At 45.7% G+C, this 108,342-nt stretch overlaps 2 protein-coding genes, 1 long non-coding RNA gene and 3 pseudogenes across 3 annotated transcripts; 3 read left to right on the plus strand and 3 right to left on the minus strand.

Moving 5' to 3' along the window:
- Positions 1–592: 592 nt before the first annotated feature.
- Positions 593–36,373, minus strand: CYP27C1 (cytochrome P450 family 27 subfamily C member 1). Its single transcript, XM_003931614.4, has 9 exons — positions 36,092–36,373; positions 22,201–22,391; positions 20,077–20,276; positions 18,135–18,344; positions 16,112–16,275; positions 12,157–12,323; positions 10,610–10,688; positions 9,911–10,114; positions 593–4,456 (listed from the first exon to the last, which is right to left on the minus strand). The coding sequence occupies exons 1-9, from the start codon at positions 36,371–36,373 to the stop codon at positions 4,340–4,342; spliced, it is 1,614 nt and encodes a 537-aa protein (XP_003931663.4). The 3' UTR covers positions 593–4,339.
- Positions 36,374–42,131: 5,758 nt separating this feature from the next.
- On the plus strand, positions 42,132–50,171 carry LOC101050667 (spliceosome-associated protein CWC15 homolog pseudogene; annotated as a pseudogene).
- Positions 50,172–52,849: 2,678 nt separating this feature from the next.
- On the minus strand, positions 52,850–53,728 carry LOC101050350 (calcipressin-2-like; annotated as a pseudogene).
- A 4,218-nt stretch (positions 53,729–57,946) lies between these two features.
- On the plus strand, positions 57,947–59,669 carry LOC101032756 (pyruvate kinase PKM pseudogene; annotated as a pseudogene).
- A 2,540-nt stretch (positions 59,670–62,209) lies between these two features.
- ERCC3 (ERCC excision repair 3, TFIIH core complex helicase subunit) lies at positions 62,210–94,516 on the minus strand. The gene is made up of 15 exons (XM_003931576.3): positions 94,409–94,516; positions 93,868–94,073; positions 92,980–93,216; positions 90,992–91,041; positions 90,425–90,560; positions 90,075–90,239; positions 89,395–89,599; positions 87,127–87,441; positions 80,933–81,117; positions 79,653–79,855; positions 74,049–74,145; positions 72,590–72,707; positions 66,063–66,181; positions 64,157–64,309; positions 62,210–62,656 (listed from the first exon to the last, which is right to left on the minus strand). The coding sequence occupies exons 1-15, from the start codon at positions 94,434–94,436 to the stop codon at positions 62,525–62,527; spliced, it is 2,349 nt and encodes a 782-aa protein (XP_003931625.1). The 5' UTR covers positions 94,437–94,516; the 3' UTR covers positions 62,210–62,524.
- A 39-nt stretch (positions 94,517–94,555) lies between these two features.
- On the plus strand, positions 94,556–105,402 carry LOC141584631 (uncharacterized). Its single transcript, XR_012517791.1, has 2 exons — positions 94,556–102,342; positions 103,233–105,402. It is a non-coding gene; the product is annotated as an uncharacterized LOC141584631 (long non-coding RNA).
- The last annotated feature ends 2,940 nt before the right edge of the window (positions 105,403–108,342 follow it).

Genomic DNA, 108,342 nt, shown 5'->3' on the forward strand with positions numbered 1-108,342 from the left:
ATCACCCTGCTTCCACGGTTAGCAACATCTGCTGAATCTTGGGCCATCTCTTCTTCCTGCAGCCTCCCCACCTTCCCCCACACACATTACCCGCCCCTCTTCCACAGCAAACTGGGTTATTTTAAAGCAAATCCAAGATGCCATAACACATTTCAGCCATAAACATTGCCCACCCCAGCGCTCCCACAGCAAGCTGGGTTATTTTAAAGCAAATCCAAGACGCCATAACATTTCAGCCATAAACATTACCCACCCCAGCCCCCCACAGCAAGCTGGGTTATTTTAAAGCAAATCCAAGATGCCATAACATTTCAGTCATAAACATTTATACTCTTAAGTGATATATCCAAGAGATAAGATCTCTTTTTTTAAACATAACTACCATTATCACACCAAAAAAAATTAACAGTAATTCCTAAATATCATCAAATACACACAGTCAGCATTCAAATTTCCCCAAATTGCACTCTTTTCCATTGATTGGGAGAATTAATATGTTTGGCTTTTATTTTTTAAATTATCTCTTGAATGTCTTTTTACAAGTGGTTTATTTGAATCTGCATTTGGTTTGTATGTCTCCTATTGCTTCATCTTTAACTGTTCTCCCCGACTCTTGGGTTTTTGTCTATTTTTTTTTTTTTTTTTTTTTTTTTGTAGACAGAGTTTTGCTCTTGTTGCCCAGGCTGGAGTGCAGTGGCACAGTCTCGGCTCACTACAACACCCATCTCCCAGGTTCGAGTGATTCTTCTGCCTCAGCCTCCCGAGTAGCCTGAATTACAGGCGCCCGTCACCATGCCCAACTAATTTCTGTATTTTCAGTAGAGGGTGGGGGGGTTTCACCATGTTGTCCAGGCTGGTCTCGAACTCCTGACCTCAGGTGATTCACTGGCCTCAGCCTCCCAAAGTGCTGGGATTACAGGGGTGAGCCACCGCGCCCCGCCCCTCCCCTTGTTCTTTGCCTGTCATTTATTGTTTTGTTGGAAACCCAAGACATTGGTCCTATAGACCTCGCTCTGTTCTGGATTTTGCTGACTGCATCCCCATGGAGTTTGCTTGTTTGCGTGAGATGGTGTCTCGCTCTGTCACCCAGGCTGGGGTGCTGTGGCAGATCACGGCTCACTTAAGCAATCCTCCCACCTCAGCCTCCCAAATAGCTAGGACTGCAGGCATACACCACCATACTCAGCTTTTTTTTTTTTTTTTTTTTTTTAAGTAGCTAGGGTCTCACTATGTTGTCCAAGCTGATCTCAAACTCCTGGCCTCAAGCAATCCTCCCTCGTCAACCTCTCCACAGTGCTGGAATTACAGGTGTGAGCCGCCATGCCCAGCCCCCCATGGAGTTTTGACATTTCCCTGTATATCCCGTATTTCCTATCAACCAGCAGTGAACCTAGAAACATGTCCAGCTGAATCTCTGTTTCTTTGGCACGGATGCTTCCTGGGTGGCACCCTGCACTTCCCGCTACATCACATCACAAGGCCCCCCGTGTCTGGCTGCTTCCCTTCCTATTCATGAGACTGAACAACGGGCACAGGTGCCTTCTATTCACCTTGTGCCAATCCCCGGGCAGAGCCACACTTCTTTAGAGGGTCACACTGCCTATACACCCAGGGAATAAGAGGGCACTTCGCTGGGCGCGGTGGCTCAAGCCTGTAATCCCAGCACTTTGGGAGGCCGAGGCAGGTGGATCACAAGGTCAAGAGATCGAGACCATCTTGGTCAACATGGTGAAACCCCATCTCTACTAAAAAAAATACAAAAAATTAGCTGGGCATGGTGGCATGTGCCTGTAATCCCAGTTATTCAGGAGGCTGAGGCAGGAGAATTGCCTGAACCCAGGAGGCAGAGGTTGCGGTGAGCCGAGATCAAGCCATTGCACTCCAGCCTGAGTAACAAGAGCAAAACTCCATCTCAAAAACAAACAAACAAACAAACAAAAAAAACCAAAAACAAGAGGACACTTCAAGTCGCTGAGTTATTCTCAATATTTTTAAATTTCAGCCTCAAACAGAATGCAACTTCATCTAGTTTATAAAACTTAACACGCATATACGGCTACCTCAAAGTAATTGATCCAACACTTGGCCAGTTAATACAACCCAATTTTACATTTACCTGTACACTGACAGCATTCATACTAGAGTTATTCTGCTATCACACAGAGACTTCAACCTTATTATATACTTTAACAAAAATGGTATGTGAAATGGATATTATGTCTATTTTACTTAAGGGTTATTTTGCAGAGTGACTTACTAAATGGAAAAAAAACCTGTATGGTCTATATTAGTAAGAAAGTAATTTTTGGAGAAGGATTATGTAAAGGAAATTGTGGAATTGGGAATCAGATATTTCAGGAGTGAAGACAAGGCATGAGCAACAGGAAATCATGGTGTTTCCTTTTTTTTTTTTTTTTTTTAAGACAAAGTCTCACTCTGTCGTCCAGGCTGGAGTGCAGTGGCGCAGTCTCGGCTCACTGCAACCTCCACCTCCCAGGTTCAAGCAATGCTTCTGCCTCAGTCTCCTGAGTAGCTGGGATTACAGGTGCATGCCACCACATCCAGCTAATTTTTGTATTTTTAGTGGAGACAAGGTTTCACCATTTTGGCCAGGGTGGTCTCGAACCCCTAACCTTGCGATCCGCCCACCTCGGCCTCCTGAAGTGCTGGGATTACAGGTGTGAGCCACCGAGCCTGGCCAGGTGTCTCCTCTTAGCAACCAGTGAGCAGCAGGAAGGCAACCGAACTCAGCAGGACCCAGCCCTCCCGGAGACAGGGCTTCCCTGAGAGCCTGGCTCAGGCGCACAGCTGGGTCGGGGTTCACGTGTGGATATTTACAACACCATGAAGATAAAAATATTGTCTTATTTGTAGCATCTCTATTTATGTATTTATTTTTCTTTGAAATCAAGGTATTCTAAAGTTACACTGTTTGCCACACTGCCTGTTTAATTACTTCTCACAACTTAGGCCACGAAATTTTATGCAGTCATATTTCCAGTTCTTATACGCTGCTCTGCTCCGTGTTTAGATTTGGTTAGAAAATCTGATTATTCTTAATTTCACCAGGAGCTTTCTTTTTATTATTTTTTCCAAATAAAAACTGATAGTCAACTTCATTAGGCGTTATGACTAGAAAATTAAGCACCAGTTATGGAGAGAAATGTAAGAATGAAGCCCTTTTATTTTATTTTATTTTTGAGAGTCTCACTCTCGCCCAGGCTGGAGTGTAGTGGTGCCATCATAGATAGCTCACTGCAGACTCACCCTCCTGAGATCAAATGATCCTCCTGCCATAGCTTCCCGAGTAGCTGGCACCATAGGTGTGCACCTCCATGCCAGGTTAATTTTTTTTTTTTTTTTTTTTTTTGAGACGAAGTCTTGCTCTGTCGCCTAGACTGGAGTACAGTGTCCCAATCTCGGCTCATTGCAATCTCCACCTCCCGAGTTCAAGTGATTCTCCTGCCTCAGCCTCCCCAGTTTCTGGGATTACAGGAGCCTGCCACCACACCTGGCTAATTTTTGTATTTTTAGTAGAGACGGTGTTTCACTGTCTTGGCCAGGCTGGTCTTGAACTCCTGACCTTGTGATCCACCCACCTTGGCTTCCAAAGTGCTGGAATTACAGGCATGAGCCACCATGCCCGGCCTAATTTTTTTGTTTTTTTGTAGAGACAGGGTTTCACCATGTCACCCAGACTGGTCTTGAACTCCTGGCTCAAGCGATCCTCCCACCTTGACCTCCCTAAGTGTTGGGATTACAGACATGAGCCTCCACGCCAGGCTGGCCCTTTTAAGTTTGAGCCCTTCAACAGGATCTAAATCTGGTGCTCAGGATAAAATATTGCCTCTGGTGTTTTCTCCCCATAATTACAGTATTACAGAGGCATTCTTAATGTTCCCTCTTCAAATTAGAAACAGTAAGTTGAAATTGCCTTCTAACATGGAGCCCGGATGCCATTATTAGAGAACATATATTCAATTGACAGAATTTGTAAGTAAACCACCATTTCCCTGTACAAGTAAATGCATAGGATACTGCCAGTCATTCAAAACTGAGTCTCGCACAATGTATGAAGCATGAATAGTCTGTGCCCCTGGTTTTTAAACAGCTGTTTCCCCCAAAGAAAAGGCAACTTCTGGTATGCACCAGTAAAACAGCAGCCTTTTGACATTGTTTTGCATAAAGATTTACAAGTGTCCCGGGACCTGGGAGGCCAGTCTATCACGAGACAGACTCTAGCGATGCCGCCTTCTGCCACGGTGATCAGTGGCACACGCATAGCCAGTGTGTGTTGGTGAGCTGGTCTGCTACTTCAGCCCAGGTTTAAAACCCAGGCTTACTTTCTGTCAACAAATCGCACGTGGATGGGCCCCCCTGGCGTCAGGAGCCCGTGGGTTTTTGCGTGAACAGCTTTAGTCTGAGAAGATGTTTTGATCTCAAAACGTTGAAGCAACTAAGAAGAGAAAGAGAGAGAAGGGGTCAGAATTGGAACAGCAGAAAACTCCTAGTGCTTCCTGAATGCTTTAACTCCTCCTATGGGCACTGGGCTGCAGAGAGCCGAGGCAATGAACACCCAGGTCCAGCTTTTTGAAGCTACAGAACAGTAGGAAGCCCACTGTTGGGGACAGAACTTTAGATCCCGAACCAGAGGCTGGCACGTCCGCTGAGCAGCTGCGCAGCCGGTGGGACAGAGATGCAGGCAGATGCTCAGGTGGCTTAAGTTTCATTCACCATTTCAAGCTCTAATTCTGTTGCTTCCCTTGTCGGTGTAGACGATGAAGGCGTCAAACGAGCAGGGGGAAATGCGGAACAAAGTGAAATTCTGTGTTTCCTGCTGCTTCCGAATCTGCAGCCACTCAGACCCGGCCAGAGACAGAGGCGGAGAGAGCTGAATCCAAAAGACTTCGTCGTGCTCCCGTCCTGAATTGAAATATTCTTGGTTCGTACCTTTGATTCCATTTCTCATTTCTACAGTTCAAAAGCAGAACCGGCCCTGCCTCCCGGCGTGAAACTGGAATGTACCTACACACTGAGTTTGAAAGATCACCGAAGTAGCCATCACCCTAAAGCAATCATCTCCCCCACCAGCCGGCCAGGGCTTGATGTTCAAAGTCAGCCTTGTGCTTAGGAATACGCAAGCAACCCGCTCTAAAGACTTCTGTCCACAGGCAGACTCCTGGGGGGAGTGCGGGCCTTGCTTTCAGCCCGTTTGGACAGCACAGGGGGCAGACGAGCCGGTGACACCACAGTCTCCTACTTGGGACCCAGGCTGTCCCCGCCCTCCTCTTTCTCTCTCTCCAGCTTTGTCTCCCAGGCAAGGAAGCTGCACCTGGGATGGGCTGGGGCTCCAGATGGAGTCAGGCAGGCGCCAGGGCTCAAGGGTCAAGGCTTGCAATGGGGATGCAGGCAGAACTCACGCCTTTGTCACTGTTAAAGAAATGAAGGGAACCGCATGTGTTCAGGCAGCTCCACCGTGTGCTGGCATCTGGGTGGCTCAGCCTAAACACCTAACCTCTGACCCCTCGCGCTGACCTCTTGGAAACGCCTGCTCAGTCCCATGCAGTAGAAGGAAGATTCACATGTGGGTCTCCTGACTTCAAGGCCATCGTGCCACTCAGTATTTTTCCTTTTCTGAGTGGTGTGTTTGTTGAAAAAATTAAAACTATGAAGGAGGCAAAAGATAACACTGTCCCCTCTCCCACATCCAGTTTCCAACTCCCAGGGAGCTGGGGTGGATCTTCCAAACATGCTTCTGTTCAATCAAATATCTTTTTCCTGATTTCGAGAGAACACATTAATATCACACCGTGAAAGCTGTTTCTTTCCTTCCCAGTAGCCTTCAGGCATTTCCCTGTACTGCTGGGCCAGACGCCATTTAGTTGGCTTAGAAAGGCCACACTGTGGGGAGTTGAACACTGAGAACACATGGACACAGGGAGCGGAACATCACACACTGGGGCCTGTCAGGCGGTTGGGGGTCGGGGGAAAGGGGAGGGAGAGCATTAGAACAAATACCTAATGCATTCGGGGCTGAAAACCTAGAAGATGGGTTAATAGGTGCAGCAAACCACCATGGCAGGTATGTACCTATGTAACAAACCTGCACGTTCAGCACATGTATCCCAGAACTTAAAGTAAAAAAATTAAAAAAGAAAGAAAGAAAGGCCCACTGCTGCTTCTGTGCCAAGAGACTTTCTTCATGAAATGGTGTTGAATTTTATCAATGATCTTTTCGGGTTATCATGTAATTTTTCTCCTCTTTATTGTGGTGAATTCTACTGACAGATTTTCCCTAGGCAGGCTATCCTTGCATTCCTGAATATGCCTGATGGGTGAAGATGCCTTTCTGTTTCATACATTCAGCCTGCCAACTGTTCATTTTGCATAGTATGTTTTATCTTCAACTATTAATCAGTCAGGTTGGCCTGTAGTTTTTATTTTCCATGTCATCTTTTCCAGGTTTGACTATCAAGGTTATTGCAAGTCTCCCAAACTGAGACTTCCTTTTTCTATTCACTGTTTGTATACCATGAGGATTACCCGTTCCCTGAAGGTTTGACAAAACTTCCCAATAACCCTGTCTAGGTTCAGGATACTTTAGGGATAAATCTTTTTACTACTGACTCATTTCTTGGATCTGTTCTCACTGATTCAATATCTTAGATCTGTTCTCTTTCATTTGAGTAATTTGGATCATTTATACTTTTTCTAGTAAATTGTATGCTTTATCTAAGTCTTCAAATTCATGGACGAAAAAGCTGTTTGAGTTGTTTTCTTGATTTAAAAAAAAGTCATGTCCTGTCTCTACAGTTGTGTCTCTCTGCTTGTTCCTGGTACTGTTCATGCCTTCCCTCTTTTTTATTTTAACAATTAAAAATCATGGGCTGGGCCAGGTACAGTATCTCACACCAGTAATCCCAGCACTTTTGGGAGGCCAAGGATGGTGGATCATAAGGTCAGGAGTTGGAGACCACCTGGCCAACATGATGAAACCCCTTATCTACTAACGATACATAAAATTAGCCGACCATGGTGGTGGGTGCCTGTAATCCCAGCTATTCAGGAGACTGAGGCAGAGAATCGCTTGAACCCAGGAGGCAGAGGTTGCAGTGAGCTGAGATTGTGCCATTGCACCCCAGCCTGGGCGACAGGGCAAGACTCCATCTCAAAAAAATAAATAGATAAATAAATAAAGGGGAAAAAAAGAATCCTAGGCCAGCTGCCGTGGCTCACACCTTTAATCCCAGCATTTTGGGAGGCCGAGGAGGGTGGATCACTTGAGGTCAGGAGTTCAAGACTAGCCTGGCCAACATGGTGAAACCCTGACTCTACTAAAAATACAAAAATTAGCTGAGGGTGGTGATGAGCACCTGTAATCTCAGCTACTCCAGAGGCTGAGGCAGGAGAATTGCATGAACCCAGGAGGCAAAAGTTGCAGTGAGCTGAGATCGCGCCACTGCACTGCAGCTGGGTGACACAGTGAGACTCCATCTCAAAAACAAATCATGATGCTCCCTTTCTACATTTGCCCAGGTAGAAATAAGGAATTTTTTTTTTTTTTTTTTTTGAGGCAGAGTTTTGCTCTTGTTGCCCAGGCTAGAGTGCAATGGTGCGATCTCGACTCACCGCAACCTCTGCCTCCTGGGTTTAAGCGATTCTCCTGCCTCAGCCTCCCGAGTAGCTGGGATTACAGTCTTGTGCCACCACAGCTGGCTAAGTTTTTGTATTATTAGTAGAGATGGGGTTTCTCCACCTTGGTCAGGCTGGTCTTGAACTGCCGACCTCAGGTGATCTGCCTGCCTCGGCCTCCCAAAGTGCTGATATTACAGGAGTGAGCCACTGCGCCCGGCGAAATGAGGACTTTTTAAGCAAAAACTTTTTAGCAGGTATATCTGTATGTTAACAGCCACAAACAAGATCACACAATGAGCTTCAAACCCCATTTCACCTCTGGCCTCTGGCTCGGGTGTCTCTCCTGGTTCTCCAGGCAGTCAGAGCCCGGCGGGCAACAAGCCTCCCTCCCAATCACAGATGCCCTTCGGGAGGGCGCCATTGCTGCAAGAGGCACAGCAGCATTTTACGGAGCTGAGACCTTCCGGAAAACACTCCCTATGGCTGACTTAGTGCAGAGGATGAGAACAGCTTTCACTTCTTGGGCACAGACTCTGCACATGGACTGTTTTTACTCCTCACACACCTGTCAGGCAGGGATTTGGCCCCTTCTGTGAATGAGGCGACAGGCTCGGGTGGCTGAGAAACCTGCCAACGTCCCGGAGCCAGCAAGTAGCAGATCGCGGGGGTGAAGCCGGCTTACCCTGAGCTCCCCACACACACCGAGCTGCCGCTCACATGCTCCTGGGGACAGGGGCACCGGCCACGTCCCCAGGCAGGCAGGATGGTCACTTGATCCTGCCAGCCCCACACCAGCAGAGCCTCATCGGCCACCTGTGGCTCCAGAGCCAGACCCGAGCCAGTGGGGGTTCTCCCCACACCTCATTCTGTGCCTCCTCCCTGGGCAGTAGACCCTCGCCTTCTCCAGCTCCAGTGTCCACCCCAGGCCTGACTATCCAGAATCCCTCTCCTGCTCTGCCCAGCCAACCAGGCTTCCCTGGTTCCTCACTCTCCCTTCTGCCCAGCTCCGGGCTCCCCACAAGCCTGTAGGAGGCACCTGCGTGACTTGTGGGGAAAGAGTCAAGACACCTGGTTCCCACCCTGCACCTGTCACTGTGGGACTTGGCAAGTAGCTGCTGCTTTCTGAGCCTCGGTTTCCTCATCAGTAAAATGGGGAGATGAGGTCACCAGGCACCTCCCACATCCTCCCAATGCTCAGGCAACGATGGCGCTCCCAAACATCAGGCCAAGGTTTCCTGTCGCTAAGACTGTCTCCTCCAACTTGCAGGAGGGACTAACAGGCGGAATTTTCTCCGCCATCGGCTTCTCTTTTATAAAATTTCCTTCAGGTGTTACTTAGTTCCTGCTGCAGCCAGAACCCAGACACGGGGCAAACCCAGAGTTATGTATTTTAACGTGAAGGTGTTCTCTAACAACACCTGGGGCTTCCGGATGTTTTCTATCCTAAGAAGCTTGAGATCCACTGCTCGTGTAAATTGTTGGCTCAGTTAAACAAAGGAGACCAGCAAGAGGGTCGCTACATCTTACCTGGGAGACCTGCTGTTGAGGGTGCCTAAGACGCCAGCTCCTAACTGCAAACATGGCCACTAGAGGTCGGGGCAGGGTCCCCAGGCCCCACAGGGCCTCGCTTAGACCTCCAGGGTTTCACACCGCACCGTTGGCATCAGCAGCAGCAGTGGACGCCCCACCCTGACCCAGCAAACTGGTGACTGCACACAGGGCTAGGAGTCTGCCTTGTAAGGCGCCCCCTGCTGGCTTTATGCTGCTTAGCATTTGAGGATCACTCATTTGAGCCGATGGCAGATCTGGGCTCTGAGACCCTGGCACCCCCAGTGACACACACCCCTTCCAAATCTTCAGGCTGTGGCCTGTCCTCTACCCACACAATCCCAAGGAGGAGTGAAGCAAGGCAGGTGGCCATGGGGTTGAAGCTGGCTATCATGGTTGGGGGGTGGGTGGGCATGGGAGATGCGGAGGCATTTTCAAGGGATTTCGTGCAGAGCTCTTGTTCCGGACAGGGTCTCATTCTGTCACCCAGGCTGAAGTGCTGGAGTGAGATCACAGCTCACCGCAGCCTGAAACTCCTGAGTTCAAGTGAGCCTCCCGCCTCAGCCTCCTGAGTAGCTGGGACCACAGGCGTGAGCCACCATGCCTGACAGTTCTTGCTCTTAAGTTTCCAAAATCGTGTTTTCTTTTTAACCTGGAAGTCTTTATTCAGGTGAGCCCAGTAGAAGGGGCCAAGCCCGAAGGCCAGTATTTGTCCTCCACACCCTACCTGGATCACGGCGAGGTGAATCTCCAGTTCCGCAATTCTCCGCCCGATGCAGCTGCGAACCCCGTGACCGAAGGGGATGGACCCAAAATTGTCAACCCTGTCCAAGTCTCCTTTCCGCAGCCAGCGCTCAGGACGGAATTCCTTGGCCCGAGGGAAGTTCTCATCCTGGTACGATGTGGCATAGTGGCAAAGGGCCAGCTGGGTCTGAGGAAATCGAGGATGACAGAAAAGGGTTAAGGAGAGGAATCACCTGATAGCAGGGCAGGGCCCAGAGCCCTAGCCGGACAGTCCCCTGGGGTGCTCCCTCCCGCCTGGGGGCCGCCTGGGTCCACACACACCCAGGATGGCAGTAGCTCCCTCCCTTCCCGCTCCGCACTGCACCCCAAATGTCACTGCAGCCACTGAGAAGGCCATTCAAACCCTGCAGAGACTCGCAGCAGTGACCAGCCTCTTCCACATGGACTGGGAAGGAGGCAAGGGAGCACGGGCTGCCTTGCTACCGAGCAGTTTCCAGAGCAGTGAGACCACACAGTTCCCCTCCTTTCTCCCAGCACCCCCTCTTTTTCTTAAAATACATGCAAAAGAAAAGGAAACCTATTGATCTCTGCTTAGGGACAAAGACTTTCTGAAGGTAGAAGCAGGTTCCAATTCAACCCCGACCCGCAAGGCCTGGTCCCACCGCCATGGCCCCAAACTCACGCCTTTGGGAATCAGATATCCGCCAATAACCAGGTCTTCCTGGGTGACCCGGCCGTTTCCTGGCAGCACTGGAAACAGCCTGGAAAGGAGCCAGCAGGGACAGGAATGATATGGTGACTTTTGCAATATTTTACTGAACATCCAGAACCCTGGATATATTGCCGTTTCCAATAAAAATTCTTAAAAAGTAACACATGGTACAGTTTCAACTGAAACATTTTGCAAGGACCTTCGAGGCTGCTTCGCTGGCTTGCTTTGCCAGCAAGTATTCTGAGGAATGTGGAAAAGATTCCCAAAGTAAAAAATGTGCAAAATACAAAGCCAAGCCTTTAATATGGCATTGTGTTCCTAGCAGGGAAAGTTCCAAGTTTCTAATATTTTCTGTGACCATGGGACCACTTTATCAAGGAATAGTTCATAGGATTTAAGGTCCCATGAAATGCATTTGGAGAAAAGATACTTCAGCCATTAGATTTTCTCAGAAAATCCTGAATAAAACTTTAATTGACAAATACCAATAAACATTACAGCCAGTTCCTTTTTTTTTTGAGATTAAGTGGCATGCTATATAGGTTGAGGGTCATTATCAAATCAGCTTTGAAAGAATTCTTTAGTACATACTGCAGAAAACAGCCTTTGGTCTTCATCACAGCATTTCTTCACTGAGGATGCTGTTTTGGGGAAGGGATGTCATTCGTCTCCTAATCCCATCTCCTATCCAAAGCATCCCCTCAACCCAGGACAACTCACAACCCTCTGGCTTTTCCGTTTGTCAGGAAAGCTCTGTCTGGGAAAATGAGCCTCACTGGGTGGGGTCTCAACCCAGATGAGGACATTCACACAAGTACGATGAGGTTTGTACCGAGGTCTGGAAATCAACCCAACAACCCAAACTATTTTCCTGACAAATCGATCTTGTTTTGTGTTATCTTCAGAGGAACAAAGTCAAAGGGCATTGACCCAGGAACACGTTGGGAAACCCCTGATGAGCCTATTGGCTAAAGCAGGGACAATATTCAATGATTGCTCCAAAGATTCTTTTTTTTTTTTTTTTTTTTTTGAGATGGAGTCTCACTCTGTTGCCCAGGCTGGGGTGCACTGGTGCGATCTCGGCTCACTGCAGCCTCCGCCACCTGGGTTCAAGCAATTCTCCTGCCTCAGCCTCCCAAGTAGCTGGGACTGCAGAGGCCCAGCACCATGCTGAGATCATTTTTGTATTTTTAGTACAGACGGGGTTTCACCATGTTGGCCAGGCTGCTCTTAAACTCCTGACTTCAGGTGATCGGCCTCAGCATCCCAAAGTGCTGAGATTACAGGCGTGAGCCACCGCGCCCGGCACAAAGACCTTTACAGAGAACAAGGATTATATCAACTCACAAAACAGAATGGTCTTTCTGCTATTCTGACAAGAACAAAGAAAAGGTAACAGTCAGGAACATCCACGTCCTAAACTGGTCAGCCGTGAAGGGCAGTTGGAGGACCTGTTATGATAGAAACCAGAGACCTAAGGGACACAGTTTGTCAGTGGAGTCTGGCCAGCCTTTTACCTCAAGGTTTCCTTAAGGAGAGCTCTGACCAGCGGGACCTTGCGGACATCAGCTGCAGTTGGAACATGCCTTTCCCCCAAATTCCTGATGATCTCCTGGTACACTGTCTGCTGCACTTCCGGGTGCCTTGCCAGGAGATACACTGTCCAGGACAAGGTGAAGGATGTCTAATGAGAGAAAGCGGCAGACAGAGGCAGGCAGTGAGTAACACCAGGGACTGAAACAGACGCGGTGGCAGGTATGTCGTCCCCTGGGAATACACAGCTGCAAAGTCAGACTCGTCCAGTTCCACACAGCACTTAATATCTTCCTGAAACGAAAGACTCTTTCCTTAATTCATGACAAATAATAATAATAATAACTGAACATATGTGGAAAGTGACATCGACTCTGTGATTCACGTGGTCCTGTCATGAAGAGCCACAAGAAAAATGATTCTGGAACATTTTTTTTAATCACTGAAGAGCAATATGTCAGGGATGCTGCTGAGCCTGGAGGATCTGCTGGGACTTCGTGTGACCTTTTTTGCAGGGCTTACTCAGCTTACTCAGCGTGTGCCTGAAAGGGCCTCCTGGCGTCCCCAGGCCCAGGACCCTGGGCCTGGCCCACTCGGGCTGCTCTGATCTAGAGATTGGAGTACACAGAAGATCACTAGTTAGCCATCGTGCCGTGCCTTCATCAAAGAACGTCCACACAGAGCAAGTCAACAGCTCATCGGTGCAAAGCCGTGTCATTTTTTTTATACCTTTTCTCAAACCTTTCTACTTATTGAAAAGAATTATTTTATTCTCATAGGTCCCAAGATTTTCACTAAAATCAATACTATCATCTATAGGACTGTATTTCACTCTCTTGTAAACAAGGAAATGCCACAATATAAAGGCCTTTTTCTTTCACACACACAAAAAAAACTGATTTAAGCAGGCAAAATTGACATCATTTTCTTGTGAAAGGTATTACCTGTTTTAGAGGTCAGGCCTCCTGTATACATAATAGAATGTGCAAGCACTTATAAATAATAAAAGATTACTTAGATGCTTCCTATCAAGGGAATAGAAAATTTCTATTAAGATCATATTTTTATGGAAAGATATGGTATGTCCATACAATGGAATACTACTCGGTAATAAAAAAGAATCAGTTGCTGTTGTACACCTCCACATGGATGAATCCGAGTCATTCTTCTGAGTGCAGGAAGCCAGATGTAAAAGATAGCATACTGTGTGATTCCCTTCTCCTCAATGTTTAGAACAATGTAGCAGTGGTTTCACAAACGATTGCATCTGTCAACAATCTGTATCGCATTATGCAGCTTAAATAGATGCAGTTGACTGTGCATAAATTATGCTACAATAACACTGATTTTTAAAAATCAGTATCGGCCGGGCGCGGTGGCTCAAGCCTGTAATCCCAGCACTTTGGGAGGTCGAGGCTGGTGGATCACGAGGTCGAGAGATCGAGACCATCCTGGTCAACGTGGTGAAACCCCGTCTCTACTAAAAATACAAAAAAAAATTAGCTGGGCATAGTGGCGCGTGCCTGTAGTCCCAGCTACTCAGGAGGCTGAGGCAGGAGAATTGCTTGAACCCAGGAGGCGGAGGCTGCGGTGAGCCGAGATCGTGCCATTGCACTCCAGCCTGGGTAACAAGAGCGAAACTCTGTCCCAAAAAAAAAAAAAAAATCAGTATGAAGTTGTAAGAATTTGTCCCCTGGCTTTTATTGTAGGATGCTAAAGGGGACAGCTTCCTTCTGAATGCCACTTCATTGTGATGCTCTTCGTTACCACCAGGGGGCAGGAGACACAAGCTCAGCGGCCAGGCCATTCATTCATTCCTTCACCTTTCAAGTGGTGTCTTAATTTGAGCAAATCCATGCCATCGCATCCACAGAGTTAATTAGAATCTTAATTGATTGTGTCATTTGCATTTACTTCATACATTTTTGTTTTACTGTTGCACAAGATCCAAAAGAATAAGGAGTTTATGCTGTGTTTTGTTTTTTGCTTTTACATGCTTAAGTGACATTACAATAAAAATAAAGCCCTGAGATTTTTTTGTCTTTTTAAGATGGAAGTCTGTGCGGGATGTGGCTTGTTCAAGGTCGGGGAGAACCTGTGCAAAGGAAAAGCTTTGCGATGATGAGCCTGGTGGTTTGGTTTTCCCACCTGTTAACGAAGTCAATGACTCTTACCTTGGAGGAAATTGTGAGACAGGCAGGGTGTGCATGGAATGCTTTGGAAACAGCAAAGCATCACGCAGTCTAAATTCTCACTTCCACCAGACCACCAGAAGCACCCCAGCCCACAGCTTCCCCAGTTTCTGGCCAGAAATTTCATTATCTTCCACCTACTGAAAGCATCAGCCTAGCTCTCCCCTGTTTCGCCACTTCCTTTTATCAAATTTTGCCACCGCTCTGCACCTGTACCTACATGGAGATCATTTTCACACTTATCCTATTAATTGTATCATATTACACATGTGTTTTTGAAAGGAACTTGTGTTCCCTCCATGCTCTGCTCTGTGTTCACGCAGTCATGGACACATGTGCACATGCACACAGCCGGGGAGAGGGCGGTGCCGCTGCGTCTCACTCACAGGACACAGTATACATCCTGGTCTGCCTTTTCCTTTCTCATGGGATAGCCTGCGGGTTACCCCCAGGGTAATGGGCAGTGCTGTCTCATCCTGACATGAACCTTCCCTGGTCATGGTATATCATTGATCTGCCACACTACTGGGCTCCATTCACAGGGAATTTGTTAATGCATGCACACGCATGCGCACACACACACACACACACACACACACTCAACCAAACTGCTTGAGTTTACTTTGTTTACATTCTCTTTAGTAGGTTTTGGTTTTGAAGTGATGCTGGCTTTATAGAACAAATTAGGGGTTGGATGAAATGACTATAAAAATGAAATGGCTTTATAAAATGAATTCCATGGCCTGGAATATTTTAAATGAGAAATAATAAGGTTTTTAACATCCGTACCCTCTTCACGTGTGAAATTATGACAAAATGTTTACAAATCAGGAATGATTTGCAAACTTTAAACGTTTATTATGACTTTCTGTGTGTGATAATGGAATTGTGGTTATGCTTTTCACAGAAATCACTATGCACTTGACCTTTAAGATACAATCATGCATCATATAACGATGTTTTGGTCAATGACGGACCGAATATACAATGGTGGTCCCATAAGATTGTAATACCAAGCTTGTACCGTAGCTTGTCAATGTCTGAGTATGTTTGGAAACACACATACTTAGCACTGTGCTTCAGCTGCCTGAAGTGGCCTACGAGCAATAGGCTGCACCATGCGGCTTAGGTGTATGGTAGGCTACCAACTAGGAGTGTGTAAATACACTCTTAGATGTTCGCGCAATGACAGGGCCACCCAACAATGCATTTCTCAGAACAAATCTGCGTCATTAAGTGACGCATGACTGCATATGCAGAAATTTCCCCTCCTGGAGCCCCTCAGCCGTGCAGCAGGCCCAGTACAAACATGAACAGTGCGCTGAACAAATCTGCCTTAAAAGTAGACAACAGCTGGGCACAGTGGCTCACGCCTGTAATCCCAGCACTTTGGGAGGCCAAGGCAGGTGAATCACCTGAGGCCAGGAGTTCAAGACCAGCCTGGCCAACACGGTGAAACCCCATCTCTACTAAAAATACAAAAAATTAGCTGGGTGTGGTGCCAGGCACCTGTAATCCTAGCTACTCTGGAGGCTTGGGCAGGAGAATCTCTTGAACTTGAGAGGTGGAAGTTGCAGTGAGCCGAGATCGCACCATTGCACTCCAGCGTCGGCGATAGAGCAAAACTCTGTCTCACACACACACACACACACACACACGCACACACAAAAGGTAGACAACATCGATGAGATGATGAAGAAGGGGTTATCGTGCATTGCTCGCTGAGACCCAGGACCCCCAGACTCACCGTGTCGACACCGGCCAGCAGCATCTCGGTCACATTGGCGTATATCTCCTGTAGCGTCAGCGCCTGGCTAAGGAAGAGGTATGTGAGAAGTCCCCCGCTCACCCTCCGGCCTCGGTCCATTTGGTACTGTATGTCCCTCAACTTGTTGTCAACATGAATTTGGCCTGTTTGAAAACAGTATTTCTTTTGAAAGGAGTTTGGGTTGAGATTCATCTTTTCAGTCTCCATGCCCTCTGTCCTCCCAGTAACTTAACTAAACCAGCGGCAGGTGACAGAGGGCAAGGAAACCTAATTTATCTAATGTCAGCCTGGGAGCTTCACTCACACACTTGCTTATGTAAATGAATGAAAAGTTACAAGCTAAATATATCTTCCTTTTTAAAAACAAACTGTAAGATATCTGCAGACGTTTGCTTTACTAATCCGATAGCTGAAGAAATTATTTATATAATATGAGTAACAAAAATGTAAATGCTTTTTTCTTCTAGCATACTTCCAGAAGAGAAAATGAGTGGAGGGGAAAAGGCCAGGCATTATTATCTGTTAGTTACCATTTAGTACAGACTTCAGGACTTATGTACTCAAATAAATGTTGATTCTCTTTTTCTGTGGCCCAGGCTGGAGTGCAGTGGCACCGTCTCGGCTCACTGCAACCTCTGCCTCCCGGGTTCAAGCAATTCTCCTGCCTCAACCTCCCGAGTAGCTGGGATTACACTCATGTGCCACCATGCCCAGCTAATTTTTGTATTTTTAGTAAAGACACTGTCTCGCCATGTTGGCCAGGCTGGTCTTGAATTCCTGACCTCAAGTGATCTGCCCACCTCGGCTTCCCAAAGTGCTGGGATTACAAGTGTAAGCCACCGTACCTGGCCTAAACATTGATCTTGAAAAGACACCATGAAACACTTTTTCAGTATTAGCATTGCTCTAGAGCATTGTTCTAAGCATTCTGAAAATCACTTCTTTCTTTTTGGAAATGCTTTTATAGTAAAATTTTTAGTCATGTAAGAAAATGAATCTCTTTGTAATCTCACCTTGGATTTGAACAGAAATTGTAATGTTCAAATGAACGTGCATGGGCCTGAAATTCTGCATTTTAAACACTGACCCATTTATTTGGACTAAAGACATCATCTCACATGGAAATTTACTTGTGTATGTCCCTGCTAGCATGCTTGTTAAAATAAAACTTGTTTTAAAATGAAAAATTGATCATGTTCCTTGTAGTCACAACCCACATGCTTTTTGCTTCTTTAAAAAAAAAAAATCAGGCCGGGCGCGGTGGCTCAAGCCTGTAATCCCAGCACTTTGGGAGGCCGAGGCGGGTGGATCACGAGGTCAAGAGATCGAGACCATCCTGGTCAACATGGTGAAACCCCGTCTCTACTAAAAATACAAAAAATTAGCTGGGCATGGTGGTGCGTGCCTGTAATCCCAGCTACTCAGGAGGCTGAGGCAGGAGAATTGCCTGAACCCAGGAGGCGGAGGTTGCGGTGAGCCGAGATCGCGCCATTGCACTCCAGCCTGGGCAACAAGAGCGAAAGTCCGTCTTAAAAAAAAAAAAAAAAAAAATCCATGGCCGGATGTGGTGGCTCACACTTGTAATCCCAGCTCTTTGGGAGGTCAAGGTGGGAGATTACCTGAGGTCAGGAGTTTGAGACCAGCCTGGCCAACATGGGGAAACCCCGTCTCTACTAAAAATACAAAAAAATTAGCCGGGGGTGATGGCGGGCTACCCGTAATCCCAGCTACCCGGGAGGCTGAGGCATGATAATCGCTTGGACCCAGGAGGCAGAGGTTGCAGTGAGTTGAGATCACACCACTGCACTCCAGCCTGGATGACAGAGCAAGACTCCATCTCAAAAAAAAAAAAAAAAAAAAAAAAAAAAAAAAATCCAAAGCTATGGGTCCAAAAACCAACACGTGACTACATGTAAGCCTCTTCTGCTGTGGATGAGAGTTAGAAACACGATACGGCAGGTCAACCTGCTTCTGCAAATGGTGGTCTCAATTCTTTTCTTACTGAATTTGAAGAGTCCATCCCAGGATCTGCAGAATTCCCGCCAGGGCTTTGGGATGAAGGGGCGAAGCCATCTGGGGATGGCGCCTGCATACATGGAGGTCTTGAACATGCTAAACATGAGCTCCAGGGCCTCGATGTATTCCACAGTCAGCTGTGGGACGTTGTTTTCCAGACAGCCCAAACGACTCTCATAAAGGATGGTGGCCACTCCTAGATGGGAAAGAGAATTTGAAAACCCTCTTCTAGATTATTTACCAAAGCAGCAGGCAACATTGGGCCCTAAACGCAACTTTCAAATGTGGTCTAGGTGCCTTTCATGAATGTGGCATCATCACTCGGGATTTCTCTGTGTCCTGAGCTGCAGGGTGCTCTGAGGATTTCTCTGCATCCTGAGCTGCTGGCATTTAGGGCTGATGGGCGGTGCTATTGCTGCTTCATCTAAGGAACTCCATAGCCCTGGGAGACACAGATGAAGAAGTCCACTCTCCGGAAGAGATGCGAAGACTCCGAGAATTTAAGTCGTTTGGACAAAGATGCAGAGAAGGACCCTGGGACAGGATTGGAGCAGGGGTCTGAAAGGACGAGCCTTTAGGGAGGGAACATCGTTTAGCCTGTCACTGCTCTCCCCTGACACCCTCCTTTCAGAAAGGAGGTGGCAAACCCCACAGGGCCTCTTCCTGCCCCACCTGTCCACTGGGGATCGCCTTCCAGCCACTTGCCCAACCTGAGGAACTGAAAAGTGGCTCCTTCTGGCCAAAATGGGAAGCCCAGACCCAGAGAGCTAAAGGCGTAGCGGAAGTGGCCTGGATGGATCTGTGTTGGGCAGAGGTGCACACTGTGTTTACCACTGACTTCCGGGATGATTTCGTTCTATTTTTAGAGAATGTCAGAACTCTGCCAAGTCACCTTGAGTGAAACTTGAAGGTAAGCTTTTTTAAAAAAAGATGAGAAAGCTGATAGAAGGTCCTCCAAGATGCATCCTTTTGTGTTTTTTTTTTTTTTTTTTTTTTTTTTACACAGACATTCACCATGTTAGACCAGGATGCTTTTTTTTTTTTTTTTGAGATAGAGTTTCACTCTTGTTGTTGCATTGGTGCAGTCTTGGCTCACTGCAACCTCTGCCTCTTGGGATCAAGAGATTCTTCTGCCTCAGCCTCCTAAGTAGCTGGGATTACAGGCACCTGCTACCATGGCCTGGCTAATTTTTGTATTTTTAGTAGAGACAGGGTTTCACCATGTTGGCCAGGCTGGTCTCGAACTCCTGAACTCAGGTGATCCACCCGCCTCGGCATCCCAAAGTACTAGGATTACAGGTGTGAGCCACTGCGCCTGGACCCAAGATGCATTCTTAAGTAAAGAGAAAGCACAGGGCAGAATAGTGTGTGGTATACTGCCGTTTATTGTTTAAAAATAAAAAGAATATTCCCATGCATTTTTCTGTATGTGCATAAAACATCTCTTGACACATACATGAGAGACTACTGACCTTTGCTGCATTCAGGAAAGAAGGAGACCTTCACTGACCCCCTCTTGGTATTGCTATTTGAACAGGAATGTATCACCCATCCAGCATGACTAAAAGCTAGAGCAAGTTTGAAGTAGATGCCCTCTAAACTTTGCTCCTTTCCAAAGAATGCTCAAACGAAACGTGTAGTAGTGAGGAACATGGATTCTCGAGTTTAAAAGATCTGAATTTGAAACTAACTGACTCTAAAAAGAGGGATGGCGGTGTGCCATTCGCAAGTTATTCCTTAAGTCTCGGTTTCCTCACTGGTCAACGGTGGTTCACACCAGTTTCACGCTAGCACTGTGGGGGTGACGTGCATGTGCGTCCCAGGCTTAGCACAGTGCCTGGGACCCAGGGGATGTTCCATGATGCCATCTGCCGGTTTGAGGCAAGCGTCCATTCCTCCCTCCTTCCCGCCTGCTGACTCCGCCTCACCTTCCATTGAATATTTGAAGAAAAGGTCATTGACATTGGTCACGGTTTCTCCATCTTCTGCCTGGCTCCTGAGGAGGTAGATTCTTTTAATTAAGTCAGCAATAACTTGGTTGACTTCTCCAGAATAAATGGCCACGTCTTTTGGTTTCAGAATTCTTTGTCTCAATACGCTTCTCATCTTGAGCCACTGTTCACCCTCCCTAGGAGAATGAAGTGAGTTTCAAATCATTTTCCTCCCGCTAACATTCTGGGAAAGAATTCAAGGAACCTCTGAGAAAAATTTTCAGCCATAAAGAATGCACAAGATCTGCCAGTCAAAGTGGAATTAAGACAGGAAAGATTTTTTCCTGGGGAGAGAAGGATTGTAACTGCAGCCTTGGAGCCTGTTAGAGTGTCGTACACTCTTGCCTTTGAAGCAAACTTTAAGGAAAAAAACCACCAGTAGTAATCATCTTTAGCAAAAGTATATGACTTCCTTTGAAAAATCTTGAAGTAATATTGTAATAAAGAAATGAGATTGCCGATTAGCAAAAGAGAAAAAAGTGCATATATATGGATATATAAATGAAGTAAGCATTGGTATTAAAAAAGAAATGGTGACTGCAGCCAGTTACCAGGGTGTGGGGCCTTCCAGCTCCTGGCTGCCCTCGGAGGCACACTCCTCCCCAGTGAGGCCAGGACGCTGAGAGAAGCCCTTGGAGGTCTAAGGAGGGTTCCGCAGTTTCTCAGAGGGTCATGGTGGGACTGAGCCTCAACTGCCCACAAGCGTCACCCACACCTCCACACCCCTGCGTGGCTTCCCTCCCATCCCTGCCCTACTTCCCACCTGCAAGGAGGCCACTTGCCCTCAAAGCTTCATCTCCAGATCAGCTTTGGGGGACTCAAGCTAAGCCAGCATGTGTCTGGGTCTGGGCACTGCCCTTCCCTTTGCCGTCCACTGTGCTGAAGTCACCAGCACCCCCTCACTCCATCTCAGCCCAAGAGGGCCTCCGGGTACCCACACAAGCTTCTTCTTCTTCTTCTTCTTTTTTTTTTTGAGACGGAGTTTCGCTCTTGTTACCCAGGCTGGAGTGCAATGACAGGATCTCGGCTCACTGCAACCTCCGCCCCCTGGGTTCAGGCAATTCTCCTGCCTCAGCCTCCTGAGTAGCTGGGATTACAGGCACGCACCACCATGCCCAGCTAATTTTTGTATTTTTAGTAGAGACGGGGTTTCACCATGTTGACCAGGATGGTCTCGATCTCTTGACCTCGTGATCCACCCACCTCGGCCTCCCAAAGTGCTGGGATTACAGGCATGAGGCACCGCGCCCGGCCCCCACACAGGCTTCTTAGCCTGCAGCTGATGGGGTAGAAGGTAGAGAAATTCTGCCTCAGCCTTCGGGCCCTCTAGGCCTGAACATCCAGGAGGTACTGTTTAATTATTTCCCTCAGGATGGAAATTGAGGGACCCTGGTGACATCTGGTCATGATTCTTATTTATTTTACTTGAGAAATTGGTGGCTGTATTTCTCCCCAATTCATGTATAAGGACATAGATATGAAAAGAGCTGCTAACAGAAGCCCCGCCCCATGGAAACTGGACCAGGGCATCTGCAGGCGCCCTGAGCCTCCCTGCCTGGCCACGGACCATGATCTGTTTCTTGGAAGGCACAGAGGTGTTGGTGATGCTGGTTCAAAATGAATAATCACAGCCTGCTATGAGACAGGAAAATTGCCGCGCGGTGACTAAGGCTGGAGGTTTTTAGCCCCTCATCAAAGGGATTTTCCTGAAATAGTGACCACCTCCTTCCCCTACACACAGACAAGGGCGCCGTGAACTTGGACTGCCTCGGTTGTCACTGAATGAACACCAAAGCCACAAAGCACTGCTTCAGAAGCGCTCTGCCCGCCACCGGGCCAGTGTCACCCCACCTGGCTCCTGACGGCACAAAGGAGGAGACAGCCCAGCAGGGCCCCGCGGCCCCTGTGTCTGGGAGATCACACAGGGAGGCTGTCTGACATCATTCCATGGGGGTTTCTGTGCTTTTTTAAGAGCGGCTTTTAGGAACCCAGCTTTGGAGGAGGGGGCCTCTCCCTGAGCTCCCCGTCCAGCCCCTGGCTCAGCCGGCCCCCCATACTCACGCCGAGATGAGCCCGGTGGCTCTCCCTCGCAAGTCTCGGTACTCCCGCCAGGATTCCATGTTGGCTCTCTGGGGCGCGGCGCCCTCCGCCCGGAGCACCTGAGCCACCATGTCGCGGTCTGCAATAGATACTACAAACTGAGGACCAAAGTGAGACTTGAAGATTTTTCCATATTCCCGTGTGTGCTTCTGCTGCAATACCATGGAGAAATCAAAAAAGGAAAAAATACATAGATATGATATACCTTTAACGTAAACATCCCTGTGTGCTAGAGGAGCAGAAAATTGGGGCAGAGGGAAGTGCTAATACAGAACTGAATCAGAGCAGTAACTTACATACTGCTGAAATAAACGTTTTCACATAACCGTCTCTTTTTTGTGTGTTTTTTGTTTGTTTGTTTTTGTTTTTTGAGACAGGGTCTTGCTCTGTTGCCCAGGCTAGAGTGCAGTGGCATGAACATAGCTCACTGCAGCCTCCAACTCCTGGGCCCAGGCGATCCTCCCACCTCAGCCTCCCAAATAGCTAGGACTGCAGGTATACACCTCCACGCCCAGCTAATTTTTTATTTTTTTGTAGAGACAGGGATCTCTCAATGTTGCCAGGCTGGTCTCGAACTCTTGGCCTCAAGTGATCCTCCTGCCTCAGCTTCCCAAAGTGCTGGGATTACAGGCATGATCATGGAAGTTTTCTTATTCTTTAGGGATTTCTTAAAATTACCTTGGCTGTGTGAAGCAGCAAGAGAGAAACGTCATTATAAGAGACAAATGTGCAGAGCAAACAGAGCCCTGTCTGCTGACCCCTTCCCATGGGCCCAGTAGCTCTGCCTAAGCAGTGCCCAGCCTACTCTGCAGAGCAAGCCCTCTATGTACAATCTGTAACGAACCTTTGAAACTGACTTCCAGCAAGAAAATGAAGGAAAAAGCATTTGGATTGGGAAGGGAGAAGTCAGGTTATCTCTATTGGCAGATGACAATTGATCTCCCATATAGAAATCCTAAGGAACCCACTTAAAAACTATTAGAGATAATAAGTTGAATAGGACGCAAAATCAATATACAAAAATCAATTGTATTTCTACACACTAACGGTGAACAATCCAAAATGAAATTTAAAAAACGATTGAATTTACAATAGCATTTAAAAAATAAAATACTTGGCCAGCTGCAGTGGCTTATCCCTGCCTGTAATCCTAGCACTTCTGAGAGGCTTAGGTGGGTGGATGGCTTGAGCCCAGGAGTTTGAGATCAGGTATGGCAACATGGCAAAATTCCGTCTCTTAAAAAAAAAATACATGGCTAGGTGTGGGGGCTCATGCTTATACTCCCAGGACTTTGGGAGGCCGAAGTGGGCAGATCACCTGAGGTCAGGAGTTTGAGACCAGCCTGGCCAATATGGTGAGATCCAATCTCTACTAGAAATACAAAACTTAGCCAGGCATGGTGGTGTGCACCTGTATTCCCAGCTACTCGGGAAGCTGAGGCAGGAGAATGACTTGAACCCAGGAGGCAGAGGTTGCAGTGAGCTGAGACTGCACCACTGCACTCCAGCCTGGGTACCAAGAGTGAAACTGTCTCTAAATAAATAAATATAAATAAATATATATATAATATTAATTACCTACTCTGAAGTAGCTAAATATGTGTGTGTGTGTGTGTGTGTGTGTGTGTCTATATATATATTTATTTATTTTAGCTACTCCAGAGGCTGAGGTGAGAGGAGCATGTGAGCTCAGGAGGCAGAGGTTGCAGTGAGCAGTGATTGTATCATTGCACCCAGGCCTGAGTGACAGGGCAAGACCCTATCTCAAAAAAAGAAAAAAAAAAAAAGGTAAAATACCTAGAAATAAATGTAACAGGAGAAGTATAAAACTTATACTCTGAAAACTACAAAACAAACATTGTTTAAAGAAATCTAAGAAGTCTGAAATAAATGGCAAGACATCCCATGTTCATGGATTGGAAGACTTAATATTGTTGAGATAGAAATACACCCCAAAGTGATATATAGATTCAGCATAATCTCTGTCAGAATTCCAGTGGGCTTCTTTGTAGAAATTGATAAGCTGATCCCAAAATTCATATGAAAATGCAAGAGACCCAGAATAAACAGCCTAAACAATCTTGAAAAAGAATAAAGCTAGTGAACCCCATTTTCTCATCTCCAGACTTAGTACGGGGGAGGGGACAAGATAGCCAAATAGAAGCAGTGCTCCCATTGAAAAAAACAATAAGCATGTGAGTCCTTCACTGGCAACCAGGGAATCCAGGTTCTCTCATCAAAATTGACTAGAAGGCTGGTGTGACCCATGGAGAGAAGGAAGAACAGTGAGGTGCGGAGGCCCACCTGAGAGCCGTGTGGGGAAGAGGAATCCCCTGCCCCCAGCCAAGGGAGGTGGTGAGTGAGCACACTACCCAGCCGGGGAAACTGCTTTTTCCACAGAACTGAGAAACTCACAGATCGGAAAATCCCACTCTCAAACCCATCCCACCAGAGCCACCCGTCCCAAACCTGGTGCACACCGGTTCTTACAGTCTCTCAGCTGGAATCTGCTTAAGCCTATTGAACTCCCAGTGGGAATGGTGACCAGCACCAGCAGCAGCTTCCTACTGTCTAAGCTGGTTGATCCCCAGCGCTGGGACTCACAACTGTCTAACACACTAATCTCCCTTGAGGGGGGGAAGGGTGGCACCCATTTCTATAGCTCCAGGTGGTGCTTTTCCCCTGCTGGAGCCAGGGAGACTGGATTGCTTGGTCCCAAGATTTGTCATCACAACCCAACACACCAGCTGTGGCAGTCGGCAGCCAGAGTGCCTCTTCAGGCCCAACCCTGGTCTATCCTTTCTCAGTGGGTGGGACTTCCCTGCAGGATCTTCAATAACTCCAGCCAGAGGTGGCTCAGGGACAGAATTCAGATCTCCCTGGGCCTGAGCCCCTGGAGGAAGGGGTGGCCACAATCTCTGTGGATCAGCAGACTTAGCCTCTCCTCCTGGTAGTTCTAAGGAATCTGGGCAGCCCAAACTAGTGGGTTTTCCCACAGCCAAACTCACTCTCTCCACCAAGGGACAAAGTGCTTCGTTAAATGGGTCTTGCTCCCTGTGCCACCCAACTGGGTGAGAGCCTCCAAAAGGGGTTGTCAGACACCCTGTATAGAAGCAATCCTCCTGGCATCAGGCTGGTGCCCCTCAAGGTCAGAGGTCCCAGAAGAAGGAGCAGGCACCCATCTTTTCTGCTCTCCAGCCTCCTTGAGTGACATCTCCAGGCACGGGAGCGAATCAGACGACTAGGGCCTGAAGTGAACCCCCAGCAAACTGCAGCAGCCCTACAGAAGAGGGACCTGCCTATTGAAAGGAAATCAAACAAACAGAAAGTGACAACAACAGCATCAATAACAACAACAACAAAAAGGCCCCGACAGAAACCCCATCCAAGGGTCAGCAGCCTCAAAGACCAAAACTAGACAAACGCATGAAGATGAGAAAGAATCAGTGAAAACATGCTGATAACCCAAAAGGCCAGAGTGCCTCTTCTCCTCTAAATAATCACAATGTCTCTCTCTCAAGAGCACAGAACTGGACAGAGGATCAAATGGACAATTGACAGAAGTACGCTTCAGAAGATGGACAATAAAAAACGACAGTGACCTAAAGGAGCATGTTCTAACACAATGCAAAGAAGCTAAGAACTTTTATAAAAGGTTAGAGGAATTGCTACTAGAATAACCAGTTTAGTGAGGAACACAAATGACCTGATGGAGCTGAAAAACACAGCATGAGAACTTTGTGAAGCATACACGAATATCAACAGCCAAATTAACCAAGGGGAAGAAAGGATATCAGAGTTTCAAGACCACTTTACTGAAATAAGACATGCAGACAAGACTAAGGAAAACAAAATGCAAAGGAATTAACAAAGCCTCCAAGAAATATGGGACTTCCTAAAAAGACCAAACCTACAATTGATTGGAGCACCAGAAGGAGATGGAGAGAATGGGAACAAGCTGGAAAACACACTTCAGGGTATTATCCAGGAGAACTTCTTCAATCTGTCAAGAAAGGCCAAAATGCAAATTCAGGAAATACGGAGAACACCATTAAGATATTCCACAAGAAAATCAGCCCCAAGGCACATAATCATCAGATTCTCCAAGGTCAAAATGAAGGAAAAAATGTTAAGAGTAGCCAGAGAGAAAGGCCAGGTCACCTACAAAGGGAAGCCCATCAGACTAACAGCAAACCTCTCAGAAGAGATTGGGGGCCAATATTCAACATTATTAAAGAAAATAATTTTCAACCCAGAATTTCATATCCAGCTAAACTAAGCTTCATAAGCGAAGGAGAAATAAAATCCTTTCCAGAAAGACAAATGCTGAGGGATTTTGTTCCCATCAGGTCTCCCATGCAAGAGTTCCTAAAATAAGCAGCAAATAAGCTTTCCAAATATGGAAAGGAAAAACGAGTACCAGCCACTGCAAAAAACATACCAAAATATAAAGACCAATGACAGTACAAAGAAACTGCATCAACTAATGTGCAAAATAAGCAAATAGCATCATGATGAAAGAATCAAATCCACACATAACAATACTAACCCTAAATGTAAATGGACTAAATGCCCCAATTAAAAGACACAGACTGGCAAATTGGATAAGGAGTCAAGACCCATCAGTGAGCTGTACTCAGGAGACCCATCTTACATGCAAAGACATACACACAGGCTGAAAATGAAGTGATAGAGGAAAATTTATGAAGCAAGTGAAAAGAAAAAAAAAAAAGCAGGAGTTGCAATCCTAGTCTCTGACAAGACAAACTTTAAACCAACAAAGATTTAAATAAAAGGTGGGGGCGGGGGCATTACATAATGGTGAAAGGAACAATTCAACAAGAATTATTCTGAATATATATGCACCCAATACAGGAGCACCTAGACTGATAAAACAGGTTCTTAGAGAATTACAAAGAGACTTAGACTCCCACACAATAATAGTGGGAGATTTTAACACCCCACTGTCAATATTAGACAGATCAACAACACAGAAAATTCACAAGGATATTCAGGACTTGAACTCAGTTCTGGATCAAGTGGACCTAGTAGATGTCTACAGAACTCTTTACCCCAAATCAACAGAATATACATTCTTCTCAGTGCCACATGGCACTTATCTAAAATTGACCACATAATTGGAAGTAAAACACTCCTCAGCAAATGTGAAAGAAAGAAATCAAAACAGTGCAATCAAATTAGAAATCAGGATTAAGAAACTCAATCAAAAGCACACAATTTCATGGAAATTGAACAACCACAACCTGCTCCTGAGTGACTCCTGGGTAAATAATGAAATTAAGGCAGAAATCAAGAATTTATTTGAAACAAAAGAGAACAAAGAGACAATGTACCAGAATCTTCGAGACTCAGCTAAAGCAGTGTTAAGAGGGAAATTTATAACACTACATGCCCATATCAGAACGCCATAAATACCTCAAATTGACACCCCAATATCACAATTAAAAGAGCTAGAGAGGCAAGAGCAAACTAATCCAAAAGCTAGCAGAAGACAAGAAATAACCTAGATCAGAGAAGAACTGAAGGAGACAGAAACACAAAAAACCCTAAAAAAAAAAAATCAATGAATCCAAGAACTGGCTTTTAAAATAGATAGACTGCTGGCAAGACTAATAAAGAAGAAGAGAAAGAAGAATCAAATAGACACAGTATAAAGGGGATATCACCACTGAATCCATGAAAATACAAACTACCATCAGAGAATACTACAAACCCTTCTATTTAAATAAACTAGAAAATCTAGAAGAAATATATAAATTCCTGGATGCATATATCCTACCAAGACTAAACCAGGAAGGAGTTGAATCCCTGAATAGACCAATAACAAGCTCTGAAATTGTTAGTCTACCAACCAAAAAAAGCCCAGGACCAGATGGATTCACAGCTAAATTCTACCAGAAATACAAAGAGGAGCTGCTACCATTCCTTCTGAAACTATTCTAAACAACTGAAAAGGAAGGACTCTTCCTTATCTCGTTTTATGAAGTCAGAATTATCCTGATACCAAAACCAGAAGAGACACAACAAGACAAGAAAACTTCAGGCCAATATCAGTGATGAACATCGATGCAGAAGTCCTTAATAAAATACCGGCAAACTGAATCCCGCAGCACATCAAAAAGCTTATCCATCACGATCAAGTCAGCTTCATACCTGGGATGCAAGGCTGGTTCACTATACACAAATCAATAAACATAATCCATTACAAAAACAGAACCAAAGACAAAAACTACATGATTATCTCAATAGATGTAGAAAAGGCCTTTGATAAAATTCAACGTCCCTTCATGTTAAAAACTCAATAAACTAGGTATTGCTAGAACATATGTCAAAATATTAAGAACTATTTATGACAAACCCACAGCCAATATCATATTGCAAGGACAAAAGCTGGAAGCTTTTGGAAGCTTTTTGGAAGTTTTCTTTTGAAAACTGGTACAACAAGGGAGGCTGAGGAAGTAGAAGCACTTGAATCCAGAAGGCAGAGGTTGCAGTGAGCCGAGATCACACCACTGCACTACAGCCTGGGAAGCAGAGCAAGACTCCATCTCAAATAAATAAACAGAATTATCCTTTAAAAAAAAAAAAAAAAAAAAAAGCCGGGCGCGGTGGCTCAAGCCTGTAATCCCAGCACTTTGGGAGGCCGAGGCGGGTGGATCACAAGGTCAAGAGATCGAGACCATCCTGGTCAACATGGTGAAACCCCGTCTCTACTAAAAATACAAAAAACTAGCTGGGCATGGTGGCATGTGCCTGTAATCCCAGCTACTCAGGAGGCTGAGGCAGGAGAATTGCCTGAGCCCAGGAGGCGGAGGTTGCGGTGAGCCGAGATCGCGCCATTGCACTCCAGCCTGGGTAACAAGAGCGAAACTCCGTCTCAAAAAAAAAAAAAAAAAAAAAGAAAAGAAAACTGGCACAAGACAAGGATGCCCTCTCTCATCACTCCTATTCAACGTAGTATTGGAATTTCTGGCTAGGGCAATCAGGCAAGAGAAAGAAATAAAGGTATTCAAATAGGAAGAGAGGAAGTCAAGTTATCTCTGTTTGCAGATAACGTAATTTTATATTTAGAAAACCCCATCATCTCAGCCCAAAATCTTCTTGAACTAACAAGCAACTTCAGCAAAGTCTCAGGATACAAAATCAATGTGCAAAAATCACAAGCATTCCTTTACACAAGCAATAGGAAAGCAGAGAACCAAATCATGAATGAACTCCCACTCACAATCACTACAAGAGAATAAAATATCCAGTAATATAGCTAACAAGGGATGCAAAGGATCTTATCAAGGAGAACTACAAACCACTGCTCAGGAAATAAGAGAGGACACAAATGGAAAAACATTCCATCCTCATGGATAGGAAGAATCAATGTCATGAAAATGGCCATACTGCCCAAAGTAACTTATAGATTCAGTGCTATTTCCATCAAACTACCACTGACATTCTTCACAGAACTAGAAAAATAACTACTTTAAATTTCATATGGAACCAAAGAGCCCATATAGCCAAGACAATCCTAACCAAAAAGAACAAGGCTGGAGTCACCATGCTACCTGACTTCAAACTATACTACCAGGATACAGTAACTAAAACAGCATGGTACTGGCACCAAAACAGACATATAGAGCAATGGAGCAGAGCAGAGACCTCAGAAATAACCCTACACATCTACAAGCATATTCTCCTTGACAAAGCTGACAAAAACAAGTAATGGGGAAAGGATCTTCTATTCAGTATATGATGCTGGGAAAACTGGCTAAACACTGAATCTGGACCCCTTCCTTACACCTTATACAAAAATCAACTCAAGATTGGATTAAAAACTTAAAACGTAAAACCCAAAACCATGAATACCCTAGAAGAAAACACAGGCAATACCATTCAGAACATAGGCATGGGCAAAGAGTTCATGACAAAGACACCAAAAGCAATTGCAACAAAAGTCGAAATTGACAAATGGGATCTATTTAAAGAGCTTCTGCACAGCAAAAGAAACTATCATCAGAGTGAACAGGCAACCTACAGAATGGGAGAAAATTTTTGCAATCTACTCATCTGACAAAGGTCTAATATCTAGAATTTAAAGGAATTTGAACAAATTTACAAGAAAAAAACAAATAACCCCATCAAAAAGTGGGCAAATGATATGAACAGACACTTCTCAAAAGAAGACATCTATGTAGCCAACAAACATGAAAAAAAGCTGAACATCACTGATCATCAGAGAAATGCAAATCAAAACGACAATGAGATACCATCTCACATCAGTCAGAATGGTGATTATTAAAAAGTCAAGAAACAGTAGACGCTGGCAAGGCTATGGAGAAACCAAAACGCTTTTATACTGTTGGTTGGAATGTAAATTAGTTCAACTATTATGGAAGACAGTAGCGTGATTCCTCAAGGATCTAGAACCAGAAATACCATTTGTCCCAGCAATCCCATTACTGGTATAAACCCAAAGGAATATAAATCATTCTACTATAAAGACACATGCACACATATTTTTACTGCAGCACTATTTACAATAGCAAAGACATGGAACCAACCCAAATGCCCATCAATGATAGGCTGGACGAAGAAAATGTGTACATATACACCATGTAATAATAATAACAAATAATAACAAATGAGATCATAAAAAGGAATGAGATCATGTTCCTTACAGAGACATAGATGAAGCTGGAAGCCATCATCCTCAGCAAACTAACACAGGAACAAAAAACCAAACACCATATGTTCTCACTCATAAGTGGAAGATGAATATTGAGAACACATGGACACAGAGAGGGGCATAATATACACTAGGGCCTGTTGTGGGGCTGAAGGGAGGGAACTTCGAGGACAGGTCAATAGGTGCAGCAAACCACCATGGCACATGTATACCTATGCAACAAACCTGCACGTTCTGCACATGTGACCCCCCACTTTTTTTAAGAAGAAATAAAGAAAAAAAAGTACAAAGCTGCAAAGCTACAGTAACCAGTACAGTGCAGTACTGGCATAATCACTGGCAGAGAATTAAGACCCAAACATCTATGGTCAACTGATTTCCATCAAGACTGCCAAGATCATTCAATAGGAAAAGGATTTGTTTAACAGTCTCGTAAACAAATGGCACAGTGACAACTGGACAGCCACAAGCAAAGAATCAGTTTATACCTTTTCCTCATGCCATATAAAAAAATTATCTCAAAATGGATCAAATATCTAAATGTAAATGCTAAAACTATAAACTCTTAGAAGAAAACATAAAGGTAAATCTTCATGACCTTGGGTTTGGCATAATGTCTTAAGATATGATCCCAAAAGTACAAGTAAGAAAAATCAATAATCGGACTTCACCAAAATTTAAAACTTTTATTCTTCAAAGATCATTATTAAGAAAGTGAAAACAAGGCCGGGCATAGTGGCTCATGCATGTAATCCTAGCACTCTGGGAGGCCAAGGTGGGTGGATTGCTTGAGTCCAGCCTGGGCATCATAGCAAGATCGTGTCTCATTAAAAAAATAAAATTAAAATTAAAAAAAAAAAGAAAGTGAAAACAACCCTTAGGATGGAGAAAATATTTGCAAAGCACATATCTGATAAGGGACTTGTACCTAGGATGTATTAAAACTCTTACACATCAGTAGTGAAAGGAAGGAAGGAAGGGAGGGAAGGAGGGATGGGAGGGAGGAAAGATGGGAGGGAAGGTAGGAAGGGAGGGAAGGAGGGAGGGAGGGAGGAAGAGAGGAAGGGAGGGAGTGAAGAAACCAATTAAAACTGGGCAAAGGATTTCAATGGACATTTCTTTTACAAAATATTCAAACGGTAAATAAGCACATGAAAATATGCTCAACATCATTAGTCATCAGGTAAATGCAAAGCAAACTTTGAGATAGCACTTCACACCCACTAGAATGGCCGTAATCAGATGGACAAAAGTTGACAGGGCCATAGAAAAATCAGAACCCTCTGATGCTGATGATGTAAAATGATACAGACACTCTGGAAAACAGTCTGGCAGTTCTTCAAAAGGTTAAATATAGAATTACTATTTGACCCAACAGTTCCACTCCTAGATACATATCTAAGAGAAATGAAAATACATGCCTACACAAAACATTACACACAAATGTTCATAGCAGCATTATTCATTATGGCTAAAAGGTGGAAACAGACCAAATGTCTATGAACTGATGAATGGATAAGTAAAATATGGTATAGTCATACACTGGAATATTATTTGTCCATAAAAAAATAAGGTACTGATACATGCTACAACATGGATGAACCTTAAAAATATTATACTGGGCCGGGCGCGGTGGCTCAAGCCTGTAATCCCAGCACTTTGGGAGGCCAAGGCGGGTGGATCACGAGGTCAAGAGATCGAGACCATACTGGTCAACATAGTGAAACCCCGTCTCTACCAAAAATACAAAAAAATCAGCTGGGCATGGTGGCGTGTGCCTGTAATTCCAGCTACTCAGGAGGCTGGGGCAGGAGAATTGCCTGAACCCAGGAGGCGGAGGTTGCGGTGAGCTGAGATCGCGCCATTGCACTCCAGCCTGGGTAACAAGAGTGAAATTCCATCTCAAAAAAAAAAAAAAAAAAAAAAAAAGAAAGAAAATATTATATTGAAATGTTTAAAGTAAAAGAAACCAGCCATAAAAGCCCACATTGCATGATTCCATGTTTATGACACATCCAGAATAGGCCAATCTATAGATATAGAAGCAGGGGAATAGGAGAGTTGGGGGTGATAGCCAATGGATATGGGGTTTCTTTTTGAGGTCATAAAAATGTTCTACAAGTTGACTGTGGTGATTGTTGTACACCTCAAATGTATGAATTATATGGTGTGTCAATTATTTCTTAAAGAAGCTATTACCCCTCCCCCCAAAAAATCACAATAAATGTAAATGGACTAAATTTTTCAATTAAAACACAAAAGTGATGAGCTGCTAACATGGCTCTGCATGACATAGACAGGGCTGGGCTGCGGAAAGTGACTAAGACTCTCTTTGGTATCTGCCCAGCTTTCTTGTCACTCCAACTCTCAATCTCAGAAACAGCAGGCCAGAAGGATTGTCATTTCTCTACTCTTATGCTCACTCCTTCTTGAGACCTGAGTGAGGTCCACCTGCCCCAAAATGAAGACACTCAGATTCAAGTGGAATGAATCCATCTCCAAGGGGTCACGTCTGCTTAATAAATGGCCCCCAAGGAGTTCAGTTCTCTAAAGAGGCCCACTGAAGGAATGACTGGTAACAGGAACTATTGGGAAATGGGCCACTCTTCAAGCAAATCTAGCTACTGAATTGGTGCAATCAGCACAAGGGAGCTGGAGGTAGAAATGATACAGACAGTTCTCAGCACTTTCTGGTGGTGGGCCATGGAAATATACAGTCAGTCACAGTACTTAGAGTTTGCTTAGATGTTCAGCACAGACTCTGGAGTTTGAATCTGGGCTTACAGTTTACTAGCTGGGTAACCTTTGGAAATTAGGTCCCACTGTGCCTCAGTTTCCTCACCCAAAAAATGGAGAAATAAGCTTCATGTAAGGCTTGAAACTGCCTGGCACATGAAAAGAGTTCTAGAAATACTGACTGTTATTATTACAGTTTCATAACACTACACTTATTTGACCTTATCATAACCCATGAGAGGGATGGGAATTGCTAATCTCCTTTACAGATGAGAAAACTGAGGTTCAGAGAGAATAAGTGACTAGCCCAAGGCTCCATGGGTGTCTGCAGAGGGCCAGCACTGGAGGGCAGCACTCCTGGTACCAGCCATCCTGCAGCTTCACCACACCCTGAACAGCATCTGGTGATCCAGATTATGATTTCTACTCTGCCAGTCACCAGATACCTGACCTTAGGCAAGTCACTTCGGTAACCACCCAGCTTTTTCCACCTGTAAAATGAGAGGTGAGCTATGTAGGTGAATACTAAGAACCCTTGTTTAGCTAACATTCTGTGATTGCAAGATGAACTGGATGTGATTGGTCACAGAACAATGAGCAACTTGGAGAGTGGGAAGAGAATGTTTTTCTAGAACCATGTGTTCGGAATTGGGAGTCCTCAGAGGGGCTGCAGGAAGGTAAGAGTTTCCACAAGCGCCACCTGGAGAGGAATGGAAAAGGAGAACTCAGGAGAGGATAAAGCTGGGAACAGCGGGGTCCTGTCTGCGCTGGTGAGAAAGCACCAAGTGAGTCAGCTGTGACACTCTCTGTCTGAGCCCCAGGGCCCTGGGTGTGGTGAAGGAAGCGTCTGAGCAGCGGGCAGGAGGGGCTGAGCTCAGGGTGAAGGCTGGCAGCAGGGCGGGTCAATGGAAAATACCCATCTGAACTGCCACATGTCCTGACTGGATACAGGCTTTAACAGGGTCAGTCTCAAAGAATCCAGTGTCCATGGAACAAACTCTGGGTGAGGTGTGAGGATAAAAGCAGATGGCAGTAGGTCGGATAAAAAGAAAAATTAAATTACACTTTAGAAAGCAGACTGTATTGAACCCATCAACAGCAAATAACAAAGTACTTTTTAAATTTTAATTCCTGGAGGAATTTAAGTTGCTCCTCACGCGCCCGTTTTTCTATTAACGAGGTTTGGGGCTTCTCCGTCACGTTCATTGACTGAATGGCTGATGGAACGAATATATGACTGAATCCCAGGTGGGAAGTTAGAAGAGGCTTCGATGGAGAAGGGTCCTGAAGGACCGGAGCTCTGGGCAGAAAGACAGAGCTGGGTGCCAGGAGAAGGGGGCGTTCTCGGAAAATGCCAAAGGCCCAATCCCAGAAATAACAGCGCGTGCTGGGACAGGCACCACAAAGGGCGCAACGGGGTGGGCGTGGGAAAGACAGGACTCAAGCTCCAGGTGGGAATCTAGCGGAATTCGCCGGCCCCAACGCCCTAGCGGGTGGCTGGGACCCCTGGGCTCCTCCCACGTCCCTGCCTCCAGTCCCGGCGCGGACTCCAGGTGTCGACCCCCTCCCCCATTACAAAATACAAAAGGGACTAGAAATGAATGCAACACAGTCTGGGCCACAGAAGGACACCGAGCTCCGCAGAACCTAGCGCTCCCCTCGGACGGCCCCGGGCAGAGCCCCCTCAGCCCCAGCTCCGCGGGTCCCGCCCGCGCTCCACTCCCGGGCCCCAGCGGCGACCACCGGGCGCCCGCGGCCCCTCCCCAAGTCTCCTCCTCCGGGACCTCCGCCCGAGTCCCCTACCCGCCTTCCCATTCCTGGTTTCCCTTCGAGGCGCCTCCTCCCCGGGTTCCCCAACCAGGCAACCCCTGCCTGAGTCCCTCCCCGGGACCCGTCCCTGGAGACCCAGCCCCCAGCCTCTCCCCGGCTATCACTCCCCGAAACCCCATCTCCGACTCCCCTCCCAGCCACCTCCTCTCCAGGGACCCCTGCTCGGGTACCTCCAGGGGACCCCTCCCAGCCGCCGCCTCCCGAGACACCCATTCCCGGCGCCTCCTCCCCGCCGTTCCTTTCGGATCGCGTTCCTCAGCTCCCTCTGCCTGCTGCCCGTCTCCGGGGTCCCCTTCCTGGAGACCCCTCCCCAACGCCCCCGCCCAGCTCCGTGTTCCTGCCTCCTCCACCCCGGATCGCCTTCCCGGCGTCCTCTCCTCAGCTCCGCTTCCCGGGTCCCTTAACCGGACAACCCCAGTCTAGGTCTCCCTCGCCCCCCGCCGCAGCGCCCCAGGCCCGGGGAGCCCTGCCCACCGCTCCTCTCTGACACCCGCCGACCGCGTGCCCCTCCCTGGCGCCCTCCCGCCTGTGCCGTCCGCCCTCCGGGCAGCAGCCCCAGCCAGCTCCCTCCCGGGGGGCGCGCGCTACCTGGATCTCGTGGATGCGGCTGAAGCCGTCCCTGCAGAAGAACTCCGCCAGGTTGGCGAGGGTCCGCGGCCCCGGCATGTCGGCAAGGCTCCGGGGACCCTCTGCCCGGCCCCCGGCTGGCTGCGCTCCCGGCCGCCCCGCGCCATTGTCCTCCGCCCGCGCCCCCGCCGCGAGCCGTGCGCCCGAGGGTTGGGGCCGCTGCGGGGCCCTACCACCCAGGAGCCCACCCTGCTCGGGCACCAGTCGCAGCCGGGCTCTCAGGATCCGCGCCAGCAGGGCCATGGCGCTAGTCTGCGTCGGCTTGTCTGAGCAACTTTGTTTGGGGGCTGCCCTTTGGGTTGCTATTTCCTTCGTCTTAACTTGTCGGAGCAGCGCTTCTCCGAACTCCTGCCGCCTGGGCATCAGTTTACACAGACCCTTATTAAAGGCTCCCTCCCCGGGGGCTGGGAAAAGGCTGTGATTAGACTGCAAGAGAATGAGGCTATTATTATTTCTTCACATCATATTAATTCACACTTAAGCGTTCCTTGAAACCACCAAGTTTTAAGGCCAACCCCTCTTCCAACAGTAGCCAAAAAAAAAAAAAAAAAAAAAAAAAAAAAAAGAAAAAAAAGTCTACCGGGATTTAAAAAATAATTTCCGTCCTTCGAAATGACTGCAGAAGGTGTACTAAAGATATCTTTGGTCTTTCTTGCATTTTAGAGAAAGGTCTTTATGATTTCAACTCAGATTATTGTAACTCAGCGTTCAAAGGTGGGGGAGGAAGAAAAACGTGAGACGATTTTGCTCATAGTTCCTACTGTTGTAAAATGACCACATTATTATCTTGCCTCGGGCTTTCATAAAGACAATCAGGGTCAATTAGCATGACTTCCCCTGGCTCATTGCTTTTATTCCACACACCATTGGAAGCGGTGAGGACTAGGTGAGGGTGAGCGACTTTGAGCGTGGGGCGTTTGTCTGGTGCCTCACAAGGACGGGTCCTGTTGCACAAGGCTTTGAGATGAGAACCCACCTTCATGCAGAGGCGAGGAGAGGAGTCCACACCTAGATTCAGAGCCTAGTCTGGCAGCGCAAAGAAGCGGCCAGCACAGGGAGGGACTGAGCGTGGGAAAGGCCAGAGGTGTGCCACGTGGTTTCAAGGAAGGGAACTTTGCTTTTCCTAGTCAGTTGTTCATCAGCTCACTGAGTTACATTATTTCAAGATTTCATACAGTTTGTACTCATGCATCTGAAGGTAAAAAATTAGATTTATTTAAGTCTACAAAGTACTGTTACTAAGCATTGTTTTTTTTTTTTTTTTTTTTTTTTTTTTTTTTTTTTTTTTTTTTTTTTTAAGACCAGTGAGGGAGGCAGAGGGCGGCAGAGGGCGGTGGCTCACACCTGTAATCCCAGCACTTTGGGAGGCTGAGGCAGGCAGATAGATCACTTGAGGTCAGGAGTTCGAGACCAGCCAGGCCAACATGGTGAAACCCCGTCTCTACTAAAAATACAAAAGGTAGCTGGGCAGTCTACCCGGGAGGCTCAGGCCGGAGAATTGCTTGAACCCAGGAAGTGGAAGATGCAGTGAGCTGATCCTGCCATTGCACTTCAGCCTGGGGAACAGCAAGACTCCATTTCCAAAAACAAAAACGAAACAAAACAAAAAAACAAGCAGAGAGGGCTCTGGCAGTGTTGCCCAGGCTGGAGTGTGGTGGCTATTCACAAGACACTATCACTGGGCCCTACACCTTCCAACTCCCGGACTCAAGCCGTCTCCCACCTCCGCCTCCCCAGCAGCTGGGAGTACAGGCACATGCCACCACACCTGGACAAAAATATTTTATTTTATTTTATTTTTTAGACACTGGGTCTCACTATATTGCTCAGGCTACCCTTGAACTCCTGGGCTCAAGCTATCCTCCCCCTGAGTAACTGGCACTACAGGTCCAGGCCACTGCACTCAGCTAAATATTTTATTTTTAATGAATAGTTTATACCTTTACAACTCTGTGAAATCTACATTGCATTTGAATAATTGAAGTATCATGTAGGTGAAGCAAAGAAGGCTACAGTTATTCAGCTTACAGAATTTGATTAATAATGCCAGGTGTTGTGGCTCACACCTGCAATCCCAGTAATCTTGGAGGCCAAAGCAGGAGGACTGCTTCAGCCCAGGAGTTCAAGACCATCCTGGGTAACGCAGCAAGACCCAGATACTAAAAATTTAGCTGAGCGTGGTGGTGTGTGCCTGTAGTCCCAGGCAGAAGGACTGCTTGAGCCCCAGAAAGCCAAGACTTCAGTGAGCCATTATTATGCCGCTGTACTCCAGCCTGGACAACAGAGCAAGACCCTATCTCTAAAAAAAAAGAAAAGAATTTGATTAATAAGTACTGCAGCACCTCTTATTTAAAAGGCATGATAGCTGCAAAGTACTCAAAGTAAGACCTTGAAACTGCCTTTAGGAGCCACATAACCTATTTGAGGAATAAAACAGGTACACAAATACAAGCCAGGTTACTCTGTCGTAAAACTGGTACTGCATATGTTTGGAATTTGTGGCAACAGGCGATCACATCTAGTTATAGGGTAGGAAGGAACAGTGCAAAAGAAAGGCCTCCTGAAGGAAGTAGCATTCAGGCAGGAATGGAGGAAAGGAGCCGTTTAGCAGGCACAATGTGGCTAGCCAACAGGGGATGAAGAATGGTACAATCGACTTGCTCTAGGAGAGCCTTTGACAGTTTTGCAGGGAGTTACTGGTCCTCAAGAAGTCATTAAAGGACCACATATGTAGAAGTCAATTCAGTCCTTTCTGGATGTAAAACTGCTCAATGTAGATAAAAAATGATTTATGGTTGTTAAACAATCATATATTAAACTGTTCAATATAGATAAACAATGATTTTAGAGGCAGCTGGTTCTCTATGAAGGCTAATTAAGGAAAAGACTGAAATAAGGAAAAGATGAAAGAGGAGAAGGAAGAATACAGAGAAAGACAGGGAGAAGAAAGATTTAAACACGCATGGAGACAGGGTTCTCCATGGCTTCCTGCAACTCCCCTGCTCTCCTGCATCTTAGATATCGTCTCTGCTGATGTCTAAAGCTAGTTTCCATAATTATAGAAATAAAAAAAGATACAGTTTATGAAATTTTCCTTGAACTCTAATGATATTAAGTTGAAGGCTATTTTTTTAATTGTTATACTGTAAGTTCTGGGATACACGTGCAGAGTGTGCAGGTCTGTTACATAGGTATACACGTGCCATGGTGGTCTGCTGCACCCATCGACCCATCATGTAGGTTTTAAGCCCCGCCTGCATTAGGTATTTCTCCTAATGCTCTCCCCTCCCCTTGCCCCCCACCTGCTGACAGGCCCCGGTGCATAATGTTCCCCTCCCTGCATCCATGTGTTTTCCTTGCTCAACTCTCACTAATGAGAACATGCAGTGTTTTGTTTTCTGTTCCTGTGTTAGTTTGCTGAGAATGATGGTTTCCAGCTTCATCCATGTTCCTGCAAAGGACATGAACTCATCCTTTTTTATGGCTGCATAGTATTCCATGGTGTATATGTGCCACATTTTCTTTATCCAGTCTATCACTGATGGGCATTTGGGTTAGTTCAAACATGTTTAAGAACAAATTTCTGTTTGAGTCAGCAAAATAAAGAAATCCACTTCCGGTACCAAGAGAAATAAACCACAAAACACTTTGCCGAATGGAAACTTGATCCGCAATGGTAAAGCATGACTTTAACTTTAGCCAAATTACTTCCCAGGAGTTAAACTAATTCGTGATCTCACTGTCCACTGAAAAAAACTGTTCTTAGTCTGTTCAAATCATTATAATATAGGCTGGGGGACTTTTACACTTGTAAATAGTGCTGCAATAAACATATATGTGCATGTGTCTTTATAGTAGGAGGATTTATAATCCTTTAAGCCAAAGGCTATTTTAGGGTCTCAGTACATTGGTATAAATGATCAGTCCGAAACTGCAGTAGAGCAGTATGCTGCTTTCTTATTACTGTTTTGTAGGTAACTATTATTAGTGGAAAACATATATGAAACCAGAAATAGAATAAAACATCCTGATTGGAAGAATATATTACATATATATATGTAATGTTACTTTGGTCTCTGAGTTTTCTGTAAAAATATTGCTTTTATGATAAAAAAAGTATTTAAAAGTAAATAAAAATTTATTTAAAATAAAAGTAAATGATTGTCATAGTTGTGAGGAATTCAATGCGAGGGTGGGAAATAAAGGATGGAATGTTGTAAGAAATCTTAGGGCCGGGCGCGGTGGCTCACGCCTATAATCCTAGCACTTTGGGAGACTTAGGTGGGTGGATCACCTGAGGTCAGAAGTTCAAGACCAGCCGGGCCATCATGGTGAAACCCCATCTTAGAAATAATAATAATAAAAAATAATAATAAAGAAATCTCAAATGTAAGTTTAGAAAAACTGAAAAAATACTTTTCCAAAATAGGAAAACACTATCCATTTGTTTGTTCCTTTCCCTTCCAGTGAGCAAGAAGAACAGAAGTGAGGTTCCAACACGAGGGCACCGCTTGTCCCTGTCTGAACTTAAACCAAGAGATTCTGTACAGATGTATTCCTTAAAGAAAACCAGCCTGTTGGCAGTAGTAGAGAAGCATGAGCCGCTCCCAACAACAGCCAGGCACAGCAGCAAAATAGGAAAACGGGTTGCCCTCTAAAAGGTAAATAAACTCCATACAATAAACTATCATCTGTGGAAGTAAAACGGAGAGACAGGGTTTAACACCTCCCAGAACTCCAATCCAGATGACCACGGATACACCTCTAGCATGCAGGACAGAGATGTCAGCGCTGTTAGGTAAGCAGAGGATGATGAAGGGTGTATATCCCTGGAATAGAAAAGGGATAGTCAAACTGGAGCTCAGAAAAGGGAGCTGCTGTACAAGACATTCTAGGAAGCAAGCCTCTGATTTCCAAAACTCAGACTTCCTGGTCACGGTCGGGCAGGGATGATCTTCCAAGCTTCCCTGTGGTCTGCATGAAATTCTCTCAGCCACACCAGCTTCCTGGGCTTCAATCCCAAGCCGCTGACTGGTTTCCACTTAATAATTAATGGGTAAAAAGGAAAAAGAATTAAAGGTATGATCTTGTTACTTTCCCCAGAGTTGTCAATAAAAAGGAAGAACAAGGCCAAGCGCGGTGGCTCACGCCTGTAATCTCAACACTTTGCGAGGCCGAGGCAGACAGAACACAAGGTCAAGAGTTCAAGACCAGCCTGACCAACATGATGAAATCCCGTCTCTACTAAAAATTAGCCAGGTGTAGTGACATGCACCTGTAATTCCAGCTACTCAGGAGGCTGAGGCAGGAGAATTGCTTGAACACAGGAGGGGGGGTCGCAGTGAGCCGAGATCATGCTGCTACACTCCAGCCTGGGCTACAGAGCAACACTCCACCTCAAAAAAGAAAAAAGAAAAGGCAGAACAGAAAGAAAACAAAACAAAGTTATGCCAGGAGACGGAACTCAGAGATCTCAAATCGTCTCTACTGTGAATTGGGTATTGCTACTGAAGCTGTGATAATCCTGGTCACTTGAGGCAGAAAATAAACATTTCTTCCTACAAAGAATGTGGGCATTTTCCAGTGGGATTTGCCAGTCAGCAAAGCCTTAGCAGCAGTTTTTTCACTGTTAAGATGCTCTAACTTTCCATGATGAAGAATTATTGTTTTCATCGACCAACTTTATCAGATACTGGTTTACGTTTTAAGCATGTACTGAGCATCATGCACTATCCTAGGCGCCTCTGAATCCATTTGGTCCTCACAGCTACCCTGTGATGTGGGCACATTATCCTCCTTCACAGATGAAGAAACAAGTTAAAGAGACGTTCCCAAAAGAGTTAAGTTAGGAGCGAAGTTAATACTTGAACCCAAATCTGCTTCCAAAGTTTTTATACCTTTCACCACACCTGCTTTGCATGAACGTGATGAGAATTTTGAGTAGGCGCTGAATAGAGGCTGTGCTGCTGCCACTCACTGTTTCTGAGCTACTGCTGATGGGATGGTAACTGAGAATGAGATGCTGCTGAATTCCAAAAGGAAGGTATGCATCAGCAAGAACCGCAGGGGAAGATGGTAGGTTTGCTCACTCACCTTTCTTTGGAAAGCCTTCCTCCCACATTCCCTAGCAGTGCTCCTCAGTCCCAGAGGTTTGGATGGGGCTGGCTCCCCATGGCCCCTCATCCGGGGGTTGGTGGCAGAGTCAGAGACAGAGTCCTCCATGGGACTTCTGCTAGAACAATCACCGCAGACACGCTCTTGTTTGGGGATTGCAATCTGAAGGCCCCTGGAAGCTTGGGAATGCAGGCAGCCATCTGTCCAGAGACCAGCTGATGGAGAGAGCCCTGACACCCTCATGGGAGACACCTGCCATCCAGCTGTGCCTAGAGGAGACCTACCACCCTCTCTGTAAATTCCAGCTTTCTGAGTCAGCACATGCTCGCTTTCTCTCTCTCTCTCTCTCTCTCTCTCTCTCTCTCTCTCTTTCTCTCTCTCTCTCTCGGCATTTATCTTGGTGGCTCAGGGTGTGGTACTCAATCTTGCAGATTCAGATTCAGTTCTGGGAGAGTCTCACTAAATTGCCCTTTTCCAGCCTGTTTCCTTCCTTGGACATCGGCAGGGTGCCCGGCGAGCCCAGTCCAGGCTCTTGCCTGTGGCAGATCTGCCATCCTTTAACTCTTTCCCAGGCTTCCTTGTTTACATAACACATTTCCAGCCAGAGCGGAGAGCCGTAAACATCTTGAGGGCTGGGGCGGTGTCTGACTCATGGCTGGATTCACCCAAGCCAATGCAGAGCAGGAACCTAGTGACACTCAACCACGTTTAAGAGCAAATTTCTGAGTCAGCAAAATAAAGAAATCCACTTCCAGTACCAAGAGAAATAAACCACAAAACACTTTGCCAAATGGAAACTTGTTCTGCAACGGTAAAGCATGACTTTAACTTCAGCCAAATTACTTCCCAGGAGTTAAACTGATTCGTGATCTCACCGTCCACTGAAAAAAACTGTTCTTAGTCTGTTTGAATCAGTATAATATAGACTGGGTGACTTGGACACAGCAGACATCTATTTCTCCTAGGTCAGGAGGCTGGGCATCTGAGATCGGGGCCAACCTGGTTGGGTTCTGGTAAGTGCTCACTTCCGGGCTGCAGACAGCTGCCTTCTCGCTGTGTCCTCAGGTGGTAAGAGGAGAAGCGAGCCTAATGGGGTCTTTTTTATAAGGGCAGTAATCCCACTCAGGAGGGCGCCATCCTCACGACCTAATCACTTCCCAAAGGCCCCACCTCCTTATACCATCATCTTGGGAGTTAGGATTTGCATCAGTTAATTTGGGGGGACACAAGCCTTCAGACCACAGCAGCTGTAGTGCAGACTTTGCCAAGGCCTAGTGCCTCCTTCTGTCATCTTGCAGGTGCAGCTCAGAGTGGCAGGAGCTGTGCCCTGGCCCGATCGTGAGGAGCTGGCCCTGGCCGGCCCCACCCACTCCAGGTGGGCCCTGATGCCTCACACAAGATGTGCACACAGGACACAGGCACTTCATGGAGCAACGTATTTTTATTTTACAAAATGAATTATTTGGAACAAATAGGGCACAGAGGCTTTTATAGATTAAGTAATTTGTAGGTTTCTTATTATTACGGCTTCTAAATTACCTAAATCATTCATTCAAGGCTTTTTTTAAATTTTGTTTTGAGAGTGTCAACTCTAACTTGAGATGCTATAGGATGGGGTTTCACCTTAAGATTCTTTTCTTGGATATGTCATTTAAATTCTGATACTTATATTCCCTATTTGAAAACACATGATCGATGACAATATCATTGCCCGATTTGTGTGCCGTACTTATAACTTACAACATACATTATTTTAGCATACATTCTTTTCATGTGACCCTCCCAATAACCCTTTGACAACGCAGGTCAGAGACTAATTACTATAGATTATTCAAGCAGCTTGCTCCAAGTCAGACAGAAGGCAGGCAGCCAAGATGACTCCCGTTTTCCCAACTCCTAGTCCCACACTCCTCTCCCCTTACATGTTCTGATAGAAATCAAACTTAGCTTTGAAAATATCTTATTGATGTATTTCCTGGGATGTTGCTCACCACCTGTGGAGGTCTGTCCTGCAGACCCTGACCCAATGATCAATGAATAAATGCACTCTCACACCTATTTCAGTGATTCAGGTGGGCTAGGGATGGTTGTGAGCTGCTTTCAGAAGGCGACTGCAGCCAGTCAACCAAGACCCCCTGTCCCATCCTCACATTGATTCAGTAAAGATTTCATAACAGAGGTTCTAAGTCAACAGACGTGTGGATAATTAACATGGTTAAAAGAGTGGTTTTATGAATGATAAAAGCTTTAGGTTCTGAGACCCAGAGTAAACACTATTAATGGATAATTCCCCTGTGATCTCCCCCTGAGGGGACCATCCAACACAAAGTTTACATGAGGAAACAGAGTAGAGACAAAGGGATTGGGGTAAACAGACTTAACTGGGAAAGCCTCTTATCATCCCTATCTTTCCCCTAATCTAATGTAAATGAACCAGCTGCCTTTAGCCTGCCCCAATAAAACCTTTCAGCCTTCCAAAAGGTTTAAGCACACAACCTATAACTTTTCCTAAGATTTCCCTAATATTTTGCCAGCCACCCCGAGTGAATCTCAACATAACATCCCGGAATTTGATGAGAGTGCAATCTATTTGCTGTGATCTGTGATTGTTGAGTTCCTTGGATGTGGAGGATACCAAGCCAAATTGACTAGAATGTGAGCTTGCCTACCCAGACACCAATTCCCGTGTCCTTTGTCCAGTGGTATTATTTCAAGTTCACTCTCTTTGGTGCACAGTTTTATGCATTGTGAAAACATATATAGTTGTGTATCCCCACTACAGTCAAGATATAGAACAGTTCCACCACCTCAAAAGTTTTTTTATGTTCTTTTCTAGTCATCCCCAGCTAGGCCCCTATAGTTTTACCTTTCCCAAAATATCATATGCACAGAATCATCCAGGAGACAGCCTCCTGAATCAGGTTTCTGGCTCTTAACATAATACATTTGGGATTTACCATGTTATTTCATTTATCAGGATCTTATCCCTTTTTCTTGCTGAGTAGTATTTCATTATAGGAACGTGCTCTCATTTATGGATCATTCTGATCAATTCGGGACATTTGGATTATTTCCAGTTCTTGGTAATTAGGAATAAAGTCACTCTAAGCATTCATGTACAGGTTTTTGCATGAATAAAATACCTAGGGGTGAGAATGCTGCACTCACAGTACATTTTTATTCCCTCAATGCTTTCCTGCCCCATTTAGTGCTGATTTCATCATGTTTTCATCTCATCTTAGTCAACTGATGTGTTGGCATTCAGCCCACAAGAGGCTACATGGCTTCCCAGTAAAGCAAGACTCCTGGAAGACTGATTCCAGAACAGGGCATGCACATTCCTGCGTCTGAGCCCTGCTGCACTGCTCCTCATTACTCAAGCAATGTCTGCTGTCTTCTCTACCTAGTTAATTGCTCCCATCACTGGGACAGGTCAAGTTCCACTCCTTCATGGAAGCTCCTTCTGGCCACCTCATAGCACAGAACATGCCCTCTCTCTCCAAATCACTTTGCATCTATCTTCTGCCATGCCATCCTGCCTTGTGACATCTTTGAGGTTGGTATCTGTGCTTTTCTGCATTAAACTTGAGGGCTTTGTAGGTACAGGATTAGGATCCCCATTTCATAGGTGTGGAAATTAAGAGCGAGAGAAGCTAAGTGACTAAGAGAAGGTGGCACTTGCTGATCACCCACTACCAGATGCCATCAGGCCTCCTGTGAACAGCACAGAGTCCCCTCTTCTTTAGATGAGAACGCTGAGACTCAGAGAGGTGCAGTTACTTGCCCAAGTCATACAGATGGGCACTGAAAGCTGGTTTAATTAGGCTTCAAACTCAGATCTGTCTATGGCACATCTGGGCTTCGAGCACCATGTAGCAGGAGGCTCTAGGGCACTCGGTTTTAGAACTGACAGGGGCCTGTCCTCCCACACACTCCAGGCTGCACCACCTTTTGATTTCCAGGCTAACTCCTGACCTGAGCCCTCCCCACCTTCCAGGGCAGAGAGTGTACCAGGCTGACTGATGTTCTAGGCAAGAATGTGGGGTGCTTAGGGATGACCATTGTGCTGGGTGTGGGTGCCAGGGTTCTGCCATCCCTGACGGCTATGGTCTGAATATTTCCCTCCAAATTCATGCATTAGAGACTTAATCCCCACTGCAGTGTGGGAGGTGGCTCCAGCTTCATGAATGAATTAATGCTGCTATAGGAAAGGGTTTGTAGGCCAGGCACAGTGGTTCACACCAGTAATTCCAGCACTTTGGCAGACCAAAACAGAAGGGTGCCTTGACGCCAGGAATTCTAGACCAACCTGGGCAACATAGTGATACCTCATAAGAAAACTAATTTAGCCCAACATGGTGGCACATGCCTGTAGTCCCAGCTACTTGGAAGGATGAGGCAGAAGGATGGCTTCAGCCCAGGAGTTTGAGGCTGCAGTGAACCATGATTGTGCCATTACGCCTCAGCCTGGGCACCACAGCAAGACCCCAACTCTAAAAATAAAAATAAAATTTGAGAAAGAATTTGTGGGAGTGGCCCTACCCCTTCTGCCTTCCGCCCTGTGAGGACACAGAAAGACGGTCCTCATCTGATGCTGTTGCCTTAATCTTGGACTTCCTAACCTCCAGAACTGTGAGAAGATAAATTTCTGTTCCCTTAAAAATAATCGAGTCTGTGGTTCTGTTATAGCCGCACAAATGGACTAAAACACCCCCTTTCCCTTCCCACGTGCCCATGGGCAGGCTTCCAGAGAAGCCCAGTAGCAGCCTGGGAGCCCCAGGGTTTGCAGTGTGGGGAGCTCCCAGAACAGCTGTGCCTGCAGGAAATTGGAGACGGAGAAAATATTCTGGTTTGCTCTCTATTCAGTCACCTTTTGGGGCTCAGGCCTTTGATGTCTACCATTGCACTGTTTTTCTTTTACCTATAATCTTTGTAAAGATCCACAGCCCCCTACCTAGAAGTGAGAATCAATATTTCTCCATAAAATCACCCTAACTCTCTGGCAGCCTGACATCTTTGTTAGGCCAGTGGGAAAAGCTACATAGATTTCCACCATCCGTGAAAGTCTTCACAGCCTTCAGACTGGGCCGTGAAGTCAGAGGGAGTTAGGTGCTGAAATGTGCACAGACGAAGGTAAGCCACTAGCAGGGTGAGCCAGATCCGCTAACAACTCAACTAGCCCCCTTTGAACTGTGAAAGGAAAAGTATTATAATAATAACTATCATTTATTGCACATTTACAATGCACCAGGCATTATACAAAACAGTACACAGTTTATCAATTAATTCTCATAAAAGTCCCATGAGGCCAACATTCTTATTTATATTTTATAGATGGAGAAACTGACATGGAGACTCACTAGACAGACCATGGGCCCCACTCAGTAAGCATTACAGTTAAACTTCAAACCCAGGTCTCAGGCTCCAAGCCCAGACATTAGCAAACACTGTGTGCGCACAGCTAAGCTCTCATACCAGAGCACTGGGGACAATGTATGGGGAATACATGGTCTCTGAAAATACCCTGGCATTCTGTGATGCAATATTGTGTGACTGAAAGAAACAGTAGTGTAGAAATTGGAAGAGCAGATCTCGGTTTGTGGCAGGGCTGTACCTGACTATTTGACCTTAGGGAATTCACCCAAACTGCTTTGCCTCCATTTCCTATTTGATTTCTCCATTATCAGATCAGAGCATAAGGAAGATCTGAAGAACTTATCTAAATTCCAAAATGAAATCCAAACATCTGTCAGAGAAAAACTTCTTTAAGATGAGACACTTGTAAGGCAGTTGAACGGCTCAACATTAATAAAGATTGACTGTGAAAATCTTTTTTTTTTTTTTTTTTTTTTTTTTGAGACGGAGTTTCGCTCTTGTTACCCAGGCTGGAGTGCAATGGCGCGATCTCGGTTCACCGCAACCTCCGCCTCCTGGGTTCAGGCAATTCTCCTGCCTCAGCCTCCTGAGTAGCTGGGATTACAGGCACGCACCACCATGCCCAGCTATTTTTTTTGTATTTTTAGTAGAGACGGGGTTTCACCATGTTGACCAGGATGGTCTCGATCTCTTGACCTTGTGATCCACCCGCCTCGGCCTCCCAAAGTGCTGGGATTACAGGCTTGAGCCACCGCGCCCGGCCGGAAATCTTTTAAGAAAAAAAAAGTCCAGATGAGAAACCAGAAGGAGTAAAAGTTTATTCACACCCAACACATGACTTTCCTAGCAAATACTCCTACCTGGGACGACCCTGCCACGACTCCATGGAAGAGGCAGACACACAGACAAGGATGCGTCTCAAAGAGTTCCAAATGTGCCAGTGTCCAGCAAATGCTGCTGACAAAAGAGCAAAGAGACAGCCCACAGGGCAGGCCAACCACTGTCTAGGAGGTGGGCATGTTACGGGGATGGTTGATTCCAGCGTCACCTGCAGTGTGGAGAAGCTCTGCTCTTTCAGCACTGAGCCCTCACTGTTTCCCACTTCTTCCTGGGCGCTCTCCTTGCTGGCCACTTCCAGGCAGAGGGGGAAAGCACCAAAAGCCTTTGACAGACACAAAATAGGTTCGAACCCTGAGTTTCTCAGTTACCAGCTATTTGGTTGGACAACTTAGTCGACCTCTCTGAGTTGCAGTCCCCTTGCGTGGACCATGGAGATGCTGAATGCTGGAGAGGGTACCCACAGACCCATAAAGTCATAGTTCATGATGAAGGACTGAAGGCTTCCCCCAAGCCAGGTGCAAGACAGGCACCTCTGCTCTTGCCATTGCTACCAACACTGTCCTGGGATCCTAGCCAGGGCAATTACATGAGCAAAAGAAATAAAAGAAGCCCGTGTTGAAAAGGAAGAAGTAAAACTTCGGTTTTGCAAACAACATGATCTTGTATGTATGAAATTGTAAGAACTGCCCACAAACACACATAAAATGTTATTAGCGCTAATAAACGAGGTCAGCAAAGCTTCAGGACACATGGTCAGTAAGCAGTGCTGGTTGTATCTTTACCCACTAGCCCTGAACAATCTGGAAATGAAAGTAAGAAAAACTTCACTTACAATAGCATCAAAAAGAATAAAACACTTAAGAATAAACTTAACAAAAGAAGTACAAGAGTTGGACTTTGAAAACCATGAAACATTGCTGAAAGAAATATTTTAAGACCCACAGAAATGGAAAGACATCCCGGGAGCCAAGAGACGTAATGGCGTCTGTATGATCTTGGGAGCCCGCTGCACTGGACCTCAGCAAGTCAAAGAAGTTGACAAGCACAGCCAAGCCAACCTTTGAACCTGTAAGGGGTGGAAGAGGAAAAGGAGAAGGTGATTTGAGCCAACTTTCAAAGCAGTATTCAAGCAGAGACCTACCTTCTCATACAAAGATAAAATTCAGGCGGCCCCTGAAGAGGTTTATAATGTGACTTCAGGAGAGAGTTGGAAGAAAGAGAGCGAGCGGCTGCAAGAGAGAAAAACAGGAATCGTCCAACCCGAGAACAGACAAACTCCTCTTCAGTGTCAAAAAAGCCACGGTTAGACCAGATTCCTGCTGCCACCCTTGATGCAGATGACCCTCTGACAGATGAGGAAGGTGAAGATTTTGAAGAAGAAAGTGACGATGATGATACTGCAGCTCTTGTTGCAGAACTGGAAAAGATTTAAAAAGAAAGAGCTGAGGAGCAGACCAGGAAGGAACAAGAACAAAAAGCTGAAGAATAGAGGATTTGTACGGAAAACATTCGGAGCGGAGACCCTCTCCTTAATCTCACTGGCCCATCCCAGCCTCAGGCCAACTTCAAAGCGAAAAGAAGGTGGGATGATGATTGTGTCTTCAAGAACTGCGCAGAAGGTGTAGATGACCAGAAGAAAGACAAAAGATTTTTAAATGACACACTGCGATCTGAATTTCACAAGAAGTTCATGGAGAAATATATTACATAGTACGGTTTTATGTGCTTAAATGAAGACTGTAAAACGTAAAGGATCATTCTGACTTTTTTTGGATGAGTTGTTTTTCTTTTCCCCTGTCTAAATCGTGTGTCGGCTTCCCTAACTTCAAACTTCTATCTTTTTCCTTTAGTGATACCTTACTTGGTATTGGACTTGGGAATAGGTTTAACCTAGTTTGTGTTTTCCGAATGTTTCCAGTACTACCTTTTCTTGGGAAAAGCAAATCTGCCTGTAATAAATATTTTTAATCTAAAAAAAATAAAAAAGGAAAGACATCTCATTTAATATATGAATTGTGAGACTTAATCTTACTAATACTCCTCAAATTGATATACTCATTCAATGTAATCCCTATCAAAAGTCCAGCTGCCCGTTTTGCAGTCATTGGCAATCTGATTCTAAAATATGCATAGAAATGCAAGGGACCCAGAATAGCCAAAAACATCCTTGAAAAGGAAAAACAAAGTTGAAGGACTCATATGCCCTCATTTCAAAACTTATTAAAACTTGCTTCACAGCTACGGTAATCCAGATTATGTGGCACTGGCATACAGATAGACCCCTACAGCAGAGGAATAGAATTGAAAGTTCAGAAATTACTCCATAGATCTAGGATCAATTTCACTTATTTATTTATTTATTTATTTATTTATTTATTTACTTTTTAGAGATAGGATGTTGCTATGTTGACCAGGCTGGTCTCGAACTCTTAGCCTCAAGCAATCCTCCCACCTTGGCCTCCCAAAGTGCTGGGATAACAGGTGTAAGCCACCACACCTGTCCCAATTTCATTATTGACAAAAATGCCAATACAGTTAAATGGACAAAGAATAGTCTTTTCAACAAACGATACTGAGACAACTGGATATCCACATGAAAAAGAATAATGTTGGGCTTCTGCTTCATACCGTATATAAAAATTAACTAAAAGTAGACCAAAGGCCTAAATGTAAGAGACAAAACTATAAAACCCTTAGAAGAAAATATAAGAGTAAATGTTTGTAACCTTGGATTAAACAATGGTCTCTTAGATAAGACACTTAATGCACATACAATAAAAGAAAGGCCGGGTGCGGTGGCTCACGCCTATAATCCCAACACTTTTGGAGGCTGAGGCAGGTGGATCACTTGAGGTCAGGAGGTCGAGACCAGCCTGGCCAACATGGTGAAACCCTGTCTCTACTAAAAATACAAAAATTAGCTAGGCGTGGTGGTGGGTGACTGTAATTTCAGCTACTTGGGGGGCTGAGGCAGGAGAATCACTTGAACCCAGGAGGCAGGTGTTGCAGTGAGCTAAGATCGCACCACTGTACTCCAGCGTGGGTGACAGAGCAAGACTCTGTCTCAAAAAAAGAGAAAAAGTAGATAAATTGGAGTGAACTAACAAACTGTATTTGCAGATCTAAGGAGAAAAATCATGTTTATTTCCATAGATGCTTTTTAAAAGCTCTTTGAAATTCCTCACCTACTCCTGTTTAAAACAACTCAAGAGTGTGTAGTTTTTGTTTTTTAAGCAGAGAGTGGGTTTCACCACGTTACCCAGGCTGCTCTGAACCTCCTGGGCTCAAGTGATCTGCCTGCCTCAGCCTCCCAAAATGCTGGTATTACAGGTATGAGCCACGCCCCTTCTCTATTAAAAAAAAAAAAAAAAAATTAGCCACTACCAAAGGTGTGCACTTGTAGTCCCAGCTCCTCAGGAGGTAGAGGCTGCAGTAAGCCTGACTGTGCCACTCACTGTAGCCTGGGTGACAGAGTGAGATCTTGTCTAAAGAAAATAAAAAATAAAATAAAATGTTAAAACTCAAGAAAAGACTGGGAGCAGTGGCTCAAGCCTGTAATCCCAGCACTTTGGGAGGCCAAGGTGTGTGGATCACTTGAGGTCAGGAGTTTGAGACTAGCCTGGCCAACATGGTGAAATCCCATCTCTACTAAAAATATAAAAATTAGTTGGGTGTGATGGAGCACACCTGTGGTCTCAGCTACTGCTGAGGCTGAGCCAGGAGAATAGCTTGAACCCGAGAGGCAGGAGGTTGCAGAGAGCCAAGATGGTAACATCGCACTCCAGCCGGGTGACAGAATGAGACTCAAAAAAAAAAAAAAAAAAAAAACCAACAAAAAAAAACACCTTGAAGAAAATAGGAGGTTATGTTATTCAGAGTTTTTTGTTTTTGTTTTTGTTTTTTTTTTAGATGGAGTTTCACTCTCGTTACCCAGGCTGGAGTGCAATGGCGCGATCTCGGCTCACCGCAACCTCCGCCTCCTGGGTTCAGGCAATTCTCCCGCCTCAGCCTCCTGAGTAGCTGGGATTACAGGCACGTGCCACCACGCCCAGCTAATTTTTTGTATTTTTTATTAGAGACGGGGTTTCACCATGTTGACCAGGATGGTCTAGATCTCTTGACCTTGTGATCCACCCGTCTCGGCCTCCCAAAGTGCTAGGATTACAGGCTTGAGCCACCGCGCCCGGCCTCAGAGTATTTTTAGAGACAGGGTCTCACTCTGTTGCCCAGGCTGGAGTGCAATGGTGTCAGCGTAGTTCACTGAAATCTCCAGCTCCTAGGTTTAAGGGACCCTCCTACCTAGGCCTCTCCAGTAGCTGGGACTACAGGCACACACCACCACACTCAGCTAATTTTTTTTTTTAATGTTTTTGTACAGACAGGGACTTACTATGTTATCCAGCCTACTCTTACTGTCGAGGCAGAGCAGGCAGTTGGCCACGGAGGGTGGCAGGCTTCTCGCTTTGGGGAGGTCTTTGGGTCCTCTTCTTCCTCTATGTCACTGTCGCACACGTGCACGACAACACTTGGGGTGGACTCAGGCCCTGCATGGAGCTCATACTTGGTTCCTGGTCCTCGTTTGGCCACAGCATAGAGGAGGTCGTAGTTGAGGACTGGCGTGGCACTGTTGGCGGGCTGCCAGCCGACAGGTGAGGGGAAGGGGCGAGATGAGAAACTGGCCGGCTGGGGTGGAGCCGGGTGCACTTTGTCTCCATCTGTCTCTGGAGTCTGAACCTGTGCAAAGTAGAGTTTTAATTTTTTTCCGTCTGAATTGGGTTTCATGAAGCTTCATCCTAGCGCGGGCTGCAGATGCAGGATTGCTGAATTTTATGCTGACACGTCTGAAACTTTTTTTTTTTTTTTTTTTTTTTTGAGATGGAGTTTTCGCTCTTGTTACCCAGGCTGGAGTGCAATGGCACGATCTCGGCTCACCGTAACCTCCACCTCCTGGGTTCAGGCAATTCTCCTGTCTCAGCCTCCTGAGTAACTGGGATTACAGGCACACACCACCATGCCCAGCTAATTTTTTGTATTTTTCGTAGAGATGGGGTTTCACAATGTTGACCAGGATGGTCTCAATCTCTTGACCTCATGATCCACCCGCCTCGGCCTCCCAAAGTGCTGGGATTACAGGCTTGAGCGACCGCGCCCGGCACGTCTGAAACTCTTAAATCACCGGAACGTCACGCAGTCGTCAAAAGTCTGGAACAGTCCCTCAAATTTTTCCTTGCTCTCTTCTCCTTCAAACACTGACTGGTTGGTGAACATCGCACACAAATGGGGACATGTGAGTAAGCGCAGCCCTGTAAGGGGAAAGGTGGCAGCATTTCACAAAACGATACATACGTGGGGGGCGCAAGGTTTCAGGATGGCAGTGGCTGAGGGGCTGACCGAGGGACCCTTATGAATGAAGGAGGCTGGGAATTGCCACCTCCCCATTTCTCGCAGTCCTGGGAGCACAGCAGAAGGGTTTTTCTTTTCTTCTTCTTCGTTTTTTTATGAAGAAGTAAACCATACAAATTGTCAACATGGGACGGAGATCTGTATCATCCAACAAGAGTGGAAAATTTATGAACCCCACAGACCAAGTCCAGAAAGAAGCCTGGAAGAGAGAATTAAAGAACAAAAAACAGCACATGACGGTTCGAGCTGCAGGACTTGTTTTGTTTTGTTTTGTTTGAGACAGAGTCTCACTCTTGCCCAGGCTAGAGTGCAGTGGTATATCTTGGCTCACTGCAGCTGCCACTTCCTGAGTTTGAGCAATTCTTCTGCCTCAGCATCCTGAGTAGCTGGGATTACAGGCACCCACCACCATGCCGGCTAATTTTTGTATTTTTAGTAGAGACAAGATTTCACCATGTTGGCCAGGTTGGTCTGGAACTCCTGACCGAATACAAATACAAATACAAAGCAGGATATGTGGAAAGAAACTGTACAATTCATTGATTAAAATCATTTCCCACTGACCTAAACTTTGATTCATGGGAATAATTAATAAATGTTCTACACCAAGGAAAAAAAAACTACATATGCATCTATGGCACGATCTCAGCTCACTGCAACCTCCGCCTCCTGGGTTCAAGCAATTCTTCTGCCTCAGCCTCCCAAGTAGCTGGGATTACAGGCATCTGCCACCACGCCTGGCTAATTTTTTGTATTTTTAGTAGAGACAGGGTTTCACCATGTCGGCCAGCCTGGTCTCAAACTCCTGACCTCAGGTGTTCCATCCACCTCAGCCTCCCAAAGTGCTGGTGTTACAGGCATGAGCCTCCACACCCAGCCTACTCTCTTTTTGTTTTGTTTTGTTTTGTTTTTAAGATGTAGTCTCGCTCTGTTGTCCAGGATGGAGTAAAGTGGCACAATCTTGGCTCACTGCAACCTCTGCCTCCTGGGCTCAAAGGATTCTCCTGCCTCAGCCTCTCAAGTTGCTGGGACTATAGGCACGTGCTTGGTTAATTTTTGTATTTTTAGTAGAGACAGCAGTTCCACCATGTTGGCCAGGCTGGTCTCGAACTCCTGACCTCAAGTGATCCTACTGCCTCAGCCTCATAAAGTGTTGGGATTACAGGCATGAGCCATTGCACCTGTCCCTGCCTTTACCTTTGAATCAGCAATCCCACTTCTAGGAATTCACCCTGAAGTTATTCTTCCAACAGTAAGAAAATCCATTTGCACAAGGTTTATTATTGAAGCATTGTTTGCAATTGCAGAATAATTTAAACGACTTAAATGATACACATAGAACAGTGCTTACATGAACTATGGTAAATTTACACAATGGACCGCTATGAGGTTGTAAAGAATGAGAAAGACCTCAATGAATTGATATGATTTCCAGAATGCATTAAGTTAAAGAAAGACAAAGTGCAAAAGATCATCTACCGTATAATATCTATTGTGTAAGAAAGAAGAAAAAATAAAGAAGAAGGAAAAATAAGAAAATACACATGTATCTGCTAATTTCAGCAAAAAAGAAACACAGGCAAGATAAACCGGAAACTGATACTACATATCTACAAGGGATGTCAGGAAATGGATGGAAAATATAAAGCAAACAGGGATAAGAGAAAGGCACTTTCCTAAATGTAACTTCTGGTGCAGTCTAGACTTTGGAATCATGTTAGTGTTTTACATACTCAAAAGAGAAAAATAAATAAAATCAACAAAGATAGGGACAATCTTATACAAACTAAAGTTTGATACAAAAGCCCCCAAGTGAATGAAATTGCTGATCAAATGAATGACATAACCACACTGAAGGAGGATTGGGGGAAAAATACAAGTAACACAAGATTATGACCCTATGTCATCAGGTTACAAACCCAAAGATCCCTAACACTTAACTCTAATTAAAATTAGAGTTAAATGAAAATTGGAGCCACTGAATTAGACCTCTAATTAAAATTAGAATCTAATTTTCACAGAGGCATAAATTAACAGCTCTGAAACGACTTTAGTACATTCTACAAGGGAGCAAATAAGAAAATATTTCATATACTGTGCAGGATGGGAGCCAGTTTTCCCATTGTCAGAGAAGGAAGTTGTGAATATAAAATAAAGGATAAAAAAAATCCTGTGGGCTGGGTGCAGTGGCTCATGCCTATAATCCCAGCACTTTGGGAAGCCAAAGCAGGCAGATCACTTGGGGTCAGGAGTTCGAGACCAGCCTGGTAAATGTGGTGAAATCCTGTCTCTACTAAAAATACAAAAACTTAGCTGGGTGTGGTGGCAGGTGCCTGTAATCCCAGCCACTCAGGAGACTGAGGCAGGAGAATTGCTTGAACCCAGGAGGCGGAGGTTGCAATGAGCCAAGATTGCACCATTGCACTCTAGCCTGGACAGCAAGAGCGAAACTCCATCTCTAAATAAATAAATAAATAAATAAATAAATAAATAAATAAACCCTGTGTAGAGGTGTCAGTGTGAACTCAGGGGATAGATAAAGATACTGTTGAAATGGATATAGGTGTAGGAGAATCTGTAGGTGTGTGTGTATATACACTTACATAATGCTACCTCTGTCACAGATCAAGTTCCCAGCAATATTTTTCTAGGCTCTGTATTCCATCCCACTGGTGTATTTTTCTGTTCTGTGCCTACTGCACTATTCTTATAAATTCTCTTTGATATTTTTGTTTCTTTATTCTTTGACATTTATTTTACAGTTAGTTTGTAAATTTCTGTTTAAAATCTGGTTAAGAATTGGATTTACAATAGGTTAAACTGGCCAGGTGCCACAGCTCATGTTTGTAATCCCAGCACTTTGGGAGGCCAAGGCAGGTGGATCACTTGAGCTCAGGAATTCAAGACCAGGCTGCGCAACATAGTGAGACCCTGTCTCTACAAATTTTTTTTTTTTAAATTAGCCAGGCATGATGGCACATGCCTGTAGTCCCAGCTACTGGGTCAGACTGGGGTGCTGAGGCAGGAGGATCACTTGTGCCCAGGAGACCAAGGCTGAAGTGAGCTTTGATTGCACCACTGAACTCCAGCCTAGGTGACAGAGTGAGATCCTGTTTCAAAAAAAAAAAAAAATTAAATTAATAGGCTAATACAGGCAGAATTGGCATATTTCTTAAGAGAATCCCTAAGCATTGCATATTTTTATGATATTGTAAATGGTATTTTTGTTTCAACTTACAAATGTTTGTTGCTAAGTATATACAAAGATACATATATATATATGTATTTTTTTTTTTTTTTGACATGGAGTTTTGCTCTTGTCACCCAGGCTGGAGTGCAGTGGTGCAATCTCAGCTCACTGCAACCTCTGCTTCCTGAGTTCAAGCAATTCCTCCACCTTAGCCTCCATAGTAGCTAGGATTATAGGCACCTGCCACCACACCCAGCTAATTTTATTTTCTTTTTTGTATTTCTAGTAAAGATGGGGTTTCACCATGCTGGCTGGGCTGGTCTCGAACTCCTGACCTTAGGTGATTATAGACATGAGCCACCATGTCCCACCAACTGATTTTTAAAAATATATCAATATTGTGTTTTGCAATTTGTATTCATCCTTCCTCCACCCTTTTCTTCTATCTGGCCCCTTGATGGATTATATGAAGCCCACCCAAGTTGGTGGGGGTGAATCTGCTTTACTCGGTCTACAGTTTCAAATACTCCTCGTTCCTGGGAACACCCGCCCAGGCACACCAAAAAATGACCGGTCATCCCTTAACTCAGCTGACACCTAAAATTAACTACCACCTTTTCCAAATATTTGAGGGTTTCCCAGACTCTTTCTATTGATTTTTAACTTACTTCCACTGTGGGCACAGAATACAGCTTGAATGGCTTAAATACTTTCCAATGTATTAGGACTTGTAGGGCCTGAAATTGATTCTATCTTGGCAATTGATCTGTGTATTTGAAAAGAATGCTTATACTGCTGTTACTCAGTGTTCCGTAAATGTCAATTAGGTCAAGTTTGTTAATAGTTTTGCTCAAGTCGACACAGCAGCTGCGCATCCTGGGGCTCCTGACCTCCTCACATTTGCAGTGCAGCCTAAGTTGGTCAGCACCAGAGGACCTCAGCAGCCATGTCGAAGCCCCGTAGTGAAGCCGGGACTGCCTTCATTCAGACCCAGCAGCTACCTGCAGCCGTGGCTGACACATTACTGGAGCACATGTGCCGTCTAGCCATTGACTCACCACCCATCACAGCCCGGAACACTGGCATAATCTGTACCATTGGCCCAGCTTCACGGTCAGTGCAGATGTTGAAGGAGATGATTAAGTCTGGAATGAATGTGGCTCATCTGAACTTTTCTCATGGAACTCATGAGCACCACATGGAGATCATCAAGAACGTGTGTGCAGCCATGGAAAGCTTTGCTTCTGATCCCATCTTCTACCGGCCCGTTGCTGTGGCTCTGGACACTAAAGGACCTGAGATCTGAACTGGCCTCATCAAGGGCAGCGGCACCAGAGAGGTGGAGCTGAAGAAGGGAGCCACTCTCAAAATCACGCTGGATAACGCCTACATGGAAAAGTGTGACGAGAACATCCTGTGGCCGGACTACAAGAACATCTGCAAGGTGGTAGAAGTGGGCAGCAAGATCTATGTGGATGATGGGCTTATTTCTCTCCAGGTGAAGCAGAAAGGTGCTGACTTCCTGGTGATGGAGGTGGAAAATGGTGGCTCCTTGGGCAGCAAGATGTGTATGAACCTTCCTGGGGCTGCTGTGACTTGCCTGCTGTGTCAGAGGACATCCAGGACCTGAAGTTTGGGGTCAAGAGGGATGTCGATATGGTGTTTGCATCATTCATCCGCAAGGCATCTGATGTCCATGAAGTGAGGGAGGTCCTGGGAAAGAAGGGAAAGAACATCAAGTAATCAGCAAAATCGAGAATCATGAGGGGATTCGGAGGTTTGATGAAATCCTGGAGACCGGTGATGGGATCATGGTGGCTCGTGGTGATCTAGGCATTGAGATTCCTGCAGTGAAGGTCTTCCTTGCTCAGAAGATGATGATTGCGCAGTGCACCTGAGCTGGGAAGACTGTCATCTGTGCCACTCGGATGCTGGAGAGCATGATCAAGAAGCCCCGCCCCACCCGGGCTGAGGGCAGTGATGTGGCCAGTGCAGTCCTGGATGGAGCCGACTGTATCATGCTGTCTGGAGAGACAGCCAAAAGAGGCTATCCTCTGGAGGCCGTGCGCATGCAGCACCTGACTGCCCGAGAGGCAGAGGCCGCCATCTACCACTTTCAGTTATTTGAGGAACTCTACCACCCAGAGCCCATTACCAGTGACCCCACAAAAGCCACCGCCATGGGTGCCGTGGAAGCCTCCTTCAGGTGACGGAGTGGGGCCATAATCGTCCTCACCAAGTCTGGCAGTTCTGCTCACCAGGTGGCCAGATACCGCCCACGTGCCCCTATCATTGCTATGACATGGAATCCCCAGACAGCTCGTCAGGCCCACCTGAACTGTGGCATCTTCCCTGTGCTGTGCAAGGACCCAGTCCAGGAGGCCTGGGCTGAGGACGTGGACCTCTGGGTGAACTTGCCCGTGAATGTTGGCAAGGCCCGAGGCTTCCTCAAGGAGATGTGGTCATTGTGCTGACCGGGTGGCGCCACGGCTCCGGCTTCACCAACACCACGCATGTTCCTGTGCCGTGATGGACCCTAGAGCCCCTCCTCCAGCCCCTGCCCCTCCCTCTTCCCCCAACCCATCCATTAGGCCAGCAATGCTTGTAGAGCTCACTCTGGGCTGTAGTGTGGCACCGGTGGGCTGGGACACCAGAGAAGATAAACGGCCCGCTGAAACATGGCTGTGTTTACCGCCTGCTCTGGTGGGCCAGCCCAGAGCCTGGCTGCCCATTATGTGACCCCACCCAATCAAGGGAAGAAGGAGGAATGCCAGACTGGAGGCCCCAGAAGCCAGATGGCAAGAGGGTGACAGCTTCCTTTCCTGTGTGTACTCCGTTCAGTCCCTTTAGAAAATGGATGCCCAGAGGACTCCCAACCATCTGGGGTCAGGAAACAGCCAGCAAGAGTTAGGGGCCTTAAGTGCACAGAGCAGTTGTTCCATTTAAGCCGACTCTGGCCCCGCCCCTTACTTGCTTCCCCAACCCCCTGGGCCTCCGCAGTTCGCATCTGTCCCCGCCCTCCATCCAGCTGTCCTGCAGCAAACGCTCCCCCTTCCATCTTCCCCCACTACGGCAGCACCTCCGGGCCTGTTGCTATGGAGCCTACCTGTCAATAAACAACAGCTGAAAAAAAAAAATAGCATTGTTCAAGTCTTCTATATCTTCACTGATTTTGATCTACTTCTTCTAGAAATCTACAGAAAACTTTCCTAGAACTGAGTTTAGCATATCTAAAAACGGAATGATATCTAAAAACTGAAATATAAAAACAAATTATATTTTTATATACTATTAACAGACATTTGGAAATTTAGATGAAAACTTGTTACATGATGTCAAATAAAAAATCTGGACCTTAAGTTTACAGAACAGGCAATGTTAAGAACGAGAAAAAAAAAATCTGGACTTGGTAAAGGGAGACTTTATTTGAAAGGACTGTTGCAGAGTGGTGGGGAGGGGTATACTATTACAACAGGGAGAGTGCACTGAATATAAGATCTGTTTGCCTCAGAGTTAAGTAAACGGGGTTTTCTTTTATAGGAAGGGGGAAACAAGTAAAAGACAGGAAGTGAGATGAAGGGGCGTGACACGGTGGGACAGATCAATCAGTGACTTACACTGAGTCCAGTCTATTCTGAGGAGTGGGTGGAGGAAGGAGCCAAAGTTCAGGGGGCTGGGGGGTAGACGAGAATCTAGAGAATCTAAACCGAAGTGTGGTTCACAAGCATTTTCTTTCCATTGTTCAGTGGGGACAAGCAGTTTAGCTAATTTACGAGGCAAAGAATGGGAATCTGGAAGGCCTGTCTGGGGTCTACAAGGCGGGTATCCATGGGTCATACCAGGACCAGGAAGTTCTCTGCAGTAAGCTATTTTTCAGAACACCAAGGGCAAGGGATTCCTTTAAATCTATCTATTTCCTAGGATCACAGGACACAGGTAAAATTCAACATTGTCAATAGACCAGAAAACAAGGGCCAGAGATGTGAAAATACAGGAAATGATTATATTATTTGAGGATTTCAAGTGTAAAGGCATGACAGGAGGCAAGACTGAAAATAATAACGGTTACAGTCAAGTTTGAACATTTGAGCGCCGACCCACCGGGGTTACATGATAGGTGAGTCTGGGGGCTGAAGCGCGCACCTCGAGTGGGGCTGCTCAGGCAGAGGGCCCCACTGCCAGCTCCTAGGGTTTGCGCTGGAAAGAGTGGCCAGATGTCTGGCAGCACCAGCTACTGACCAGATTATGAGAGTGTGTTTGTCACCAAGGTTAGCTCAGAGAAGCGGAATGTGGGGCAGGTGGCTCTTGCTTCAAAGTCCCCTGATAAAAGAAGTATTAAGTTGGTGCAAAGGTAATGGCGAAAGCCACAAAAAAGTTTCTTCTCCCCAGTCTTTGGCTGCATCAGAGCAGCAGATCTGTGCAGGAGCTGAGGCCAGGAAGCTGCTGCCGAGCTGTTGGGATGGGCAGGGACTCCACTTGGAAGCCTTCTGTATCCAGGGTTTCAACACTCCCCAAGTGTGAGCGCTGCTTCCTGTTAGAGTGAGCTCCTCAGAATCACAAGTCTTTCTGCAAGGCGGATATGCCTCGTGCATGCCTACCTTTCAAGAAGCAATCCTGCCTGACCTGTCTTTTCCTCAACATCTTTGCCTTCATACCAGCAACATAAGAGAACAGCCCAAAGCCATTAAAAATAAAGGAAGTAGCAACTGAATACCCAAGGGCACTAAACTGCCATTAGAAGAGAAATCTAGCCTCTTAACAATGCCTAAAAACATACTTTGAGGGAGAAATAAGAGGTCACTCTCTCAGACGAGCCACCAGGAGCTGACCTGGAAGGCCTACATGGTGGGTGTCTACCTTGGACAGGTTGTAGGAACAGCTGTGACCACCAGAACAGCAGGAAGCTGAGGGGCTGAAGCCCCAGTCTGAATCTACCAGGCTAAGCTGTGAGCAGGGACCACAGTCAACTATGCAGGCTTTTCCCTCTGGTTGGATCACCCTTCACATTCCCCAGGACTTTCTCGCCAACGCTTCCTCTGTCTCAGCGTGCTCACTAGGGATGGGCTCCCCTGAGCTTGCTACAAAGTAGGGCCTTGATGGAGGTTGGTCAGACATTACCCATGCCCAGGACAAAGCATAACAACACTTCCACAATGAGCGGTTCAATGGTCCATTCTGTTTATTCAGAACAGTAAGATAAATATACCTTAAATATTGCCATTTTTTATATACAGAAATGACCCCACTCCCCAACAAGTTTGAAAACGTAAAAAGAAAATCATCTTCTCCTCCTTTATAAAACCCTAGATGACCCAAGAAGGCAGAGCCAAGCCCTTGATGCATTTTCCTCAGCACAGTTGGGCCAACACTGGAGGGCAAGTCAAGGAGGTAAAGGAAACTATTTCACTGAAGATCCCTTTCCGATGAGGGTGCCAAGGGCCTGGTCTTGAACAAAGCACGCCGCCTAGGCATCATTTCCGGAAGCGCTTGAAAAGCGGGTGCACGTGTTTGCTGGGCGCCTTGCTCCGCGATGAGTGGTATTCCATGTACACAGTGTCGTCGGCCCCGGACATAGAGCTCATGGTGCCAAAGCGCCGAGACGCCTGCCGGGAAGGGGACGACCAGCCCATGTTAGTCTCCAGAAGAAAAGACACTCCTTTTATAAGATTTATAACCACAGCCAACCGTGTAAGACTGACATCAATTTAATACATTACTTTTAACAACATTTACAGAGCCCTTACTGTGTCTCAGGCATTCTTCTAAGCATTTTACATGTATTTTCTTCTCTAATCCTCAAAACTACTATAATACATACCTTAAAAAGGAGGAAACTGAGACAGAGAGTAAGTAACCTGTCCAAGATCACACAGCTCTAAGGAGATGGGACTTGAACCCAGGCAGCCTAACTTCGGACTCTGTTCCTAACCATAATGCTGCAGTGCCTCACTTAATAACACCTTCCAAACAGAGAGAAACAGGTCTGGATATGTTGACCATACTGGTCTCAAACTCCTGGACTCAACTGATCCTCCGGCCTAGTCCTCCCACAGTGCTAGGATTACAGACATGAGCCACCATGCCCGGCCTGAACAGAATTTTTAACAGGGCAGAAGTCCCTTAAAATCTCCTCAGAGACCACCATGAGGCTTTGAATCAAGTGGAAGGACAGAAAGCCCTCGGCTTGACTCTTGGTTCCACCTGTCCCTGAGTAACCCTGGGGCAAGTAAGTAATGTCTGCACCTCAATGACCTCATCTGTAAAATGGGGATAACCACATCCATGCTGATATTTCTTATCCTCTTAGGAGAATGAACCAGACATCTCCTTAGAACCAGTGAGAGCAGGGCTCGTGTCTGGATTCCCACGGAGAGTGCCCCCTGGGTTGGGGGACAAAGGCCTTAGGTTGGAGGGAGGGCAGCTCCTCCCCAGGGACAGCTGCTTCCTTCTTGCCTTGGCCCACAAGTTGCTCACCTTCTGGCTCTAATGGCCACTGCATTTCAAAGCACCTCACTGAAGTACACCTCTCTCCTCGGACAGGCCTGATAAAGAATTCTCCATAATGATGCTCTAATTAGAGCATATTTATAGAATAAATGAAAGGCTGAGTATTTTCAGAGAACTCTCAATTTTTCAAAGTAAGTACTGAAGCTACCACAAGAGTTGATCCTCAAAGCTGTCTTACAGGCTAGGAGGCTCAGCTTTATCCCTGAGGAGGAACCAGAGGAGAACTGCGTGCCCATGGCCAGGGATGGCAGCCCTGTGTGTGGGAACTATGTGCCCCCTGCCCATCACACTCCCTCCAATCACCACCAAGTTGGGCTGGGGTCACCTGCTTGCTGGATTGGGCTTCAACATCAAGATCTGACAAATACCTGTGTAAGCAAAGCAGGAGACCAGTCACAGACCCTGTGAGCTCTCCCGCATGCAACAGTTCAAGGGGCACACACCGAAAGAACAAGGGTTGTTTCTACTCATCAATTCCATGTTTTCCAACGTTTTCAAAAAAATCCCATGGACGATCCAGAAAGGACTACACGTCTGTGTCTACAAACGTCCTGTGGGAGTGCTGACACCTGGAGCCTCCTCAGCCATTTACTCACCTGGCTGGATCTGGAGCCAAATTCCCCAGCCACCACCTCCTCCTCAGCATCCAGGTCAGTGGCTGCCAGGACTTTCTGTAAGAGCTGCTGCTGCTCTTCTTTTGTTGAAAATGCCAAGTCTTCCTCCTCCATGCCAGCAAGCTTCGTGATCACCTGCGAAGCCCAAGCCGTCAGACATGCTCCCTTCTGCTCTCTCTCCCCTGGCCCTACTCTGTCTTCTCCTGGGTCTACCTGCTCTGGTCACTTCCCTCCCCGGGCCCAGCCACACCGTGGTAGCCAACAATGGAGAGCTCCTCCCTACCATTCCAGAGACCAGTGTCAGCGGCCACCTTTAACAGGGAGCTTGACTAATGATCTCAAGACCAGAGAGATGCAGGAATTTCAGAGAAACCTGCTCCTAGCACATAGCATCTAAATGATCATGGATGGAAGATCAACAGGAAGAATCTTAGTGATTTGAAAAGGCTGCTTCAGGTAGCTTTCACATCTTGGAGCAGCCAAAAGAAGGGACAAGAGACTGGAAGGCATAGGCTGTGGCCCTTCGAGAAGGTCCCTGGCATCTGCTGTGCTCAGCAACAGGAACTTCCAGCAGGAATGAGCACATAAAAATGACAGGGTATCAAGAAGATATTTACAGAGCTTCTCTGAAAGAGTAAGAACAGCATGGTGGAGACTGAGTTTTCATGTCTCTGGGGGTAACTTACTATGAGGCCTCCCTATCTCTGCATAAAGCGTGGGTTGACTATGTAAAGGGAACTTTCCCTCCAAATTCTCATAATGTTAACTAAAGGAAAATTCCTAGAAGTAAGGATCTGAGTTCTGGCGGTCAGGTATCCAGAGTACAGACAACGTGCACATCTACCCAGGGCCCAACCACTCCAGGTCATGACTGGGAACTCCAACCGCTCCTCCTCAACAGGCAGCACCAAGGACACAGCTCCAACCAAGACAGACTACTACGGCATGGGATTGTGCCTTTTTGTCGAGGTCACCTTTCAAATAATTCAGAGCAGCTCTTTCTGCTTACCCTCATAGCTCAGCAGGAATCAGGAGGTAGGAATGCTATTACCAGCAGGGATTTTTATGGATGGACAAAAGGGTCACAATGCAAATCCTCCAAAAACTGGGCTCAAAACTCAAGCATCTTGTCCTCTAAGCCAGCATGAGAGGTCTGAAAAATGTCACTATCCGTAACTAAAAGAGGGGAGGCCAGACAACTCTGTCCTCCTAAGGCCAGCAATGGAAACTCTCACCAATGCATAAAGAGACACATTGAAAATATATCTCAAAAGCAGCCTACAGTCTTTTGCAATCAAGAACCTGGGAGTCTCATCTTCTGGGGATGTCCTTTTAGTAGACCACAGGGGGAATTTAATTCCCCTGTTTCTAGAACCCTCCATCTAGCTCCAAAATATAAAGCCTTTCTGGACACCAAATACTGACATAAATGTAGTATCTGTGTAACAGCAAAGAAAGCAAATGCCTCAGCCAATGAAAGCTAGCCAAAGCTCTACAATTCCCAATTATTAAAATACCTGATTTGTAGTACAGGGATGGCTCTGATGTCTGGGAGCCAACGTGAGGCACACTAAGACCTGGAGCTTACCAGTGGATGAAAGGAAGAGCTCTCCTAGCCACCTGGAAAGGCATCCCTGAGAAAGCAACCCTGCAGGGTTCACACTTACACAGTGCCGACCATAGTGCCCTAGCACCTCAGTCCTGCCAGGATGGCACACTTTCCACAGCTGCCCTAAGCAATTCATGCAGAGACAAAGGGAGTTTGAGGCAAGGCCTCAAATCCCCTAATGCTTGGTGCCTGCCTGCTGACAGTGGCCCTCACTTCTGGAGGCCAGCGTACCAAGAAGGCCTTGGTCCTAGTCTAACCCGAGGCCAAATGGATCCATACCTTGAAGCTATAACCTTGATCTACCAAGAATCTCTGCCGCTTGGTTGAGTAAGCCATTTCCTGTGTGTCCTGGGATACCAGTGTGTAGAAAAAGGCATTGTACTCCTCTGCAACCATCCCTGCAGGGAAAAGAAAAGGCAAGCAGACAACATTAGCCATTCGAACGCCAAGAGCTAAGGGTCCCAGGCTGGAAAGCAAGCACTGCAGTGGGAAAGCCCTGCACTCGGGGTTACCACCTGAACTCGGCATGGGATTGCGTCAAAATTAGGAAGGCTTTTATGCTTCCAAGGGCACCATCAAGAAACTGAAAAGACAATCCACAGAATAAAAAAGTATTTGAAAAGCATATGTCTCATAGGGTATTTGTATCTAGGTTATATAAAGAGCTACTGAAACTCAACAAGACAAATTAATTATAAAATGGACAAAGAATACGAACAGATTATTTCTCCAAGGACAATATAAAAATAGCCAATGAGCCCATGAAAAGATGCTCCACACCATTAATCACCAGGGAACTGCAACTCAAAATCACAATGAGATACCACTTCACCACCACGAGGATGGCTAGAATCAAAAAAGCAGATAACTAAAATTGCTGTCGAGGATGTGAAAAAACTAGAACCCTCATGCACTGCTGCTGAGAATGCAGATGATGTGGCTGATTTGGAAAACAGTCCGGCCGTTCATCAGAATGTTAAACACAATGTTATAACCACACGATCTGGCAATTCCACTTCCAGGCATAAATCCAAGAGAAATGAAACTATATCCACACACATTTTTGTACATGAATTTCATAGCAAAATTCTAAGAGCCAAAAAGTGGAGACAGCCCAAATGTCCATCAACAGAGGTATGGATAAATAAAATGTGGTATGTCCATGGAATTGAATATTATCTGGCAATAAAAGAGAATGAAGTACTGACAGATAGCACAATATAGATAATCTTTTTGAAAACCTTACGCTGCTGGGTGTGGTGGCTCACACCTGTAATCCCAGCACTTTGGGAGGCCGAGGCGGGCGTGGATCACACAAGGTCAGGAGGTTGAGACCATCCTGGCCAACATGTTGAAACCCTGTCTGTACTAAAAACACAAAAATTAGCCAGGCATGGTGGCTCACACCTACTCAGGAGCTGAGGCAAGGGAATCCCTTGAAGCTGCAAGGTGGTGGTTGCAGTGAGCCAAGATCACACCACTGTACTCCAGCCTAGGAGGCAGAGCAAGACTCCGTTTCAAAAAAAAAAAAAAAAAAAGCAAGCAAAGAAAACACTATGCTAATGCTATGTGAAAAGAAACCAGTCGCCGGGCGCGGTGGCTCAAGCCTGTAATCCCAGCACTTTGGGAGGCCGAGGCGGGTGGATCACGAGGTCAAGAGATCGAGACCATCCTGGTCAACATGGTGAAACCCCGTCTCTACTAAAAATACAAAACATTAGCTGGGCATGGTGGCGCGTGCCTGTAATCCCAGCTACTCAGGAGGCTGAGGCAGGAGAATTGCCTGAACCCAGGAGGCGGAGGTTGCGGTGAGCCAAGATCGCGCCATTGCACTCCAGCCTGGGCAACAAGAGCGAAACTCCGTCTCAAAAAAAAAAAAAAAAGAAAAGAAACCAGTCACAGAAGGCCCCAAATGGTTTGATTCCATTTACATGAAATGTCCAGAAAAGGCCTATAGACATGAAAGAGGATTAGGGGCTGCCTAGGGCTGGGGGCTGGGAACAAGAGGAAATTAGGAGTAGCTGCGTATGGATGAGGATTTCTTAGGGAACTTATGAGAATATTCTAAACATGAATTGTGATATGATAGTTGCACAACTTTGTAAATACGGTCTTAGGTTTTCTTTGAGGATCCTTACTGAGGTCTTACATTTAAGTCTTTAATCAATTATGAGTTAATTTTTGTATGTGGTGATAGGCAGGGGTCCAGTTTCATTCTTCTGCATCCAGTTAATCAGTTTCCCCAGCACCATTTATTGGAGAACTTTCCCCACTGCCTATTTTTGCTGATTTTGTTGAACAACATTTGGCTCCAAGTGTATGGCATCACTTCTGGGCTATTCTGTTCCATTGGTCTATGTGTCTGCTTTTGTACCAGTACCAGACTGTTTTGGTTACTGTAAGCCCTGTGGCATAGTTTGAAGTTGGATAATGTGAGGCCTTTGGCTCTGTTCCTTTTGCCTAGGATCTGCTTTGGCTAATCAGGTGCTTTTGTGATTCCAGAGGAATTAAAAAAATTTTTTTCTAATTCTGTGAAAAATGATGTGGGCAATTTTCTAGCAATAGTGTCGCATCTGTAGATTGTTTTGGGCAGTCTGGCAATTTTAATTACATTGCTTCTTCCAATCCATGAGCATAGCATGTTTTTCCACTTGTTTCTGTCACCTATGATTTATTTCAGCAGTATTCTGCAGTTATTCCTAGGTTTTGTCTTTTGTTTTTACAGCTATTGTAAATTGAATTGTGTTCTTGATTTGGCTCTCAGTTTGAACATTACTGGTGTATAGAAATGCTACCGATTGTTGTACATTGATTTTGAATCCTGAAACTTTACTCAAGTTACTTACCAGGTCTAGGAGCCTTTTAGTGGAGTCTTTAGGGTTTTCTAGGTATAGAATCACATCATTAGGAAAGGCAGATAATTTAACTTCCTTTTTTCCTATCTGGATGCCTTTTATTTATCTTGCTAGATTGCTCTGGGTAGAACTTTCTGTGTTGAATAGGAGTGGTGAGGGTGGGCTCTTTGTCTTGTTCCAGTTCTTAAAGAGAATGCGTCCAGCTTTTGCTTGTTTAGTATACTGCTGGCTGTGAGTGTGTCATAGATGGCTTTTATTATTGTGAGATATGTTCCTTCCATGCTGTTTGTTAAGGGTTTTTTATCATGAAGGAATGCTGAATTTTATCAAAAGCTTTTTCTGTGTCTATTAGGATGACTTCATTTTTAATTGTTTATGTGGTGAATCACATTTCTTGATTTGCACATGTTGAACCAACCTTGCATCCCAGAAACAAAGCCTATTTGATTGTGAATAAACTTTCTGATATACTGCTGGATTTGGATTGCCAGCATTTTGTTACAGATCTTTGCATCTATGTTCACCAGGAATATTGGCCTGTAGTTTTCTTTTTTCATTGTGTCTTTGCCAGATTTTGGTATCAGGATGATACTGGTTTCACAGCATGAGTTAGGGAGAAGTCCCTTCTCAATTTTTTTGAATAGTTTCAAAAGAACTGACACTAGCTGTTCTTTGTACATCTGGTAGTGTTCAACTGTGAATACATTTGGTTCAGGACTTTTTTGGTTGAGAGATATATATGTGTACACACACAGAAACGGAGTCTCATTCTGTGGTTGAGATATATGTATGTGTACACACACACACACACACACACACACACACACGGAGTCTCATTCTGTGGTTGAGATATATGTATGTGTACACACACACACACACACACACACACACACACGCGGAGTCTCATTCTGTCGTCCAGGATGGAGTGCAGTGGCATGCATGCAACCTCTGCCTCCTGGGTTCAAGCAATTCTCCTGCCTCAAGCTCCCGTGTGGCTGGGATTACAGGCACAAGCCACCATGCCCAGTTAACTTTGTTTTAGTAGAGATGGGGTTTTACCATGTTGGTCAGGCTGGTCTCGAACTTCTAACCTCAGGTTATCCACCTGCCTCATCCTCCCAAAGTGCTGGGATTATGGGCATGAGCCACCATGCCCAGGGCCATAATTTTTTAAAGTTGCTGATTCCATTTCTGAACTCCTTATCGATCTGTTCAGGGTTTCAATTAACTCCTGATTCAATCTTGGGAAGCTGTGTGTTTCCAGAAATTTATCCATTTCCTTTAGATTTACTAGTTTGTGTCACAGGTATTTATACGTCTGTGAGAACCTTTTGTATTTCTGGGGATCAGCTGTGATATCACCTTTGCCATTTCTGATTGTGCTTATTTGGATCTTCTCTTTTTTTGTTAATCTAACAGCAGTCCATTCCAAAGTGCTGGGATTACAAGCATGAGCCACTGTGCCCGGCTTGGTTTTTGTTTTGTTTTTTTAAAACAGGGTTTTGTTTTGTTGCCCAGGCTGGAGTGCAGTGGTAGGATGTCAGCTCACTGCAATCTCTGCCTCCCAGACTAAAGCGATTCTGTCACCACCTCAGTCTCCTGAGTGGCTGGGACTATAGGTGCAGCCTATATGACCCTTGTCTCTAGCTAGATTCTTTCTTTTGCATTGATCTTGAAAAGACTGATGGCTATGTGCTTTTGAGATGATCATCTTGTCTAGTTAAGAAGATTCATTCTCACCACCGATCTTAGCAACCTTAGCATATGATTTTTACTCCCTTTCTTAAATTAGTAACTTTTACCTTTTCACTTGAAGAAAGCACTTTACAGCTTCTCTTTACTATACCTGAATTGCTGATATCATTACACTTGTGCTTTGGGGCCATTACTAAGATAAGGGCTACTTGAAAACAAGTACTGAGGTACAGTGACAGTTCATGGGAACTGAGATGGTTACTAAGTGACTAATGGGCAGGGAACATTTGAGCATAAATATACTGCACAAAGGAAGAATTCACGTCCTGGGTGCTACTCAGAAGCGTGTGTGATTTAAAACTTATGAATTGCTTATTTCTGGAATTTTCCATTTAATATTTTTGGACCATAGTTGACCACAGGTAACTGAATATGGAAAGCAAATAAGGGGGGACTACTGTATTAGCGAAACTAGGACAGAAAATTCTGTGGCCTGAAAGACTTGATCCTTCAGAAAAATCTGAACATTTTTGCTTTGTAGTTCAAACATCAGTAGGTTAAGTATACTGCCCTTGAATTTCATTGTTTCTCAGTTTTACAACAGCTCAGAGATGCAAAGACAGGAGCCAAGTATCTTATGTTAAATAGTGTTTTGAGTCAGAAAACAATTCTATTCACATTTAAAGGAATTTTTAAGGCTGGGCATGGTGGCTCTCACCTGTAATCCCAGCGTTTTGGGAGGCCAAGGTGGGTGGATCACTAGAGATGAGCCTGGCCGACATGGTAAAATCCCATCTTTACTAAAAATACCAAAAAATTAGCTGAGTGTGGTGGTGCATGGCTGTGGTCCCAGCTACTCGGGAGGCTGAGGCAGGAGAATGGAGGCTGCAGCAGATGGAGGTTGCAGTGAGCCAACATCGTGCCACTGCATTCTAGCCTGGGTGACAGAACGGGACTCTGTCTCAAAATAAAGTAAATAAATAAAGGAGTTTTCAAATTAGAGTAAGGAATAAGTAATGAATTATGTTCACATTTGCTAGCAGATCATTTTCCTGTCAGTTTATAAAATCTACTGTCTTAGCCTCCCAAGTAGCTGGAACCACAGGTGCACACCACCACGCCCAGCTAGTTTTATTTTTTGTAGAGATGGGGTCTCATCATGTTGCCCAAGATGGTCTCAAACTCTTGAACTCAAGCTATGTTCCGACCTCAGCTTCCCAAAGTGCTGGGATTATAGGTGTGAGCCACTGTGCCCAGCCAGCCCACTGCATTTTATAATTTATAAGATCAATCCTCACAGCAATCTTGGCAAGATAGGATCGTCAGCCCCACTTTGGGTGGGAAAACCAAAGCTCAGAGAAGCAAATAATTTGCCCAAGGTGACACAGCTGGTCAGGGTGCCCGAGGTCCATGCTATTTCTAGTCCATGCTATCTACCTCATCTCCCTTTTAAATTCAAGGTACTAGATGCTTCTTAAACACATCTGAATGCAGTACAATTCCAAAACACGCCCACTAATCTTGTCACTTTCCAACATCCTAGCAGTCCAGATGCCTTCTTGGATAAGCAAATTCCTTGAGGATAGGGTCTATGTCCTCGTCTCAGGATGCACCCTGGTCCCAGGAAGAGACATGGCCATCTCTCAGCAACAGTGCCAGTCCCTGCCATGCCCACAATGGCGGTCTGGGACCTCTTACTGCAGTAAGCAAGCAGAGGTGCCATGACTTCTCAGGAAAAGCCTTTGCAATGCAGGTTTTCACCTCCTCACTCACTGGGCTTGCCAGGCCCTGCTGCAAGCTGCTCCCAGGGCAGCCCCCTGCACAGGTTATCAATGATGTGTCCATTTTTGTCTGCCCAAGCTGCTCCTACAAAACCTTTCCCTGAGTCCTCCAGAAGCAGCTTCCAGCTCCTCCTCTTATACTGGTGACCCAGCTCTGTTCTCTCCCTTCCACACCTACCTCGTAAGCACCGCCTTGCCCTGGCTCCTTCTTAACATCTACCAACACAGCCTGCTCAGTGTACAGAGCACATCAGTGTGGATTCCAGGCCACTGTCATGGAAAGCGCATGTACAGTCACCCTCAAAGCATAAGAAATAATGATGGGCCATAAGAATCTAGGTCTTTGCTTTGGGATCCCCTCACTCCAGAGTCTATTTAGCCCCAGGGTAAATGGCAGCTAACCCCTATCCTCTTCCTAACCTAAGTGGTTTAAGAGGGGAGATCTCCTGCAACGGAAGATGAAAGGCCACTTTACCTTTTTTAGCTCGAAGCACCCGCCCTAGCCTTTGGGCTTCCTGACGCCTGGAGCCACCATGGGATGAGATCTGAATGAGAACATTTGCTTCTGGCAGATCAAATGATGTGTCGCCTACCTATAGAAATGAATCAGAAGGTTTTTATACATGAAGGGGAAAAAAAATCAACTGACCCAGAATTGAAATAAGTTGTATAGATCAGGCGTCCCCAAACTACGGCCCGCGGGCCGCATGCGGCCCCCTGAGGCCATTTATCCAGCCCCCCGTTGCACTTCAGGAAGGGGCACCTCTTTCATTGGTGGTCAGTGAGAGGAGCACAGCATGTGGCGGCCCTCCAACGGTCTGAGGGACAGTGAACTGGCCCCCTGTGTAAAAAGTTTGGGGACACCTGGTATAGATAATTTAGAGACATGTTCACTCCTTCTCCTCTTTGTATCAGGATCTATCTGATGCAGGCAGAGAGGTGAAGTAATGAACCTCAGAAAGGCATCTCTGGGTCTCCAGGACTTGTGTAAGTTCTCGGGAGGGTCATCCTAAAGAATAATACCATGTCTCAGTGACACTCAAGAGTGCTGCTGGATGCCAGGAGCCCAGAGATGAGAGGGCCCTTCAACAGAGACTGACTCTGAGTCATTCACTTTTTTCGCTACAGAAATATGTCTCTGCAAAACCATCCATACTCTCACCTGGTGTCCACTGAAACCAGCAACACATATCGGATGTGACCTGGGAGGAGCAACTACCCCATATGGGATTCTGACTGCAGGTGGATTCCTCAGCTCTGGGGTTCCAAACATCGAGGTTCCCAGCCAGAGACATGAAAGTCTGGTGCTTATGCGCCCAGCCACAATCACATAAAATCTCATTTCTTTTGGGCTTTGGGTCTGTCTTAATCTGAATGACTATTCTAAACAGTGGGGCTACAGCTTCTGATTGCAAGTAAACCAGCCCTGAGCTGGGCCTGCTCAAGTCTGTGCTGACATCCGCCACCCATCATCAAGGGACACCAGGAACCAAGACAAAGGCTGCTGCGACACACAGGATCTCCAACTTGTGAAGAGAACTTCATCTGAATGCCTACTTCTGCCAGAGTAGAAAATGAACTTTTGTTTCTTTTATAAATAAGGAAATACTTATTTCTTAAAATATTTCTTAATACGTAATACTTATTAAAATAAGTATTATTTCTTAAAATAAGTATTTCCTTAAAACTCCTATATCCCAAAAAGAACTGGGAAAAACCTCAGTCAAAGAGCCTTTACAGATTATTCATGATGCATGCAAATTCTTAGTCGGCTAAATCCAGGTAGTATCCCCTATCCCTGGACACATGGAAAATGAAAACATACATTAGAAGTTCCCTCAGCAGACATGAATTCACTGTCCAGGAATCATAGTGTACCCCCAGGCCTCCAGAGTGCTAGGGGCCTCACCTCCACCCTATTATGCCATACAAACCTTGGATATGAAAATAGTATTAATTTTTGGGTTGTGCTTGAAATTCTGGAGAATTTGCATCCTTTCCCCCTGAGACGTAGGTCCGTAGATATAGGGTCTAGAGAAGAATGAAGCTGTGTTAGAAAGACCACAGAATAATGCCTCAGTTATCTTGAAAACACATCAGAAGGGAAAAGGAGTTAAGCAAGCTATTCTGAAGTAGAAAGCCCTCTGTCATGCAGGGGTATCATTACACCCACAAAAATGACAGGCTACAGACATAGCACCCGCCAGCCTCCCCCAAGTATCCCCCAGCCTTCCCCACTGATTCTAGGTTTAGGCCCACCATCCTCTTCGGGATTTCCTTCTTTCCGTTTTTCGTTTTCTTTTTGGACTATGCTTTTTCCTGCTGCAACCTCTCTCTCTCTCAGCACAGAGCCTATACAAGGAAGATCTCCAGATTTCATGAAGCCCAAGGAGAGTGACAAAGAAAGCACTGCTATTTCCAGAAAAAGCCTGGAAGCAACTGTTGGCCAATGACACAGGCATACTCCAGGAGATGAGCAGAAAGGAGCAAAGCATCCTTCAGCCATTTTTGGGCTGACTTCCCGTAACAATACATTTTAAAAACTTAGGGCACAACCCTATTAATGAACTCACTGGTTATTATCCCATAGCCCTGGGAATGTCATACTCCCTCTCCTTTTGTCTTGGAATGTGGCAGTGGACACTTTTTGTAGCTTCCCAAGGATCATAACAACTGTGATGATGATAAAGACAATGAGGACAAGCTACAGGTACGCAGGGCCTACCAACACCAAACATACCGAGCTGAGTACTACATGAAAACAAAAAATCCAGGCCGGGCGCAGTGGCTCATGCCTGTAATCCCAGCACTTTGGGAGACCAAGGCAGGGGGATCACCTGAGGTCAGGAGTTTGAGACCAACCTGGCCAATATGGTGAGACTTCATCTCTACTAAAAATACAAAAAAATAACAGGGCATGGTAGCATGTGCCTATAGTCCCAGCTACTCAGGAGTCCGAGGCAGGAGAATCTCTTGAACCTGGGAGGCAGAGGTTGGGGCAAGCCGAGATCGTAACCCTGCACTACAGCCTGGGCGACAGAGACTCTGTCTCAAGAAAAAGCTAGCCAGCCCTACCAAGACTCCTCAGTACTGTAAAAGACAGGTTTCATGTGCCCCAATTTACATGTGGGAAACCAAGGGTCAGGAGCCTGAACAGGTGGAACCAGGGAGTGGCTGCTCCACTGCCCAGGCCCATTAGCACCCAGGGCAGTGCCTAGTCACAAACTGCCTTGCCTGGTATCCAGAGTGTCCTGACCACCACAGCAGTTTATCATTTTCTATGCATGTCATGCCGTGAAAAAAGTGAGGAAGCCCTACTCATCAGAACAGCCTGACTCTTAATACCCAGGTTTTTAGGTGGTTTTCTCCTCTCCCATCACCAGGAAAAACTACTCGCACAGTGGGGAGCCCTCGGTTTCTAAAGGTTCCCCCATACAGCTGAAATAGAAGGATAAACATCCTCCAAGTGGAGAACTTCACATTTACTGAACACTTACAAGCTGCCAGGCATAAGAATCCATCACCCACCATCAACGGACACGAGGGCCAGGGACACACTGGGTGGCAGTAGTTCCGCGTGACCAAAGCACAAAAGGAGTTCAGAGGTAGACAACTTTCCCACATCCAGTCTGTCTGATCCTAAAGACGAGGCTCTGCCCATGGCCTCATACTGCCACATAACCCTAAGTCTCTCTTGCAAAGTGCTTTGGTGATACTGATGCCTTTCTTATGAAGCGGGGGAGGAGCCAAAAGCTTGGAGAATCCCCACCACACACACAAGCTAAGAATGGAGCAATACCCAGGAGCCACAGGATCACATTTGTTTTTAAAGGATGGGGTCTCACTATATTGCCCAGGCTGGTCTTGAACTCCTGCTCTCAAGTAATCTTTCTGCCTTGGCTTCCGAAAGTGCTGATTATAGGCATGAGCCACTGCACCCGGCCCACAGGATCATTTTAGAAGTGAGAAAACCAAGAAGGAAAAACACTACTTCATACATTTAAAGGCCAGAGGCACAAAAAAAGGTAAGAAGTACACATTGTAATGATCATTCCAGTGCACAGGAGACAGCCACAATCTGCTGCCCTTCACTGTGCCAGACTGGCTCAGAGTCGACAGTGCCAGGCAAATTAACATCCCTGCTCAAGCAGATGCTCGGGAGGCTGTGGCCAAGGAACAAGCCTCAGGAGTGCTGCAAATTTAGGTGGGGGAGGCCCCTGGAATGAGGCTCAGAAGACTGTGGAGGAGCGCTGCTGTGGGAGGAAGGACGGGAAGGGAAGATGGCTCTTAAATATGACACAGTAAATATAGGCACTGTCTCATTGCCCTGCTCAAACTGGCACTAATGTGACAGTAAAGAACACAAACCCACAAAGAAAACAGGAGAAGAAATAACAGCAGATGAGAGAAGTGGGTAACATTTCAGAAGCTGAAAAGCAGACAGACACAGACACAGAACCTGAGCTAAGAGACTAAAGAAAGCTGAAGCTGGAGCCGGCAGGAGAGAAGAGGCATATGACACCCGTCACTGTCCTTTGTGGAATGCAGGAGGGATCAGGAACTCATCACCAGTTGCCTGAGGAGGTGGGGAAGTGCGCAGCAGCGTGTGAGTGCAAGGAGCAGTCAGGCCAGGCTGGCATAGGCAGGCTGCCTCTGCTGGTGGAGCACTGGAGGCTTACTTTCCAGGGACACCAGGCAGAGCTGAGGGCAAAGGCGAGACTGAATGAGAAGATGCCACTAGCCCTCCTCCTCCCCTAACACAAGGTGGTGCCCAAAGGGCTGGAAAATTCCTCTCTGAAGAAACTATCCAGCCCAAGCAAAAAGTCCTAGAGATACTGGCATTTGGCATTCTCGTGAAGAAATAGCCAGGTCCCTGCCCAGTCACTCTGGTGAGGTCCACAAGCTGGCAAACCCACTAAGCCATACAGAAAGGCCTGCTGGCTTTTTAGTGACTGACTTTAAGCAAGAAAATCCAGCCAAGGATTACCAAAACTCAGAAGGACTTGACAGGCAGGTAAAAACAATCAAGACAAAAAGAATGAAGAAAAGAAACAGTGCAGGAAACAGAAGGAAGCTTCAAAAGCTTCAGAGCCTCAGAGAAGACACTATTCACAAAACAAGAACAGTTACCAGGAAAGAACTCTCAGAAATTAACAAGTCTCAATAGAAGGTTAGAAGACAAAGCATTAAAAGAAAAGAAAAGAAAAGAAAAGAAAAGAAAAGAAAAGCAAAGAAAAGAAAAGAAAAAAGGCAAGCAAACAGGAGAAGCTGTTCAGAGGATCTAACATCTGACCAGTCAAGATTCTAAAAAGAGAGAACACAGAGGTGATTAACAACAAAAAATAGGAATTCTCAGGACTGAAGGACACGAGTTTCCAGACAGAAAGGGCCTACTGAGCACCCATCACAATGAAAGAAAAAACATTAGGAGTATCATTTTGAAATCTCCAAATCCTACCAGTATTCAAGGGAAGGAAAACACAGAGCCACCACAGCAGACAACACACTGAGAGGAAGCACAGGGCATCAGACTTCCGAGCTGCCGCACTAGAAGCTCCAACGTTAGTTCTGTGGACCTGCCAAATTATTGATCAAGTGTAAAGTCAGGTAAAAGACATCTGCAAACAGGTGAAGTCTCCAAAGCTTCCCCTCCTACATCCCTTCTCACAGGAGTCTACTGGAATATGTGCTCCATCAAAATGAGTCATCAAGAGAGTAGAGACTTGAGGGTGGGCAACGGGGGTCCCCACACAAGAAAAAGGCCTAGAGAGTTCATGGGGTGGTGTCCAAGGGAAAGCCCATAATAACTGGTGGCATCTCTAGTCCTAGACAGCAAGCAGGCCAGAACAGAGTTGGGGGATGGCATGCTGGTAGGGATCCCACAAGGGAAACAGAAAAAAAGAAACTAAGAAACTACCTGACCCTACTGAGTTTATGGTTATGTGAAGAGTTTGGAGAGGAACAACTATTAAATCTCCAAAAAAAACAAGCAAAAGCAATGACGAAGCAATTATTAACTCCAAGGCAAACAAGTATTTACAAAAAAGAAAACGTAATACTACACTCCACAGCTTCGCCTGAACAATGACACTATATGGTTATCTCTAAACGATACTTACACAGTCAAAATGATGTAACCCTGAATATTAATGTAACCCCCAACTTGTGCTATTCCCATATTGGGAGAATGGTAGGACAGGAAACAGGAATGGGGGAGTGGTGTATGTAAGAAAGTCAAACCCTCAACTCCTACAGTAGGAACTTAATAGGCAATTTCTACAACTCATAATCAAGAAATTACTACATAAGCTATTACTTAGAAAGATGAAGGTAGGCCAGGCACAGTGGCTCATGACTGTAATCCCAGCACTTTGGGAGGCCAAGGCAGGAGGATCGCTTGAGCCCAGGAGTTTGAGACCAGCCTGGGCAACATAGCAAAACCCCATCTCTACAAAAAATACAAAAATTAGCTGGGTGTGGTGGTGTGTGCCTGTAGACCCAGCTACCTGGGAAGGTGAGGTGGAAGGATTGATTGAGCGAGCCCAGGAGGTCAAGGCTGCAGTGAGCCACTATTACACCACCACAGTACAGCCTGGGACAGAGTGAGACTCTATCTCCAAAAAAAAGATAAAAAGAAATATGAAAGTAAACAACAAAAAAGAGTTGAAGCTGGTGGTCTTCAAGATATAGTAATTGTGGGTGGGAAAACAGAAGCAAGGAATTGATTGCTGTTTTTCATAATAATCTAAATGTTGACTTGGATTACAAAGTCTTTCTAAATTAAGGAAAGGTATAATTTTAGAATCTTGAGAAATTTAATTGTTCTACAGCTTTGTTTTTCCTTCTATACGATGGGAACAACATCTCATATGGCTGAAGTGAGGATTGAAGAAAACATATGTATACTACACATAGCACATAGCTCGACCTGTCTCCAGAGGGCCTGGCCTTCTGCAACACTTACAGCACCTGAAATCCTGTGTCACTGTAGAAGCAAGCACAGGTCTCTTTCTCCTTACTTGGCAGAGATTTACAAGAGCCAGGTTTTAGGCACACATATTTGCGTGGAGCCACAGGTTGGTGAGGACACGGGATGAGCATTTCTAAGAAGCTCCTTCCAGATGCCAGTCCAGACATGGAATGCTGGCCCAGCCTGTCTTGCCCTCCTAGTCCCTAAACCACCCAGTCTGGCCTTCTCTCCACCCACAGAGCTCACGAAGTCCAAAGCTCCAAATGCCAACTCCCATCCACCTTTGGAGCCCAGATCTTCCATGGGGCCCCATGCAGCTCAGTCCAACTCTCTGTTCCCTGTTCTTCAGTCTCAGGTGACCAGGCCCCCCTTTTCTTTATGCTCTAACCTCTGACTCTAACCACCTGCTTTTAAGTCTTCCCTGGTTTCTGAGATCAGGGCCACAGAAAGAGATCTCTGGATCCCAAGAAGTTCCTCAGGGGAAAAAACACACACCACAGGCACCTTCTGCACTCTCAACGGGGAAGAGAAACTGGCCTGAAGGAAGCTCCAAGTTTTCACTTCTTACTTGTTCAGTCGAATGGCATATTCCTTCAGGGCAAACACATTGTCAGCAAAGACAATAATCTTGTCATTCCTTCTTTCATGAAACTTGATCAGAAACTGGCAAGCTCTAAATTTGTTGGGGTTCATGGTGTACAGCAAGATTCGTTTCTTGGTTTTGATTGCCACATATTCCCGGTAAAATTCAGGAGACATAGGGCACCAAACCTGTGATTCAGTAAGAAACAGGGGTTATTTTACAAGTTTAAACATTACACAATTAAATACTTTTGAAGCCCTTTCTTTTAGCAGAATTACTTTTTAAAAAACCAGCCAGGTGCAGTGGCTCACGCCTGTAATCCCAGCACTTTGAGAGGCCAAGGCAGGCAGATCAGTTGAGGCCAGGAGTTCAAGACCAGCCTGGCCAACATGGTGAAACCCTGTCTCTACTAAAAACACAAAAATTAGCTAGGTGTGGTGGTGCATATCTGTAATTCCAGCTATGCGAGAGGCTAAGGCAGGAGAACCACTTGAACCCAGGAGGCGGAGGGTGCAGTGGGTGATCACGCTACTGCACTCCAGCCTGGGTGACAGAGTGAGACCCTGTCTCAAAAACAAAACCCCAAACCAAAGGTATGTGAATTACATATAAATACAACTGAAAATAAATGCATACACAAAACTAAACTCAACCTAATACCTCCCGTTGAACCAGACACTTTGACATGTCAACTGCTTAAGATTTTTAAATGCAATCATATCCAGGGAGTTATTTTCACACCAGCTGCAAGTGAGGGAAACCAGATTCTCAATTGGGAGTGCCAGCAATTCCTCTGTTTAGGCCAGCCACATGGCCACACACAAGTCAGCACTGCTACTGAGTACTGCCACCTATGCACACACTTCCCAGCAGGGCCAGGAGCATGTCAGTCAGGCGCTTGGGGCCATCAGAGCAAAGCCCTTTGCTGCCAGGCTCGCAGGCAGCACTGTGGTATCAGGGGCCTTCATTCATCCCTGTGCCCTGAACTCTAATCCTCACCCACAGAAATCCATGACTGGTAAACCCAGTGGCTAGGAAAAAGAATCATCTCAAATTCAGGGATATGTGAGATACGTGACAAGGTAGAAGATATGGGGAAGTGGGTCTAGTACTACCCACCCAGAGGGTAACTGACAATCCTGCATGAGATAGTAGCAGATCAGCATAAGTCCTGACCTATGCCTGCCCATGAGGAGTCAACCTGATCACTCTTCTGCCCACGGGACGAGGCCCTGTCCCAGATGCCCCCAGCCCAGACCAGCTACCTCAGCACACTGGACATTGGCGATGTAGCCATTATTCTGCAGCTCCATCCAGTTGGCTTCGTAGAGCTTAGGTCCAATAAGAAAATTTAAATCCACAATTTTGTCATCTTCCCGGACGAGGGTTGCAGTCAAACCCAGCTTACAGTGGGCCTGCACGATGGTGAGCACCCTTCGGAACATCTTGGCTGAGGAAACAATGGGAGCATTCACATTGTCATTTTTCTTTTTTTTCTTTTCAATATTTTTTGTAGAGATGGGGGTCTCACTATGTTGCCTGGGCTGGTCTTAAACTCCTGGCCTCAAACAATCCTCCTGCCTTGGCCTCCCAAAGTGCTGGGATTACAGGCATGAGCCACCACACCCAGTCACTTTTTAAAATGCTAATAGCTGTGCAATTTAACACTGGCTTATGACACCACATGAGCTAACCCTCAGGTTTTAGGACCACAGAAGCTGGCTCTAGACAAGAATGACTAGGCAAATGCTTCGCCATCACTTTTAGACCTGTCCAAAAGAAAATGAAAAGGAGGACAAGCGAAAATGGACTTAAGGAAGCTCCCAGTTGATGGACCCCAACATTCCCCTCACAACAGTTATCAGCAGAAGTGCAGATGGCAGTTTGAAACACAACCTGCAACACTTACAATACCATTAAGCTCTCAATTACGCAAGGAATTTTTCCCTAAAACCTGTACCCAGGTTACTGAAAAGACAGCTGGTGATCTAGGGGGACAAAGAAATGAAAGAAGCCAGCTCTGCTCAGCTTCTCATCATCTTCCCAGAAACCAGGGAGAAAGCCAAGCCCAGGGGACTGATGAAACTCCAGGCACTGCTCTGCCCAAGCACTCTGGCCCACCTTAGGAAACTCCCCTCTTCAAACTTTACCAATTCAATCACTTTGGTCAACCAGCAACTTCCTTTTTCTTCCTTTCTTTTGAATATTATAATTCTCTCTGATTTATCAAATAAACACATAAATAAGTACGAGATGTTCATTCTTAAAAGACCTAATTTATGGGTTTCCATGGGCTCACCTTTTTTTTTTTTTTTTTTTAGACGGAGTTTCGCTCTTGTTACCCAGGCTGGAGTGCAATGGCGCGATCTTGGCTCACCGCAACCTCCGCCTCCTGGGTTCAGGCAATTCTCCTGCCTCAGCCTCCTGAGTAGCTGGGATTACAGGCACGCGCCACCATGCCCAGCTAATTTTTTTGTATTTTTAGTAGAGACGGGGTTTCACCATGTTGACCAGGATGGTCTCGATCTCTTGACCTCGTGATCCACCTGCCTCGGCCTCCCAAAGTGCTCGGATTACAGGCGTGAGCCACCGCGCTCGGCCTGGGCTCACCTTTTAACAATTCTAATACTCTGAAGGAAGGTTAAAATGTTTGAGTCATGCTTAACTTGACACATAATTTAAAGTGGGGCTAATGACATTTCAGAAATAAACTGACACAACAAGGAAAAAGAGGCCCGAATGCACCAAAACACAATGACATTAACAGTGAAATAAGAGGGTTGTCTAAGTAAATGTTTAGTTTTACAGCTACATGGTTTGCACACACCACCACACGCAAACACACACACATGCACACAAACACTACACAAAAAAACAAGCAAAATCAGCTAAAGGTTATCTCTAAGGAAAGACTGGATGGCTCCAAAAAACAGTAGCAAGAACCCCAGACCAAGCTCCCCATGTTAAGAGGGAAATGGTAGTCAAGGCAATGGCAACACCAACCCAGTGTGGGCCCCAGAGAGGCGGCACTGGGGGACATAATGACCCAAGGCAAGGACAAGGCAGACAGGACTCTGCCTGGACACCCATGATCCCATCACACCCCTCCTCTTATACTCTCCTACTGCCCTGACAGCTGTCACAGGTGAATAACTCACAATGTACTACTCAATACATTTTTACAGAGACACGCAGCTGTGGAACCACCTAGATCAGGATATGGAGCATCAGTCACCCAGAGGTCTCTCCCCTAACCCCTCCTGTCAATAGATAGCACTCTCCCTTAAGGGAACCACTTCTCTGACCTCTGTCATCAGAGAGGGGTTTGCCTCCTTTCTGAATTTTACACAAATGAAATCATAGTATGCGCTTTGTGTTTGGCTTGTGTCACACAACATTATGTCATGGTTGTCATTTGGCATTTATTTGTGTGGTTACTTGGCTGCCCTCCCACTTTGTCTCCAGGGCCAAGTACAGTACCTGGACTTAGCAGGTTCTCAATAAATACCTGTACAAATAATGAAACTGGCCCCTTGTCTAGCACACAGGAAGTGCTTAATATATACAAGTACCATAATACGAATGTCATTAATAAAAAGATCTAACAGAGCTCCTTTTGAAAAATCTATGAAACAGCACAGCAATCTATCCTTTGAGATAAATCTCATAGACTGATCACACCACCTAACCCATCACAGACGTTGAACGGTCAGAAGATTTACTCTGTTTACTAGCATTCCCTTATTTAACATTTGCTCTCTGGGACAATGAGCATGGCCAGGCCGCTGGGCTTATAGGGCCTGTACTCAAAAATCCCTCAGAACTCGTTTGTTTCACTCCACAACTCAACCAAGGACTAACTCATCCAGTGAACTAGATGAGAGAGAGACAAATTCACACACATACGTGAGTGTAGGGTACACCTTTTTGTACTTGTCATCAGATAACCAATCCCAAACCTGTGCTGCTGCCCACTAGAAGCTGGGACCTGGGAATTGGGTTAAAGAAAAACAAGAACGTATACCAAACATACAGTCAGACAGAATGCCTCAAGCCCTGAATGCAGCTTCCAACCAAACTGCTACAGAACAGCAGAACAGTTCCAAACTCCTTTGCGGGTAGTGAATCTCTGTATCATTAATTTTCAATCCTAGCAGACCCCATACCCACCCTTCCCCTTAATGTTTTTTTCTTTTTAGTTTTTAAATTATCACAGTAAAACTGACGGGGGCAGGGGTGGAGCAGTTAGCTCTATGCATTTTAACACATTTACGTTTTTGTAATCAGCACCACAATCAAGTTACAGATAAAGACATCACCCCAAAAAACTCCCCCATGCTGTCATTTCAGAGTCATCCCTCTCTGATCCCCCACTTCTGGCAACCATTGATCTGCTGGCCAGCACTATATTGTCATTGTTGTATAAATATACACTCTGGAAGCTTTTGAGACTGGCTTCTTTTACACAGCACCATGCTTTTGAGATTCATCCAAGTTGCAACATGCAGTGTTTGTTCTTATTCACTGCTGAGTAGTGTCCCAGTGCATGGATGTACCCCACAGCTTGTTTATCCAGACACCTACTGATGACCACTTGGGTTTTGGATATTATGAACACAGCTGCCATGAACATTCGTGTACAGGACTTTGTGTAAGCCTATTTTCATTTATCTAAGATACCCAGGAATGGGACTGATGGGTCATGTGGTAATTTTACAACAAACTGACAAACTGTTTTCCACAGTGACCATACACTTTGCTATCCATCCTCCAGGAATGTGTGACAGTTCAGGTGTTCTGTGACCTCATCAGCACTGGCACATCAGTATTTTTTATTCTGGCCACTCTAACTGGCATATAGGAGCATCCTGCAGTAGGTTTCATTTACAGTTCCCTGATGGCTAATAAGGTTGAATACTTTTTCAGGTGCTTCTTTGACATATGTAATGCCTTTTTTGGTGAAATGTCTGTCAATTTCTTTTGCCCATTTCTTTACCTTTTTGCCATTGCCTAAATACCTAACAGGAAACTCAAATTCATACATCTAAAGCCCTACTTCTGATAGTCACCTTCCAGACCAGCTCCTTTGACAGCATTCCCCATCTCTGATAGCATTGCCCACTTTATCTTCCCTTTGTTTGAGGCAAAAACCTTAGTGTCATTCCTGATTTCTCTCTCTGATCCCATTTGACCTGTGAGTTAAAAGCTTCACTACAAATCCAGAGTTGAATCATACTTTCATCCTTACTGGTTCACACTTCTTACTGGAATTCCACAAACCTACTTCACCGCTTCTGTCTTGCTTCCCTCAGTCTATTCCCGGCACAGCAGCCAGGGTGGTATTTTTACAGTGTAAAGTCAGCTCATGTCACCCTCTGCTCAAATCCCTTAGATGTCTTCACACTAAGAGTACAACGCCAAAGTTCTTGCTGTGGCCTACAAGGTCCTACAAGATCGCCCCAATACCTCTATCCTTCCTCAGCCTTGACTATTGTTTCTATGCTCTCCTCTGGCAGCATGGCCATCTTGTGCTGTCTCTCTATGCCGAGTACTTTCCCACAGCAGAACCCATACCCTGCAGCATTCATGAGAAAGACCTCCGATCCCTCCCTGGCCAGCTGTGAACATCTCTAGGTACCTCCTGAAACCCAGCAGTGCTGAAGAGCTCTCAGTGCACAGAAAGAACCAGATGCTGAGACCATTTTGACAACATTTTTAACATTACCTGGGAAATGCCTCAGATTTCATTTTGTTCATAGTAACCTCTACTCTAGACTTCTTAATTTACCCTTATCTGTTCATCTTTTTTTTTTGAGACAGGGTCTTACACTCTGGCACCCATGCTGGAGTGCAGTTGCACAATCACGGCTCACTGCAGCCTCAACCTCCCAGGTTCAAGTGATCCTCGCACTTCAGCTTCCTGAGCAGCAGGGACCACAGGTACACGCCACCACACTTGGCTAATTAAAAAAACTTTTTTGTAGAGACATGTCTCACTATGTTACCCAGGCTGATCTTAATCTCCTGGGCTCAAGCAATCCTCCTGCCTTCGCCTCCCAAAGCGCCAGGGGACTACAGGTGTGAGCCATCGTGCTCAGCGCTAACCTGTTAATCATAATCCCTTAATCTGTTTTTATCAAAAAAGATTCATCCAAAAAACTATGCAGCAATAAAAGAAACAAATTACCAATAAATGCTAAGGCACATATGAACCATTACGTGAAGTAAAAGAAGCCAGACATAAGAAAATAAATTTTCCATAAAAGTAAATCTGTAGTGACAGAAAGCAGTGCAGTGGTCACCTGAACTAGACAGAGAAACAAAGATTGACTGCAAATGAGTACAAAGGAAATCTAAAACTGGATCATGGTGGCTGGATGCAGTGGCTCACGTCTGTAATCCCAGTACTTTGGAGGCCCAGGCGCGCAGATCACTTGAGGTCGGAGTACATGACCAGCCTGGCCAACATGGCGAAACCCCATCTCTACTAAAAATACAGAAATTTGGCCAGGAGTGGTGGCTCACACCTGTAATCCCAGCACTTTGGGAGGCTGAGGCGGGTGGATCATCTGAAGTCCGGAGTATGAGACCAGCCTGACCAACATGGAGAATTCCTGTCTCTACTAAAAATACAAAATTAGCATGGTGGTGCACACCTGTAATCCAGCTACTTGGGAGGCTGAGGCAGGAGAATCACTTGAACCTGGGAGGCAGAAGTTGCAGTGAGCCAAGACCATGTCATTGCAGCCTGGGCAACAAAAGCGAAACTCTTTCTCAAAAAAAAAACAAAACAAAATTAGCCAGCTACTCGGGAGGCTGAGGTAGGGGAATCACTTGAACACAAGAGGCAGAGGTTGCAGTGAGCCGAGATCACACCACGGCACTCCAGCCTGGGCAACAGAGTGAGATGTCATTCCAGAAAAAAAAAAAAACTTGGATCATGGTCATGGCTGCACTGCTCCACAAATTTACCAAAACACACTGGATTATATATTTGCAAGGGGTGATTTTATGGTATATAAATTAAATCAATACAGCAGCTTTAGAAGAAGGTTTGCCTGTGATACTTGAAGAAGCAGGGCTTCTATTACATACTGAGTAAGAATCAACATTTCAGGCTTCAAAGAAAACACATCACCACCACTGAGGAGGGGCTTTTCAGTGTTTCTAATCCAGTTTTTAGAGGGCCATTCAAAAACGGATTAAGCTGAGCAGCAAAAGAAGATGGAGGAAAGAAAGTATCATTTTGTAAAGGACCACTGAGCCAGTGATTAAGAAGGCTGTGAATGTGGACACTCCTGCCCGCATCCCATCCAAACTTAAGAATTATTAAAAAGCTTTATCCAGCAAGTCTTTTTAGCCAGTTAGGTGGGCTACACAGCAGTCCCTCTTCCAAACTAACAAATGGAAATTGGTCTGTCTGTTCAACAAGTGGACAGCTCAGCTCCAGACGGTTTACCTGGTATCGTGTGCACTTCGTCCAGGATCATGAGGCCCCACTCCTGGGTCTTGAGCCACTCCATGACTCGCTCAGCCTCCCAGGACCTTTTGGTGGTGTGGCCCAGCATGGAGTAGGTGCTAATGGCAACGGAGCAGCCGATGGGCTTGTCCTTGGCATCGGAGGTAAACCGGCAGATCTGGCTGTCGTCAATGGTGGACCACATCTTGAACTGGGCTTTCCACTGTTCCACAGAAACAGCTGAGTTGCCCAGCACCAAACAGCGTTTTCTGACAGTGCATGCAGCAGTCACACCAACCAGGGACTTTCCAGCACCTACAAGAAACAACAGTGCATTCCCACCCAAGGATAGTCTGAAATGAAGGACAGGGACAGGCAGAATGACTCATAAGTACAGCAATCTAGGACAATGACTTATAATACTTTGCAGAGCTGACATCTGTGTGACACACATGGCTCCAGCCTATTTTCTTCTTTATAATGAGGAGACACGCTCACTTCACACACATGGGAGAATTAGCAGGTGCTGGGGCCTACTGCAGTACTTTACATGTATCTCATTTAAATGTTAAAATCTGAAACCAGTGAGAAGAGAGATGCCTACTATTGCCATTTTAAAGAGAGAAAAACCTGGCTGGACGCAATGGCTCACACCTGTAATCACAGCACTTTGGGAGGCCAAGGTGGGTGGATCACTTGAGGTCAGGAGTTTAAGACCAGCCAGTTTAAGACCAGTTTATGACCAACATGGTGAAACCCTTCTTTACTAAAAATACAAAAAAATTAGATGGGCATGGTGGCGGGCACCTATAATCATAGTTATTCAGGAGACTGCTTGAATTCAGGAGGCGGAGGTTGTAGTGAGCCGAGATGGTGCCACAGCACTCCAGCCTAGACGACAGAGCAAGACTTTGTCTCAAAATGAAAAAAGAAAAACTAAAGCCGAGGAATACCTTACCATGCCCACAGCCACGAGACAGTAATGCCGCTGGGGTACAACATGCCTAACCCACAGGAGAAGGGACTTGGCAAAAGACCACTATTATTATTACAAGGTAAACGGGACTGAGGACTCAGGGATGAACTAAGTGTGTACAGACAAGATGAAATTCCAGGAGCTTCTGAGTTTACTACCATCCACCATTTGAAGATCAAGATAAAAATCAAGCTTTTCCATTAAACAGAGATCCTTCCTTTATTATAAAAATACATTCCGTGGCTGGGTGCAGTGGCTCACACTTGAAATCCAAGCACTTTGGGAGGCCAAGGTGGGTGGATCACAAGGTCAGGGGTTCAAGACCAGCCTGGCCAAGATGGGGAAACCCCGTCTCTACTAAAAATACAAAAATTAGCCAGGCACGGTGGCGGGCGTCTGTAATCCCAGCTACTCAGGAGGCTGAGGTAGAGGCAGAGAACTGCTTGAACCTGGGAGGCAGAGGTTGCAGGAAGCTGAGATCATGCCACTGCACCACAGCCTGGGCAACAAAGAGAGACTCCGTCACACACACACTCACACACACACACACACACACACACACACAAAATACATACTGAGTTACCAGAAGTAAAAGTAAGTTAAAAAATTTTTTTAATTAAAAAAAATAGAAAAACATCATCAAAATAACCCCTGGAGTTTTGGAAAAAACAACTTCTCGTTCCCTGAAGACTTTACCTCTGTAAGTCCTCAATGGGGTCCCAAGGTAAGTCTGTTGTGGCCTCTGGCCAAGCAGCTAGGCTAGAAGCTAGCATTACTGAGGACAAGTGGTCAAACAGGTGCCCGGGGGCCACTCCTGCCTTTTCCTAGACATGCACACCATCCTAAGTCATCCAGGAACACCCAAGTTTCTGTGCTAGGAGTCTCCAAATACACAACCCTTAAAGTTGATTCAAGAACAAGAACCCTAACCCCACTCTGTGTGACAGCCCCTTGCCATCATTACAATCTCACCTCTCACCTGCTCTAATTTCTCATTGCCTCTAGCACCACCCAAGATTGTACACATCTGCTTACCATCTGTTTCTTCCCCAGAGAATGAGCTCCATGAGGTCAGAAGTGTTGTTCTAGCCACCATAATACCCCCAGTGTCCAGCCCAGGACCCATACACAGAAAGTACTCAAATACTTGTCAAGTCATGAATCAGGGAGTCACCTGATCATGGCTTTTTAGCAAGGTGTGATTTAGGGAAATGTGCAGAGAGAAAGCGGGAGGCAGCTGGCAGACCCAGTCACAGCAGCCTAGCCCGCTTCTTAATTCCAGTACCACTTACCACAGGGAAGAACAATGACCCCCGAACGTGCACGCCCGTTTCCAAACATCTTTCGCAAGCTCTTCTCCTGATAGGGTCTGAGGACAGCTGTGGGCTTTAGGTCAATGTTGATATCAGGGTTGACAGAATCATTCCGGAAGTCGTATTCTGCCAATAGAGGGTACTCCAGGTGGATGCAACGTTTCTGGAGTTCCTCAATCATCTCCTGGAAAGTGAGCACAAAAAGCGTTTCAAAATCTTGTTAACTTCAAAGTGTACTCAAGAACATCACATCTTCTAAGAAGTCCAATGGTCAGAAAAGTGGCATTCTATCTAGACTTCTATAATTTTAGACTTTGCTCAGTTAACTGGGATAAAACACAGAAAAGCAGCCCAGACTAACAACACTATCAAAATGAAATTGAATCGGCAGCCAAAACTGACCTTCAGGCACCATTTCTCACATCTCCTCAGGAATTTGTGAAGACCAGCCTAGCAGCCTGATAAAGAGGACACTGGGCCTTTAACTCCATCAAGAGGAATGATGCCATGGCCCACAGATAATAAAAAGGAGAAAGCAATTCAGGAACCAACAGGGATTCCTTCCATTCACACAGACTATAGGCAGAGTTGACACAGGGCTGGGCTAGCTTCTACCAGCAGCTCAGTGAAGAAACCCGGAGGAAGGTACATTCGCTAACCTGCTTGACTTCAAAAGATACTGTCTGTGTCTCTTCTTCTTCTTCCTCATCCTTGTCCATTTGCTCATAGAAGTCAAACAGGTCCATGGGGATGTCAGATTTGCCCTGTGGATCTGTCACTCGGGAAGTGGAGGGCCCAACACTGCCTTCAGCTGTCTTAGAAATCTGTAAGAGAGGTAGCTGCTGAACGTGCACACATTTAATTCTGCTGTTATCAAGCAGTGGGTGAAGTTTTAAGGGACAGAAACCAGCAGGGCTGCTAGTTTGTAAGTGCCGGGTTAAAGAAGCCTGAGAGAACTGAAATCTTAAATGCCTGCCCCCACCCAAGGGTGACCCAGGAATCCACGTACAGCAGATTTGCTTGTGAAAGTCTCTGTGATGAGCTCGGTGGCCTCTCCTTCAGAGTTTCTTAGGCGGCATTCTCGGATCACCGGGTCTTGGAGAAGATGCTGGATTACATCAGGGTGGGAGCTTTCAACGAAGTATCTGCAAGCAGGGGAGGAAGAAAGGTTCTACTGTCTAGCAGGTACCTCCAGGAGATTCCATTCCTCATTCAATTAGATGGTCTGGAAACAGAGGCCTCATGACTCTCCCCACAACCCTTTGCCAAATCTGTACTCTGAGCTGCTGGCCATGATTTGACGTATGAGGGTTGCAGGCAAAGCCCCAGTCTGAAGTCAAGCAGGGGCCTGAGCCCAGCTCCACTGCTAGGGGAAATACAGTGGCAGGTGAAGGAGTTTCCACGCTGGGCCACATCTCTTATTCTCTTTCTCTTACCTGTGTTTCAGAGGAGTGTGGTGTTGGTACAGAGCAGACAGCCCATAAACATCAGGCCCTTCCCATATCCCTTTCTCCCTGCTGGTATGCAGAGTGACAGTGCCCTGGCTGGAACAGGCCTGTCACGAAATCTCTCTTACCTGTTGTGCTTCAAGACCAGCTTGACTTTTCCATAGCTGACGGTACACAACTGCAAACAGAGATAACATCCAACAGGTAATCAGCCATGTCCACACTCAGAACACATTCACTACTGGTCACATTGTACTCCTACCAACCAAGTGAAAAGTTCATTTTACTTTAGGAACGCCCAACTTGCAATCCTAAAGGGGTCAGATCTGCCTAAACTGAGCTTTTTCCATTGGCCTCTGCTTTCTGAGAACAAAATCTTCCTCTTGCCTGGCTAATTCTGATGCACATGTGTATCTATTAAGTTATAAAACGCTGCTTAAAATCTCCTTGCATTCTGCCTTTCCTCTCTATTCCCAGAGCCCCCATTCTAACCTGGAGAAGACCACACCAGTATTACTAAAGCTCCTGGCACAGAGTAGGTACACAGTAATTGCTGCATAAATAAAACGCAAAGCCTCTTCACCAATGTTATTTCCCCAACTAGAATGTAAGCATCTTGATGGCAGAGAACACAGCTACAATCCTCCCAGGTTCCCAACTCCCTTTAGAAAGGAATACAGTAGAGGTTGTGCGACAGACATGGAGGAGCTGCCTGGCCCTGCTGTTGCTCCTGATCCACCACTGCAGTGAACCAACACCTACATCCCTGTAGGCAATTCTCAGCCAAGACCGGGCACAGCCACAGTACCAGTGCAAGACCCTCTCCTTGGACATGCTTTTTTTTTTTTTTCTTTGAGGCGGAGTCTCGCTCTGTTGCCTCGGCTGGAGTGCACTGGCACGATCTCAGCTCACTGCAACCTCTGCCACCCAGGTTCAAGCGATTCTCCTGCCTTGGTATCTCACCTGAGTATCTGGGATTACAGGCACCCACTACCATGCCCAGCTAATTTTTGTGTTTTTAGTAGAGACAGGATTTTGCCATGTTGGCCAGGCTGATTAAAACTCCTGACTCTGGTGATTGCCTGCCTCCCAAAGTGTTGGGATCACAGGCGAGAGCCACCGCACCTGGCTGGGCATGCTTGCACATCACAAGAAAAGAGAACTCTCTCCAGGACTCCCGCAGCTTCTCTGGGACTGGGTGCAGTATCAAACTGAATTCCTGCAGCACTCTTCTGCCACTCCAGATCCCAAGATCTGACTCTGACTCCCTTTAGATAGCCAAAGGCAATGAAAGCCACTGTCCATCTCTTTTAAATGGCATTCACCCATCTCTCAGAAGAAACCCAGCATGTTCCACTATTAATCACATGGAACCCTCTTTGTTTTGCAAAAAAAACATCTGAAGTTGTTTCTGACTTTCCTTCATATAACTTGTTGATTACTGGTGTCCTGCAGATACTTAGCTTTAGAGTTTACAACCTGTGTTGGTCAGCTTGGGCTGACATAATAAAATTCCACAGACTGGGTGGCTTCAACACTAGAACTGTATTTTCTCAGAGCTATGAGGCTGAAAGTCCATATCAAGGTACCGGCCGATTCAGTTACTGGTGAAGGCTCTTGTCCATGGACCACTTTCCCATTGTGTAATCACATGACAAGGAGAGGAGGTGAGAGAAAGCATCCTCCAGTGTCTTTTCTTACAAAGATACTAATCATATTGGATCAAGACCTCATTTAGTCTTAACTGCTTTCTTACTCCAAATACACTACCATTGGGTATTAGGTTTTTAAGACAGAATCTGAGGAACACAATTCAGTCCCCAGCACACCCACTTTGGGCTGCATTCCCAAATTCTCCCTGGCTAGAATGGGCCTGAATTAGTAGCCCCTCTGTGTGAATACCCATGGCTAGGAGCAGCTCATGAGAAGCGTGGCCTCACCCAGAACAGAATGCTGAATCCAGAATGTAACAGCTGGGGTAACTGGTCGTCATGCTCCCCACAGGAAATCTGAATGGCATATTCTCATGGCTGCCACAGGCTGACAACACGGAGCACCTATGCCGGTTGTTACATTAGCAAGGCAGGTGGAATTGCTGGCCTCGGCTTCTACTTGCCTTAATAAATTGCATAATTCCATCAGGGACTCCAGTCTTGCTGAGCTTCCTGAGGTACTCAGTGATGTCACTGGTTTGCAGCCCAACACTGACAGCTGCATACAGGGAGTAGGCAGTTAGTTTGTATTCATGCACATGCGTTGGTCGGCACACTGGCTCTGCAATAGCCACCAAGAAGTCTTGGGCGTATTTGTAAACTGGAGAGAAGGCTTCCAAGAAGATATGGCCATCAGGAGCCTGAGAAACACCAAATGGACAAAAAGGACAAGGAAACATGAGTTGCAGAGACTACCAGACTCTGGCCCAGGTCATTATCAAGAATAAACTGCCTGACACCACAGATATTCTTCCAAACACTCCTTCAGACAACTGTGGGACCTGTTACTTAAATCAGCTACAGATGAGTAAAGAAAAATAAAAGAAAATGTTTCCAAAGTCAGCAGCTGTTTCCCTCTATTCTGCACAGAGAAAGCGCATCTTACTAGCTATCTTCAAGTTACCTTTTGGCTAGATTTCAACGGAATGTAGAACATTATTTTAAGCAGAGCAAAAGCTTGCTACCAAACATGTCTTCCATTAGTTTTTCAGACGGGGAAACAAATTGTTACATGATGAATGCTATTTATTCGGCAGATACAAGTATTTACTACATGAGATAGGGCTGGGGAAGGAGTGAGAGTAAACTGAGGGGTTAGAGCTGGAGGAGGCCCAGGTCCGGCTGGTACACGTGTGCGCAACGCCTCGCTGACGTCTTGAGCTGTTCCAACATGTGTAAATTAAAGTTCTCTCCCAACTGGTTCTGGGGGCGGTATTCCGAACGTGAGTTTTGACTCTGAGAATGCCGCTCCGCACACTCTTGGGCCCCGCCCAAGCTAAGGGCATCCTTACCACCCAGAGGGGCCTGGAGGTGTGGTCGTCCTTCAGCGGCATCTGCAGCCTGTAGTCCTTAGCTCCATATTCATCCACTTTGGTGCCGGACTCATCCACCTGCTTCCCCGCCGCCGAGGGAACCGCTTCCTGAGGGTCGTTCCCAGGGGCGTCCTCTTCATCATCCTCTTCATCCTCATAGTGCCGCTTTCTGGATTTCTTCTTGTCTGCAAGATACCAACACAGAAGTAAGTCCAGAAGGAGCCCAGGGTTCCCTCCGCACTGCCTGGCAGCATTTCACCCGCGCCGGCGCAAACTCCTAGCTAAGAGCCACCTGCATCCCGCAGGCGTTGCGCCCCTCACCCGCCTCCCCTCGGCCGGGTTCGCTGGGCTGTGCCCAGGTCCTGCATCTCTTCTGCCCAGGGGCCTGTCGCAACCGGGTGCGCAGGGCAGGGCCAGCTGGGGGATCGGCCGGCGCGGATAAGCCCGGAGCAGCTCCGAAGAGCCGGGGGCAGAGTCCACGAGCGCAGTCAGGGCTGAGCGCGCCCGCGTCACGTCTTACCGCGGTCTGCCCGGTCTCTTTTGCCCATGGCAGCTACGGCAGCAGATGAAGACGGAACCACTACCGCAGGCCCTCCGCTATTTCCGGTCTCAAGGGGACGTCCGGCTCACCCCGGAAGTTTCTTGAGGTCGACACAGGAAGTTCCGCCTCTGAGCGCTGTGCTGGCGGGGGCGGGAAGAACGTAGAGCTGGCGGCGGCTTAGCGGTTAGCTGTATGACCCTGCCGTGGGCGTCCTCCACCATTGGTTCCTCTAACGCTGAAGGAAAATACTGTGTGTTGAGAACCTGCGCAGTGCGCGAATTACAGGCTTCATCTCCTGGAACGTAAATTCTAATGAAGCGATGTGCGCAGAAATGTGATAAGTGCTTTGAGGAAGAATCAAGCAGGGCCCGAGGGAGGGCAGTGCCGTGTTGAGTGGAGCGGTTAGGGAATCGCTCTCTGTTGGTGGTGGTCTTGGAGCAAAGGTCCGAGGAAAGAGGGACGCTGTCCCACGTGAATGCCATCCGAGGAGCGGCAGCCTGGAGCGCAGACACCGCACACCACACAGCTGAGGCCCGATGTGTTGGGTGTTTGAGAGGAAACGGGAGCGAGGGGTGGGGTGGGGGCAACATCAGCGTTACTGGAAGCTCGTTACAACTGGTCAGAAAGCGCCCACAAAAAGAATCAAACTCTATGAAGTACTTATTCTGAGCCAAAGATGAGCTACCGTGGCAAGAGGCACAGTCTCAAGAGATCCTGAGAACATGTGCCCAAGGTGAGGGGAGGGGTTGCTGACAGGTAGGTCATCGGTGGATAAAAAGATTTTTCTAATAGGCAATTCCTTGAAAGACTGACTTACCCCTCCCACAACAGTGTGGGAGCTGTCCTTCTCTGTGCAGACTCCATCTCTGGATCTCCTCCCACCGCAACGTGGGGGCTCGATCTCTCTTTTCTTTCTCTCTTTCTCTGCCTAAAGAGATCATTTTCTGCAAAACCAAACCAAACCAAACCAAACCAAACCAAACAAACAAACAAACAAAAAAACCAACAAACTTACTATCAAAAACCCTGGAACCAATAGAAAGGAATGTCTGGGAGATGAAGGTTCTTACTATGTCAATCAGGGGTGTCATGTCCAATCTTTTGGCTTCCGTGGGTCACATTGGAAGAAGAATTGTCTTGGGCCACATATAAAATACGCTATCACACACTAACACCAAGATAGCTGATGAGCTAAAAAAAGAAAAGAAATTGCAAGAAAAACTCAATGTTTTAAGAAACTTTACAAATGTGTGTTGGGCCACATGTGGGCGACGGGTCAGGCAAGCTTAATGTAGATGAAGTCTCATAGGTGGCCACCCTGAGAGATAATAGACGACAAATGTTTTTTTATCAAACCTTTAAAAGGTGCTAGACTCAGTTAACCTCTTCAGGATTAGGAGGATCTGGAAGAGGAAAGATCTAGGTATGTTAATATTCTTTTCTTTTTTTAAGAGATAGGATCGTACTCTGTTGCCCACATTGGTGTAAACATAGTTCACTGTAGCCTTGAACTCTTGGGCCGAAGCAATCCTCCCACTTCAGCCTCCCTGGTAGCTGGGACTATAGGCATATTCCACCACACCTGGCTAATTCACTTTTTGTAGAGATGGAGTTTCACTATGGTGCCCAGGCTGGTCTCAAACCCCTGGCCTCAAGCAGTTCTCCTGCCTCAACCTCCCAAAGTGCTAGGATTACAGGTGTGACCCAACGCACCCTGCAGAGATTCTTTTTTTTTTTTTGTATTTTTGTTTTTTTCTTTTCTTGTTTTTTTCTCTTGTCATTCTTCATCTGAGATATTCTTTACAGATGCAAATTTTCCCTCAGAAATGGTTTTACAGGGTCATTTCAAAATATGGCAAAGAAACATATTTTGGTGTAAAATGTTTGTATTTACTTATTTATCTGTCATGCGATGTTATGCCAGAGTTAGGGTGGAAAGTAATCCACGTTATATATAGTTAAACTCATCTGATAAGATTTTATGCTTTGTAGGGCATGACTCCAAAGGCCCCTTAGATAGGCATTTGTGAGCAAAAAAAAAAAAAAAGGTAAGAGTTTAGTCCCCAAAAGGCAAATGCAAAGTATCTGGCTGCATCCCAGACCTATTGAATAAAAAAATCTGATGGTGAAGCCTAACATTCTTGCCCTTCAGAAGATTCTGATGCTCAAGGCTGAGAACCACCAATGTAAAGCTTTGTAAACAATGGCAAGAACTTTGGGTTTTATTATGAAATGAGAAACCACTGGAGAGTTTTGAGCAGAAACAATTCAATATAATACTGCTGGGTCACTCTACACTAGCTGCTTTGTTGAAGATAGACTTCACAGGGACAAGGGCAGCTATTGTAGAAGTCCAGCTGAGAGATATCTGGCTTTACAAGGTGGTAAGGGTTAAGGTGATGGAGCTGATTCCATTCTGCATATATTTTGAAGGCAGAATGGATGGGATTTGCTGGCTGCCTTGACATGGAAAGTAAGAGAGAGGAGTAAAAATAACCCAAGATTACAATCAGGAGAAGGGCAAAAGATAAAAAACAAAACTTTTTTGGGCCTGTGCAGTGGCAAAACTGAAGATGTGTTTTGGGGAAGGTACAGGTTTGGAGGATGATTTTGAAGATACCAAATGTAAGTGGCTGTATTAATCTGCTCAGGCTGCCATAACAAAATATCAGAGACTGCATAAACAGCAGAAATTTATTTTTTTTTCTACAGTTCTGGAGGCTGGAAAGTCCAAGAATAAGGTCTAGCAGGGTTTGGTTCTTGGCGAGGGTCTTCTTCCTAGTTTGCAGATTGCCACCTTCTTGCTGTGTCCTCACATGGCACAGAGTGCTCGGAAGTCTCTTCATCCCTTAAGGATATCAGCCCTGTTGGATTAGGACCCTGCCCTTATGACCTCTTTTATCCTTTGTGACCTCTTCCCAGGCCCTGTCTTCAATACAGTCACATAAGAGTTCAACATGTATTTGGGGGAAGTTGCAATTCAATTGAGGGCAATGACCTATTAGACCAGGCGTCCCCAAACTACGGCCCACGGGCCGCGTGCAGCCCCCTGAGGCCATTTATCTGCCCCCCCCCCTCCCCGCCGCACTTCAGGAAGGGGCACCTCTTTCATTGGTGGTCAGTGAGAGGAGCACAGTATGTGGCAGCCCTCCAATGGTCTGAGGGACAGTGAACTGGCCCCCTGTGTAAAAAGTTTGGGGACGCCTGTATTAGACAATCGAAGTGTCAAGAAGGAAGTTGGATATAAGTCTGAAGTTCAGGAACCTAGAAATACGCGTTTGTGAACTGTCAACATATGTATGGTATTGAAGCTATAGAATTGTTTAAGGTTACCTGGGGAATGAGTATAGGATATTTCACAGGGAAGAGGCTAGAAGATGAAGAAGAACTGGATACCACCAGCTGAGGACCAGTCAGTGAAATAGTAAAATGTGGAGTACTCGCAGTCCTGATTTCGTTTTATTTCATTTTAAGGTGGAGGAAGTGACTAGCTGTGTTTGATGCTGCTGATCAGCAGAGTACACTGAAGCCTGAACCTCAGTCACAAGATTTGCAGTGTAGAAATCAGTTCTCATTTGGATGGCTAGAGTAAATTGAAGACTTGGTGGTCCCTGAGCTAAGTGAATTGCACTTATCAGAAGCTGGAGGACCTGTTGATGGCTGTTGTAATACCTCAGTTCTGGTCTTCTTAGTTTAAGAGAATTTAAACAAGATGCCTGGGCGTGGTGGCTCATGGTTGTAATCCCGGCACTTTGGGAGGCCAAGATGGCCAGATCACTTGAGGCCAGGGGTTCAAGACCAGCCTGGGCAACATGGTGAAGAGGCTCAAGCCTGAGAACCACTGATGTAAGTAAAGACTTACTGGAATGCAGCCACACTTACGTGTACATGCTGTCTGTGGAACTCGGCTGTGACAAACTGTATGTGCTCCTCTGCTTAGCACTGCTGCTGGATGCACTACAGCTTGTGCATTGCATCCCTGGAGTATTCTCAACTCAGGAAAGCATCAGAAGTGTTAGATCAGGCATCCCCAAACTACAGCCCGCGGGCCACATGCGGCCCCCTGAGGCCATTTATCCGGCCCCCTGCTGCACTTCAGGAAGGGGCACCTCTTTCATTGGTGGTCAGTGAGAGGAGCACAGCATGTGGCGGCCCTCCAACAGTCTGAGGGACAGTGAACTGGCTCCCTGTGTAAAAAGTCTGGGGACGCCTGCGTTAGATGTTTCAAATGGTATATCAGCACCCAATTTCTTGACAGGAAAATGAGGGTGTAACTAAAGTAGGTTTTTAAGTAGCTTGTTAACCAAACAAGGAAGGCTCTTTAGCAATGATGAGATAATTGTGTTTGATTCCAACAGCAGAAGAAATGTGGCCAGAGAAAATAAACTTTGTTTTTTCGTTTTTTTGAGACAGAGTCTCACTCTTGTTGCCCAGGCTGGAGTGCCATGGCATGATCTTGGCTCACTGCAAACTCCGCCTCCCAGATACAAGCAGTTCTCCTGCCTCAGCCTCCGAGTAGCTGGGATTACAGGTGTGAGTCACCACACTCGGCTATTTTGATATTTTTAGTAGAGACAAGGTTTCACCATGTTGGCCAGGCTGGTCTCGAACTCCTGACCTTGGGTGATCCACCCACTTCAGCTTCCCGAAGTGTTGGGATTACAGGCATGAGCCACTGCACCCCTAAACTTTCTGTGTGTGTCTATGTGATGGAGTCTCCCTGTGTCCCAGGCTGGAGTGCAGTGGCATGATCTCAGCTCACGGCAACCTCCACCTCCCAGGTTCAGGCAATTCTCCTGCCTCTGCCTCCCGAGTAGCTGGGATTACAGGCATGTGCCACCACACCTGGCTAATTTTTGTATTTTAAGTAAAGACAGGGTTTCACCATGTTGACCATGCTCATCTCGAACACCTGACCTCATGATGCACCAGCCTCAGCCTCCCAAAGTGCTGGGATTACAGGCGTGAGCCACTGGGCCCAGCAAAATCAACGTTATTGTTGTTGTTAGGGACAAGATCTGACTCTGGCCCAGGCTGCAGTGCAGTGGCATGATCATTGCTTACCACAGCCTCTACCTGCCAGGCTCAGGTGGACCTCCCCCATCAGTTTCCCAAGTAGCTGGAACCCCAGGCACACACCATCATACCCAGTTAACTACTTTTTGTAGAGATGTCTCACTTTGTTGCCTGCGCTGGTCTTGAACCCCTGATTTCAAGCCGTCTTCCCTCTTCATCCCAAGTGTTGGGATTACAGGCATGAGCTACCAAAATAAACTTAAAGCGTTGGCCTTTCAGTGAAAACAGTTGCTTGAAGAGTTGAGGAAGCAACATCAATAGTTTAAAAACAAGACAAATGACTGTGAACATTTTCCTTGGTTCCTGAGGGGCTAACAGGTGTTACCACAGTACTGCTCACTTGATAAATCAAAGAGTCATTGCCCAATTGAAAGTGCTAGGAAGATCAGTTTATGTCAGGTTGCCCAGAATCTTTCTGGTTTTAATACTGGAAGTCCCAAATTCCAAATTCTGGGAACCTTCTCAGTCCCAGGAAAATTGGACCTTAGAAGTCACCTTGGAAGTGACTGAACAATTAGCCTTTAAATAGTCTGGAGCAACTGTAAGCAAAAATATTTTCAACGTTGAGAAACTGATTACAATCTGAAGTGAGATTTGCCAAGTTGGGCCACAACTAATAGTGGTAAAAATACATCGTAGAAAAGGGTTTAGTCAGCCGGGCATGGTGGCTGACGCTTGTAATCCCAGTACTTTGGGAAGCTGAGGCAGTTGGATCACAAAGTCAGGAGTTTGAGACCAGCCTGGCCAATATGGTGAAACCTATCTCTACTAAAAATGAAAATAAAAAATTAGCTGGGCATGGTGGTAGGTGCCTGTAGTCCCAGCTACTCAGGAGGCTGAGGCAGGAGAATCGCCTGAACCTGGGAGGTGGAGGTTGCAGTGAGCCAAGAGCCAAGATCTCACCACTGCACTCCAGCCTGGGTGACAAAGTGAGCCTCTTATCTCAAAAAAAAAAAAAAAAAAAAGGGCTTAATTGAAAAAATTATATCCCATTTGTGAAAATATACGGCATTTGAAGGCTATTTGTTGTATTAATTACCAGAGTCTCACTGCGATACCCAGGCTGGACTGCAATAGTGTGATCTCAGCTCACTGCAACCCCCGCCTCTCAGGTTCAAGGAATTCTCCTGCCTCAGCCTCTGGAGTGGCTGGGATTACAGGCATCTGCCACCACACCCAGATAACTTTTGTTTTTTTGAGAGGGAGTTTCACTCTTGTTGCCCAGACTGGAGTGCAAGGCGTGATCTCGGCTCACTGCAACCTGTGCCTCCCAGGTTCAAGCGATTGTCCTGCCTCAACCTCCTGAGTAGCTGGGATTACAGGCACGTGCCACCACGCCCAGCTAATTTTGTATTTTTAGTAGAGACGGGGTTTCTCCATGTGGATCAGGCTAGTCTCAAACTCCTGACCTCAGGCGATCTGCCAGCCTGGGCCTCCCAAAGTGCTGGGGTTATAGGTGTGACACAGCATGCCTGTCTGACTTTCCTTTTTTGCTGTTTTGTTTTTCTTCCCCAAGTTATTGGTAGAGGGACCTGGTGACTTTATGAATCAGAGGCAGAAATTGGGCACTGGGGCACACGTGGAAGGAAGAAGGCCAAGATTTCTAGCCTTAAACGATCAGCCTTGAAATAGCTGAGAGGAATATAACACTAGGTGGCAGTAGATCCCAGGCACTTGAAATTTACAGTCAAGCCTGGCATGGTGGCATGAGTCTGAAGTCCCAGCTTCTGAAGAGGCTGAGGCAGGCAGAAAAAAATCTACAGTTAACTCATTGCACTTAAAGAGACTGGAAAAAACACAAAATTATTAAAGAGATTTATACCCTAGTGTTGTCTTTTTTTTTTTTTTAAAGATGGAATCTCACTCTGTTGTCCGGGCTGGAGTGCAATGGCACAATCTCACCTCACTGCAGCTTCTGCCTCCTGGGTTCAAATGATTCTCCTACCTCAGTCTCTTGAATAGCTGGGATTACAGGCACCAGCCATGATGCCTGGCTAGTAGAGACTTCACCATGTTGGCCAGGCTGGTCTTGAACTCCTGACCTCAGGTGATCCCTCCACCTCGGCCTCCTAAAGTCCTGGGATTACAGGTGTGAACCACCATGCCCAGCCAACATGTTTTCAAAAAGACCTCCCTTAGAAGCATAATTTTATAGACACATGAACATACATATATACAGCACACCAATTTCTACGCTACTACAGGACAGAAACTACCACTATCAAATGCCTCTTAAGCAGCTTGGTGCTTCGGAAACATCTTTCCAATAATTAGCCATTGGTGAAAATATATTTGCCTAATGGGTTTGGATCACCAGCAATACAACATTCCAATGACACACGAACCATGAAAATGTTTACCTTATGGATTTGTGTATAAAGATGAAGAAATAGAATGATTATACAATATCTACAGACAATTTTTTTTTTTTTAAATTAGAGATGAAGTCTCACTATATTGCCCAGGCTGGTCTCCAACTCCTGGCCTCAAGCAGTCCTCCCGCCTTGACCTCTCAAAACGTTTTGGTTTGATTTATATTGGTTTTTAGAGACAGGATCTCACTGTGTCACCCAGGCTAGAGCACAGTAGCACGATCATAGCTCACTGCAGCCTTAAACTCCTGGCCTGAGGTGATCCTCCCACCCTGGCCCTCCTGAGTAGCTGAAACTACGGAAACTTGCATGAGGCCCAGCTAATTTTGTTTTTTTCTTGAGACGGAGTTCTGCTCTTGTCTCCCAGGATGGAGTGCAATGGCATGGTCTCGGCTCACTGGAACCTCCACCTCCCAGATTCAAGGGATTCTCCTGCCTCAACCTCCTACAGAGGTGGAATTACAGGTATGTGCCACCATGCCTGGCTGATTTTTTGTATTTATAGTAGAAATGGAGTTTCACCATGTTGGCCAGGCTGGTCTTGAACTCCTGACCTCAGGTGAGCCACCTGCCTCAGCCTCCCAAAGTGCTGGGACTACAGGGGTGAGCCACTGTGCCCAGCCAGGGTGCAGATTTTACATCTACCACTACAGGTCATGGATTTGGCCACAGAAATTCACCTGTGGCATATCATAGTATAATTGGCAGTGTTTTCTTTTTTAATGATACATACAATTGTAAAGGGTCTTTATCCACAAGTGTCTTGGATTTGATGAATAATTATGATGCTGGCCACATGCAAGCTATTCATGGCCCTGTCTAGGCTGCTGTAGGTGCCCCACAGTTGCCATGCTCACCTGTATCGCTCTTTTTTTTTTGAGATGGATTATTGAGCTGTCACCCAGGCTGCAGTGCAGTGGCACGATCTCAGTTCACTGCAACCTCTGCCTCCCAGGTTCAAGTAATTCTCCTGCCTCGGCCTCCCAAGTAGCTGGGACCACAGGCAGGTGGCACCACACCCGGCTAATTTTTGTATTTTTAGTAGAGACAGAATTTCACCATGTTGACCAGGCTGGTCTTGAACTCCTGACCTCAGGTGATCTACCTGCCTCGGCATCCCAAAGTGCTGGGATTACAGGCATGAGCCATTGCACCTGGCCTCACCTGTATATCTCCTAGCTCCCAGTACATCATGTTTTTCTGTCAGTATTAGCTACTTATTTTCTTACTTCCCCCATTCATTCAATGGAAATCTTTCTCCATAACTCATTTTCCTTTTTTGGAAACGGCACTCTGTAAACCAGAGGCACTGTCTTATTTCTTCTCTTACTGGATTAATTTTTTTTGCCTCCCAGGGATTGAAATTAACTACATTCCATAAAGCCCTGGCCGCAGTGGTGGCGAAGGCAGGAGACACAGGTGGAAGGGGATGGAGATTTTCTTCTGGCCGTGTGGAAACTTGCTGGGGTGCGTGGTGGAGCCCTGTTCCCTCTCTGAGCCTACGCACTTGTATCAGGGAGAGAAGGCACTGAATTAGCCAGTTAAGGTCCCTCCTGCCCTAACTTCTAGCGTTCATTTGAGCCCCACAAATCCTCACTGCCTAAGAAGTTCTGATGCGATCCCCAGCTTTCCCTGGTGAGGGACAGCTCCAAGATTGTGCTGACCGGAGCAATCACGGCCTCCTGCCTGGCAGGGTAAATAGCCACAGTCAACGCACATCCGCAGCCACGCTCCTCCACCACCTTGACTGATCTGTCCTGCCTGTCACAGATCAGTGCCTAACATCAGAGAGCGTTTCTGAGGTACAAATACTGGGAACACAGGAAGATGAGCACAAACTCAAAAAGCCAGGGGACAGACCCCACTGTAATTGTTTACCATCTGTCTCCCTCAGACTGTGCCCTGTTCAACCTTGGGCCCACCCCCTCCTGCTCCCCGACTCTTGGCAATCAACTGCACAGAACAGGCACCCAGGAAGTGCCAAGGGGGTGAGGTGAATAGTTCAGATGTGGATCTATGTGAGAGAAGTGCCCAACGATCTCATTCATTAGAAAGGAGGAAATTATCTGACACCACTGTGGGGGTTGAAGAAACAAGGTTCTTTATCCAGTAGAACTTCTACAGCCTGCATTTGGCCGACGGCATTCCTGTGGTACATTTGACACGCGTCCCTATGCTGCATAGTTCCTGTAAACTGGTAGTTAGAGTTAATGGCCTTATAAGACCTGAGCCTGACTTTTTGACAAGAATACTTTATAGGTTATGTTGTCCATTTCCAACAGGAGGTGTAAGATGTCTGAGATACTCTCTCCTTCTCTCTCTTCCTAATATTAAGATTGATTAGGTATCATGAGCCCGATCCATCCTTTACAAAGTTTCTCCTTAGCTTTTCAGCATTGATGACTCTTGCTCAGATTGCAGAGAAAGATGAATTGGAAACAGCTAATTAATACAGAAGGCAGGGAAAATGGAGGAAAGCAGGCCACAGGTAGGAAAGCAATAACATTGCTGGAGCAAAGGTTTTGTGCATTCAAAAATTTGAGGGGTATTACAAAATTGTGCTCTAAAGAGATTAAACCAACTTAACACTTTTCAGTAAATGTCTGTTTCTACATACCCTTTGCCAATTTAATAGCTGAAAAACTGCACCTCATTCTGGTTTACAATTGTTAATTTCAAGTGAAGTGGACCATATTTTCAAATATATATTGGTAATCTGTACTTTTCTTTTGTGAAAGTATGTTGCTGTCTTTTGCCCATGTTTTCTATCAATTTATTTTTTAAATAATTCTGTATATATTAGAGCGATGAGTTCCTTGTCTGTCATATCATATGTGTTACGGATATTTTTCCCAGATTATTACCTTTTGACTCTGATCAGGATACTGTTTGCTTTATACAAGGTTTTTATTGTTACAATGCATTTATCAAATATTTCCTTCATAGCTTCTGGGTTTTTTAACATTCTTTGAAAAGTCTAACCCATGACCATTAAAATCATTCACAATTTCTCCTAGTATTTCTATGATTTCAGCTCTTTTCTTTTTTCTTCCTTCTCCCCTTTGCATACAAATGTTTTGTTCACTTTGATATGGATTGAACTTTTATTTATTTATTTTGAAACAAGGTCCCACTCTCTCATTCAGAGTGGAGTGCAGTGGCATGATCATAGCTCACTGTAACTTCAGACTCCTGGGTTGAAATATTCCTTCTGCCTCAGCCTCCCAAGTAGCTGGGATGACAGACACATGCACCATGCCTGGCTAATTTTTAAAATTTTTCATAGAGATGGGATTTTGCTATGTTGCCCAGGCTTGCCTTGAACTCTTGGCCTCAAGCAGTCCTCCTGCATTGGCCTCACAAAGTGCTAGAATTACAGGCATGAGCCACCAGGCCTAGACTGAACTTTTATTTCTTGCCAGATGTTGTCTCAATAATGTTAATACAACGACTTATATTTTCTCTAATCATTTAAAGTAGTACTTCTATTGTGTACTGCATGCTGAATATATTTGTGTCTATTTCTGAATCCCCTGTTTTGTTCCACTTATCTATTCTTTTAGTACACTGACTCAGATCGGTGGTGTATTCAATGCTGGCATTCTGCATTGTACACATTAGATGCATCCTTGAAAGGCTGCATGTAAAGAAAAAACAATTGGGTCCCTAATCTTGTTGGCATCCTTTAGTTATTGTTGTGTAACAAACCATCCCAAAACGCAGTGGCTTCCAATGACAGCCAGTTACTCCCACACATTCATAGGGTATGCTAGGCTGGGTTCTGTGGGGGCGATCCTGCTCTGCATGGCGTCCATTCCCTTCCTAGGGCAGCTGGATCATCTGCCTCATGGTGAAGCAGAACACAGGAAAGAGTGTGCAAAGACTAAGGTCCCAGAGGACCCAGGCTTTCCCCACCCACTGCCATTTCTTCCTCTTCTTAGTGGTCAAAGCCACACAGCTAAACCCAAAATCAAGGGGGAGGAAAGTTTCCTTTGCCCCGTGAGACATGGAAAAGCTATGGATACAGAGAAGGTGAGGAACTGGGACCACAATCCCAATCTCCCACAGCTACTGACACATAATTTAAATGGGGAGGCTTCCACAGAAAATTCTAGGGCCTTGTCTAATATTAAGCTAAAAAGGGGCTGCTAACATATATTTGAAACACACTCAAAATTTAAGTACCTGGAAAAGTACAGGGTAACATAACATCCATGTGTCTATCTCTAATAATTAACAAATGAATATTTTTGCTTATTTGCTTCTGATCTTTTTTTTTTTCAGAAATAAAATGTTTTAGAGTTTATGTACTCTGTATACCCTTCCATGGTTTTCTCTCACTATTCAGAAGTAATTACTATTTTAAGGGTAGTCTGTGCACATTTTTATTATACATGCAGCATTTATGAAGATTAATATACTTCTGTTTTTATATTTTAAATATTATAAATGGTATGATACTCTATATATAATTCTAAAAGTAGCTTTTTAATTCAACAGTATATCTGGAGATCTAGCTTGTTTATACATATAGATTGTCTTCTTTTACATTGTTATATTTTACTCCATTGTATGACTGTATTAGTCTGCTCTCGCATTGCTGTAGATAAATAACTGGCCGGGCGCAGTGGCTCATGCCTGTAATCCCAGTACTTTGGGAGGCCGAGTCAGGTGGATCTCAAGTTCAGGAGTTCAAGACCAGCCTGATCAATATGGTGAAACCCTGTTTCTACTGAAAAAAAAAAAAAATATATATATATATACAAAAATCAGCCGGGCATGCTGGCAAGCACCTGTAGTCCCAGCTACTTGGGAGGCTAAGGCAGGAGAATTGCTTGAATCCAGGAGGCAGAGGTTGCAGTGAGCCAAGATCACACCACTGCATTCCAGCCTGGGGAGACAGAGCAAGACTCCATCTCAAAAAACAAAAAAACAAAAAAACAAAAAAACAAAAGAAAGAAAAAGGAAATACCTGAGATTGAGTAATGTATAAAGAAAAGAGGCTTAACTGGCTCGCTCACGGGTCTCCAGGCTGTACAGAAATCATGGCAGAGTCTTGGGAGGTCTCAGGAAACTGACAATCATGGCAGAAGGTGAAGGGGAAGCAGGCAGGCCTTGCATGGCTGAAGCAGGAGGAAGTGAGGACAGGGGAGATGCTGCACACTTTTAAACAACCAGATCTCACCACAACTCACTCACTCACTACAATGACAACAGCACTAAGGGGATGATGCTAATCCATTCATGAGAATTCGGGGCCCCATAATCTAATCGCCTCTCACCAGGCCCCACCTCCAACACTAGGGATTACAACTGAACATGAGATTTGGGTGGGGACACAGATCCAAACCGTATCAATGACTGTATCATAATTGATCTTCTTTCCTTTACTGATGGATGCTTTGGATGGTGTTAACTTACCATTATCATTAACAAGAAAACATTTACAAATCACATATTCAAGGTAAATACATTCAATTTTATAAAAATATTAAAGTTATTTGCAAATATTACATAGATGAAATATAACTAAGCTGATAATTCAAAAACACCTAAGGGATATATTAAGGAAAATGTTATGAGGGACCATACATTATTAATAATCAATTTTTTTCCAAAATATGTCCTATCGAGGAAATAAAAGATATATCTACCAGCAGACAGTACTAAACATTCCATCATTCACACGAACATTCTCCTACAAGCCACAGCCCAGAAGACTGTCAATATGCGCCCAGCCTTATCATTTTCTGTTAATATTTAGTCAGTGTTTCCAATCTAATTGGCTGCTTCTTTAGATCAAAGGCTTTTACAGAGGTCCTACATGCAGATCAAATAGCTGTCTATGGAATATCAGAACTTGACTTGCTCCATTCTCTTATACTTTTTGTGTCTCATGCTAAAGAAATGAGAGATGCAGAATTCTAAGGCTGATTAGCTAGGAAGTACTCATTCAAACTTGAATATTCTTCAAAGAGAGTGTGCAGCAATTCTAATCAGAGGAAGAAACATAAAGGAAGTCAACCCAGATGTTTTCCACCAGGGCCCTCCTTTTGGCTGCTCTGATTTCCACTGGTAAGTCAAAAGTGCAATTTTAGAATGTTGGTTAACTTTTAAAAATTGATTTCAGGGGAAGATTAAAAAGATTCCACAGTCATTAATAGCACAATCACAACAAATACATGTAGTTGGCATTTAAAAATGAGATTGAAATGATACAGGGTCCTGAGGATGTTCTAAATCATTTACAATGAAATGTTCCAGTTCTTTAATGAGGGAAGCATAAGAGTGGGTTGAGAAGACATTGCCAAGCCTTTTGGTCTTAGTCTGGGACTTAACTAGAACAAAACTAGATAATAAAAAGTTGACATAAGAATTTGATCCTGGTTTTGATCAAAATCAAATTCCGATACAGATATCTAATACAGAGACTGGTGTGGATTAGGACAAAGGGAATGCTCCCTT

Source organism: Saimiri boliviensis, chromosome 5, assembly GCF_048565385.1.
Source record: "Saimiri boliviensis isolate mSaiBol1 chromosome 5, mSaiBol1.pri, whole genome shotgun sequence".
Classification (NCBI taxonomy): Eukaryota; Metazoa; Chordata; class Mammalia; order Primates; family Cebidae; genus Saimiri; species Saimiri boliviensis.

Excerpts from the sequence above, each read along its gene's own strand:
- CYP27C1 (XM_003931614.4), bottom strand. The coding sequence starts at position 36,373 with ATGGCCCTGCTGGCGCGGATCCTGAGAGCCCGGCTGCGACTGGTGCCC. Across the intron at positions 18,345-20,076 it reads CTTCAAATATTCAATGGAAG|GAGTGGCCACCATCCTTTAT; the intron begins GTGAGGCGGAGT and ends TTTCCCATCTAG. Across the intron at positions 4,457-9,910 it reads TTCACCTCGCCGTGATCCAG|TTGCTTCAACGTTTTGAGAT; the intron begins GTAGGGTGTGGA and ends TTCTCTTCTTAG.
- ERCC3 (XM_003931576.3), bottom strand. The coding sequence starts at position 94,436 with ATGGGCAAAAGAGACCGGGCAGACCGCG. Across the intron at positions 90,240-90,424 it reads CTTTCACAAGCAAATCTGCT|ATTTCTAAGACAGCTGAAGG; the intron begins GTACGTGGATTC and ends CCTCTCTTACAG. Across the intron at positions 89,600-90,074 it reads TATCTTTTGAAGTCAAGCAG|GAGATGATTGAGGAACTCCA; the intron begins GTTAGCGAATGT and ends CTCACTTTCCAG.